This window comes from Macrosteles quadrilineatus, unplaced genomic scaffold, assembly GCF_028750875.1.
Source record: "Macrosteles quadrilineatus isolate MER2022 unplaced genomic scaffold, UCM_ALF_1.0 Scaffold_2__2_contigs__length_208266976, whole genome shotgun sequence".
NCBI lineage: Eukaryota > Metazoa > Arthropoda > Insecta > Hemiptera > Cicadellidae > Macrosteles > Macrosteles quadrilineatus.
Genome location: NW_026542595.1, coordinates 57,330,471 through 57,474,649, shown reverse-complemented (window position 1 = coordinate 57,474,649; position 144,179 = coordinate 57,330,471). Strand labels below are relative to the sequence as shown.

Sequence of the window (144,179 nt, the reverse complement as noted above, 5' to 3'; positions counted from 1 at the left end):
TACAGATTTACTATTTACAGAATTACTATTTACAGGCCTATCACCTCCAATAACATGTGTGACGTTGTTTATCTTAATTTTATTTACGAGTGATGTTATCATGTAGGATAGCTTTTTCTTTCCACGATGATTCAGATGCAACCCATGATTGGTAAAATGAAACCTTTCCAGTTCGTCAAGATCAATAACTTTTACGCAAGGAGTTCTTACCGTAATTTCTTTGATATAGTTATTGATCATGGTTATATGATCATGGGCTGAGTCCTTTGGATTTAGATCATAGCGGTGAGGAATAGTAGTGACTATTATTGTTTTACTGTTGTCTCCAGCAATCAAGTTTTCCAGATACTTTTCTAAGTTTTCATAGATATTATTGGTTGTCTTTTTAATTATGTCATTTGAGCCCGATATTAAAAGCAGCATCTTGCTTTTAATTCTACTTCTCATTGCCTCATTATACACTTTTTCGGTAGTTGCCCCGGGCATCACTTGGCCACTAACTTTTATTTTATTTTTACTGCAGAAATTTATTATTTCAGGAAGCTGTCTTCCGTGACTATCTGCATATAATTCTATTTCCATTTTAGTACTATTTTCCCTGTCATGGATCCATTTAGGCACAGCAGATCTTCTTTTATCTTTTGCTTTACTTTGTACTGGGCTTGTGAAGTTGTTAGATCTACCGGTATCTTCTAAGTATTCTGCCCCATGATTATGATGTAGTACATCATAGCGGTTGTTTGTTTGTATTGTAGTGGTGTTCAGGTTAAGGTTAGTTTTTGGATGCGGCTTTGCTTTTGACACTTTTTTAGGTTGTTCCCATTTTTGGCTATTATTATTGTTTCTGATTAAAAATCCTTTTTCTTTAGTTTTAGGGTCCGTAGATGTTGTGGATTGGATGTCTGTGACTTGAGGTGTAGGCTCTGTTAAGCAGGTCTGAGGCATGCACTGCTCAAAGAACAATTTTTTTACATCAGGTGCTTCAATGAACAAGTGTTGACTGTTGTACATTAGGTAGGCAAGGGTGGCTCGTTTGGAGATTACTTGAGTCCTGTTTATTTTTAGTTCATGAAACTGTTGGAGAGCTAGATCAATATTGTTATTTAGGATTCCCTTCACTATGTGGTCAACAAACAGAAGCAGATATACACCACAGTCCACCATATTGTCCTGCTGTGGACAGTTGACAATATGAAAATTTGCATTTTCGGGACTATCTGTAATGACTCTACTGACTTTCAGGAAAATTTCTTTAGCAGATTCCAAGTTGTATTGTTTTGAAGAATCCAAGTAGTAAAAAGTGTTTCTTGATTTTTGATACAATAATAAGCTCCAATGTGTGCCACCCACTGCACAAACAGCTTTTGCATCGTTTACTGGTATTAATATAAATGATTTTTCTTGTAGTTTTAGAGGTGTTATTAAATAATCTGTATCATCTAGGCACTTGATTGCTTGGCTTACAACAGGGTTTATAAAATAGATGTTTTCATTGTTTACTATTTTATCATTCAGCATTTCAAGATAAATTCTAATCATATCATCATTTAACCATTCGTTGTTAAGCAAAGACATACAATGACCGGTGTTTACATCAGTTTGAATTTCCTTTGCAATTTTGGAGTTCTTCTCAATGTCGTTTAGTTTATTTACAACAAATGAATCTTTATGCGTTGGAGTACTATTACTAGATGCTATGTGGTTGTCCAAATCAACAATGGGCTGTGTACTAAGGGGAGTTCCAGCGTTCAGTTCTATTGAAAAATCATTTTGCAAGTCAGATATGATTTCTACACTATTTAAACTATTTAAGCTGTATGAGTCGTCAGAAGTACAAACACTGACACTATCTGTACAAGTAGAAATATCAACAGACTTTATATCACCAGGAGGCTCCAACAGAAAATTTTGATTTGTTTTCTTAACAGAAAAATTGAAATCTTCAATTTTGTACACAAGTTTTTTCTCATCAATGTATTTAGCTAGTTCTTTTTTAGAACGAAATAACTTGCCCGACGGTGAGGTTATATATACATCAATTTTTCCTTTATGAATCCCTTTCTTTCTAACTATTTCCTCTCTTTTCCACCCTTTGGGAATCATACATTTTTCATCCTTGCTATCCATATCAAAAAGTGTAAAACATAAACACAAAATAAAATCAAAACTACTTTTGATTGCAGTTTATATTTCCAGTAAAATAATTATATTAATTTACAGTTAAAATATTAAATTGCTTTCCTTAAATAATGTATGTAATATCTTAAACAACAATAGTTCTCTATTCTGTAATGAGAAGTGATAAAATATTTGAATATTGTGGCAATAGCTCTATTAGTAGGTCAGTTGAAGGGTCAGTTCTCCGAGTAAACAAAGCAGCTGATAAGGAGTCTGTCGATTCTGCTGAAGCAGGTTTCAAACTCCAACAGGTTATCCTTAGGTTACAGGTTTACTTGTGGTTCTTGAGTTCCGTAGTTGGTATCTCTTGTATAATTTAAATTACAAATTAAAATTTTCCTTGTGTTAAAAGAAAAAATATTATTTTATTTTGCTAAGAAATTAAGTTCAAAATGCTTTTTACCTTTATTAATAATTTATGAATAAGACTTTATACTTTTCCTGCCAGCTTGCTCCAGTCAGTGTAACAATGTGTTTTGGCCTGCTGTAGAAAGTGGAAAACTATTTTTCAAATATTCTTGTAACTTGTGTTTTTCTTTACGGAATTTATCACTCATAAATGTTTATATATGGTTAAATTTAAGGTATGTAGCACTTTAAACACTATTCAATACTTAGAATATATTAAAAAAACCTCTTAAATGCACTGGTTACTTTAGACCTGTTCACATATTAAAAATAATTAAGCTCCACCGGTTGTGAGATTTATAGGACCACCGGTTGTGAGATTTATAGCTCCACCGGTTGTGAGATTTACAGCTCCACCGGTTGTGAGATTTTCAGCTCCACCGATTGTGTGATTTATAGGTCCAACGGTTGTGAGATTTATAGGTCCACCGGTTGTGAGGATTATAGCTCCACCAGTTGTGAGATTTACAGCTCCACCAGTTGTGAGATTTATAGGTCTACCGGTTGTAAGATTTATAGCTCCACTGGTTGTGAGAGTTATAGCTGCACTGGTTATAGCTCCACTGGTTGTGAGATTTATACTCCACCGGTTGTGAGATTTATAGCTGCACCGGTTGTGAGATTTATGGCTCCACCAGTTGTGAGATTTATAGCTCCACTGGTTGTGAGAGTTATAGCTGCACTGGTTATAAGATTTATAGCTCCACCGGTTGTGAGATTTATAGCTCCACTGGTTGTGAGATTTATAGGTCCACTGGTTGTGAGATTTATAGCTGCACTGGTTATAAGATTTATAGCTCCACTGGTTGTGAGATATAGCTGCACTGGTTATAAGATTTATAGCTCCACCGGTTGTGAGATTTATAGCTCCACTGGTTGTGAAATTTATAGCTCCACTGGTTGTGAGTTTTAGCTCCACCGGTTGTGAGATTTATAGCTGCACCGGTTGTGAGGTTTATAGCTCCACTGGCTGTAATAATTATAGCTCCACTGGTTGTGAGATTTATAGCTGCACCGGTTGTGAGATTTATAGCTCCACCGGTTGTGAAATTTATAGCTCCACTGGTTGTGAGATTTATAGCTCCACCGGTTGTGAGATTTATAGGTCCACCGATTGTGAAATTTATAGCTCCACTGGTTGTGAGATTTATAGGTCGACCGGTTGTGAGACTTATAGCTCCTCTGGTTTTGAGATTTATAGCTCCTCTGGTTGTGAGATTTATAGCTCCACCGGTTGTGAAATTTATAGCTGCACTGGTTGTGAGGTTTATAGCTCCACCGGTTGTGTGATCTATAGCTTCACTGGTTGTGAGATTTATAGCTCCACTGGTTGTGAGAGTTATAGCTCCACTGGTTGTGAGATTTATGGCTCCACCGGTTGTGAGATTTAAAGCTCCACTGGTTGTGATATTTATAGCTCCACTGGTTGTGAGATTTATAGCTCCACTGGTTATGAAATTTATAGCTCTACTGGTTGTGAGATTTATAGCTCCACTGGTTGTGAAATTTATAGCTCCACTGGTTGTGAGATTTATAGCTCCACTGGTTTGAGATTTATAGGTCCACCGGTTGTGAAATTTATAGCTCCACTGGTTGTGAGAGTTATGGGTCCACCGGTTGTGAGATTTATAGCTCATCTGGTTGTGAGATTTATAGCTGCACTGGTTGTGAGATTTATAGGTCAACCGGTTATGAGATTTATAGCTCCACTGGTTGTGAGAGTTATAGCTTCACCGGGTATGTGAATTATATATCATCAAGAGACCAAATGCAAAGAAGCATAATCAAAGGAGTATAGGTAAACTATAAAGATCCCCAATTAGCTTCTTAGCTTCTCATTCATGATAATTTTTCCCCAGGAGAAAGTTGATGATAATTTGTAAACCACTGTTGAGTGGCTTCGCTGCTGAGACCGGCTTTTCATTTAAAGATGATTTTTCTTCGTCCTGGTTAATTTTGGTCAGAACAGTCCTTGAAAGCTGACATGTTACCAGAAGAAAGTGGAATATTCCATTTATGGAAGCAGAGGATTTTATCTGTTAATTTCAAATTGCCATTCAAAGTTCAAGTATAATATTATCTAAAATAATAGTGGTTGAATTAGGAAATTACACATAATAAGTCATGTATATGTGGTGTAAGTTGACTGATACAATGATTACCTTAGCATTTTGAAAACTCTGAATTTTTCCTTTTGGCTAACTGAAGCCATGCAACATCAATAATAATCTTACCTGCACGAGGCTTAAAAAAGACAAAAGTCCTTTCTATGATACATAATCAAATATTTGAACATGCATGTACCAGTAATTGTATCATGTACCAACATCTTTTTGATGTGTTTAAAACGTGCCGATATGTCATTTAATAGCTTGTGGTTAAATGTTATTTTCAAAACGCTAATCACTGTGTTGAATAAAGGAGGAATAAACACTGTGTGTAATGTTTATATTTTTATTAAAAATTCTTCCTTAAAGAGTAGTTTTTAAGTAGCTTAAAAACACACTTATAATACAGATAAAATCACAAATCTCAAACTTTAAAAACACACATTATCGATAAAACTATTTTGGTTTACAAAACAACTTTACGTAACTCGACGGTCAACAAGACTCATATAAAGCAAACAATGCTACTGAAAGAACAAAAATTTGTTATTGTCACAGCCTTTGTAATAAAAATAGTTTTAAATATGTTAGTGGTTTTGAAAAAAATGCTAAAATCACAAGAGATATTTAGTGAAATCTTTTCCAGGATTATTTAATAAGAATAATATGTAAAAAGGGAACTTGCTATGCACCCTTGGAATACTTAATGCTAAAGTAAGTTGTTTAAATAGTGTAGTAAATAATAAATATTTTAAGTTATATTTTTATTCTCACAGTCCAAAATTAGTACTGTATATACATGACTGTCTCATGTCACAAGTCATGCATAAAATTAAAACACTTAAATAATTCACTAGACAAAATCTTGTTATGTATGAAAATGAGTACCTCAATTAAATTTTAAAAACCTCAATTTCAATTATGTCAAAATTTGTAGTTAAACGTACCTTAAGTTTAATTGTTTATGTCATACTTTGTCAGGCCACTAATGTAAGGCCTCTGTCAAATTTCAAGTAGTACAATGATTTAAACACTAGACAGCCATTTCCATTTCAATTTTCGGGTGTGGGTTGTAGTTGTCTAGCAGAAAGTCTTGGTAAGTGAACTCCTCAATGTTGTTGACCTTTTGTCGGATGGTCAGTGAGGGGAAGGGGCGAGGGGTACGAGTCAGCTGTACACGTAGTGCATTTTGGTGGTTTAAGTAGACGTGGCTGTCTCCCAGCGTGTGCACAAACTCTCCTGGCTGTCAACAAAACATCAAACTAGATTAAATAGTGTGAACTGTTTTACTTTACTAGTGCAAGCCAAATGCAAAGTGGCGTAAAAAGGTTTAGGTGACAAAAATTGAACATCAATAATAGCTATTTACCTTACAAGTGTAGTAAGAGCGTTTTTACATCACGCAGGTGAATGTTGTGCAACGAGCGGAAGCGAGTTGCATAATTTACCTAAGTGATGTAAACACGCTCTTGCGTAACGTGTAACGTACAAGATTTTACCTGACCCGACAATATACATGAGGTTACGAACAATATTTTTCATTATACATTTCACACATCTTCTAACATTAACGTTTATATACAAACAAAAGCTAGGTTAGGAAAATTCTTCAAAACATAACAATAAAATTCAAGCGCACAGCTGATTTCTAGCGTTGAACGTCGTTGGCTCCATAGAGGTAAAATTTTTAAGTTAAGCACTCAATGTTATTTAAATGGGTTTCATTACATCACCGAGTGAGTTTTGATCAACTTTACATCACTCGAGAAGTAATGAAGTTGTATACATCACGCTTGGGATAGGGATGTTTAACATGGCGGGTTAGGTAAAACAATTTTTTACTACTTTAGAACACCTCAAAATAAATTCAAGCATTACCTGAGTTGGTCTGTGAGGCTCAAGTTATTGAAAGAAAAAATACTACAAATTTTCTTGGATTGAAGGTTGATGAAACCCTGAGTTGGGATCAACACATACAACGAGTTCTTTCCAAAATTAATCTAGGGACACATGCTCTTTCAAAAATGTGAGGCTGTTGTGATACTGACACTTTAAGGGTAATTTACTTTTCACTCATCCATTCACACATATCATTCAGTATATGCATGCATCTATGGTTCTGCAAACAAAACTTCTTTATATATGATTTTAAAAAGCAAAAAAAAATCTATCAGGAAGATTTTGAATTTGAAAAAAGATGAATCTGTTAAAGTACACTTCAAAGGCCTAAACATTTTAATAGTTTATAGGCAGTTTATTTTTTATTCAATCATCTACGTAAAACCTAATCCTCAAAAAGTTACTTTAAACAATCAAACACACTCTTACAATACAAGAAGTGGGAATTAAATCCAGACTGATCGGCATCAGTAAAAAAAATAAAAAACAACCTATAATGGATTAAAATTTTGAAATACGTACCAAGTAATATTAAAAATAACAACAATTTGAATTCCTTTAAACATAAATTAAAAAGTTTCTTGATTGAAAGGGCTATTTACACCCATGAAGATTTTTATAAAGGTGCTTCTAACAACGTTAATTTAGTTAATTTAATTTAGTCTATTTAGTGCAGATATGCTTAAAACCAACCATTGTCTGTTTAACTTAAGTTTTGTTCGGTATTTCGAGATTGTTATTATTAATTTTGTTTGATTATATTTTTAAGTTTATATTACAAATATTTTAAGTGTAATATATTTTGTCACTATTTAATGTACCATTCAAAGACACCAAAAACCTAAACCCTCCTTGGCCTTGGTGGGTATTTTTGTTGTTTGTGTGGTTCATGTACAGATGATGAATAAAGATGTTTTGATTTTATTTCATTGATTGACTCTGTGGCCAACATTCACAATATAAGTAAACAAACAAATTTGTCACTCAAAATCAAAAGGTATCTAAAAACAGATGATCAGATCCTAGTTAAAGTTTGCCCTTTTAAAAGGGCAAAGGTATTTTGAGCACATACCTTGAGCCCAGTGACATGTGCTATCATGTAGGTAAGAAGGGCGTAGCTGGCGATGTTGAAAGGTACACCAAGCCCCATATCCGCCGACCGCTGATACAGCTGACAGCTCAGTTCCCCATTGGCTACGTAGAACTGAGCCAGACAGTGGCAAGGAGGTAGCGCCATCTTGGGCAGATCTAACGGATTCCATGCACACATTATTATCCGCCGATCATCTGGGTTGTTTTTCAACGTCTCAATCACATTCTTCAGTTGGTCAACTCCTTGGCCTGTGTAGTCTGAGAACATATCCTTGTACTCAGCTCCGAAGTGTCGCCACTGGAACCCATACACCGGACCTAGGTCTCCTGCAATCATACAAATAATTTGCACAACCCTGGTCACAGCCACTCTAATAAGAAAATTTACAGGTAATTTAGTAGTTTATAAAAAGACAATGGGAATAAAATAAAGACTATAATATTCAAAATACAAAGTAAATACGTACGACGATTGCACGGAGCGAGCTAAGAAAACCAAGGTGTCAACTCTAATCATCAACTCATAATATCTTACCTTCTACTCGATCTGTCAAACCAATGGAATCCAAGTATTCTCGAGTGCTATTGGGGTCCCAAATCTTAACTTGTTTCTCCGACAGTTCCTTGGCATTTGTCGATCCCCTGATGAACCACAGCAGTTCCTCCACCACTCCTCTCCAAAACACCCGTTTGGTGGTCAGCAAAGGGAACACTCCTGAAAACCAAAAACATAAGTTAATTTAGATGTTAGTTGAAGAAGGCAAGAGCATCAAAGGTCCTTTGAAGTTCATTTTTGGTGATGGTGAGTGTTATTTAAAGAATGATTGCAAATATTTTCAATCACGATTAGTAAAAAGTTTTCACATTTCGGGATCTGGAATCTGATCTTGCCCTCAGGTAAGAATGTGAATATATAAAACATTAACTACAACCACCTGAACAAAGATTAGTTCACAAAACCGGTTAAAGCCGGAAATTTACAAAAGAAAAATCATACTTAGAGAACTTTAATAGTAGTAAACATGAAACAAAAAATCTTGACAGAAAGCATTAATTAATTTACAATACAAATGGAGAGTAGTAGCTCACAAAAGAGGCTTGATTTGAAACCACACAGAGAGAGTAATAAAGTAGGCCTATATTTCAGTAAAATGTTAATAGCTATAAAATAAATAAATTTGCCAAGTCTGATCAAAATCTATATCTATAAAAGAGGAACTATCCAATAACACTTTGATATGCTAAATTATATGTTTTTAAGCTCTACAAAATAGTTTATGGAAATAAATTGCAAAATTTTACGATTTTAGGGTTTAAAAATAGGAAAACCCCATTTTTTTCTCAAAAAACCCCGCTCCCATAGTCCGATTAACCCGTTATCCCGTTAACAGACACATATAATAAATATGGTAGGCTACAATGGTAAGACCTACCGTAATAACTTATTCCCAATATGGGAAATTCGCTAAAACAAGTGAAATACTTAAAACTAATAAATTTCATTCCATAAGATAAATCTGATAAGTACAACTTTCCGTCTCACCTGAGCTCCGAACTCATAAAGAGTGCCCACTCGAGTGCGGTCACAGTTTTTGACAAACTATAATCCAAGAAAAGTCAGATGATATGTCCAACTCACCGTCTCGTAGGTTGTATCTCATCTGGGCACCAAACACAGAGAGAGTGCCCACTCCAGTGCGGTCACACTTCTTGACACCACGGTCCAAGATAAGTCTGATATGATCCAGGTACTGGTCCTCATCATGTTTTGTGATCTCTCCTCCATTCATGTCCTTCATTTTGAGTCACTGCTTGAGAAAAATGAGAAAGTCTTTAATGAAATATAACTAGTATTGGTAAGTTGGCTTTTGATTAATGGTTTTTGTTATGTGGGCTATACAAATACTATAGTTCGGCCGCTTAGAAAACGACCTGCGCGCTAATGCTAAACCAATGCTGGAGGAGGTCGTTTTCTAAGCGGCCGACCTATAGATAATTCCTCAAAATAGTTTTGTTTAAAAGAACCAAGGAGAGAGTCTCGTCTAGTACATCTATATTATATTAATTACGTAAGGCGATTCTTTGTGTCAAAATTGTGGGCGACAGGGATGTTGTAGGACGACGGGAGAGGGCTCAAATTAAAGATCTCTATCTCGTGACGACAAGAAAAATAGTGAAATTCCCAAAATTTTTGCTAAAATTTAGATTAAACGTAAAATGTTCTCCATAAGAATAGCATTAGAAGCCATACACAGAAACCACCCGCGCCCCTGGGCATATGCCCAGTCTGCCCGTTTATAAAATCGGGGATAACTGCTAGTACACTATATTCACATATACTTTTTAACAGAGCCAATCTGAAAACACAACCTACTATAAACTATAGTATATCTTAAGTCACATAAATATTGAAAACTAAAAGAGAAAATAATATAGTCTTAACACTCTGTGAACGGCTGGTTCAACAAATAAGTTTATTAAAATTAATAATCGGCTACAGCTAGTCCATGTAGGTGGGATATTTATTGCATCCAAAAGTCAATGCTACAACACAAAACATGAGATCTTATACAGTAAAATATTTCTTTTTTTAATTTATCACTCATTTGCTCCTCTGGGGTTTTAACTAGAGATCCTGGTTTGTCAACATCATAGTGAATAAACCAATCTAAATTTACAAGAATTTGAATTGCTTATCTTTCATTAATCAAAACTAACTATATGGAGAAAAAAAACATGAACTGATTATTAAGTCTTGCATAAATCTTGTGAGCAAAAATGAATACATTACAATTTACAATATGATAAACTTAACAACTAACCTTCCTAGAACATTGTCAAGTACCATAAGTTTGAATAAGTTTGAAAGCTTTTGGCAATGTGTATGTTATGAATTTAAAAGTGATACTACAATATTAATAAGATTTGAACAAAGATAACACGTAACTTATTCATGTTAACCAACACAAGCATTGTCTAGTTCATGACAACAACATAATAACGTTACTGGATTATAAATCAAAACTATATAAAAATATGGGATAGAATAGGTACAATTTTTATCTCATCGATAATTATTTGGTGCTAGTTAATAATATAACAATCACTAGTAAATGAGAGATTACAAAACGACTAACATTTCAAATTTAATTACCATTTTCTCCTCACACAGAAGTGTTGATAATTGATTGTTAAAGATTAGTAATTTAAGAATGTCATGAGTTATTTATAAATTTAATACTGCAATAAGTTTCTTTATTTTATTTATAATAATTAGTGGCCAAATTGTATTTGAAGAATTTCAAATAAAAAGAAATATTTAAAAATGGAACGCTACAATTTTTTACAGAAACATAACAGCTTTTAGTGCCACCAAAAGTATTTTTATTTACTGGTAGGCCCTACTGTATCGATTAATAGGCTAAATTTGGAATTGTGATAAGTTATACATATCAGCTCATTCTTTGTGTAAGCCAAAACGTTATTTCACTGTTTTACATGCAACACATGACATTTTATACCAACCAATACGTAGTATAAATTATGTAATTAATTAACCTAAGAACTGTTGAGAAAAATCATGGTATCCTAAAGTATGAGGCAAAGATGAAAGAATATGAGGCTTAAGTTACACAGCAATTGTTACAAACTTTAATAGGCTACCTAGGCTATAGGCCTCGCCACCTTAACTTGAGGCAGCCCAAACTGACCTGCAGGGACATAACCAGCAGGTCCCGCACAACCCTTTGCAATCCTAATAGCTTCAATGAACGCCCTAGTTCAATATTAACAATAATAAAATTATAATCTGATATATTAAATTACTCGTAAACATTAATAACATCGACTTAAACAACATTACTATTTCTATCCAAACACAATTGCTGGAAAACACTAAGGGATGATGTCGATTCCGACCCGTGGGGCCTGGGTTACAAACTAGTAACCCAAAAACTCACCACTCGCTCTCCACCTTCCGTCATGGAGGGGGCCGCTATGGAGAGGGTCATCAAATCCCTTTTTCCGGAACATATTCTGCGCCCACTGCGTGAGTTTGAGATGATGGACGATGTCCCACTCTTCACTCATGAGGAGCTGGAGACTGCCGTTTTATCCCTAAAAAACAACAAGGCTCCTGGACCTGATGGGGTACCTGGCGAGGCTCTTAAGAAGGTTTTTTCAATCAATCCCCTGATTCTTCTGAGCATGTACAACACCTCCTGGCAGAGGGGGTATTTCCGTTGTGCTGGAAAAAAGCTAGGCTCGTGCTCGTAGGGAAGGGGAAAGGAGACCCAGAATTGCCGTCCTCTTACAGACCCCTTTGCATGTTGGATACGGCTGGGAAAGTCCTAGAGAAGTTGATCCGTTCCCGACTGATTTCAGCCGTGGTTGCAGCGGGGGACCTGAGCCCTCGCCAATACAGCTTCAGGAAGGGGCGATCAACGGTTGACGCTATTGAGGAGGTGAAGCAAGCCGTGATGAGAGCTGAGGATTTTAATCACTACTCTCGTAGGGTTGTGCTGCTCGTTACACTCGATGTGCGAAACGCATTTAATTCTGCAAAATGGTGCGATATGCTGGACGCTCTGGAGAACAACTTCCACGTCCCGGCATACCTCATGCGCATTATAGAGGATTACCTCCGGTTCCGCCTCCTCATGTATGATACTACAGAAGGCCCGCGGACGATGAGTGTCACTTCTGGTGCTGCCCAAGGTTCCATACTCGGCCCGGACCTCTGGAACGTTGCCTACGACAGCCTCCTTAGGTCTGAAATGCCTGAAGAAACCGTTTTAGTTGGGTACGCAGATGACATTGCAGCTTTAATAGCTGCTCGTAGTGTTGAGCTGGCCCAGCTAAAATTAAACCGAGTCATGCGAACTATAAACGCATGGATGGCAGATCACGGTCTCTCACTCGCGCTGAACAAAACCGAGATCGTGATTCTGACAAAAAAACGGATTGACACCATTGTGCCGTTGAGGGTGGGGGACGTCGAAGTCCAGTCCGTTCGTGCCGCCAAGTATCTTGGTGTCATGGTGGACTCTAAGCTTAGCTGGCGGGACCAGATATTCCGAACGGCGGACAAGGCCGCTAAGGTGATCTCTTCTCTTAGCCGGTTAATGGCCAATGTCGGAGGTCCTCGTTCCAGTCGCAGAAGGCTGTTGATGTCTACAGTTCAGTCTGTGCTCCTGTATGGTGCGGAGGTGTGGGCAGACGCGCTCAATAAGGAGGTGTATAGGATGCGGCTTGCCAGAGTGCAGCGTCAGGCAGCACTCAGGGTAGCATCCACCTACCGAACAGTGTCTGAACCTGCCATCTTGTTGGTTGCTGGAGCAATCCCCGTCAAACTTTTGGCGGCGGAGAGGAAAGCGATTTTGATTTATCAGCGGCGTGGAGAGGACCACGCAAAAATGGAGGAGCGCAACCGCACCTACCAGCTCTGGCAGGAGAGCTGGGAACAGGAGTCGCGGGGACGCTGGACCAGGAGACTGATTCAGCAAGTCCAACCATGGGTTGACCGACGGTATGGTGAGGTGGACTATTACCTGACCCAGTTTCTGACAGGTCACGGGTTTTTTCGGTCGTACCTGTTCAGGATGGGCAAAGCCGTGTCACCCGATTGCATCTACTGCCCAGGCACTCCCGACGACGCGGAGCACACCTTCTTCCGCTGCCAGCGTTGGGAAGGTTCCCGCCTGGAGGCTGAACAACATGTAGGGCAGTTGTTGGTGGACACGGTCATTCCGATGATGACGGAGGGTGAGGACAATTGGACCTGTATGTCACATTTCGTCCAGGATATTCTCCGCACAAAGAAGCTAGAGCTTGACCGAGATGCAGTCTAGGTCATAAAGATATTGAATGCCAGAAACGGCGCGAGCCCTGAGGGCTTAGGTCACACGTTGACCTGACCTGAAGTAATGTGACAAACAATCCCAGGTCTGTGTCCAACAGAGTAGAGGGGGTTTTTTAGTGAGTAGTCTGCGATAGATTCAGGAGTCTCACACTACAGGCTGGCTACCTGTGTGCGTAAAAGCATTTTTACCTCCTCTCCCTTAAAAAAAAAAAAAAAAAAAACTATTTCTATCCCATCAAAAACGGACAATTTTTACGGTTTGTAGGCTATTAACACAATACCAATTAGTGTAGATTTAAAAACCCAATGTTTTTATAAAATTTGGTACAGGGTGATCCACAAAGAGGTTTATACGTTTGATTTTATATTACTTGCCCATTTATGCACCGTCAATTTTGGACTTAACATAGGCTAATTTATAAAGCAAGTTTTGAAAATATTCTGGGAAAATGGCAGCTCCCTAAACCTTGTAGAAAAAAATAGTGGCATAACTAATTGTAAAATTATACTTTGAGTGATTGTCCAGGCGCTGGCACAGTTACCCGTTATGAAAGGTCCATCAAGAAACCGAGGCGGTACTGAGCTTCATAAAGATGTGGACATCTTGAGGCGGGATGTTAAAGTCTGTTCTTTTTGTCTTATGATTTATTTGTGTTTGAATATGTTTAATTGTCAGATGATTTTTGTAAACATTGGTCTGGTTTTGAAATAGAGTTTGTTGAACAGAGATATGTGATTTCTATTCCTGAATTAGAAATAAACCAGTGTTTATGTATTTCCTGGGTACACTTCCATATCTGTTCGCACAAACAACCGATTCAAAATATCGATCGATATATCGTTTGGTTAGTTAGGTAAGGTTAACCTAACCTAACTAACCAAACGATATATCGAACTAAACAATTGAATAGTCAATATTACTCATTCGGTTGTTTGTGCAAACAGATATGGAAGTGTACCCTATTTCCTTTATGACTCCTTTAAAAATGCCACAGGCTAGGACAGTAAAAAATCTCTTAAAAGGTTTAACTTATGGTGACTTTACCAGAAAATGCCTCTAAGCTACCTAAGGCCTCCAGCAAAGAGAACAATCAGAATGCATTGTAGTGGAACCAAAATAATAATTTTATGCACTGAGCTTATAAATTAGTTCAGTACCATAAACTAAGTTAATTTTAAGGTTGGACTTCTTAACCCAGTGTAAGCCTAAGTAAATGTAGGCCTAATGGCCAACTATGTGATTTTTAATAACATCAATTTTCTAATGATGCAGTAGGTCCCCACACATAGGCTAATTTTAATAAAAGTGAAATATTTTACAACAAAATTGTAACCTTACAGTATTCAGTATAACCTTACTAACAAAATAAGTTATCTTAATATTCCTTTGTAATGTTTTCACAGGTTAAGATCTTCTAGACACATAAACGCAGGTATTCCCTGTCTCTTTATAGCAACAAAATAAAAACCTAAGTAACTAAAATGTCTAATAGAAATACCTGTTGAATCTGAAACTGAAAGGAGAAGCTAAGGCTAAGTAAGTAACAAGTAAAATGTGAGTGTATCAGTCCGAGACGTCAGGTCATGTCTGATCTGTGTATTTACAGTATTTGTTTTTGTTTTAAGAGTAGCAGTAGACTTGACATTGACGAAGTTCCGCCGTCCCGCCTTTTTCAATCCAACTATTCTTTCGATCCAAGAAAAAAGTTGACGGAAAGAAGTGTAGTAAAGTTTGAAAAAAGGGTACTTTCCTGTAAAAAATCATCGATAATAATGAATGTTCCCTTTAACAGGAAAGTACCGAAAAGAGTTAAGATCAAGATTACTAGAGCCATAGATTAAAGTATAGACATTGAGCACGGGCTAAGGAGGCCGTGCTTTGAGTCGGGCAGTCCGCAGGTACTCATCCTGTTCAAAAATCTGAAATGGATTAATATGTTCATAATGGTTTGTATGGAGCTGCTGAGAATAGTTTGAAGGTTTTTCCAGATTTAAAACAAAGAAAGGTCTGAATTATAAGCATAGGTTGGTATGTGTATCAAATCAAAGACATTATATTTACTACTGTAATAGAATAGAATGCCGCAAATTTGAACTTACACAGACAGCCAGTCAAAAATGGCAGCCGTCAAAGATTTCTTTCTACATGTGATATGCTTACATTTAAAATTTTCTTCTGACTCCTAGCAAGCCCTAAGAGATAAATGGTTCATAACCATGGGTGAGACGTCCCCCGGGGGTACTGTATTACTGAATAATGTGTTAAAATGAGTTTAATGCCTAATAACTTTGTTCCAAGTTTTTAGCTCTATCTTGATTATTTTTTAAAATACTGAACTGTCCCGGGACTTTTTCCCACCCAGCATAAGGGGGACGAGGTAAGGTCAAGACATTTTTATTCATCGGGTGCAATATTATTCCTTCTTGGTCGCTAAGGGGCGCAAGCGTAATGTACAAAATTCATTATTTGGATGAAACTTGAGTCGTCTCGTTTTCCTCAGAGTGAGTAAAAATAATATTTTGTTCATGTTATTTCTATTTTAATAGTATAAATGTTTATATTTTATTCTGGACAACCTGGCCTGTATTGACAAAAAGAGGATATCATATCCTGGATATCAATTATCTATCTGGGATTTGAAAAAGTAACAGGCGCTAAAATCGCAGAATATAAAATTATTTGATTTTTTTATAAAAAGTACTTGAAATTCTTATTTGATTAAGCATGTTTTATTTTATTGGAGGGAACACGCCTTAGGCAAACCTGAGAACTGTATGAGTGACAGTATGATTTTTGTGTATTATAGTACAGTATTCGTATTCACAAGCAGAAAAAATCATCTATGTTTAACCATTGACTATATAGTCAATGGTTTACCTGTCATTCAGACTTGCAGTATTGTAAAATTTAAAATATGGTCAGAAATGAAATGAAAATGGTTTATTTTATACAGGCAAAGTTATGGCCACAAGTCCCTCTCATACACTTAACCTAATGGATACAAATCTCATATATACTGTACATATCCTACAAAATTATTTACAACATTAAATGTAAAAAAACAATAAATTTGTAAAAAAAGAATATTTAACATATTTTTTACTTTACAAAGTAGTGGAAACACACAAAGTGCAAAGTGGGTCTTTGTAATAAACCAATGGAATGAAATTATATATTAAAAATACAGTAGCATAATAAGAGTGGCAAAAATACTTATACATTTAATTTTTATATGTTAGTTATGCCAATAAATGTCATGATCATAAATTTCTAAAAAAAATAATTGTAGATTAGTAATATAACATGATTTAAATGAACTTGATATCATAAAAATATGCCGTATTTATCTTAGAGATCTTCAAAGGTCTTCTAGATTTGATATCGGTCTATATAGTAAGGCAAAATTTTCCCATCCCTGGTGGGGATCGAACCCACGACCTTTGGATTAGAAGTCCAACGCGCTATCCTCTGCGCCACAGGGACTTGTTTGATGGAGGGAATTGGCGCCTGTCACTACCGCGTAAGAGTCAAAATAGCTACTAAATAGTTTTTAATCAATTGTCAATTATTATTACAATGGTGGTTGACGTTTGTCTTCTTAAATATTTGTATTTGAATATTTACTAAATTATCATACTTTTTAATGTTTACAGTAAAAAATAACATTTTTTATTGTTTTAAAACACTCCCGACCGCATAACTTGTTATTCAGGATTCGTTTTGCCAACAGTGTCATTTGGAGGCTTCTGATTGACTATAATGAAGGGTTACTAATTGAAAAATTAGTTTTGTTCATAAAATAAAATTAAATGCCTCAAATTCAATTTTATAATTTTTTATTATGAAATTAAACCAAACCAACCAAACGTGCTGATAATGAAAATATCCAATGGAGGTTTATTAATCGAAAAAATAGTCCTGTTCATAAAATAAAATTATAAATGGCTCAAATTCAATTTTATAATTTTTTAATTATAAAATTAAACCGTCATAACCTAACAAAACTTGCTGATAGTGGAAAAATCCAAGACAAAAACATAATACCACGAGTGAGATTCGAACCCGGCTCTTTCAGTTTATTAGCCCGGCACTCTTAGAGGCCGGCATTCAAGGCTACTATACAGATAATAGCCTCTGTATAGTAGCTGTTGAGGAGAGTTATTGTATATATTTCTGATTTTGTGCTTCATTACGTTATATTATTAGCTAATTATTATAAATGCTATATTTCATATGTAGTTTTAACTTAGAGTTGTGAAGTAGCAAACATGCATTCTCTTAGGGCAATTGTCGGCTTTTAGCGCCGGCAACAGAGTCATAAACCATCGTCCTTCTGCGAAAGGACGGGCCCTTCCTCACCACTTTTAGAAAGTTGTAACCCCAATCGAGGGTGAGGAAGGTGTCTTATTCAGTCAGTGTCTCGACTAGCATCACATTGTCAAGTTCGTTTCGTAGTTTTCGTATAGGACGTGTGAGGCAGATCCCTCCACGTATTTCATAGTCTTAGTTCGCATTCAATAGTTCATTCGCATTATAGCATTTTAGTTAATTATTTATACAGTCCACTTAATATTCATTTCACATCAATAAATTCGATAGTTCGATTCAAGTGTTCTTTATTATTTCCATAACATTGGCGTACCATCACGCGCCGCAACAGTAGCCTTGGATGGCACTGAACCGTATCATTGCGGTAAAGGTGTTCCCTCAGCCAATCAGAAGCCTCCAAATAACACTGTTGGCAAAACTAATCATGGAATAAAAATTCAGCCTCCCCGACCCTAACAGACTAGATTGCAGTTTACTTACACTGAATATGTGTGTGTGACGTGTATGCTCATTTTTCTGCTTTTCAACTTGACCAATTTGATGCATATGTTGCCAATCTTACTAATATTATAAATGTGAAAGTTTGTTTGTTTGTGTGTTTGAAGTTCAATCACGCATAAACCACTGGACGGATTGGGCTGAAATTTGGCATGATGATAGCTTACAATCCCGATTAACATATTGGCATATTCTTATCTCAAAAATCCTTTCGGGCTCCGCCCCAGTGGCTCTGTAATTCCCCATGTTAACCTTATGAGCATTCATACTGTATTTAAAGGGAATTAAAGAATTTAGTCAGCTGTTTCAACTAAAAAAGTTGGTTCTATGATATGGAAAAGCATTAAAAAGTTATAAGCTTTACCAACAGGGTGCAGCACTATATTTTTTTTGCATTTATGAATACAGCTAAGTTAAAATAAGCAGCAACAAAAAACTGTAATTCGCAATGAGAACTGTCAAAGTAGGATTGTTTACAGTTATGTTTATCATTTCATGAATAATTTCTAATATTTTGCGAATTGTTGATAATTTATTTTTCTTTATTGTTTAGGTGAAGTGGCAGAACATTATGGCTATGGTAGATCTTTAATACTAAAGTATACCGTAAATTTAAAAAAGCAAATTTTATCAAACTGTGTCCTCCCTTATTAAAAACGCAAAGCTTGAGTATAACTGCAATAAGCATTTTATACTTATATTCCAACACCGTACGAAGGACGGGTACCCTGCTAGTACCACATGAAGCAAAGAAAATTATTATGCAGTACCACCTTAGACACATTATAATATTAACTAACACGCGTCCCGTAAACTAAAATAGGCATCTTTTATTTTCACCAATGACAATTTGTTGACCAATTATTTACCTCAGGTTGAATTTCACAAGAATTAAGCTATTACCTCAAAACTATTGCTCATGGTAGGCCTAAGACCTAGACTTTACCCGGGACCGATTTATTACTTTCTCCTTTCTTTTTCTTTTTCCCGATTTATTACCATAGTATATGGAGAAAGTATTGTTTTCGTCAAAATTTTCGAGTTTGAGTTTTGAGTGGATATATTCATTTTGGGTCCCCCTGGACCCAATAAAGTGGTTTTCGAAGTGATGTCTGTGTGTGTCTGGATGTGTACAGAGCTAGAGACTACACCTGTGGTCCGATTTCGATTAAATTTGGTGGGACCGATTTATTACTTTCTCCTTTCTTTTTCTTTTTCCCGATTTATTACCATAGTATATGGAGAAAGTATTGTTTTCGTCAAAATTTTCGAGTTTGAGTTTTGAGTGGATATATTCATTTTGGGCCCCCCTGGACCCAAAAAAGTGGTTTTCGAAGTGATGTCTGTGTGTGTCTGGATGTGTACAGAGCTAGAGACTACACCTGTGGTCCGATTTCGATTAAATTTGGTATGTGGGTTCTAATCCATTGTATCTCCAGGCGTGTTTTCATTTTTTTTGAAATTTTGATTTTTCATGGGGATTTTCCCATAAAAACCCATAAAACCCGGAAAAATAGGATTTTCTCAAAATAGCCCGAACAATTTTGATAAAAATTTAGTATGTTGTAGCCCTTTAAATTCTGAATAAAATGGTTTAAATCCCATTTCTTCTGTAAAAATTACGGTTCAAAAGTTATGGTCAAATATGTTATTTTCCCATAAAAACCCCATAAAATAAAAAAAATAGGATTTTAGAAAAAAATCCTGTTTTGATTTAACATAGTAGATTATGGTCGTTACAATTTTGATAGTTTTTTTTTATTTTTTAGAAATTTGTATTTTTTATGGGGATTTTCCCATAAAACCCCCAAAAAATAACTGAAAAATTGGATTTTCCCAAAAATAGGCCGAACAATTTGATAAAAATTTTGTATGTTATAGTCCTTTAAATTCTGAACAAAATTGTACAAATCCCATTTCCGTATATTTACTCTCACCGCTTACATATAATAAAGGTTGTTGAAAAACTTATGGGAAAAAGTATGTGTCAGAATTCTGATACCGTTTATTACTTTTTGTTGTCCCCAGAGGCAAAATACTATCCATTAAAATTAATTTAATTATATAAATATATATATATGTATTACATATATTTATATATTAATTATATACATATATATGTATATATATAAAATAGGCTATAGTGTGTGTGTCCATTAGCATGATAACTCGAGCAGAAATCGGCCAATTCTTATAAAATTTGGTACAAATGTATAACGGAGTTTGTTTTATCTATTTAACTTAAACCTGCGTTTATTCGAACGAGTTCGCGAAACATCATGATCGGAACGGGAACGGGTTTTGGCACGGCCGCCTTTATAACTCCAGGCCGCGGCCTTCGAAGTGGCAACGTCGCAAGTGGTGTTGTAACAGCTGTTTTGTTTGGAAGCAGCTAATGGTATCTGTGTATTTACGAAAGCTTGGTTACAGTACTATGACAATGACTCCGCTTAATTATTTTTTTTATATATTGTTTCGGTTTTCAATTCTGTATGGTGAGTTTCAGGTCACATTATGTATGTATTTCCTTTCTATTATATGATGTTGAAGGAATTGTTTTATTAATAAATAATCTTGATGTATATTTTATAATCATAGTATTGTTATTACAACATAGTTTTTATTTTTATCATTAGCAAATATAACGCAATCCATCAGACTAGTTCGGTCAAAGATGAAGAATTCAAGTATACAAGTAAGTAAGTAATGTTCTAGAAATTGACGTTTTCCAATGACTTGTGTATTGTAAGTTCCAATGGAAATACATTGATCTTATGTCTTATGTTTTATTTTCAATATTTTAATAAATTCATGTTCATAAATTTAAATTTAAATCAATAAAGTACGAATTAATGAGCTGATGTCACCTGTCTGCCATGTTATCTTATGGGACGTCTGTAACTAAACAACACCACTTGTGACGTTGCCAATAATTCTACCAGGCCACGGCCTGTATTTAAAGGTGGCCGTGGTTTTTTGTTGGAGGGGGGGGTGGTTAAAATAAATAGGGGTTTCTTATTTTTGACCCTTAAAACAAGAATATCCCAATTTATCTTCAAACCATTTTGTGTAGAGCTTAAAAAAAACCAAATAATTATACGATCTTGGAGTGTTTGTACAGTTTATTGATAACGAAGAAAATTAAAAAACATTTTTTATAATTCCTATGTTATTCTTAAGGAGAATAAACTGTTGCAGTTTATATTTTGTTGTAGGATATATTTTGATCAAACTTGGCAAATTAATTTACAAGCGTTGAGTATTAATTCTTTAAACGACAGTTACTTAAACTGTTTGTTAGGTGCTGGTCTCATTCAATGTATAGACAAACCAACAAGAATTACGAACAATAGCCAAACTTGCATTGATCACATTTTCATACGTTACAACGACATGAAAAATGTACAATCAGCAACATTACACACACACGTTACAGACCATTTCAGCACAGGCATGACTATTACTTTTCCAACCAATACACCGTCAGTTACTTTGGATACTTCTACACGCATTATCGATCATACACTACTGTCCTGTAATCTTGCGCAAATAGACTGGAGCAACTTTTTTATCGATCTTGACATTAACTCTTGTGCATCTCGTTTTTTACAAATCATGGATGAAACCATAGATAGTTCTAAAAAATCTGTTAAGAAATCATCGAGGTTCAAAAAATTAAAGCCATGGATCACAAATGATTTGATTAAACTAATTAGGGAAAGAGATAAAACTAGTAAGAAAATTAAAAAACAGCCGTTTAATGCTACTTTAAATAAAGAATATCGTGATTTAAGACATCAAATTTCCAGTGGTATTAAAAGTTCTAAGCGAGTATACTACAGGTCAAAATTAAACCAATATCAAAACAACCCCAAACGCTTTTGGATGGTTGTGAACGAGCTGGCGGGGCGATCAAATAAAAAAGACCCCTTCTCAGTCCAGAAATATCTTCCAAACGTATCCAACATCACTCCTGATGTAAGAAAGATTGTAGCTGATGATTTTAACACGTTTTTCGCTTCTGTTGGATATAACCTTGCCAGTTCAATTAATAGCAGCGGTCCGCCGATCATCAACGACGCAGATTACAGGCAGGACACTGTGTTTACACTCCAGACAGTGACTGAACTCGACGTTATCAGACATGTCTACTCGTTACGTGGTGGGTCTGCCCCCGGTTTTGATGGTGTCTCGGCTGATGTTCTTAAAGAAAATGTAAATTCACTCTCTAAACCATTATTGCATATCATAAACTTAAGTTTGGCTAGTGGAATATTTCCGGACAAGTTTAAATTGGCAAAAGTTTTTCCTTTATACAAATCAAACTCCCACAAAGACAAAAATAATTTCAGACCAATATCTTTATTGAGTGCATTCTCTAAGGTGCTTGAAAAAATAGTTAAGGAACAAATGGTGGATTACTTGAACCAGAATCAGATCCTAGCAGACTGTCAATATGGGTTCAGAAAAGATAAAAATGTTACAGATGTTCTTTTTCATATCAACAAAGAAATTTTTAGTGCTCTATCCGAAAATTTGCGCTCAGTATTAATTTTTTTAGATCTCAAAAAAGCTTTTGATAGTGTAGACAGAAAGCATCTAATTTCAAAATTATCTGCTATAGGTGTAAGAGGGAACGCTCTCTCATGGTTCGAAAGCTACCTCAGAGATAGGCGACAATTCGTATACATAGATGGAGTCAATAGCAATGAGGTGCCTGTTGACTATGGGGTGATTCAGGGGAGTACCCTTGGGCCTATTTTATTCCTAATATATATAAATAATATTTCTAAATTACCAATTTTCGGAAAAATGTTTCTTTTTGCAGATGACACATTGATTTATGTTAAGGATAAGACATGGGAAGGTGTGAAGAGTAAAGCTCAATCAGATCTCAAATTAGTAAAAAAATGGCTCGACCAAAATGTACTATCTCTTAATGTTTCCAAAACAAAATTCATGCCTATTTCTCTCGCGTCAACAGCTGACTATAACCTAACCAATTTGATCTTGCACAGTTGTCTCAACCAATTCAATAACAGTTGTTCGTGCGATACCTTAGAGAGAGTTAACTCATATAAATATTTAGGAATAATTTTTGACTCACATATGAAATGGATAGAGCATATTAATTTCTTGCAAAATAAAACTAGAAAACTTATATTTGCATTTAGACAGTTAAGTGATGTTCTCAGTTTTAAAGAAATTAAATCAACATATTTTGCATATGTACAGTCGGTTTTGTCTTATGGAATATTAGCTTGGGGAGGGGCGTACAGTTCACATCTCACAGGTCTGATTCTGGTTCAAAAGTCTATCCTAAAAGCTGGTTTCAAAAAGTGTAAAAGATACCCCTCAGATTTACTATTTCATGAAACTGGAATATTCCCCATTGCAAAATTGTTTATCAAAGATCTTCTAATTTTTATATTTAAAAACTTCAATTCAATTTTTACCTCCATAACCCACACACATAATACAAGATATGCAAATAGAATTGGAATTTCTACTATTCAGCAGCACAAATCCTTTTCAAAAACAAATTGTTTCTACATAGCACATATTTTGTTCCGGAATTATTCCACTATGTATAAAGCAACTCAGTTATTTCATTCTCCTACATTAGGTGTATTCAAAAATCGAGTTAATAGATGGTTATTTTATATCAGCGATGAAGAGGCCGAGGCTCTTATCACTACTGATAACAGGCGACCTGCAACTGTCTGACAGCACTAAACGGACCCCCTCTGCAAACTCTTGCAACCAACAAAATTCTTTTCCGTTTTATTTATTGGCTTCCCCTTTAAACAATTCTGTTATTAAAAATTTTAATTAATATTTACTCCAATTTTTTATATAATCTACTTATTTTTATTTTTACAGGTTCCCATAGCACTTAGTACATTTTTATTTAAACTTTTTTCTTCAATTGCAAATTAGCTCAAAAAATACATATATAATTTTTAGCAACTCGAGTCTACGCACAGACCACTGAGGTCTATGTAGACTCATTTCCATTATATATTAAATTAGTTATTATTCAAGCCGGAGCAAACACTCAACTAGTATTTAAGTTTTTACTTTTATAACTTATAAATTAATTTTACTAGAATTAATTTACGTTAACAATTACTGTATAATGCTTCAGGGCTATATATATTTTTATTTTATTTTATTGAAAAATTGTAAATTTGTATATATTGTGGAAATAAACTGATTTGATTTGATTTGATTTGATTTGAGCTATTAACATACCTAGGTAAAACATTTTTATCATGTGCCCTCCTAGTACCGGTAGCAGCAAACCTAAGTACTCGTTAAACTTAATGTTACTTAAATAAATGGAATCAATCTGTTTGAGGACAATGGACATTCTAATTTACGTAAAAATCCAAGCTTAGTCAGCTGGTTTGCTGCGGCGGGGGTATTTTATAATACTGTCTCAATTGCTGTTGGTTTACTATACTCTATGTGGATTGGTGGATTCGTCTTTAACAATACAATGTCAAAGGAGTTTGGGAATTCGGAGGTTTGTTTGTAAACAAATGGAATCATCATCAGCTACAAGACAAAATCGTTCAGTTCATGGGTTAGTTTAAGAATAACACAACATATTAAACAATTGAAATACTCATCATTCGTTAACATTTTCACAACATGAAATTTATTTCAAAATTTTGCCTATGTTGATTACATTATCATGAAAAAAGTGTGTAAGTGCAGTCTATCCATAATTGGTTTTGGATTAGGCCTAGTTTAAGAATAAGTTAAGCTTAGACACTCTAGACCTAGTCCTAGTCTTATTCAACTAATTCATTATCTAAATAATAAATATTATTATTTTTACTTTTGAAAAACTTTCAAGTTTTCAACAGATTCAAGCCACTAAACTTAACCTCACCAAAACTATTTAGAATTGTTCATATTCTATATGGATTGTAACAATCGACTGAAGTCAGATTTAGCTACCAAAGTTTTGCCCAAAAAATAACCAATTAAGTTTGGGAGTTTCATTTTTAAATTTAAAGTTCAATAGTATTTATAAGTACCCTACGATATAATATTTTTTTCAACATGTTTATAACAATGATAACGTAATTTAATTATCCTGAATAAATATTATCACCATTGAAAGTAACTTCACGACTCTTTACATATAAATGTTTGTCAATGTAATCTTAATTAACATAATTAACTTAAATACTAATCAAACCAAGGTCCAAACTGACAGAAAATAAACATAGCCTACTTAAAATGTTCAAAAGGAAGAGGAAGTACTTACTTATTGTTTATTTTGCATGCATGCTCAGTTGAAAGAATTTAAATGAGAGTTCCCATTTCATTGGGAAGTTAGCTTAAAAAGTTTAGCCTAATTTAAAATTGAGAAATATTTAAGGCAGGTAACTTAAACCTTACAGTACACTCCCTCTTATCCGAACACCTTTTTACCAGACGTCTGTTTAACCAGACTACAATCGGCAGAAATAACATAGCCTACCTTTAACTGGACAATTTTTATCAGCACATCGGTTTAACGGTACTAGGCTATATTAGCAGAAAGTGGGCAGTACATACTGAAATTTCTTTTCTCTAGGAAAACATTTGAGACCAGTGATCACGTTTTCTAACTTAAATACAGTAAAATTCTCTCCCAAATTTAAGTAAAATGTTTGAATTAGTTTTCGAGTGATTCCTGTGGCGTTTAAACATGTTGGCTATCGTACAGTACAGTGGTACTCTATATTGTGATTGTTGTTTGAACCAAACATTTAAGTATACATAGTAAGTTGTACTCTGTATTGTCCAGTATGCAGCTGTGTCCATTTGTTTTTTTGTAGGCCTAGTTACTTATAATGTGGTACTCCATGAATTGTATGGTTCCTTTTCCTTGTTCATTTGTTAAAGATTTAAAAGGTAGGTACAAAGCCTTGACATCTGGTGTTTTTTGTTTTTCAGTAGGCCTAATCATTCCTAAGTATCTAGATCTACTACTTTTATGCAATATCCTAATATTTTCATGTCTAGAGTCATCCCTAATTTAAGGACTTTTAAGTTAAGGGACGTCAGATAATCCAGAAAACCCATTATCCGAACCTTTTTGATCTCGTTCCCGAGGAGACTGGATAAGAGGAGTCTAAGTTACTGCAGGGTTAAAAAGAGAAGATTACTTTAGAATGTTAGTTTATGTGAGCAAAGCCAATCAGAAGAAGACTGCTTTAGTATCTGGTTATGTTTGATTGTAATAAAGTAGCCCCAGTGTTCGATATGTGGGGGAACACAGCGGAACGGAATTCCGGTACATCTCTTTCGTAGAGATAAAAAATAGGTACAAATCACATTAAATAGGTAACAGTTCTGGCACCTAATTTTTTACAAATCGAACAATGAGTTGCCCTAAGTAACCTAAGAAATTAATGCACAAGATCTTCCAAAAATATTAAAATTGCTTTACGGTACCATAATGACGATAGATCCCATCTTATTTTCAATGGGATAGGTATGGCTTGGATGACACCCCCTAAATTTCAAAGGATTGATAGCCTTACCTCATTTACCAACAGTCTCCTTTGACTTGCAACACTTACTGCAAATATGCTCACCATTATACAAGCTTCAATGCTGTTTACCTCGTCCGACAATCTCCCTGTTCATTTTAAAGTAATCTCAGCGTATCTGTAAAAAAAGGATATGATCAATCTTCTCATGACATTGTTTGTACAACAAGTGATGGGTGAGCCTATCAACGCTAGCCCTACTGGTGTAGAAGGAGACTTCACTTCATCTCTTGCATTGTTCTTACCTGGCTCTAATATAATTGAGCTGCACTTGTAATTGCATGGAATTTGAAAGGAAGACTGGAGAAGACCTATCAGCCACTGTGTAGCCTAACTAAGTCCACAATAAAGGGCAATACATTCTTCGTTCCCAGTTGTTGTAGTTGTTATTGTTTTTATTTGTAGTTGATTCAACTTTAAGGTCTCAATCAATCAAAAATGTTTATCTGTTTAGGAAACATGGAAAAAAATAAAATGTTGAGTCCAGGAGAAGGCGCTCTTTTAAATACACACTCTGAGCAAATTAAGGAAGAGTTTTACAAATGGTAAGTACAAAGTAGTGTCTAGATAACTCTTGAGCCTAACTCTGGTGCCTTTAGATAGTTTGGCCCACCTATCATATATATATTTTTGAACATCTATGATCATAACTAAACCTATTAATGCTACTTAAAAGAGTCAAATTAGGTATGATCTTGATATTGCTAGTAGCCTAATAAAATTTTATGAACAGTGTTTCCACAGTTTTATCTGGAAACCGGATTTTTAGATGGTGGGCGAGATTGAAACATGATGCCGTATAAAATGGAATTTTCGGTATGACACTGTCCTTTTTTACTGGTTTTCAAATAAAAACCAAACTTAACCCCAATTGATTTGACTATTTTAGCTAACATTATAGCAAGGTTAAACAATCAACAAAGGGTGTCGTTAAAGTATCAGACTTTTTTGTGTATATAGGTCCAAAGCTCGCAAGTATAAGTCGCCGCTTACTGGTATCATTGGTAAACAGAATGGCACCATTTTCAGCTCTGTAGCTATCTTTTTGGCTTTGGTTTGCTGTGTGATTGGATAACCTTTTACAGTAGATTATTGAAACTCTCGCTGCATACAATATATGATACGTGTTTTTTGGCCACATGAGACATAGAACTGATAGTAAAATGCATCGCCAGATGACTGAAGGTTATAGCCTTAATGCAATAAGTGAAGGTAGAGTGCAGAAATGGGCTAGATAGTGGAAAAATGGCCATTAAAACCTTTTTTGTGGCCTTCTGTGAGAAGTCTTGGTAACTGGGCCGTAAAATGAGTTTGGAAAACACATTTCCTTCTAAAATGACAACCTGTCTTAACAAGTTCTACAACTTTTAACTTTTGACTTGATTTTCAGGTTTGAAAATCGAGGTCTTTTGGCTGAATTAAGAGCGTACATGCGGCAACTGATGGTGAAAGCACTAGAAGAAAACAACAGCAATGGCAAAACAAAGTGGGCAAAGAAATCCTCTACTTCTCCAAAACTTCAAGCAATAAATTTGTTGGTCGTGGATTATTTGTTTCATGAGAATTACTTTTACACAGTGTCAGTGTTTGCATCAGAGGTAAGTTAATATAAATATTGTTGTACCAATAGTATTTTACATTTACTATATAGGTTCATTAGCACAAACTACATTATCCTAAACTTAGTTAGAGCCTAGGTACTTATAAACTGGTTTAGTTTTCTGTGGAGCTTTGTTCCAATTTAGTAATGGCACATCTTGTGTGTGAGAGATTTATTTTCATACCAAATCTCTACTGTTAATTGGTGTCAATCAGGTTGACAAGTTATAAAGAAAAAAAATATTGAAGCACACCCCATTTCTATGTTAAATCTGCGGGGTAGCCAGTTTTAAAATAAAAACTACCATAATTTAATTGAAACAATGACAAAGTGGGTGGATGTCAATTAATCATTTATGTTGAACTAGCTGAACCCGGCAGACGTTGTCTTGCCTTTGACTATTTATAATTTAAGTACCGTAACGTTTAATTGTCTTATTGTATATGAAGTGCTTATAACTACGGTAAATTAAAATACGTACGACAACTAATGAAACACATATAGTACAAAGGATAACCGATTCTTTATTATTGCTCTTATATTAATGCTAGTGGGTAGACAATATTTTTGGTCTTTCTATTCGGCTCAATCACGTCCTGGTTGAAGTTCGTTCGCTACGCTCACTCACCTTTAGGTTGGAGCTCGTTCGCTGCGCTCACTTGCCTTCAGGTTAGCTCGTTCGCTACGCTCACTTGCCTTCAGGTTAGCTCGTTCGCTACGCTCACTTGCCTTCAGGTTAGCTCGTTCGCTACGCTCACTTGCCTTCAGGTTAGCTCGTTCACTACGCTAACTCGCCTCCAGGTTGAAGTTCAATTCGCTATGCTCACTCACCTTTTGGTTGCAAATTAGCTGTTGTCATAAATGTAAAAGAAATAATAGTACTGCAACCTGTTGGTAATCCTTGTAACTTTAATGCTATTGAACATCATAGAACAGAACCAACTTGTTTAATTGAAACAGCTGTTAAGATTCATTAATTCCAGTTCTCATAAGGTTAACGTGGGAAACTCCAGAGCCACTGGGGCGGAGCCGATTGGACGGAACACGAAATTGATGGTGTATAAACCTATTCCATGAAATTCTACACGTACCGGTATGTACCAAGTTTCGTGGCAATCGGTTCAGCGGTGTCTGAGTTTATCACTGCCAAACGTATACATATATATACAAACATCCTCTTTTATACTTATAGATGAGTATTTTTGACCAAGCCAAAATAAAAGTACAATTAATTGTTATCTATATCATATTAGAAGTCAAACAAATGTCAACATATCTAAAACTAAAGGGGAAAATGGAATTTTAACACAAACACTCTAAGATTGTAAATAGGTTTATCAAACTATGTTCTGTTTGCATTTATAATTCGCTCCCGATGGTCCATAGTGGTGGGATATCTACTACGACTACAGAATCCTAAATTCATTGACCTTAGATACAAAAATTATTTTAACAGTTTATATAAAGTGATAATGTCCTCATGACTGTTTAGGCTCATATCTTGGACAGCCTGCCTCAGTACTCCAGGTATGTGACAGAGAGTGTGCAGCAACGCAAGTGGGACCCATCACTACTGCCTCGGTTCTCACGTCAGGAAACCGAGGACATTCTAGACACATTGCATCTACCCCCCTCCACCTCTCAGCTACGTCACACCGTAGACTGCTACCTGGGCAGTCAGGAGAGTCTGCTGGCTTGTATTGTGCGGACCATGGTCTCAGCCACGCCTCACAGGTTAGAAACAAAAACAATATCAATCAGTTGTTTCAGACACAATCTCAACATTTTCTTTTAGAGAGATATGATTCAAACCAATCTATATAACGATCTGTTATACTCAGATTTTGCTATTTATTTAAAAGTATTTTGTGTGAGATACTGCCGAAAGGTCCATAAAAATACCAACTAACTGACTTTGTTTCCTTTATTAACAATTGTACATTACTCTTTGTATTTTAGATATAGAAGTCAACAAGGACACAGGTTGAAAATTTTTTACCTCAGTTTTTTTCCCCTGTCTTGAAAATTGGAATAACTTTAGCAATTTATAAACTGTCAGGAAAAACTCTAGTTATTAAAGAGCAGTTAATAATGTGTACAATGTGTTTTAATATAGATTTTCTGACATGATTAACTAATTTTAGAGGAACCTCATCATGACTACAAGATAAAATTATTTTACTTTTTTAATTTCAATTTAAGTTACTGGACTGGGTTACCGTACCTGGTTAATTCCTGTAGCTGGGTGTGAATTTAATCCTCTTTTTTGTATCAATGTTTCAATGGCTCCAATAAAATTATTATTAATAAAAGTGTTTGAAATGATTAAGGGATCATTTTGTAATTAGTATTCCCCTTTTTCAGAACAGTGATTGAACTATTAGTCTTATTTGCATTTATTCCGGTTTCCTTATTTATTATTTCCCAAGTTTTCTTTGAAATATTGTCAGAGTTTTTAATTTTTTCATCATAAAAGCTTTTCTTCTGTCTTATTAACTTATTTTTATAATCTTCTTTCCTCTGCTTACAAATATATAGAAGCTCATTATAAACTGTACATCTGGCTTGTTTTTTCAATTCCGCTATTTCATTTTTTTCATGTATCAGATTTGAATCCATCCACTCATTTTTGTTGTTTAAAATTTTTTTACTCTCTTTTTAGGAAAAACTAAATTAAAATAATATTAAAATATGTTGTCAAACACTGTAAACTTATCTTGTACATCGACCATATACAAAGGTTTTCCTAATTGTTGCTGGTGTCGCAACTAGTTTAGACTTTCTACAAAGTCATCTTCAGGCGTCAAGGATATCAAAAGGGTTGTAACTTCATATGAAGTGACAACCTTTTCCACATTTGCTAGTGTCGCAACTAGTTTCGACTTTCTACAAAGTCATCCTCAGGCGTCAAGGATATGGAAAGGGTTGTCAAGTATCAGTAACAAAGCTACACACAGATCATCTCACAGCATTTTACACTCATACCTGTTTCGGTTAAAATACGCATTTAGGGGGCGTCCCCATCTCAACTAATTGTTAATGGCCTTGGAAGATAAAAATATCGTCTTTAGACAAAACAAGAGAAATTTAAATGACTGAATGAAGGGGTTGCTCAGGATTGAGAGTAAAGCCATTGACTGATAAAAATTGCAAACATCAAACTATTCGCCTACATGAGGATTTCTACTAGAAACACACGAATCTGTAAATGCTGTTTGAAGTGGTGGTGTGAGGCTGTAACACTGTGAGAAAAAAAAATGAAAATAAAAATGGAAAGTTGGAAAAAACTAAGAAATGTCAATCAATCATTTGAAAAGGCCTTAAAGTGTCATCTTGTATTATATATTTCAGTTACATTATTGCCCTTTTCTCATCACTTTTAAACAAATAGGCTATTTGTTAAACCAAAATGCTATCCAAACAACCTCACTCTCTTTATTACAATTATAAACAGTTGTTTAAAGAGAGAGAATTTCACATAACTTATTTTCTGTCGATAGCAGCCGTAGCTATCAAGAGGAGAGGATGGAGGAGATGGTAGAAGAGCGAGGTGTTATCAGCAGCCATCAGTTGTGGAGTGAGGAGATGCAGCAACTATTGCTAATGGCTGGAGTAAAGCTCTCTCACATCCATCGCATGCAACACAAGTGGGCTCAGTATGTATCAGTACCTGGGGACCGAGCCTTGCTCGGGGAAAATTATTAGTTTACTCTGAAAAGTATTGCAGATACATTAATCCACTCCCAATCTCCATACTGCTCACCTTCACTACTTACTTCACCACTCCCTACGTCGTGGACCTGTTTGCCCTCCTTCCCTATACCATTTTAGAATTGCAGATACATAAATGCCACAGACAGTTCCCACACTCTGCACTGCTAGCATTACTACATTTTAGGATTGTAGATACCTTAATCTAATCGTCATTAACAGTTTCAACACTCCGGGCTGCTTGCCTTTACTACTTCCTTCACCTCTTCCTACGTCGCAGACCTGTTTCTCTCCCTTCCAATGGCATTTTAGGATTGCAGATACCCTAATCTAATCGTCATTAACAGTTCCAACACTCCGGGCTGCTTGCCTTTACTACTTCCTTCACCTCTTCCTACGTCGCAGACCTGTTTCCCTCCATTCCCATAGCATTTTAGGATTGTAGATACCTTAATCTAATCGTCATAAACATTTCCCACACTCCGGACTGCTCACCTTTACTACTTCCTTCACCACTTCCTACGTCGCGGACCTGATTCCCTCCCTTCCCATAGCATTTTAAGATTGTAGATAACTTGATTTAATCGTTATTAACAGTTCCCACACTCCGGACTGCTCACCTTACTCCTTCCTTTACCTTACTACTTCCTTCACCACTTCCTACGTCGTGAACCTGTTTCCCTCCCTTCCCATAGCATTTAAGGATTGCAGATTCCTTAATCTAATCGTCATAAACAGTTTTCACACTCCAGACTGCTCGCCTTTACTACTTCCTTCACCACTTCCTACGTCGCGGACCTCTTTCCATCCCTTCCCATAGGATTTTAGGATTGCAGATTCCTTCATCTAATCGTCATAAACAGTTTCCACACTCCAGACTGCTCGCCTTTACTACTTCCTTCACCACTTCCTACGTCGCGGACCTGATTCCCTCCCTTCCCATAGACTACCCTAAATGTAGATAACTTGATCTAATCGTTATTAACAATTCCTACACTCCGGACTGCTCACCCTTACTACTTCCTTCACCACTCCCTATGTCGTAGACCTGTTTGCCCTCCTTCCTTATATTATTTTAGAATTGTAGATACATAAATGCCACAGACGGTTCCCACACTCTGCACTGCTAGCCTTACAACTTCCTTCCCCATTTCCTACGTCATGGACCTATTTTCCTCCCTTCCCATTACATTTTAGGATTGCAGATACCTTAATTTAATCGTCATAAACAGATCCCACACTCCAGACTGCTCGCCTTTACTACTTCCTTCACCACTTCCTATGTCGTGGACCTGTTTTTCTCCCTTTCCATAGCATTTAAGGATTACAGATACCGTAATCTAATCGTCATAAACAGATCCCACACTCCACACTGCTACCCTTGAATATAGAATCGTGTAATCTTCAGTATAATCTTTGCTCAATAGTAACAACTGATGTTTTTCCTTTTGTACTGTATTTTGTTTTGCTAGTATACTGTGGATAGGCAAATTACAAGTCTTTTGTTTACTTTTTCCTTGTTATTTAATTCAGCCAACATGGTTACCTAGCAACCCATAAGACTAATGTAAAAAAATGTGATTTTCAGTTTCATTTTTCTACGTAATTAGATTTTTGTTGGCAGTTCTAACTGCAGTAAACTCGTTTTTAGGCCAGAAATAAACTATATACAACATTTGAAGAAAATCGTCAGAGCCGTTTTCGAGATCTTGGTGCAAGCATACATACATACAAGCAAACTTTGCTCGTATTAGAGTATAGGATATCCATTGGGTCAGGGAGTGAAATTAAAAACCACCTGATAGCTTTATGTAACATGCTGGTCTTTTTCACTGTAGGCCTACTCTGATTATAATATTAAAGAATATTCTTTTAATCTTAATGTTAATAATGGTAAAGGAAAAACTATGATTTGCAGTAAAATATCCCCCATAACCTTTGTAAACTCATTTAACTTGACATTTTTTAACCATAGGGTTTGTGGGTTATTGTGTTTATAGACACATATAAATCTATAAAAGTGTTGGTCATCGGCCATTTTTGGCTTCTGAGAACCCTATATGAAAAAGTGCAGGTTTACCAGATCTGGGACTTAGCCATGCTACTCAAAAATAGCTAGCCTACTTTCAATAGGCTTAAAAATAAGCTAAAATAAGCCAACAAGTAACAAGCTGTATACTGTATAGAGTAATAAAGCTACTCTGTCCACTGAACTCTCTGGGGGTAACTAGACTTCAGGTTCAGGGAGCTAAATTAGGCCTGTGAGATAAGTTAAAAAAAAGTAATCTGTTTTTGTACTTATTTTAAATCATGAATAATTTTGTAGGAAAACATGGCCAGATGAGTAATAAGAAGTATTAAGAAGCAGGGTGACAGGGCCGGATTTCCCAATAGGCCCGGTAGGCCCGGGCCTATGGGCGCAAGCTCCCAGAGGGCGCACGGCCGAGAGGAAAAATATTTTTTAATATCTAAAAATAAAATAAATAGCCATAGCTTAACATATTTTGCCAGTTGAAAAAAAGAACTCTTGCCAATAAAGCATTATAATTAGATAACTGTTAAAAAATTTAAACTATTTTTCAACATTACGCATAAATTTTGTTACAACATTGGTAACGAACATTGGTTATACGGGAGTAGGCTGTAGGGATGTTGACGAGTGCCCGAGCGGTACGCATCGTATTGCCACTGTATAATAATCTTTGCACTGCCACTAAGCTTGCTCGGCGCTACTGATCGGAGTGATTAGGGGCGCATGCGTGTTAGACACCATTGCCGTTTACCACCCCCATCTCACAAAAAGAAAATTTATTAACTAATCTTTTGATCAGTTTACCTGCAGGGTCAAGTTAAAATATATAATACGTTTTGTTGGATATTAAAAATACGATAAGTTTATTTTTAAAATTCAATAACAAAAAAATATTTATCTGTGTTTGCAACAGGTTTTAGAAAAATTAAATCCCCTCTAAAGTATCATTAATGGGGTCATTTTCTCCTCAGCTCAGACCTGAGGATAATTATGGTCGGCGGGACGATTGCTTTGTTTTGCTTTGCAAATATAATCTGGATGCAGTACAGCCATAGATTAACCATAAACTCAAGTCAACTTTTTATCACATTGTTAATTCTAAATAGTTTTTCATGTCTAGTTCATATATGTTGGTGACACTGGAAGTTAGTTTTGACGAAATTTGTTTCCTATTATTTTAGGGATAGTTCTATGTTGTGTGTTTTAATTGTGTTGTAATATAACCAGGGGACAACCTATTGTTTATGATTAGATGGTTTTATTTGGACAAACTAGGTTTAAATAACTTGGAATTGTTTTCAGCTAATCCCTAAGGATGACAAATCTACTAAAGGAGTATGTTTAATCTATGGTATCACATATTCTTATGGAGTTGATGTTTTAGGGCCTGAAATCGGAATCAATGGATACCTATACTTTTTTGCAGGAATGCTCTGTGGGTTGGATTGTTTTGTTTCAGTCCCACAAGCGTGAGCATTTGCTAAAAGCATAAAATTGCCAAAAGTGTTAAAGACGGAATTTTGTTAAGGCTAACCAAGATAATTCAAAAAAAAAAAACTTGCAATGATAAAATTCTGACGAGGGGTGGTGTTCAAGCAATTAACATATGCCTTTAGGCATAATATAGTTTTAAATAAAGGTTTGTAGAAAAGAAACTGTGACCAGACTAGGGGGCGGAAAAATTATTTGGGCCTAGGGGCGACAAAATGCTAAATCCGGCCCTGCAGGGTGAGTAGGTTGGGGGAAGTTGACAACCAGCAAAAAATTCTGTTCTAAAAAAAAATACCCCCGCCGCAGCAAACTTGCAGACTAAGTGAATTTCCATTTGTCTGATTGGATTTACACTAAAATGTCTCCTTAAAAATATCACATTTATTCCCTATTTTAATAGCATTAGTTTAACGAGTACTTAGGTTTGCTGCAACCGGGAGGGTAAAAAGGTTTCTTTTTTGTAAAATGTTAATAGTTTAGTATTAAATGAATGCATTTTCCAAATTTGATCAAAATATGTTCATAAACAAGCAAACGGCAACAATTTATTTATTCTCCATAAGAATAACATGGGAATTTTAAATTTTCAGTTTTTTGGAATTTTCTCTTTAACCATTAGGCGCATAATAACGCTTCAATATACTAAATTATTTGTTTTTTAAGCTCTACAAAATGGTTAGGAAAAAAATTGCTAAATTTTAAGTTTTAGGATCAAAAATGGGAAAACCCCATTTCTACCCCATAAAACCCTGTTCCCATAGTCCGATCATGCTGGTTCGCGAACTCGTTCGAATAAAGGTGGGTTTACACGTTTGTACCAAATTTCATCAAAATCAGATGACTTTTGCTTGAGTTATCACGCTAACGGAAACATATATAAATATATATATATATATATATATATATATATATATATATGAATTTGAACGGATGTGTTTTTTGGTCTCGAGGGACCTCAAAACAAAAAAGTAAATCGGTCCCGGGTCCAGGTCTTACCATGAGTACTACAGTAATAGCTTATTCCCTATAGGGGAAATTCGCTAAAAATAGGTACCTACCTAAGAAAAGTTAGGCTTAGGATATTTCACATAATCTTTTTGGGACCCGTAATTTCTTATAGCTATTGGAAAAGTATGCTATTAGCTAAGTTGTCATACAACACAGTCTTCACAAAACATTCAAAATTCTAATTTTGTTTGTAAAAATCACAAACTTACTTGTAGTATTTGAGTTTGGTAAATTTTAGACTTGAGATTCAGTTTCAACACGTGACCAATAAACAAGTCTTAAAATTGATTATTTTACCTTGCTCAGGATAATAGAAAAAGAAAAGCAGCTAGTAAAGAAAAAAGCAGAGGAAGATTTTGCTGCAAGAGAAGCAGAATGGCAGCATGCACTAGAGGAGCGGCTGGAAGAGGAAAGGATAGATCTGCAAGAGAGGCAGAGTAGAGTTGAGGTAGAATATCACCAATAGAATAGATTGCACATAAAAGATTATGGTTTTGTTCATTGTGTGGCTTTATAAATTAGCACTCAATAGTTATTTCTTATTTGTATAACTAGTGGGCAAAGTGGCACTGTGCAGCAAAAGCAATTTGCACTCGTGTTACACATTATAGTACAGGCGCTAGGTGCAGTGTGTATGCATGAAAAGAGTCAGAGATTATGACTTATGATGTTGGTAATGGGGGCTTAGGTGAGTGTAAAAACCCATGTCGTTGCCTCCAGGGGTGGTCGACAACTTAAGGGGGGGGGGGGGCGGCACAAAGTTGCGAAAAACGTTAAATTAGAAAACCACTTTTAACCCCCTTGTTATTGAACTAAGTAAAATATTCGTTTAAATTGACTTGATTTCGGCAATAGGAGGCTTGGTAAGTGTAAAAACCCATGTCGTCGCCTCCAGGGATGGTCGACAACTTTGGGGTGGGGGCGCAAAGTTACGAAAAATGTTCATCGGCAAACCGCTTTTAACTCCCTTTTTATTATATGTAAGTAAAAGATTCGTTTAAATTGACTTTTGATTTTTGTAATGGGGGCCTAGGTGAGTGTAAAACCCCATGTCGTCGCCTCCAGGGTTGGTCGACAACTTTGGGGTGGGGGCGCAAAGTTGCGAAAAACGTTAATCGGCAAACCACTTTTAACTCACTTGTTATTGAACGTAAGTAAAAGGTTCGTTTAAAATTACTTTTTATTTTGGTAATGGGGGCCTAGGTGAGTGTAAAAACCCATGTCGTCGCCTCCAGGGTTGGTCGACAACTTTGGGGTGGGGACGCAAAGTTCTTCTAATTTGTTGCCATATAGAGTAAAATAACTTCTTTAGACCATCAAAGCCTGTATTTAAATTATATTTTTTTAACATTATTACAAACAAAATTATCTCATAATTTATTTAAGACGAAAATGTAACAATAAACAATAAATGGTCACAAAATATAAATCTGAAATGTTGTACAAATATAAGCATTATTGGAGAGATGACAGTTTCTTCCATTTTATCCGTAATGTTCTAATCTGTACGTAAAGAAGCCCTCTATTACATAACATCAGTGTTAAGGGGTGTCACCGTTTATTTTGTAACTATTAGCCTCGGAGAGTTTTTGAAAGTGATTAACTTGAACTAAATTATCTGAAAACAATAAAAATAAACAACAAATTTCCATTGTTTTATTTTGTCCTGGTTTACAACCTATTCAGTGGTGGACTGAAGTTAAATTGTACGGAAATATTTTAGTGAAGATAGACTGAGTCTACCTTTACTGTAGACCATAATAAGTATTTTTATCATGATAGAAATAAAATGCTTAACCATCTCCTGGCCTTTCAACCAATACTATTTACAAACTTGTAACTCAGTGCGTTTTGATAACCTATCCAAGCAAAGAGATTTGATTAAAAAAACACCCTGGCTAATCAGCCATCACTAATCCACAAAAATGTCATCCAAGATTTTATGTTTAGTGGTGAACAATTGATTGATGGTTTGATAATGTTAGATGAATTGTGTGCTTTTTACTGAATCTAATCGTGTAACACAATGTCTCAGTTACGAGAGCAGAGCTTGGCAACACTGGCTGATCAACTGTCAACAGTCCACAAAGATGTCACATATCGGCTCTCTCAACTCCAGGTAATGAAGTCATTTTATTTTATTATTTTCATTTTTTCAATTAGTTTTTGTGTTTGTATTGCTTTTGGTTCCTTGGCTATCTGCAGTCGTCTCAGTCTGAACCTTCCTCGCTTGCTTCCTTGAGCAGTTATTTCAGTGACAAGTCAGGCAGTAGCACATTGCTGTTTTTTTTTAAACAGAATTTTAATTATGAAATGTATAATTAAATTTACAAGTTCAACAAGACCAATATATAATAATTTTATTTTATTTCCTAAAGAATTGTAATTGTTTCTCATCACAATAAATAGGGTCATAGGAAAGGAAAAAATATTTACTAAAATTGTGAACAAACATCTATTCACATGCGGCTTTTACAAATGTAGTTAGATCAAATTTTGTATATTTTCTTTTTTTTCACAAACTTTGCAATTGTGATGAAAAACAATCAACATCCTACATCACTAAAAAAGTTGTTAAGTTATTGTAAGATGTTAAGGTGTTCTGAGAGGCCACTGAAATAGCTGAGTAAAAAAGCATTTGGGTTTTGGACCAGGTAAAAAACAGCAGGTAGACAAAATTTGAAAATTCAAATTTAGTTTATACAAATTATAAAAGGGTTTGCAATGTTTGATATATCAACTCTATCCCTTTTGTTAAAGTAGAGACATCAAATAGGCTTTCTAAAACTAACTATTGTACTTAGCTATGTACAGGGTGACAATTAAGTCCTAGGATGACTTTATAACTTTAAAACAAAAAGATAATATCACAAACAAATTTGGAACACCATAACTGGTAATAGTAAGCTACTTTTTTGTGTACACGGTGATCAGATGTCAACTATAGGGGAAGGACATATATGTACATCAAACTAAAGGATTTGTTGAACTAAAAACAATGCTGCAAACTGGATCTCAAATGCACAACCGTATCAAATATGGCAGCTGTTCAAAGATTTCTTGAATATGCCATTTTGAATCTTAAAACTGATGCAATTTTTTACTCAGTTGTTCTCTTGAGCTCAAATTTGTGGCATTGTATTCTACTTATAAAGACCTTTAGTTTGATGTGTATATCAATATATGCTAAGGTTTATGATTTTCTTCCGTCTTCTAGTGAGGAGGTAGCATATAATAGTATAGCAAATGCAATTCATCTTTGAACAGCTGTCATTTTTGACTTGATTAACCATTTGAGGTCCGGTTTGCAGCTTTGCTTTTAGTTCAACAAGACCTTTAATTTGATTTGCATATCAACCTATGCTTACCTTTAAGATTTTCAACTTACTCCCTTTGGGCCGTCCATAGGTGACATCCAATCACCAATCATCACCTTAATTGTCACCCTGTATATTATGTAAGTTATTATATTCTCAAAGAAAAGCTAGTACAGGTAGCAGCCTCCCATCCCAAAACAAATTCAGTGATAATGATGATGTTTATCACGTTTATCATGATTTATTGAGAAACATGTTGAAAGGATTAAAATTATAGATAGATGTTTCCATGACAGACAATGGGCAGGACACAGCTGATGTTACACTGCACTGCGCCTGCAGCCTGTATGTTGGCATGGTAAACATTTCGTAGCGATCCACTGTAAACATCCAGCCTAGCCTATTTGAGGAAATGTGTTTTCTTAAACTTTACTTTACATAAATTTACATTGAAGCACATGCAATTTTTTATCTATAGTTACACACCAGAGGCCCCGAATGTATATTTCTCTACACACCAAGGCTATGAAACAACAGGTATTAATTAATAAGCTGGTCAGCACAGACTAGATGTCTAATAAGGTCCTTGACAGTTGCAGAACCAACAGTTGAATGAGAGGAGGCTCCAGCAAGAGCAAGAACAGCTACACTTGCAGCAAGAGACAAGAGAACAGGAGCTTGTAGTAGAAAACATTGACTGTGTTCCTCCCATGTATGTAATATACTAGTGGCTTTCCATAGCCACCCCAAGTTTCTAAGTAGATCATCAAATACTAGCACAGTACCAACACCTAAAACTAAAGCGGCCAACACACTGGGGCGCTTGTGCGCGCACATGTGACAAGCAAACAGCTCGAGTCGCATGTGCCCCGTCGTGTAGGTAAATGTGCCCATGCTAGTGATGCACATGCGAGGCGCCTAGTATCTGCCGCCGGACAAGCATCATTACAATTGCGCAAGTTTGTAACAATGCACGCCAGTCTGTGGGTAACCGAGGTACATGTTTGTGAAATAGCAGCAATATCGCAAATCGGGAACTACTAGGTCTGCGCCTGCGTGGCTCACAGTGGTTGTTCAACATTCACCGCCCCATGTGTTGTATTTTATTTGTCCTTGTTTGTTAGGTTATTGACTTCTTTGTTGTGCAGTTAAGATGTCCTTCAATGGCCAAAGAAAGTTTTGGTCTGGTTTAATCGAGCTTTATAGATCATAGACCTACGTATTTGGAGGATGTGAAAAGTGTACATTTTTTCAAGCAAATACTGTACACGTGAAAAGAAAGTATGGAGGTATTGATAACAAAATGCAAGGAAGTTTGTAATGTAGGCTAACCCAGTTTCAAAAACAGTTTTAATAAGTTACCTTATTGTTTTGTGTTGCCTTGAGTTCTTGATATTTTTGTTTCAAGATGCGCATTTCGCCACAGGTTGTGGCATTGTCAGAGGTCACTATTCTATGCTTACATCTTAATATATACAATGTTTATGTACACGAGAGTCACTGTACCGGTTGTCACATCGTGCTATTGTATTGAATTATATCTGACGTAATATTTGTTATGTACAATGAAGGGAAATACAATTTGTTTTATTATTTATTATTTCAGCGTGTATTGTGAATAGAAACATAACAAACATCCAGTATCATGAACTCTCCTCCATATACCAAGCCATTATGTAGAATAGTTTTGATAAATTGCATGTACTGTTTGGTAAATTTTGTTCACTTCATCGTGTTTTTTTACCGTCCCAAATACTGATAGTATAGTAATTAGGCCATAGTTGATTCTCAATACCAATACCATTATCCAAGGATCGGTGTTGTCAAGAATCGTAATAGATTTTGTAAATAAATTTTACTACTTAAATATCTTTAATAGTTATAATACTGTGATATAAAATAATTGTGATATTTTATCTGAAACAAAATTGCATTAAGGAAAACCCAATCTTGGTAATACGACATTGTTGGTAAACGCTGGTCCCTCTCCTATCAATGGACAACTGTACTTAAGTTTTCATTTGATGATATACTGTGATCCTGTTCTTTTGTTCTGTTACAGTCCAAGTGTTTCCAGATTTAGAGAGCAAGTTCCTGTTCAACCAAGTAGTAGAGTTGCTGAAGCTGAACGAAGCAGCCTCTCGATACCTTCTACCAAAGAAGCTATTGTTCAGGTATAAACTTTGCCAAGATCAGCAAACCTTGAGTGTTTCAGAAGCTAGTGGGTCTTAAGGCTCTAGAGCCACATTAGTGGCAATCGTGGGCCAAGAGATACCTGTAATGATATGGAGCATATTAGCTGTGGCCAGTCACCGCGATGGGGCGTGGGTGAGCCACTTGAGTCGTGCACCCTTCCTTCTTGTGGCAGTGACAGGCGACTCGACTGTGTCTGTGGTAGCGGACTATTGGTCGCTACAGCGCTTATTATACTGTGCCACTGTTGTCTGGCAATTTTGTTTATTTCATACTTAACTAAGCTATCAACATTTCAATAAAAAAACACACCTCAACCTTCCCTGTATCAGCAAACCATTGTACTCACTAAAATTAATGTTATTTAAATAGGAAATAAATCTGACAATTTTAAGGGAATATGCTGGTAGAAATCCAGTCAGGTAAATAGAAATTTGCTTAGTCTGCAGGTTTGCGGGTTTGTCAGGCGGGGTTTTTTTTTTAAGTTAACCCCTTGTGGTCGAATGCCGAGTATAGGTCGCCGGGCGCCATTTTCCGACTGCTCAAATGGCAACCTATACTCACAGAAAAATGAAAAAAAAGTTCAACCTCAAAGGGTTAAAAGAGGTTAAGTTTAAAATTGCTACATTACATAAGAATATTGTGTGCTGACTTTAACTACCAAAGTAGCCTGAATAAAAAATTAATTGGTTAAATTGGGGCGTTCTTAGTCCTAGTGGACGTAAGCCACAAATGGGCTTTTTGCACCCTCCACTTGATAAACCTGAATTGATTGATGGTTTGCTTGATCAGCCTATGAGCTCCTCTTGAGGAAGTTGTCTGCCCCTTGTCATTGTTTCAAGAACACTTTCCTTTACCTCATTCAGAGCTGTGCAGTCGTAGAGTAGATTATATACAGTATCCTTGGAAAGACTTAACCCTTCCCGGACGGGCGAAATCATGGCATAGGACGGGAAAAAATTAGAGGAAAAAATAAAAATAAATTTTTGATATTTGTGTTTTGTTATACAAGTATACATAAAAGAAACACAGTAGAACACATCATACTGTCAAAATAATTTTATCGTTTTTAACTATGCGGATATATCCTCGGATGAGTAGAAATACAGCGGATATATCCGCCACCCGTCTTTGAAGATATGACCATGACAACGTTAGGCAATAAATAAAGAACAATATGTAAACAATAAATAGAGAAAACGTAATGTTGAGCGCGAAACGTCGAGGGGGAGAGCGTAGGAGTGGTGGTAGGTGTGCGCGGGGGGGGGGGGGGGTGAGGCGCAGGAGAGGGGTTAGCGCGGTAGAGAGGGGGGAGAGCGCAGTCATGGAAAGAGCAGGATAGTGGCGCCTTGGTTCCGCGAAACATCTGGTTACTGCTCAAGCACCTGCCAGTCTGTCTGAAAAGAAGGCGGATATAACCGCTTCCCGTCCGGAGCATCAAAAACCATATGCGGATATATCCGTCACCCGTCCTTTGTCACCAAAGACTTATGCAGATATATCCGTCACTCGTCCGGGAAGGGTTAATAGAAATTCTACAGAAAGGATGTAATCTCATAAAATTTGAGGCTGATGTGACATTCGCCAACTTGTCAGCCACCTTGTTCCCTTCTATCCCCGAGTATCCAGGGACCAGACATAAGTGTCACCGTGTTGTACCTGCCAAGGGCAGACACTGTTAACTAAACTGTTCATTTACAGACAACAGAGGTAGAAGACATCAGAGTTTCTGCCTCCACACAAACGCTAATCAACGCTGTCACAATGTCTACCCAGACTGTGATTGAACCTGTTGTTGCATTCACCCAGACCATTGACACTGAGGACCATGAACTGCAGACCTCTTTTGACCAGCAAGACCCAGAGCTACTTGCGCAACTGGAGCAGGCAAGTACAAATGTCGCTATGAATACGATTTTTGATGGTAGCTTAAGAAACCTTTTTAGTGATCAAACCTTGCTCAGATGCAAGTGATGCTATAACTTCATGGAAGCTTCTGAAAACTACATTCTTATCTTTTATCATAATGAATTGCAGTTAAAGCTGTATTGGAAATATATATAGTTAGTTTAATAATGACATAGTTATAAAACTATTACTTTAGGTTTATAGATTTTTGTAACATTATCAAATTATGTTCTAGGCTAGAGGAAAAATCAGTGAACTTCAAGAGGAGAATGTTGAGTTGAGAGCCCATGTACTGCAACAACGTCACCGCATTGATGAGTTAACCAATAGAGCTGCAAACCTCTCTAGTCAGTTGGAGGAGTCTCAGATAGCAATGACAGTGTTGAGAGGGAGAGATAGTGCAGTTGTTACATCAGCTCTCTCAACCCCGACTCCTCCTCCTGTGATCATAGCCCCGACATTTGGTTACCGTACACCCCAAAGACAGGGAGGTGGAGAAGAATCTTTATTTGCCCCTAGACCTCAACAAGCTGCACCTAGAGTAGATGGTAGAAGAAGGCCTCTAAGATTTTCCTTCAGTCAGCAAGCTTCTCCAAACTCAGAAGAATCTAGTCCAACAGATGAAGTAATTCAGAATGCCAGAACAAGAATTGAGCAGCTGCAGCAAGAAAGTATTTTAATACGAAGAAATTTTCAGGATTTTCAAAATCGTTTACTAATTTCAGATTCTGTAATGTTTCCTCCATTACTTCCTTCAAGAACATCTGATTCAGTAATGAGGGTAAGAAGAAGTGAAATTAGACCTAACTTTTCTACAGATAGATCTCATCCCCACTTTTCACTTGGCAGTGTTCAAAGACAAGGGCAAAATCATCATCAATATAATGAAAACCAAGACTCTAGTAGTGAGATTTACGATACAGTGGGAGCTGAAAGCATTTCAAACTCAAGAAGATTATTCAATCAGAGGAACATCAGGCATTTTGAGAGATGGAAGCAATTCAAAAAGAAATTCCAAAAACGTGAAGGTTATAACAACTATAGTAAACGTAGCCAAAAGGCATTAAACAGTACTACATCTTCAGAGGACGATGATGTAGTAGGTGGACAAGGTTCCAGAAAGCAGGGTGGTAACCAGGATAAAAATGACATTGGTTCTATCAACGTCAACAGTAAAATCCAACAATCACATGATCACCATCCAAGGTTGGGCAAACAAAATATCTTTGATGATGGAACTGCCAAGAAGGAAAGTGCTTCTAGAGACAAAGAGGGCCCATCAAATCTAACGTCAAAAGTAAGAACTCATCTAGACATGGCAGCTGATAATGAAGTGTTAACAGTTTCATGTCCAAGTAAAGCAGATAATGGAATTGAGCTTGATCTTGAGCGTTCTGCAAAGCTCATTGAAAGTGTAAAGGTTCTTTTAGATGCTCAAAGTATCAAGGAATCTGTTGCCACTACAATGTCCAATGGAAGCTTAGCAGTAGAATCATTGCCTCGAGATTCCGTCAGTAACCCGCAGATTGACATTGGAAATATAGATGGTACCGTTTTAACAGCACAACATAGTGATTCTAAAAATAATGACAAACAGTTAATTATGTCTACGAACAAAAACAACACAACAGATAATATTGCAACTTCATTACCAACACAGACTTCTTCTAGTAAACAAGAAACACACACTGCTGTTTTTCAAGAAACTCAAGCAAATAAAAATCTACAAAAAATAGACATTATAAAGGATTTATCCCTGCATGATAACAAGCCTGAAAATGTTCTCTCCACTTTACCTGAATCAAATGCCGAAATTGAAGATGTATTGGCTTTAGACATTGGCATTTCTTCATCTGGTAAGTGCAAACGTTATTATGGTATTTTAGCGAATTTCACATATAGGGAATAAGCTATTACCGTAGTACTCATGGTAAGACCTGGACCCGGGACCGATTTTTTTTTTTTCGTTTTGAGGTCCCTAGAGGCCAAAAACACCATCCGTTCAAATTCATATATATATATATATATATTTATATATATACATATATTTATCTATACTTATAAAAGGCAAAGCCCTCACTGACACACTCACTCACTCACTCATCACTAATTCTCCCACTTCCCATTTACCTAGGAGGCTGAAATTTGGCACACCGATTCTTTAGGTATTAAATAGGAAAACTAAGTTGTTTTTATTCTGATCGGACCCTCGGGCTCCACCCCAGTGGCTCTGGAGTTTCCCATGTTAACCTTATGAGAAATGGAATTAATGAATCTTAACAGCTGTTTCAATTAAACAAGTTGGTTCTGTTCTATGATGTCCAATAGCATTAAAGTTACTGTACAAGGATTACCAACAGGGTGCAGCACTATTATTTCTTTTACATTTATGACAACAGCTAATTTGCAACCAAAAGGTGAGTGAGCGTAGCGAACGAACTTCAACCTGGAGGCGAGTTAGCGTAGCGAACGAGCTAACCCGAAGGCAAGTGAGCGCAGCGAACTAGCTCCAATCTAAAGGTGAGTGAGCGTAGCGAACGAACTTCAACCAGGACGTAATTGAGCCATGCGAACGAGCTCATCTTGAAAATTAAGAAGTTAAACGGGGCAAAGCCCGCGGGTACAGCTAGTATATATATATATGTGTGTCCGTTAGCGCGATAACTCGAGCAAAAGTTATCCGATTTTGATGAAATTTGGTACAAACGTGTAAACCTACGTTTATTCAAACGAGTTCGCGAACCATTATGATCGGACCATGGGAACGGGGGTTTATGGGGGCTTTTATGGGGTAAAAATGGGTTTTTCCCATTTTTGACCCAAAAAACATAAAATTTTGCAATTTCTTTCGAAACTATTTTGTAGAGCTTAAAAAAACAAATAATTTAGTATATTGAAGCGTTATAATGCGCCTAATGGTTACGGAGAAAATTCCAAAAAATTGTAAATTTAAAATTCCCATGTTATTCTTCTGGAGAATAAGTAAACTGTTGTAGTTTGCTTGTTTATAAACATATTTTGCCCAAATTTGGAAAATGTTTTTATTTTTTACTAACTATTAACATTTTACATAATAAACACTTTTACCCTCCCTGTTGCAGCAAACCTAAGTATGTTTTAAACTGATTCTATTTAAATAGGGAATAAATGTGATATTGTTAAGGAGACATTTTAGTGTAAATCCATTCAGGGAAATGGAAATTCGCTTAGTCTGAGGTTTGCTGCGGCGGGGGTATTATTTATTATCAAGCCGCATTTATTTTCATCAAATCAGTGATTCTTCATCAGGGCTGTCTTTGGAATCCTTGTCTATTGATAATCGCTTGTATACGCCAAGTTTAAATTACGATTTCCCCGAAGATATATTAATTTTGTTTTTGCACCCAAATTCACTATCAAAATTTTCTTGAATTAGAGATTGTTATTTTTAACTTCTTCCTGTTTGTTAACTTGTATTTATTGTTGCTATTTATTGTTATTTGTTTTTATTGTTCAATTATTGTTGTCAAATGTTATTGCTTGTTACTGTTCTGAATTGTTTTACATTTTGCACCTGTTATTTTTCATTAAATTGTATTATAATCTAAATCTTCTTATGTATTGGCGTCAGCCGTTAGTCAATAAATAAATAAATAAATTTGCAGAAGGAAACTCCAGCTGCACCAAAGTTACTATATTTTGGCAAAACTTTTGCTTGTATAACTGGTACAAATTCGAAAGTAATCAAAATGCTCCCGCCGCAGCAAACCTGCAGACTAAGCGAATTCCATTTGCCTGAGCAATAACCATTAAAAACACTTTGCTTTTTTTTTTTTGTTATTTAAGCTTTTTAAAATGGTATAATGATACTTTTGGAGAATTTCATTGTTTTGAGGGTCAAAAATGAGAAAACCCAATTTGTATCCCATTAAACCACCCATGGTCAGATCATGCTGGTTTGCAAATTCATTCAAGTTTATCCCGTCCTACATCTTCAAGCCAAATGTCATCAAAATCGGTCAAAAATTATTTAAGTTATTGCGTTTACAGCCGTATATATATACAGGATGTCCCACGAGAGGTGTCTCAAATTGATAACGGAAAAACGGCTTAACCTACAAGGATGAAATAAAATTATTTTCCACTAAATCGACCCCAAGGAATAACGTAAAAATTAAAATATTTTAAACTTTTTTACGATACATTTTTGAATTTTCAAATGTAAACATATGTTGTGTTATACAGCATCTTGAATGTATTTAATAGAAAAACATTTTGGCTAAAACAGAAATTTATTATCTTTTTTCCGTTTCAAAATGGCGGCAGTTTTTTTATCTATATTTTTTTAATACTCTGTGTTTCCTATACCAATGCACTTAGCCCTTCTCCGGTTGAATTTTCTTACTTGTAATGAAATTAGCTTTACTCTGATATCCTAGAAGAAAGAGGTTTTATGAAAAGAGAAAAATTCAAAAAAAAATTTTTGAATTTGCAAATGTCTATTGTTCAAAATTGTCAAATAGAAACATATGTCAAAAGGCACATCATTTTATAGGTTTTTTAATTCTGAACAACTTTGTAATTTACACTTAGAGGCTAAGTGCATTGGTATAGGAAACACTGAGTATTAAAAAGTATTGGTTTTTTCAAAAAAAAAACTGCCGCCATTTTGAAGCGAAAAAAGATAATTAATTTCTGTTTTCGCCTAAATGTTTTTCTATTGAATACCTTTAAAATGATGTTTAACATAATATATGTTTACGTTTGAAAATTCCAAGATTTAGACTAGTGACCCTCAGTTTTTGGCACACCCTGTATCGGGAAAACGTTAAAATATTTAACAATGGTACTTTGTTCCTTGGGGTCGATTTAGTGTAGAACATTTTTTTCATAAAAATAAAACAATTAGGTTACCAAGAATAACAAGTTTATGGAGATTAATGCCAGAAGAATATTTGTCCTTGACCTATTACAATTTTGAAATATAGGATAACCTTACCTTAGGCTAGGCGCGCACATGAGCGATTATTTTGAGGCGACTATTTCATCGGCCCATCTGTGCATCATGTATTTGAATGGAAGCGCGCACACAGGCGATCGAGAATTGCGCCGATTTTAAAATCTGGGTTTTGCCACAGATTTGTAGGCGAGGCGATGTAACATACAGATTGTTATCAGTCCGCGCACATGGTCGACTAAAAAATCGGCCAGTCGCTTGTTTTTCTCCACAGGAGTCAGTGAACTTCAGTGTGAGTTGTGCTGTTATCTTTGCTAAAAAAAGGTTACAGCTGTTATAATATAAGCTGAAACTTTCAACAGACATTCTCTAGTAATTAAAGAGTGTCATCACGCAAAGTGTATAGTTTATAAAACTGTCGATTTAAACGTCTCTGACTTACTACCGGATGAACCTAATATTTAAGTTGTCTTCTTTTTTTCTTTGATCTAATTAGAAGAGCACAAACACAGGTTAATTCAACAAAGTCCATTTTAGTATAGCTTAAACGCACTCAAAAAAAATCCATTTCTCGACTAAAAAATCGTCACGTGTGCGCCTGGACATAAATCAAGGGCGATTTATTTTTGGCCGTTTGTTTTTATCGGCCAATAAAAAAGTTGACCGTGTGCGCCAGGCCTTAGTTGTCTGCAGTAGTCTGCTGTGCAGGCCAGTGGTGGCAATAAGAGCCCGTGCCCCCACCCTCCCCGCAAGTTTGTTTGCCGGGCCGCCCTCTCCCAATAATCTTCAAAAACATTATCATCTGTTGCACAATCGCGGGCCCATGTCCCGGTAAAATTTCCCGAAAAATCCCGGTCAAGACTCACAGGTCCTCCTAGCTCGCAAGCCCCCGGGCCCGCTATTGCCGCCACTGGCGCAGGCTGCAATTATGTGTTACATTACAGTATTGTTTTTAGACTTCCAGCAATCAAAAAGCGAGTCTAGAAGTTTCAATTGCAGCTTTTAAAATGAAATATTATGACAAAGTACAGCACAACGACTTGTCATCTGTGACGACTGGACAGACGTTAAGGAGACGAGCACGTCTCTGTTAGAAAGTGTGTGATCAGCACTTGTGTATCAACATAAGACAAAAACTTCCTTACTTTCTGAATAGCCGTCATATTTGCATTCAGTGTTGATGTAGCACTGCTGTTGTTACAGACTTAGGGGATGTGGAGAGTGTAGAGAGAGCAACAACTTCCCTGACATCAGGTAGTGACATTCTGAGAGAGCTGAACCCATCCAAGACAGACTCTAGCAGCAGTGTCATATCTGCAGGCTTTGGAGAAGATAGTAAACACTCATCTGATTTTTGGGAGTAATCAGTAATCATTATGTACAGTGTATAAATGTGTAAAATATAAATTTCATTAAATGTATTCATAGAAAAATCTTTGTTGCACATGCCCATTTGAATACTATTTTTTTGTACTTATAAACTCCAAACAAAACTGAAAGTTTTGATATGAGAAGGTATAAATTGTGCCCCTCTGTGGGTCAAGTTTAAAGATGTGGTACTTCAGTATTAAACGGAGGCCACATTTCGTCAGCGCGCTGCGGCGGTTATGTTAGGTTGGGTTATCATAATAGAAAGTATCGTTCGATTCATAACGAAGCGAGGAAAGTCCTACACACATAATATTTACGATAACCCAACCTAACATAACCGCCGCAGCGCGCTGACAAAATGTGGCCTCCGTTTAATACTGAAGTACCAAAGATGTTCTAGACACCAGAGTGGTATTTTAATATAGACTTCATTAGTATAATTAGAAATCCTAACAAGTGACTGCAAGGGTTCAAACTCTCCTGTGGAACCAGGAGAAATCAGAAATTCTGTATTGTCCTTGAGCAAAACAATCTTGCAATAGACATGGTCACGTAGAGAAAAGCATGTAAACCTCTTTTTGTGGTGAGGAAGGCATGGTGTTAAAGAACTAGGGTATGATAGGGTATAAAAGACGGATAAGGTATCCCACTTGTGAATATAGGTTTCTTATACCACAGAGTGAATTTAGTCTTATGGTAGTTAAAAGCTAGAGAAAATTTTATTGTATGATGAGAATGTGCTTTTAATCAACTTGTATTAAATTAGATCTAGGGACCCACCTTTAAGGTGCCAGACCCCATTTTAATGCATTTTCTGATTTTTAAAATTAAAAATATTCTCTATGAATAGTTATTGTCTGGTATAACTTCCAGAGAATAACCAATCTACAGTATAACCAATCTACTGAAATTGGCTTGGTGAAGTAAATTTATTTACACAAATATGTCAGGCTCAAGGATAAACTAAACAAGGTTTGTTTGACAATATCCAATTAGGATAAAAGATAAAGAGTTCAGGACTTTAATAACTAAAAAAACGGCTAATCTATGAAAAATGTCAAGAATACGTTTTTTAGCATTTTTAATTCCCTATCAAACAATACCAAGATCAAAGAGATTGGACAGAAAAATAACTGAAATATAACGTTTTTTGTGTAAAAATAAGGCAAAGTTAGTCGGGGGAACCCTAAATTTTGCCTTATTTTTACACAAAAAACTTTATATTTCAGTAATTTTTTGTCCGATCTTTTTGATCTTGGTATCGTTTGATAGGGAATTGAAAATGCAAAAAAAGTATTCTTGACTTTTTTTCATAGAATTAGCCGTTTTTGAGTTATTTAAGTTAGAAAAATTCAATTGGCCGCCATTTTGAAATTTACAATTGGAACAACTTTATTATTTTTTATATTATAGGTCTTGTGTATGATAACCTGGTTACCGAATTTCATAATTATCAAATGAAAAACTTAACAGATAAAAAATATTTTTGAATAAAAAACAAAATGGCGGATAACTGGGTAAATATGCATTTTCGGACATACCTTCGCAAACACTTTTTTCTTACTTTTCGTATGAGGATTCATTTCCCAAAGTCCTGAAACGTTTTTTATGGACATCCTATACATTTCATATTAAATCTTACCTACTTTTTGGAAATAAATATTGTTATTTATTTTTTCTGAATTGACTCATCAGCTGACTTTGAATTTTAAAGTTGAGTTAAAAAATTTGAAAAAATATTATTTTTAAAAAAGTTATAGGACTATATTGTATATAATTTGTTTCAGCAAAAAGCAGAGTGTACTGTATTATGATTAACCTTCCCTAAATTTTTGACCTATTTATTTATAGTTTGTACACAAAATTGGCATACTATATATATATACATATATTTCTCATGGGCCATAAAAATAACCATAAATGATATTTAAATTTCATTAAAAGAACTATTTTCTACTTTTAAAAAATAAGTGTTGTTTTAGTATATTCTCCATTAAAATTTTAAGTTTTATTTTTATTTTATAAAATGTAAATGACTCTTCAGCTGACCTTGAACTTTAAAGTCAGCAGACAAAGAAAACAAGAATTCAACTACGCTAACCCTACAAAAAATACTAAATTTTCTGACGGATGGCATTTCACAAAAGACCACGATCGGCCATAAAATGACCGATTGGCAGTTCTAGGTTTTTAAGGTAGAATCACCACAGAAACATTTCAAGGGAAGAGAGGATCAATTTTTAATCAATCACTTGGTTATTATGTAACAAAATAACAAACTTCTTGATAGAATCATTACCAAAACTTCTTTGTAGAGGCGAGGTAGAATCATACATCTGTTTAGTGTTTCAATTGATCAACTTTATTCTAGATAATTGTCAACACTACTCGTCGTCAGCTAAATAAAATCCTAAGAAAAATTACAATCATCATTATGCAACATATTGTTATTTTCTTTGTTTTTTAAAAAAATATTACATCGCTAATATTTACAATAAACTGAAAGTGAAGACAAACATACATAGTGTGATACAAGCTGGCCATTGGGGCCGACCCAAGCTGATCTATCACAGAGCTCCATTCTAGCAGGACATTCTATGACAGCTCTGAACATCATCACACCATTACAAACAAATAGATTTGATAATGAAAGTTCATCAAGAGATTAAATTACTTCTATAATAAATTATTATATGGCTATTTGCGGGAAGATTTCCTATTTAAGCCTGGAGAGGATAAAGTCTTGGAATAGCCCCGGGTGGGAAACCCGCAGAAACATCACTATCACATTACGAGGCCTGAAAAACTATCAAAACTTTTTCTCTTACACCATTGAGCCTTAGATGATACAAATTATTGATTGTCTCGAATTCAAAAAAACAATTTTTAGTAATCAAATGAATATACTGTATTTTTTAACTATTTAATATTAGTATTAGTTATTAATTAATATATAGGCCTACATTTCTATTTAGAATTAGCAACAACTATGGAGATCATTGTGTGACTGGTATATTAATTAGTGCTCGGGACTTCTGTTTTGGAGACCAAGGCTTTTATCATTGTAACAATCCCATGATCTGGTTAATCATAGCCTAAGCTGTAGATTTATTCACTTAATTAGAAGCAAACAATATATAGGACTGTCTCCCACTCGAGGAAAGCTACCAGAGAACTTCCTTCACTTAACACTATGAGGTGGTGAGGTAGTGACGATCATTAGCTTGGTAAAACATTTGATCTTAAATAGCTCAGTAACATTTGAAACCATACTAGGCCTGCTAGAATGGAACACATCTATTTAAGAAAGAATACAAAATTTACAATAAGTTTTTAAGGACAAATTTACATCTCATATATCCATTAATATTTTAACAATAATAAATCTGGTTGAAATCAGCCGCAACAAGAACGAATCATGCAGACAGACAAACATGGCGACTGGGAACATACTCTGGACTGTAATACACTCCGCGGACAGATAAAATAAACAGACACTTCAAACTTTACAAATAATAAATACTGCAACTACTCAAAATGTAAAACAATGGTTTTAAATCAGTGTCAATAAATTTATGTTTGTGAATCTTCCTATTTTTTATGTGCAACTGTGTTACGTCAGGGAGTAACTGAAGTTTTATTGATAACCTATATACTTGCAGTAGCAGATATTGCAAAAAAAAAAACTCATTAAATTAGATCAAGTACTTTTTTATTAAATAATTATTGTACTTGTAAAACATATATTTAACAATACACTTTTATTTGTAGGGCTTAAAAGCCATGTTTGAAGAACTGTAAGGAATAAACATAAATTAATACCTCTGATGTGCCTGTTTATAGTACACTGCCTGCCCTGAATTTTCCACTCATAAAGCATGATAGTTATTGTTATCTCAAAACAAGACATCACAAACTGTACACAGTGATTATTGAAAATATACTTACTGTAGGCAATAAATTGTAACAATAAGAAATAATATTTACATAATGTATATGGATTTGTGTTGATATTAAACACAAATATATTTCTACTCTAGTTTCAACAGCTTGGTGCTTTGCAATAATACTGCTATCAGAAACCCATAAGATAATTTATAGATAACACAGGGAAATGTGACACAGCCTGGTACAAATTAGTTAAGTTGCACAGCTTGTTCTAAAACACATAAAATTGGTTTACTAAGAAGAAAGTAACTGTCTGATATAAAACTATATTTATTATTTCAAACAACATAACAAAATAAAAAGTCTTTGAAATTCAATAAAACTAAAAACAGATCTCTGCTAATACAAACATAATAAAGAGTATCTTTTCCAAAATGAAATAAAGTAACCTAAATTTCTATAAGAAATTAAAAGTAAATCTATTAAATAAAACAAAACTGATTAAAGCAAATTTATTATTAGCAAAAATAGTTACATACCACGTCAGGATAAGATTACAGTACTATTTTTTAACTGAAGCCAACTGATACTAGAAAAGACCTGGTATGGATCATAAACATAAACAAATGACGTTTTTGGCCCGAAAGTAAACAAAACCATATGTTAATTAATTTTATTAGTATAGGGGTTTTGTTTACTTTCGGGCCAAAATGTCATTTGTTTTATGTTTATGATCCATACCGGTACTTTTCTAGTATTCATGCTGAAGCCTGTTTTAATAGATACATTCAAGAGAATACAATATGATGAAAGTTTTCACATACATTAATTTAGTATAGTAATCAAAATAAGTTTTCAGTTCTTAAAAAAAAAATACTGACACCGTACAAGTCATAGATTCAAATTTCTCCAACCAACATAGTGGTATTGCAAAAAACTGTTGAAACTAGAAGTCTATAAATTATGCCTTCTGGTGTTACTAAGGAAAATGTCAAACAAATCCTATTCAGGCCCAATATTATATACAAACGGCTTATAACAATCATAATATACTCCCATACATGAAGATACGGAGTCCCGAACACTAAACAAAGACACTATATATATTACACAAGTGACATGGACGCAACCGCAATCGCACTAGAGTCTGATCGTCACAACCTACAACCCGTCACTCTCGGCAGAAAGTCTTCGAGGCAAGAATAAAAAATTCATGGGGAAAGACATTGAATCACATATACATTTGATGCACCCTCCTAGTGTTGCCTCGAGGTAGAAGTAACTTGTCTGCAGATTACAAGATGACACAGGAAGTGGAGCAGCAACTGCTTCCCCCTCCCTTGCTCTTCTGCCGTTGGTCTACAACAAACATGTTCTTACATGAAATCATTGTTACCACACTTGATATTGCACACAGACAATTTTAGATAAGTACAATATTAGCATTCAATGCAGGAGGGGTTTCCGTACGTCGAACCCAAGTGAGCTAATGGTGTACAGTACAGCAACGCAATGTATTTCAATTTATTTACTACTATTTAGGCTAGTTCCCGCTTTAATGCGAGGATTACTCTTGTCACAGTAGCTGAAAGCAATATGAAGGATAATCGATACTATCACCAAGTATGAGTTGTGTTCTTTGATTACGTTCCTGTGGGATGCAGGTCAGGTCAACCCCAACTGAAATCAGTTGACAGAATGTGTGTGCAGAAAGATGTTTGGAGATAGAAAATGTGCACAATTAATTGTTATCAGGAGTTTGCAGAAGGCCGTACACATTGGCACAAAACGTCCCGGAAAGAGTGTTCTATCAGTTCCCATCGAGACAGTAATTAAAGTTAAAGTTGAGGAAACTTTGCTTGCTAATTAGCGTGTTTAAGACTACCAGGGTTTACCGTGATTCTTGTTTATAGTGTGTTCTAAATATGAGTTCAGCAATCTATCATTGTCACACCACAATCCGCACTCAAAATTCCTTTAATTTGGTCACTTTCTAAAACCTGACTCAGAATTTGTGCAAAACATTGTAAACATTGAGCTTATATGACTTATATGACCACCTCTAAACTCCTTCTTCCAAAACACTTTACTTCATTCAGATCAGTAAACTTGTGATGGACTTCAATAATGGTGTATGCCTTCATACTCTGATTCATAGTTACAGCCCACTCTTGGTAATTCAAACACTCAATAAATTGAAACTTTTGATAATTCAAAATAAAAGATCAGTCCGTAGAGAATCTCTCAACATTTCAAATATTTACCATGTATTTTGATACAGTCGGCATTTCAAAGTCCAAATAAAAGGCAGGCCAATTTGGAACACACAGTAATTTGAAGTTTCGTCGGCAAAACACTCTATAATTCGAAGTCAAATATCAAGCAGTAATTCAAATTTTCGTCAGCAAAACATTCTATAGCTCAAAGTCAGGGCTCCCTTCATGTTATAGCAGAAAACTATACATTCTGTTCCACAGTAGTTTTGGACGTTTTGATATTTAGTTAGAGCAGTAGGTAGCTATTTTCTGGTTGACAGTGTTTGCCGTCAAGCACAATTTTGAGGTTAGGTTCCTTTCACAATGCTTACAGTACATTCATTATCGTTATTCTATTGCATGTCATTAGATCAAAGCCTAAACCAATAGCCCGTCGGAAAACAAATTATACCAGATTGAAGTATAACACTGGAACAATAAGCGGCAACCGAAACAACATCTCACGGCAGTGGCTAACCTCGCATTGGAACAATAGTTTGTAAACGGTGCTTTGACGAGTGAGTATACTCGTCGCACGTTGGGGGTAGTGAGATTAATCGTCATGCACAGTTAACATGTTTTAAACTTAGTTTTGTAATTCGCTAAGTTCTGTTTGTTGAAGCCTTATGTTGTGTCGAACCGTAGCCGAAGCTAAATTATTTGTTGTTTTATCATTGAACCTAATCATATATACAAACCCCTTTTGATTGCGGGAAAAAAGAAGTGCAAAGTAGAGTGGGAGAGTCAAGTCAGAAGTTGTACAGTAGAACTCTCTGTAATTCACTGGTTTATTTTTCCCCGATAAATCAAACTCTCGATAATTCAAAACTCTTGATAATTCAAATTGATTTGCTTAGCCCACCAATTTAGAATAATAGTAGATATTTTCCTTCCCATCGCTTTCAGACTATGATTATTCATTAAGACAAGAATGATCATCTTGAAGAGGACTGGCTGGCTAGAATGGTAGCTATTGACTGGAAGAATATGGCGTTGGTCTTGGATTCAAACAAGCTTGATGGCTGCAATGAGCTCAATAGAGGCCTTAATTTAAAAACAACACTAGTAATTAAACACTATCATGATTCAGCATTTCATTATTTTAGTGCTTACAATGAATAATCCCTGTTTCAGCTCTCCCATTCAACAAATTTTTACGATTGAGGTGCCATTTTAAAGCTTATTATCTCGCGGTGTGACGAATAGTAACCGAAAAGGTAATTTCCTGTAGGGCTTCACCCATGGGCGTTTTATTTATTTCGCTTTCTAAGAATTTGTTATCGTGACCAACTTTCTTTACAACGGTTTAAATGTGAACTATAATTTAACAGCTGATCCTTCAAAACAACAAAAGTAGAGACAAAACAGTTTCTGAAAATGGATTTTAAATAAGCTACGGTTTTTTATAATTATAACCTGATTGAGGTAGGTAAATAACTTGTTACAGTTTGGATAACTTTTCACCTAATACTGTAATTGTCATAAACAAACATAATCTTTGAAAACTAAAGGGTATTAAATTATACGTTTTGCTTTGGATATGAGTTTTGAACCCTTTTAAAAGGTGCAATTTGTGCATGGGTCTCATCCTAACTATTTACAACAATGTAGGCTGAAGTCTCTCACGGGTATTATTACTATGTGGTCTTTTCTGAGATAAAATTATGGCTATTGCAGTATTGGACACAAAGCTCTAACCGACTCACTCTCAGTCTCAACACTACAACACACTTTGAACTAAAATCAGCACTGTACATTATTCATTACATGTGTTACTATTCTCTTTTTTTCCTTGTGGTGTGCCGGTGTTCACTATTCCTGCCTGGAACATTTAACTTTTGCAAGCCCAGTCAAGCTTTACTGTGACTTTATATTAAAAATATTTCATGGAAAAAAGTATTTGTGTATACAATATACACCAAAGAAAAAATTATTTAACTTCACATCTAATGGCTATGTTGTTAAAATTAGATATTTTTATCAATAACAATCAGGCCAATCTTATAAACTATTTTGTAACTTTATAAATCTACATTTTATTTTAATACGGTGCATCATTTGTACATAACAATTAAAATCCTAAGTGAAATCTACGTTTTGACCCAGCTAAGGATTTGTGAAGACCATCTTGCAATACTTTGCGAAAGAATCCAAAACATGGAAAAGCCAATATGAAGAAAGGCTTTGGCTAAGGAGAAGGGCATTGCCATCTGCAATCTTGTTTTACAGACAATTTCAACTTTATAGTTGTGGGGTGATTTTCTTGTAGCCGTCTTTTTAGGAGACTGAGTTTAAGTTTTTTTTTACATCTTAATCCAATTAAAAATAGAAAATAACAGAAATATGTAATAAAGTTAAGAAAAAAGATACTTGGTTTCAGGAACAGAACATGTGCACCACATCTTTAGTTTTATGTTGATGTTTCATACACATTAATTTTTAATTTGAGAACTTGAGCCAATGATATTAAAAGCCAAAGTGAATTGTTATCCATAACACAATTCATCTTTGCACTTTTATAGAGAATAGAAAGTTCCCCTAAGCCATTGACACAAAATCATTTGTTTTATTAATTGGCACTCAAAACACAAGAACACAGGGTAAAATGGTCTTGGCTGGTGAAGTTTTGAAGTAACAAACAAGAAGATGGTAGCCAACTTTCTAAGAGAGTTTAGTTTCGTTCTTACTGCCATAAAAAGTTTCAAAACTGTACACTCACTCTTTGTTTATTCATTTTCAGATACTCTGCCTCCCATCATTTTGTAAAAGTGTCGGGGAAATTTTAACATAATCAATACAGTAGAACCTTGATAACAAGACTTTCATGGGGATTATTAAATAATATTTGAAATCAAGGTTGACTTGTTATCTAAGTTTGCAATAATAACATGTGATTAGGGGTAAAGTAAATTCAAGCAAATTTGAAAATGACACAATATTATAAATTGTGAATTGTTATTGAGGTTCCACTGAACTAATTTTAATAATTAGACTCTAAATTAAAATTTACTTTGATAGATGCTAATAGTTATGATGTTATTGAAAATGTGCTGTCAATATACAATATATCTGAAATTTAGTATGTGGGTTACATACAAATCTTTCATAGAAAAAAATACCAAACCTTGAAATTTGTTTTACAAAAATTGATTTGGACTGTAAGATTGTTTATTGAAATAATTTGTTTAATGATAGTAAAAGCTAATACAATTTTAAAAAAGTAATATTTATTAAGGGGATTGGCCCGATAGAGCATCTATATACTTTATACAATAAGGCACACCTCTGTTTCATACCTTTTTTACCTGTCCTACTTAAGCGATATTCAGGATCAAGGTGTCATTGTTAATGTTACGATTTAGCAGAGTAACAAATTAAAACTATCAAGGTAATTTACTTAAGGGCTTCCACCCCTAGCGTTTGAGGTTTTTTTTTAATTTTGCTTCCAAAGACTCAGTGATTCTGACTAACTTTCTTTATAACTGTTTAGATATGAACTTGTGAGCAGCTGATCTTTCAGTTGAATGTTTAACCACAGTCAGATTGTAAACAGGAGACAAAGGAGTTGAAAATGGATTTTAAATAGGCTGCTTTTAAATAACTGTAAGCTGATTGACGTAGTTATATTACTCGTTATCATATAGATCTACAATCTACGTCTTATTTAAATAATAATTTTCTTACACATAATATTTGAAAAGTAAAAAGGATGTTGCATTGTTCAGTTTGCCTCGGACACAAGTTTTAAACTCTGTTAAAGTGTGCTATTCGCGCATGGGTTCCCTTGTAGCACTTAGGCTATTTAACTATTCTATCAGCCTAATTTTTAAGTTGTCAAAACACGTCAGGCTTATTGCACTGGAACAACATGAACTGTGACACGAGCACAAGCTTAGAGATTTGATAAAGGTTACTCCCTGTTCATTCTTAGAAAGCGACTTAAACTTTCTAGAGAGCATAACAGTTATTTGCTCAAATTTCCTTGCTTGGACTGATCTCAGGCTTTTATCACTATGCCACTTGCTATAATGGCCATTAGTCCCTATTTCAATTTTTTTTTTATCATCAGGATATTTCTAACAGCAAAATACTAACCAGCCAAATCATGGTGTTCTTTCTTTCCTGTTTCGTTAATAGACCAACATTGTGTGAATCTTCTAAAAATGTAATGAGCACATACAGAACTTTTTGAAAGTGGAACTATGGCATACTATGTTGTATATGGTACTGAATGGGTTGATACCTCAGAATACTTGTCTTGTAAGCAATAGCTAATGTCTGAGTTTGGAAAAATATAAAGCGTTATAGAAGAAATTTTGACTGAACATTGCCAACGTAGACTTAGTACATGCGATTAGCCGTTTTGTCTTTAAAATGCAGTATGTTGTTATGTATGTTTTACCATTGACAATGGGTAGAACGTTCTATTTATCAGCATATTAAAGTTTTGGTTTAGTTGAATTGAGTCACCAGAAGATTGTACTAAAATTACTGATTTTAATGGAAAACATTAAAATTTTAACTAATGCAAACTCAAAGGATAACTTATTGTAACTACAGAATGTTTTATGTCACATTAATCATATCAGTAAAACAAAAAAGCAAGGGAGAAAATAACATTTTTAAACTGCTGCTAACTCTGTGAATGGCTTATTCAACCATATTCTGTTAAAATAAAACAATGGCTACAGCTGGTCCATTTATCATGTGTTAGACAATGTAAATCATCACCAACAATGAATTTCAAACAATTAATTGGTTCTTATGGGTTGGAAGTCTACTTCAGAATCTAAAAGTTAATGGTCATACACCTTCTTCAACTAACTGGGATCTTCAACTCATACCCCAATACCCAAAACCGCAATAACTTGAATCAATAATTGGTCAATTATTCGTATATTTATAATTTTACATGATGAATTATCGGAATGTTTTCTGTTCAGTGTTTGGGAACCCACATAGAGATGCCGTCCCAGGTCTCACCTTGAGAGTTAGGTTCGGGTAGATTTTCACGTGGCACTAAGTGCATGACAGTGGTGCGGCCGAAGGGCAGTCCTAGCGCGCCCAGCGTCACGTTGCTGTGCAGGAACCGGCCTTGGTAGATCAGTCGCAGGATCTCTGCCTTCTCCACTGCCTCCTCCGCCCAGTCTGCAACGACATTGGTCAAACATTAAAAGATATCTCGCAACGTCATTTCAGGAAAATGTTGGTATTCCAATTTCAAAAATTAGAAGACTACAGGGTTTTAACTACATAGGTTGTCATTATAAATTTACACTAGATTTATAGATTTACACATTAAAAATATATTTTTTTTTTTTTAACAACATGGGTTGATAACATTGTTTTGTTATTGTTCATTATCATTCAATGATATTTTTCTAAAGGATGAATTTAAATTGGTTTGTGATTCATTAAAAAAAAAACTAGAGGTGGGCCGATACCGATATTCGATACCAAAATACTCTCGATACCAGCGGTATCGAGGTATCGTCGATACTCGATACTTGCCTGTTTTGGGTTCGATACCGATACTGACACTGAACGGTACGAATCGGTGCGGATTAAGTCAGTTCAGAGTGGGTAAATTGCCGTTATGAATCCTAGCTGTTTGCCTACTTAGTAAAGACTACCTTATTGGCTAGTTTTCAACTCCAGGGATGATATTTGGTTTGTTTGATCACCACTGCGAGCGCTAGTGGCCTTGGCATTTTAATAGACACGATCTCATTGGCTCATACCTACTGCCCTGCGACGACGATCAACCAATCAAGTGCTATGTTTTAGCGACATTGAAACTTGGGTTGTTGTTGAATGCCGCACCGAGTACTAGTGTCTTTACTAACTTATTAGAACCTTTCTCATTGGCTGGTTTTGGATCGGTGGACGACGATAAACCAATCACGGTTAGCGTTTTAGAGACGCAGTAGTCCTCTTATATGCACGCTCGCGGTGTTGCAGTTACATTGTATGTCGTATGGTCCATCCGTATGTCGTATGGTCCATCCGTATGTTGAACTGTTGAGGTTATGTTATTGTTATTTCACATTGGTTCTAATTGAATTTCTTTTGATTTTAGTTAATGAATGATTTTATGATTTTTATTTAAAATGAGTAAGCGTCAAAGTGATGTGTGGGTCTTTTTGAATATAATTAGTGAAAGTAGTGATGCGGCAAAATGTAAACTGTGCAAAAAGATAGCCTAAGTCTTGTACGACTTCTAACCTCAATAAACATCTGAAACTCCACCATCAACGTGAATTTTCCCAGAGGAAATTGAACAAATCAACAGTTGGGGAAGAATATAGGCCTAGGCCAAGATGAAAGTGTAGACGATCCCATTGTTGTTACAAATCCAAATCCAAACTTAAATGAGTTTAGCCCACTCTCTGTTAACATAACACACTAATATGGATACAAAAATGTGTATTCACATTTAAATAAACAATATAATTATATAAACAAAGATATTCTGCTTATTTATCGTTGACAATAAATGTGTTCATATTAAAATTAATGTTTTATTCGATTCCAGCTGTTATTTTGATAGGTATCGGAAGTATTGGTATCGACAGGTATTGAGAGTACTTTGGTGGTATCGGTATTGGTAATCGGTATAGACAATTTTTGGTATCGGCCCATCTCCAAAAAAAACTTTTATCTGAGCTCATTTTAGCTCTTTATCCCCACTGCACAAAGTAAATGAATTTGCATTGAAATGGTGGGAATGCTCAGACACTTAAGATGGTAGTACTGGTCCCACCAACTACGATGATAAAAGTGATCTCATAACTTTTTATTGCTTTGTTTTAACCATAACAAAGCTACTTAATACAATTCTCAATTTTTGTTTTTTTTTATCTTAAATTTTCATACATTATAAAATTATGTAGGCAGTGAACTTCTAAGGTGAATTATGTGGACACAACAATATCCTAGGAATCGATGACACAAAAGTTCTGTACTGAACCTGAAAATATGACAGACTAAGCAATTTATATTTGAACTAGCAGAGTATCCGTCCTTCGTACGGGGTTGGCGTGTAAGTATAAAATGCTTATTGCAGTTTTATACTCGTGTTTTGCGTTTGCAATAGAAAAGGAAAAAAGTAAATTTCTCACAGCTTTTTCTTGCTGCTTGATTCAAATTAGCTGTTGTCATAAATGGAAAAAGAATTAATAGTGCTGCACCCTGATGGTAAGCCTTAACCTTTTAATGCTATTGAATATCACAGAACCAACTTGTGTAGTTGAAACAGCTGGTGAAATTCTTTAATTCCTTTTAAATATGAGTACTCATAAGGTTAACATGGGAACTCTAGAGCCAATGGGGTGGAGCCCGAAAGCGCTTGAGATAAGAAACATCTACATGTTAATCGGGAATGTGAGCTATCGTCATACAGTAGACTCCCTCTAGTTCGGCCACCTCGGGACCGGACCACTGGCCGAACTACAAAACGGCCGGACTAACCGGATGTAGTGCATTTTACATCATCAAAATACAAATCATAGTATTGCGCAATCGTGATATGTTAAGTCAATAACCTTGGTTCAGTAATAAAAACTGTAACGTTAAAATCACGCTTACTCAAGCAAAACAAAAATTACACAACACTGAACGTACAACAATAAATCACGTAAAGAACAGAAAAAAATGGTTACTAATCACCCAATCACAAACTGTTTTTGAGATAGCAAACAAGTGCACAGCAGACATCAGTTGTGTAAAGAACAGATGATTGTCAGTGCAAGCGGATAGCTTGACCTTGAAGCTAACGATGACCATTTCTTTGTTTTGCTTTAATTTATTTTTGTCAAATAAACTGTGGTGTTTCAAAAATAATAATGGGAGAACCTACCGCATAAAAAAATGGTCCGAAATATTTAATTATACACTGCATTTCAACTTATTAGACCGAAGAGAAACTATTTATAAAATGTTCTCGGTATTTTTGAGGTTATGTAACATAGTTTTACATAGGTAATATGCAACAATTCACCCATAGAAGCACCCGTCAACTAAACTGACATGAATTGTTTACTTCTCTGGCTGGAAACTAAACATTCAAGTTAAATCCTGTCGAAGGCAATTCCCCCGTGACGATGTGACTTGTCCCCCTGAGACCAGGCCGGACCATCCGGCGGCCGATCCAACCGAAGCCGAACTAGAGGGAGTCTACTGTACCAAATTTCAAACCAATCCGCCCAGTAGTTAATGCGTGATTGAACTTCAAACAAACAGACAAACTTTCACATTAATAATATTAGTATGAAGTATGATGATTGGATTTTCAATATTGGATTTTTGGAATAGTTTCCTATTTAAATAACAATATGTTTGATAAGTACTTAGGTTTGAAGGCACATGGAAGGTAAATAAGTTTGTCTTTATTGAATTGTTGATATCTTAGTGTGTAATAATTACAGTGTACATTTGTCAAATTTGATCATAATATGAGTGATAAAAAAAATGCTTGCATAGTCTAAGCAAGCAAACTACCACAGTTGACTTATTCTCCATATAAATAACATAAGAATTTTAAATTTACTGTTTTTTGGGATGTACTCTGTAATCATTAAGCGTACAACAACGCTTTAATATTCAAAATTATTTGTTTGCTCTACTACAGAAAGGTTTATGGAGAATTTGGAATTTGTTTTAAGGGTAAAACACGGAAACCCCTATTTTTATACCATAAAACCTGATTCCCATAGTCTGATCGTGCAATTTCACAAACTCAATTGAATAAACGTTGGTTTAGACTTTTATACCAAAATTCCATCAAAATTGGATGATCACGAGTTTCATGATAATGAACACACATATACTGTATTAATACAAATTAGAACTAATTGTGTTTTTGGCCTCTGGAGACATCAAACTGAAAAAGTAAATTGGTCTCAGGGATAGGTCGTACCGAGGGGGTAGTCAGTACTTTATTCCCTATATGGTCAATAACTGAAAATTTCAATAGGGTTAACACATTAAAATTTAAGAAAGTGTGTTTTTGAAACACTAGCCTTGTAAAGAGAGTTTGAAATAGAATAAAGGATTATAATAAATTAAAAATTGGTCTATTCTGATAAAAAAATTGTTGATATGTTATAAATAACATTCAACTGGATCTAAGATGAATATCCGCTAGCAAGTGTGTTTTACCTTCAGGCCAGTTGTCAAAGACATGTTGTGCTATGTCCCCGGCTGAGTCGCTGGGGCTGAACAGGTACTCCTTAGTCTTTCCACTCACTAGGATCAGTCTCAGGTTGATCTGTAAACATAAAACCACAGTCATAAACACAAATAGTACATCTATATATATTACAACTGTTGACTACTGTAATAGTAGGGGTAGTTCCATGAGTTGATACTTATGATGCCACTGTCGCGGCTAGAACAATGATTCAGAGAGGGGGTGGAAAAATAGGCGGTTTGGCAGTGAATATAATGTGAAATGAAGGAATTCAAGGGAAATAAATGTTATGGTGATTGAGGGAAGGAGACTGTGAGGTGGACAGATGGTGGAGAAAGAGAACTGTAGGGAGGAGATGTGAGTCAACACTCAAAGCCAGAAATACTCTGAACATAACTCATAAGTATGTAGTCTTCATCACTTTGTCCAAGAATCAACCAAATAAGAGGGTATTTTTTATGAGAATCCCTTTAACACTTTTTTTACTTTGTCTACCATACTTGACAAGTGATCCACTATTGTCTCATACGCTACTGCAGCATTAGCTCCAATTAGGTCTTATTAAGTTAAGGGAATGGGGAACTATTCAGAAAATAGGACCGAAAGAAGATTAAAGCGCAATACAGTATTAAAGTTTAAGAAATAGAAGTACCGTACTACTCTTCACCGTACCTCGTCACCCACTATTTTACGATTATTACTGTAATTATAAAATACCATTTAACTATGACTGTATTGTTGGAATTGAGCTAATAACAACGAGAACAGTTCTATCACCAGTTCCGATCCACTTTTAATTACTGGAGTGCAGTGCAGTGCATGGCCCAGGCCAATCACAAAACCAATAACAAATGCTCACATTCAGATTTTCATATCATTAATTTGCTAATGCACTGCTTTCAGGTTTGTTTTTACATTTCCAAATTTACCAAATGTATGTTTCTTGTTGATGCTTACATGGGCAAATAGCTAATAAATCGTTATGATTTTAACATGCTATAAAAGTATTATAGAGACATTTTTATTGATTTTAGCTGACAGCAATAATTGGCTCATTATTTTTTACCTTATAACAAAGCATTGGAAACTTTAATATAAAAAAATATTCTAAAGGGTAACTATTAAATTAAATTTCAGTGACCTTAGGGGTGGGAGACAATGTTAAAACGCACAACCTTCGCTACACATAGGACAATACTTTTCATTGACTTGAAAATGAGTTGGTCATGGATCATAGATATTTTGTGTTATTTGAACTGGTTGCGCGCTTCGAAAAAAAGGTACCCTCTCACTGATTCTGCATTATGAATTTAATCATTGCTGGCAGCAAGGGGAAGAACAAGGCTACTGATTAATTTAGTACCGTGTGATTTTGTTACATTGTCTCAACAAGTTTGATGGGAACGGACGTTTTAAACTCCAAAACTACATCCTAAAACCCCTGATTACTCCCCGGCAACCCCTAACTAAAAGTAACTAACTCATATTTGTTAATTTGGCTACTTAATGATTTAATTTCCTTATATAGTAGACTCCCTCTTATCCGGACACCTTTAACCAAACATCGGTTTAACCGGAATACACTCGACGGAAATGACATCTCTTTAACCGGACAATTTTTATCAGCACTTCGGTTTAACCGGACTAGATCAGCAGGAAGTGGGCGGTACTGAAACAACCATTCTCGTGGGAAAGATTTGAGACCAGTGATCACGTGTCTAAATACAATGCTCTCCTAAATTTAAGTCAAATACGCATTTAAACAATCAGTTTTTACAAGTTTTTGGGGACGTCGGTTTAACCGGATATACCATTATCCGGCCTGGCCTCGGTCCCGAGGAGACTTATTGAAGATACTTATTGAGACCCAATGATGTACCTACTTAATTTTAAGATGTCCTAAAGGCTGGCCGACAAACGCTGCAGTGGGAGTGGATGAGAGTATGTTAACGTTTTTGTCATATTAATTTCTGCAACGTTTGACGACTGACATTGGTTGTAACCAGAGGAGGGGGGATTTTGGAAGTACTTTTTGCTTGCATGCTGGGTATATCTATATGGAAAACGGTGACACGCACGGCGCATTCGAAAAAAATTACAAAGTTAATACTGCACTACTTATATTAATTGTTATTTTTTATTAGCCTATTCACTGTCAGAAACAGAAAAAAACTAGACATGAAAATTGCAATAGATTTTACTCTTGGTGCTACTTCTAATTGACATTTTACAATCTGATTCCCTAAGACATTTCAACTTAAGGCCACAGAAGTGCCTCATTTTTTGTGGATGTATGAAGTAGTAATAACATTTTTATTTTGTTGAGAAGCTGTTGAAAGAGTTACAGCTTACATTTCTAGAAAAGTTAAATTTGAGTACATCGATCACCGCCTTCTTCAACATAATTTCTTGGTTCAGTTTTACACTCACCTTTTCTTGGTTATTGTTGAGGTTGGTGACAAAAGGGGCTGCTTTAAGTAAACCAAAAGAGCAGCGACGCAAGAACCATTGTGATGCGAACATTGCCACAAACACTTCCTACTTCAGTTCACACTTTGTAATCACTCAGTCCTGATTATTACCAATGTTACTAACAAGAAATCCCTTCCTTCTTCAATCTATTATTTTAGTTTTTGTATAAATAACAATTTTACTTAACAAACAAGAGAGCCTAAAACTGTTCCGGATCAAAACTATATCTAAATTATGTATTTTGAGACAATTAAGAAAATAAGATGGGATTAACAATGAATTAATTAATTAAGGAGTAAAATAAGAAATTTCTCATCGGAAACCCAACATTTTAGAAGATGTATGGATGAGAAATGCCTATAAAAACTAAAACATCTACCGAATACAATACTGTATTATCACCTTCTTTTAAACCTAAGTCATGACTCTTTAACGATACGCCGAAATAAAAAAATTACATATTTATAGGGAAGAAATTAGGTTAATTAGTTGGTGAGAAGTAACAAAAATTTAACCCTTAAGAAGACCCACAAATGATTTTTTTAACTTGACTTTATCAATTTTCAATTATTGTTTACTTCATTGTAGTATGAATAGCCTCCGGATAACGAAAAAAAAACCTAAAATGTTTAAATCAGATCAAAACTAGTTGTGAATACAACAATTGGATTGCCTGAATCAGGTATCTAAACCATTATTATTAATCAGTGTTTAGCCTAACAACAGATCTTACTAACCAATAAAAATATGTTGCAATGATTTAAGCAAGAAGAATTTCAGATTTTAATTCTCTTTGAAAATTGATTATCATTTTATAAGATTTAATTGAAAGTAATAACTAAAATAGAATAATTTGAATTTGAATCTAAATTTGTTCACCACAATCACAAAGTACAATATTCTCAAAGTATAATATTGTAACAAAACGATAGCAAGGAAGTGAGTACACTGTGAAGTAATGATTGGAGGTTGCCATTGTGAGGTTGATATGGCAAGACTAAGACAACATGGTGCAGTAATTGAAAGTGAGATTGGATGAGTCACTACAGAATAGCAGCAGCAGCAGCACTGCAAGCCTACATTGCATATACATCTTACATAGAGGAGCAGACAGTTTGGTGAAATGTAACTATGTATATTTGTATATAGTTTATATATTTGAAATATTTGAACTAACCCTTAAAACCCATGTCAAGGTAAAAATGCCACATCATATAAAAAACGTCCAATTATGTTGTTTACAAAGATGTCAGGAATAATTGAGCCCTTTCTCAAACATTATTCATAGAAACTTGTTTAACACAGAATATACAAAGGATATGGTAATTAAGAATATTTAAGCATAAAGTCTTCTATATATTTTTTAAAAGGGATAGCGGAATTTCGCTCCCTTGGAATCTAACCCCCCTCCCAAACCGGACACAGACGGGTCTCACAGATGGACTAGAAGACCTAGATTTTGCCGATGACCTGTGCATTATGGCTTATAGAAGTAAAGATTTGGAAGATAAACTTAAAAACCTTGGTGGTAAAGGTTAGTTTAAAAATTAACCTAGGAATAACGAAAAAATTAGAATAAACAAAAGAGATAACCAGCATCTTTACTTAAATGGCATGGTCATTAAAAGAGTAGAAGATTTAGTCTATCTTAGAAGCATAATTGAAATATGAAGCTTCCAAGATGGACAAAATCTTCCATTGAGAGTTCAGTGGGTGAGCTTTTGTTGTGGCCATATGTCCCCAGCGGGATTAAAAGAAATAAGACACTTCGGACACACATCACACTCAAGCAGTCTCTAATGTGACTATAGTTTTGTTATATAGCTGCTGTAGTTGTAGCCAGAGTGACTTTGTGATGATGATGACAATGGAGGTAGAGGTGGGATTCTGGCTCAGGACCAAGGTTGTAGTCTCACTTCTCACTTCCGACAGACATCACACTCAAGCAGTCTCTAATGTGACTATAGTTTTGTTATATAGCTGCTGTAGTTGTAGCCAGAGTGACTTTGTGATGATGATGACAATGGAGGTAGAGGTGGGATTCTGGCTCAGAACCAAGGTTGTAGTCTCACTTCTCACTTCCGACACACATCACACTCAAGCAGTCTCTAATGTGACTATAGTTTTGTTATATAGCTGCTGTAGTTGTAGCCAGAGTGACTTTGTGATGATGATGACAATGGAGGTAGAGGTGGGATTCTGGCTCAGGACCAAGGTTGTAGTCTCACTTCTCACTTCCGACACACATCACACTCAAGCAGTCTCTAATGTGACTATAGTTTTGTTATATAGCTGCTGTAGTTGTAGCCAGAGTGACTTTGTGATGATGATGACAATGGAGGTAGAGGTGGGATTCTGGCTCAGAACCAAGGTTGTAGTCTCACTTCTCACTTCCGACACACATCACACTCAAGCAGTCTCTAATGTGACTATAGTTTTGTTATATAGCTGCTGTAGTTGTAGCCAGAGTGACTTTGCGATGATGATGACAATGGAGGTAGAGGTGGGATTCTGGCTCAGAACCAAGGTTGTAGTCTCACTTCTCACTTCCGACACACATCACACTCAAGCAGTCTCTAATGTGACTATAGTTTTGTTATATAGCTGCTGTAGTTGTAGCCAGAGTGACTTTGTGATGATGATGACAATGGAGGTAGAGGTGGGATTCTGGCTCAGGACCAAGGTTGTAGTCTCACTTCTCACTTCCGACAGACATCACACTCAAGCAGTCTCTAATGTGACTATAGTTTTGTTATATAGCTGCTGTAGTTGTAGCCAGAGTGACTTTGTGATGATGATGACAATGGAGGTAGAGGTGGGATTCTGGCTCAGGACCAAGGTTGTAGTCTCACTTCTCACTTCCGACACACATCACACTCAAGCAGTCTCTAATGTGACTATAGTTTTGTTATATAGCTGCTGTAGTTGTAGCCAGAGTGACTTTGTGATGATGATGACAATGGAGGTAGAGGTGGGATTCTGGCTCAGAACCAAGGTTGTAGTCTCACTTCTCACTTCCGACACACATCACACTCAAGCAGTCTCTAATGTGACTATAGTTTTGTTATATAGCTGCTGTAGTTGTAGCCAGAGTGACTTTGTGATGATGATGACAATGGAGGTAGAGGTGGGATTCTGGCTCAGGACCAAGGTTGTAGTCTCACTTCTCACTTCCGACACACATCACACTCAAGCAGTCTCTAATGTGACTATAGTTTTGTTATATAGCTGCTGTAGTTGTAGCCAGAGTGACTTTGTGATGATGATGACAATGGAGGTAGAGGTGGGATTCTGGCTCAGGACCAAGGTTGTAGTCTCACTTCTCACTTCCGACACACATCACACTCAAACAGTCTCTAATGTGACTATAGTTTTGTTATATAGCTGCTGTAGTTGTAGCCAGAGTGACTTTGTGATGATGATGACAATGGAGGTAGAGGTGGGATTCTGGCTCAGGACCAAGGTTGTAGTCTCACTTCTCACTTCCGACAGACATCACACTCAAGCAGTCTCTAATGTGACTATAGTTTTGTTATATAGCTGCTGTAGTTGTAGCCAGAGTGACTTTGTGATGATGATGACAATGGAGGTAGAGGTGGGATTCTGGCTCAGGACCAAGGTTGTAGTCTCACTTCTCACTTCCGACAGACATCACACTCACACAGTCTCTACTGTCTATCTATACCTAGTGATGACAGCATGGACTGCAGTGACCTTCATATGGTTGTACAATTGTACATAAATATATTTTAGACACTTCCACCTCCATTTTTGGTACAAATGTAAAAAAAAGATTGTAAATATTGAAAAAAAACTCTATAAAGGCTAATGAATATGTTAGCCTACAGAGGGAGACAAGCATCAACTTAAGTTGTAACATTATTTTAACTTGTGAATTATTATAAAAAAAATAAAAAATAAAAAAAAATAAAACATAAACTAAACTGTTATTAAATATTGAATTGGTGAGTATTGAAAAACTACAAAATTATGTTAAAAAAGAAAATGGGTTGTAAACTAAGTTAAAACATTTTCCCAGACAAGATTTAAACAAAATAAATTCCTAATTTTAAGAGAAGACATTTTTACATATTACATCTACCTATTCTAATATACTGTAATTTTGGTATAAATTATGGGTTGTAAAACAAGTTACAGTATATATTATTTACTAGCAAGGCACTTTTACGAGCTAGAGCTATATGCTTTTGGATGTTTTTCTCAAGGATTGATATTCTTTGAAACAATATCTATAATATTAAAAAATATTAAGTTTGCTTTTTGAGTCGGCTTGTCTCTTCTACCGAAACCGATTTTCATTATTTTGGCCTTAAATTAAAAAAGGTGTGTAGATTTGACATCAAGCATCACCATTCATTTACCTGCTGTATTACTTGACCTAAAAAAATCAATTTGATTTTTTAAAATTTTTTATAATAAAAAAAGATGTATTAAACCAGTTCTAACATTATCCTGTATGTTTTGGTCCAAGAACAAGAACCTTAAGTGAAGTACCAGCTCTCATTTTAGCTATTGATTATTAAGATCGAACGTACGCTGCTGAATCACGAATCAACAATAACCATAATTATGACTTATCTGCATGGTGAATGGTAACTCCATTTTTATTTTAGTTATGTCTTGGTCTTAAAATAGGTACCGGTAATACTAGAAAGAAAGGCTTTCATTTGAGATATTGATAGTTTGAATCAGTTAAGTTCAAGATACTGTATTACTCATTCAAAACAAATTTGTTATCACCCTAAATGTGATTATTAAGCCGGGTTTTACTGAACTAGCCCATTTTTGTTTGAATTTTTTTTATGTTAATGTGCCTGTGAGTAAAATTTAAAACCATTTTGATCTTTTAAGTCTGATTTTAGTTTTTAATTATGTACGAGTATGTCAAATGTATGACAACCAACTATACACCTATGTTAAATGTTGTAACATTCGACAAACCCACCTAGATGTAAATTATTTTAGTACCTATTTTATAATTCCCACGATAGATAAAGATAATATTATGACTTTATCATACTGTTATTTAATTTCAAAAAGACTACTACTAGTTAGGGTAACATAATGATTGCCAACATAATGATTACTAAACATAATAATTTAGCATAAATTATACACACAAGTTATTCAAGTATTTAATTTTAAGCCACCAATTCCTATGCCTATCTAATTTGCCACAAGTTTTACAAAGAGAATGTTAATACAGTATGATCATCAGTTATTTATGACCTTGAATCTCATTACTCTGGAATTGAGCTTTGAAATAAATGCAAATCAGGGCAGGAACTGGTGTTAATTAGGTCACCCTCTCAACACATAAACATCAGTGACTGCATTGCCCTCTCTCGTGCCAACACTGAACCGCCAGCACTGTGCTTTGCTAACTCATATAATCAAGCCCTGCCATGTCATTTGATATCATGACTGAAGCGTTTCATTTTGGAAATAGGTAAGATATGATTTCCAATCAGGACGGACTTAAAATATACCTCCTATGAACTGTTTCAATACCAAAATTGATTATAAACAATATTTGTAAAGTTAAGCAGCCACATTATTATTGCCATCAAATATCTCTCCCTTTCTGTTTACAAAGGACAATGTGCTACACAGTGTTTATAATACAGCCGCCGCCTTCTACCTCGTTTACATTATAACACAAAACAATAAGTAGTACAGTTTTTTTTTAATTTTTCAAAGTATACTATTTAAAAAACAATTTTATAAAATAAAAAAAACTATGTAGGCACATAAAAATTACATAACATTGACTTTGAATTTCTCCAATTATTTTGGATTGAAACTAACAAATAATGAAATCAGTTTCCACATTATAACATCCAAAAATTCACCTAACTAAAACCACAGAAAACATACTAGTAAAACTACTAAAACGAAAAATTTATCATTTAACCATCATTTTTGGAAACTACAAGTTAAGCCCTCTACCTTTAAATAGCTTTCATTACAAATGCGTTTATTTAACAAGCATAGTAAAAAATTTATTTATTGTATTTAAATCAAACCCAAATTAATACCACCTATAATAATTTCCAAAAAACACAAATTTTAAAGGTTTTGCATTTAAATGACTAACTAAAGCCTAAAGATAATAAAAAACAATACTTTATAGCCACTATATAACCAGAACTAGTATGGGAAATCACATTACACCGAACACTTGGTAAGCCGATATAACCACACGCACAGTTACCACAATCAGACTGAGCTGAGACTGAGGGACGAGGGCACGACCAAGACCAAGGTGGACGACGACGAGACGGAGGAAGTGGAGTCTCAAGGTATGGATCGGAACTCTACCGGCAATTGATTAGCATTGCTGAAATACGACCTTGCAGCTCCAGCGACGTGCCAACACCCGACGCCGCCAACACTAGATCAATTATCAATACCGTAGTTGTAGTTAATACTGTACGAGGGAATGTCTCACAAAGGACATTTCACATCGTACATTGTAACAAATCTTTATGATGAACAACTACGCGTAACGAACGCAAAAACTAAGTCGGGCGGCGTATGGACCTGACTGTCTTGACATGACAGGACAGGAAGATTATCTGTCAGTATTTGCGGCACGTAGCGTGATTACTTCAGATTGATATCGGATTGAAAACATGAGAGTTAACACCTGAGAGTGTATAGGGCCACCGCAACACCGCAACACTACAACAGCACTAGAGCACTACAGTATCGAGCGGGTCCGGGACTTGTGCCTTATCACACCGTCAATGTCACCGTTATCTCTGTACTAGTGGTCTGCAGTTATTACACGAATGACGACACTAAACTTTGCGTGCTCTGCTAGATAAACCATGTTTACCAAGTTGTTTCCCTGCCGTTAGGGATCGATATAACACGTTCTGCTATTTAACTAGCTTATCTGTGTGCACAAAGAGCTTAGAAAATCCGACTGGTACCAATGACGCAGCTATTATTTACTGTAATAATCATAACAACCAAAACGCTCCCGTATATATGATCGAATCTCCAATGCAAAACAAGTTTATAAAGTGTGGGACATTTTGAATTAAATTTAAATGACTAGGACCAATTTATTTGCCTGGATCATCAGCAAGTTTAGAGAACGAAAGGAACATGGGTCCAGAAGTAATATTCGAAACAAATTAGTCAAGAATCTAACTAACGTGATTTATTGAGCGATATCCGTATTGCTAAATCGACAAAATATTAATCAAATCAGTGCACAGTAGCATACTAAGGCGCATGGTACAACAATGATAAATAAGGGTGTTTAAAATCCATAAACATTATAGCATCTCAACTGAATTACGCGGACACGTAAACAACGAATTATAGTACTGTAATAATAGTGGATAATAGTGCAATGTAAAGTGTGTTCTAAATAGAAGCGACATTTAGCTCGACAGAAGGGTTGACGAGACTACACGTGGCAGTGACTGCAGGGTGTGACCTACTCTGCTCACTCTGCTACTCTACTGAGGCCAATCGATAACACGCACAGCACGCCTACGTCACCACTGTACTGTGCGAATTACGACCACGGTCCACCTTCACATCCTGGAAATGTGTTTACACATTACTTCAGGCTAGTAGTAAAGGGTTGCGGCATTATCACATGGATAAAGTCCATTGTAGTTGGCGCGATTTCGGGCTCCGAAGCCACGAGCTCTTCTACTAAGAGCTGGTCTAGTGGTAAGCTCCCAGTAACACGACAATGGAAATTGTTTTTACAAGATAATGTTGAAACTTAATTTCCTTCCCTTGATTATTAAAACCAATTTTACTGTACACTTTAATGTACAGAACCAGACATCCATCAGGTTAATTATACTACCAGACCCAGCGGCGCGTCACCGTAGTCTACATTACACTGTACACCATTTCCACAATGACGTAGGTGTCTAGTGGTAGTATGTAGTGTAAAGGACCAGACATCCATCATGGTAATTATACTACCAGTCCCAGCGGCGCGTCACTGTAGTCTACATTACACTGTACACCATTTCCAAACTGACGTAGGTGTCTAGTGGTAGTATGTAGTGTAAAGGACCAGACATCCATCATGGTAATTATACTACCAGTCCCAGCGGCGCGTCACCGTAGTCTACATTACACTGTACACCATTTCCACAATGACGTAGGTGTCTAGTGGTAGTATGTAGTGTAAAGGACCAGACATCCATCATGGTAATTATACTACCAGACCCAGCGGCGCGTCACCGTAGTCTACATTACACTGTACACCATTTCCACAATGACGTAGGTGTCTAATGGCAGTATGTAGTGTAAAGGACCAGACATCCATCATGGTAATTATACTACCAGACCCAGCGGCGCGTCACTGTAGTCTACATTACACTGTACACCATTTCCAAACTGACGTAGGTGTCTAGTGGTAGTATGTAGTGTAAAGGACCAGACATCCATCATGGTAATTATACTACCAGTCCCAGCGGCGCGTCACCGTAGTCTACATTACACTGTACACCATTTCCACAATGACGTAGGTGTCTAGTGGTAGTATGTAGTGTAAAGGACCAGACATCCATCATGGTAATTATACTACCAGACCCAGCGGCGCGTCACTGTAGTCTACATTACACTGTACACCATTTCCACAATGACGTAGGTGTCTAGTGGTAGTATGTAGTGTAAAGGGCCAGACATCCATCATGGTAATTATACTACCAGACCCAGCGGCGCGTCACTGTAGTCTACATTACACTGTACACCATTTCCACAATGACGTAGGTGTCTAGTGGTAGTATGTAGTGTAAAGGGCCAGACATCCATCATGGTAATTACACTACCAGTCCCAGCGGCGCGTCACCGTAGTCTACATTACACTGTACACCATTTCCACAATGACGTAGGTGTCTAGTGGTAGTATGTAGTGTAAAGGGCCAGACATCCATCATGGTATTTATACTACCAGACCCAGCGGCGCGTCACTGTAGTCTACATTACACTGTACACCATTTCCACAATGACGTAGGTGTCTATTGGTAGTATATAGTGTAAAGGGCCAGACATCCATCATGGTAATTATAATACCAGCCCCAGCGGCGCGTCACTGTAGTCTACATTACACTGTACACCATTTCCACACTGGCGTAGGTGTCTAATGGCAGTATGTAGTGTAAAGGGCCAGACATCCATCATGGTAATTATAATACCAGTCCCAGCGGCGCGTCACTGTAGTATACATTACACTGTACACCATTTCCTCACTGACGTAGGTGTCTAGTGGTAGTGTGTGGTGTAAAGGACCAGACATCCATAATGTCAATTACACTACCAGTCCCAGCGGCGCGTCACTGTAGTTTACATTACACTGTACACCATTTCCACACTGACGTAGGTGTCTAGTGGTAGTATGTAGTGTAAAGGGTCAGATATCCATCTTGGTAATTACACTACCAGTCCCAGCGGCGCGTCACTGTAGTCTACATTATACTGTACACCATTTCCAAACTGGCGTAGGTGTCTAATGGTAGTATGTAGTGTAAAGGACCAGACATCCATCATGATAATTACACTACCAGTCCCAGCGGCGCGTCACCGTAGTCTACATTACACTGTACACCATTTCCACAATGACGTAGGTGTCTAGTGGTAGTATGTAGTGTAAAGGGCCAGACATCCATCATGGTAATTATACTACCAGACCCAGCGGCGCGTCACTGTAGTCTACATTACACTGTACACCATTTCCACAATGACGTAGGTGTCTAGTGGTAGTATGTAGTGTAAAGGGCCAGTCATCCATCATGGTAATTATAATACCAGCCCCAGCGGCGCGTCACTGTAGTCTACATTACACTGTACACCATTTCCACACTGGCGTAGGTGTCTAATGGCAGTATGTAGTGTAAAGGGCCAGACATCCATCATGGTAATTATAATACCAGCCCCAGCGGCGCGTCACTGTAGTTTACATTACATTGTACACCATTTCCACACTGACGTGTCTAGTGGTAGTATGTAGTGTAAAGGGTCAGATATCCATCTTGGTAATTACACTACCAGTCCCAGCGGCGCGTCACTGTAGTCTACATTACACTGTACACCATTTCCACACTGGCGTAGGTGTCTAATGGCAGTATGTAGTGTAAAGGGCCAGACATCCATCATGGTAATTATAATACCAGTCCCAGCGGCGCGTCACTGTAGTATACATTACACTGTACACCATTTCCACACTGACGTAGGTGTCTAGTGGTAGTGTGTGGTGTAAAGGACCAGACATCCATAATGTCAATTACACTACCAGTCCCAGCGGCGCGTCACTGTAGTTTACATTACACTGTACACCATTTCCACACTGACGTAGGTGTCTAGTGGTAGTATGTAGTGTAAAGGGTCAGATATCCATCTTGGTAATTACACTACCAGTCCCAGCGGCGCGTCACTGTAGTCTACATTATACTGTACACCATTTCCAAACTGGCGTAGGTGTCTAATGGCAGTATGTAGTGTAAAGGCCAGACATCCATCATTGTAATTATAATACCAGTCCCAGCTGCGCGTCACTATAGTTTACATTACACTGTACACCATTTCCACACTGACGTGTCTAGTGATAGTATGTAGTGTAAAGGACCAGACACCCATCATGTTAATTACACTACCAGTCCCAGCGGCGCGTCACTGTAGTCTACATTATACTGTACACAATTTCCACACTGACGTAGGTGTCTAGTGGTAGTATGTAGTTTAAAGGGCCAGACACCCATCATGGTAATTACACTACCAGTCCCAGCGGCGCGTCACTGTAGTCTACATTATACTGTACACCATTTCCACACTGACGTAAGTGTCTAGTGGTAGTATGTAGTGTAAAGGACCAGACATCCATCATGTTAATTACACTACCAGTCCCAGCGGCGCGTCACTGTAGTCTACATTATACTGTACACAATTTCCACAATGACGTAGGTGTCTAGTGGTAGTGTGTAGTTTAAAGGGCCAGACACCCATCATGGTAATTACCCTACCAGTCCCAGCGGCGCGTCACTGTAGTCTACATTACACTGTACACCATTTCCACACTGACGTAGGTGTCTAGTGGTAGTATGTAGTGTAAAGGACCAGACATCCATCATGATAATTACACTACCAGTCCCAGCGGCGCGTCACTGTAGTCTACATTACACTGTACACCATTTCCACACTGGCGTAGGTGTCTAATGGCAGTATGTAGTGTAAAGGGCCAGACATCCATCATGGTAATTATAATACCAGTCCCAGCGGCGCGTCACTGTAGTTAACATTACACTGTACACCATTTCCACACTGACGTAGGTGTCTAGTGGTAGTATGTAGTGTAAAGGGTCAGATATCCATCTTGGTAATTACACTACCAGTCCCAGCGGCACGTCACTGTAGTCTACATTACACTGTACACCATTTCCACACTGGCGTAGGTGTCTAGTGGTAGTATGTAGTTTAAAGGGCCAGACATCCATCATGGTAATTATAATACCAGTCCCAGCGGCGCGTCACTGTAGTTTACATTACACTGTACACCATTTCCACACTGACGTGTCTAGTGGTAGTATGTAGTGTAAAGGACCAGACACCCATCATGTTAATTACACTACCAGTCCCAGCGGCACGTCACTGTAGTCTACATTACACTGTACACCACCTCCTACACATTCAATACATAGAATATAGTGCATACGATGGCTCGTGTACTAATTGGTACATACTTCACTTCCAAACATCTATTTCGCAGGATAAGGGATACGATTCAACCTACATATAAATACATGAGGAAGAAAGCATACAACGTGTATTGTCAAAACTGACTCGTTTTTATTATAACACATTAAATAACCAATAATTTAAATTCAACGACTCATTTAGGATTATCCCTCATTTGGTGTTCTAAAAGCAGTTATTTTATTGGCATTTCAGTGTTTTCAGCTTAAGTTGCAAGTAATCCATAGCTACATAAACATCAGAAAGTTTAATGACTGACGAAAGTCATTCCGTAAATAACTTAGAGACCTTGATAAACAAGTCAAGAGGATCAGATTAAAACAGTCTAGAATCCCTACCGAGGCCACAAACAGTATTTCACGGTTATTCGCTATCAATTGGCCGAGGGCGGCGGTAACTGTGTGGAATGTGAGAAGGTGGCTGACCGGTTATATTATACAGTACAGTATTGCGGCGACGACCTCTGTCTAGTGTCTGCCACGTGCAATAAATAAGCTGTGTTGAAACTATCAATCTGCAGATACCTTAAAAAATAATTGAAGGTAGCAAATGAAGAAACTATTTTGACACTTTTGGAACTAATGTCGGTTCAAAATAATCAAATGATTACCATGGCAATGTTTACCCATGATGAGATGGTTAAATCCGAAATCTTTTGATTATACAGCCGGATTTTAATGGTGGTTCTTATTACCAGTAGTTTTTGGTTTCTGAGCAAAGTTACGAACAGTATGCTTTTAGTTCAATCACCAGACAATGATAAACACATTACTGATTTAATGTTACAAAATACTTGTCGATCTAATATACCAATTTTCATTGAGCTGATTGTATACGATTTTTGTTTGTGACTATGAGCCTGGCGGTGTGGGTGTTAGGGTATTGACGCCAGCTCTCAGCAGTAGAAACGGCGTTACTGCATACGTCAGCGGTCAATTACGGATCACACCTTGAACCATTGCATTACTATTTCTACTACAGTAGTAGCTAGGTTCTTGGGCAAATGTTTATTTATAATCTAATGTAGTTTACTCTTGCTCAATTTAATGTATTGAATTTTCGAGTTTTTTTTATTAGTACCTAATTAGGTCTTATTATCTGCAATGGTCTATACCCTAATGTTAAACTAAGAACAATATCTAAAATAAAAATAAACAATATTCAAACAATACTCCTTTACAAAATCAACGCATTCCACAATACTTCCGGTGACCGATAAAGAAATACAAATATTGATTGTTAACTACTGTCATTGACTTTATATCTACACTGTGTAGATATAATAAAGTCAATGCTACTGTGATTGAATCATGCTGAGGAGTAGTTTTGTACCTTATGACAACGCTAACTGTTTCACCGTCTCCAGACATATGAAATGTGTGTGCTACAATATAAGGCTATTTTACCCCAAGTTACAAAGGTAAATACAGCATATCGCAATATTTCTACAATACGAAGTGAAACATTGGATTTTAATTTGGTATATTACACCAGAATGGAGAACATTTGACAAAGCTATTGTCATCAGAGTGTAACTTGACTCATGGTGGAAGGTGGAAGGGGGAGAGGAATGCCCATATCTTAGCCATTAATCTCTGTATATAGGTCAGTCTGAGTCTGTTTTTGCTAATGTCTCCCAAAGTATGAAACACTGTCGCCGACCGCTGGCTTCCCTTTACTGATAATGCTTTTTAGAAGTACAAGTACAAAAAATAACACTTGGGTTACTGACCAAACAAGCGTACATGATTTCCTTTCACCAGGAACGTTACGGTAATAACTCATTATGTTTAGAGACTTCCCTACAATGATACAACGAAGATTTGTTAGTACATTAAAAAAAAATAGTACATGATTGTACAGATAATTCAAAATAATACGTCTTTAAACCGGTTTTTGAGAAATGTTGTCAGCGCTACGACTTTTTAAGTGTGATACATAGCAAATAGAAGCAGAAACAGCTAAACTTCCACAAACTTTTGAAATGTATTTAAATTTTGCATATAAATTTATTTCAATACAGTAATCAAACGTGTAATACATGGTTCATCGCTGACCTCAATTTTGTTGGAAACTATTATATATTGAGACCAATTATTTCGAAAGGTTTGAAAACTAGTTTATATGGATGAAGTCATTCAATACAACGGCAACTGAAAATGACGCCGCTGGTTGTGAAACATGTGCATTGCTGAGCTTTATTTGAATTTGAACGGGAAAGGACGACAAAATACATGATATGTTATTTTACTCGCAATTTTTTTTCATACAGAACTAGCTGTACCCGTGTTTTTCAACGGGGAGAGGACTCGAAAGAGAAAGATTTTATTATAGTAAAAATATAAAATGTATAATAATTGTAATTGCATTTTTTAACTTTGCCAACATATACAAATTTGACATTTAATTAGTAACGAAATAAAAAAAAAATAGTTACATATACTCTAAATGGATAAAATATTACTCAATGGGGCTAATAAAATCGTTCATAGTATTTGGCATTTGAGAGTAAATCACATTGCTAGTTGAATGTAAACCAACAGCTGTGTTACTGAAGCTCTAGAAATCATGTTTTGTTTTTCAGAAAATTTATTTGTTAACAAACTTACTCCCCACAAGGTTAGAACTTTAGAACGCCGTAAAATGGAAACCTGTGGTATTTTCAATACTGTAATTTCACACAAACATCCCCAGACACATATAGAGCAACTCCCTAAAACGTTCCATGACGATCAAATAGCCAGTTTGGTAACGCACAAACGACAAACATTCGACACACATTGGACTTTTAAAATGAGTAAGGAAAAGGTATAAGGTTTTACTAACTAATGGTTCTAAGGTTACCATGGGTGCAGCAGTGCATATTGAGAGTGTGCGAGTAGTATGGTACAATGCAGTCAGCACTGAGTCTTCGTTGATTTCCACACAAGGTTCTTTGACACTTCTGAGTAAACACCGCATTATAGACGCGGAAAGTCTCCAATGTTTATCTAATTACACTTGGTTTTGGTTGTTTACGCAAAAATAAGGAGTTACCGAACAATAAGTGTTGGAAAATTGGCGTTTTAGTGTGCAAAAACTTTACTGCATATTATGTATCTTTTGTAAAATACTTTAAATGCTCGAATCTTAATGCAATATGCATCTACGTTTACACGGACATAACTGTCACTGCCCTAATTATGATTTAATTTTTATCTCAGCATACTGTTCACAGCCATTGTGGGATGATAGAGATGCATATAATCTCTTTGACTATGATCTGGTTAGCGGTAATGCCAATTAATTTTAGATAAGCTATAACACGGGTTTAGTTAAGTACTTCCAATTAGTGTTTAAGACACCATAACCAACAATTAACCAATTGAGACATATCACGTGGCGTAAGGAGGATTATGGGCTGGGTGGTTTCATAGAATCAAACCGTCGACTTTTAACCATCCTTTTGACCATGGTTAATTAAAATACTGACGACATAGTATATACAGAGGAAGATAAGCATAGGATTGTATTTCTACTTAATTTTATAACGTTTCAGATCCATAATATAATTTTTATGAAAAATTACCTTTTCTAGAATCGAACCTTCGGATTAGACGAGATCTTCAACCACTCTTCATCTATATTTTGTTTGAAAGAAATTTATATTTTGAGACAAAAAGAAAGATCCTCAAAAAATTAATTTATTTTAAAAACTAGAGATGATCTCAAATCTTTGTATATAACGAAACGAAGTTGACAATGTGCAGTGCTAGTTATATGGGTGCTGGTTCAATGATCTAGAACCGCGACGCGTCATGCGATACAGCAATGTAATCCAAGTTGTGAGAACTGCATTTGGTTTATCGTGTTAACTAAGTAGTGTAAAACTACAGTGCTTAGCGATGTAGTTTCACAACATAACACCATTGCTAGCTATAGCAATGGTGGCCACTTGAGCAGTAAACCAAAACAAACCAATGATAATACTGACAGATCCTCGTTCGGTTGTACAGTGGTAATCCTGGGTCCTGGGGTTGAAGGGAGTAGACAATACAATGCATTGCCTCACGCGTCGCGACATAACCTTGCAGCAATGTGGGTTTCGAGCTCAGTGAAAGCCTCGTTTTCCCGGCCGACACTACTGTTGGTTCCTCGTTCAGTTGGTCCAAACTACAGTTTACTGCTAGTTAATACTGTTCTATGAATAGTACATCATAATGTAGGGGGTGTCGTCAAACTTCCATAAAACAACAAAACCACTGAGGTACATGAAAATAGCAAATAACCTTTGTCTGATTGTAAAATATGAAACTGCCCGATAGCGAAGGACACCAAAGCATTATGTAGGTGTAGCAGAAGCTGTATGTTAGAGACACTGTGTAGGCTAAGTGTAAGCCAAATGACATCCATACCACTTACAGTGAAAAAGTATGTGTATCTACGAATTCATTTCTATCTCACAAGTTGAAATTCCACAAAACCTCTATCTGCGGAAACAAGTGTCTATAACACATTTTTACCGCGTTGGTTGCTTATAAATTATAAATTAAAGAACAAGTACCGGTACCTAAATAGATATCAAGTATATTGAATGAAATAAAATTAAGGTGACTTTTTATTTATAGGGAAGAAAAAGTGGGGTGAAATTTAAAATTTAACTTACGATATTTGTCGAACTCGCATAACATTTACCTGAAACAAGACAAAACATTATTAGATTCCTGATTAAACAATGGTATTGCTGTAGGAACATAGAAAAACAACTTTTATTGAATGATATAAAACGTATTAAATTATATTCCACTAGTTGAGACAGTACTGAAGAGGTTTGTCAACAGAGAAAGTAGTGCAAAACTAGGCCAGTGGATGGTGGACCTGGAGACATTAACTGTTACCATAAAGAATCTCTTCCAAACATAATGTCTACCAACAAAGGGCGGCACATTGCTGTAATGTAATGAGAGCATAATTTGCATACTGATTAATTGGAGGCCTCTTACATTGAATTAGGACAAGTTAAATCTCAAAATCATTTATATAATGGAAGTTTTAACCTAACACCATTTGTAAACTAAGTTTATAAAAAACATCCCTTGTCCTGTACGTACATATGTTACTCAAATTTGTGTTTTATATTATTAAAATGCAGATTTATTAGTAAACAGACTAAAAGAGGTTATGCAAATTATTAAGTTTTTGAAATCTGTTTCACAAATTAGTCCGTTTCATAACAATTAAAATCAAATTAAGAAAAAGGTACGTGTATTGCTAAAATTGGAGTAATATTATAATTCCAAATATGACAAACGATTCATCAAAAGAGAAAAAAGACGACAAGGCAGAACAAACCCATACGTTTACACCCCGAAGTCACGAAGAACTACTAAGAAAATTTTCAAGAAACTCAATTCAGAGGGAGGACGTAAAAAACCTAAAACGTGAAAATGAAGCTTTGAAACGAGAACTGAACAAGACAACAAAAACCCTTGATAGGTTACTAAAGAGGACTAAATCTTTGGAAAAAGATAAACATAATATTGAAAATAAAGAATATTCCTTGAGCAGTTTGCCCAAGTGGAAACACGGCGAATTTGAATCAGAAATTTACGTAAACAACAAGGAAGATTACGTCAGGTCGTGTGAAGTCCTGGATCATCACTTCAATGAAGTCATTCGTAGATACCAAGATATTCTTTCCGAGAAGGATCGTCTGATAAGAGAATTAACAAGTAAATCTCGGGGAATTTCGATTGAAGCTCCTAAAAGCACGAAGCGACTGGGTACATCCGACTGTAAAGATGAAACAGACTTCCATGATCGTGATGATGGCAGTGATAACTCTGCGGACGACTGTGACTGCAACTGCGCTGTTATCGCTAAAAGTCTGATACCACGAGGAGAAGACTTGCACGAACACTTCAGCGAAGTCATCCGGAGACATAAGAATAAAATAGCGGAGAAGGATGAACAGATTCGGGAATTGCGAGAAGCTTTGGAAATGTGTGTCAACCAAACACCAAGCAAACAAAAGGAACAGTCCAAGGTCCAAGTGAGGCATCACGAGTACACCGACAGTGGCCAATCACAAACGCTCAGTGCCACGTCTTCAGCGGATAACGATAAAGACCTCAAGGTGGAATCTGCTGACACCTTCGTGGCCAAGGAAATATGTGTCGACCAAACAACAAGCAAAGAAAGGGAACCCACCGAAGTCCAAGTGAGGTTTTACGAGAACAGCGACAGTGAACAATCACAAACAACGCTCAGTGCCGCGTCTTCAGCGGATGACGATGAAGAGCTCCCAGTGGAATCTGCTGACACCTTCGTGGCCAAGGAAATATGTGTCGACCAAACACCAAGCAAACAAAAGGAACCCTCCGAAGCCCAAGAGAGGCACCAAGAGTACAGCGACAGTGACCAATCACAACCGCTCAGTACCGCGTCTTCCGCGGATGACGATAAAGACCTCCCGGTGAAATCTGCTGACACCTTCGTCGCCATTGACAAGTGTCAGAGACTGGAGTCCATAGCGAACCTTGAGAGACTTAGACAACAGATCATGCAGAGGTTAGAGTTAGAAGAGAAACTTGACAAACTTTACTGGCAGACGGAGTTGACCAGATACCAGAAACTACGCACAGACGGAGGCGACAGTTCTGATCCCGATTGTTGCCTAAACAGAGATTTTAAAATTCTTGAAAGAACCCGATTGGAACTGCTAAGTGGATTAAACAAATTAAAGGATTCAACAAAAAGTGAGCCAACGATGTATGTAAAACCACATATACTGCTAGAAAATGACAGCAACACGTGAAAACAGCGAATTAAACCTTGAGACAAACGGAACCACCGGTTTTTTATGTACAATTTATTACATTCAATATTCTTGTGACACAGCGACCCATAAGGTGTTTAGTTCTGGACAAATATTTATATTGCAAAGCGAAAATTCAAGGAAAAGTTGTATAAATTTATATTGAGAATGCAATGTAATTATACACTGAATGAAAAACTCAGTCGTAAGTAATTTATTATGATGATGATAACTTACTGTTTTAAAATATAAAATCATTGTTTTCACGTTTAGAAAACATAGCCTAATTAAAAAAAGATATTCATAGACAAAAGGATGAAACATGTTGTTTCAATTGACACAAAAACAGTTTTGTATTTAACGAAAATTGGCCTATTTCTAGCCTTCAAAAATAGGACAGTAGGCCTTCTCCTACCATATTTTATTAACAAGACTTAGGCTAGTGGATTTATAAATGCAAAATTAGTTGATTTTAGTTTGTGTACCAGTAAAATCGCCATCTTGTTTATTTTAAAAAACTACATACTAATATGTTACCACTTCTTAATTAGCCCTTAAAGAAATGCCTGTTTGCATTTAATTTCCTTGTCGAATATGAATACTGAAACACTTCACCTTTACAAAACATAAAAAAATAAGTATAAAAAATTACAATTTATTGATGCACTGGATTAAGGAAAGGGATACGATTGGGAGGGCGCACATGAAAAGAGCCCAAAAACTCAGGCAGACGCTTGAAAAGCGCCCGGGCCTCCAAGGTCCCCTCCCAGGACGGTGCGAAAAGAGCCCGGGCTCTTCCTTGAACTTTCACAACGAGTCTTCAAAGGAGAAAGAACCAATAACACAGTTGAAATAGCCTACATGAATTTATTTACAATATTAAAAGATACAATGTTAAAAGATACATTATTAAAATATAGATTATTAAATGATATTTACATTACTAAAAGATATAGTCTGTTTACCTAACCTAACCTAAACTAACCTAACCTAACCTAACTTAACCTAACCTAACCTAACCCAACCAAACACAACACAATTGCAGAACTCGAGTCAGCGTCCTCCTCCTCAGGTACCTGTGGAGACCCAGGCTCTTTCCATGCTTAAGATTAGTAAACCTTTTTGGGGGATTAAAATTTCGGGCTCTTTTCATGTGCTCCGGGTTGGGGCTTGCAGTTTATACGATAGCTGCCCTTTACTGAAAAAAATGTAAACCCTAAATGTTACATAGCCTAAATTAATTATGGATCCGTGATCTAATAAACACCTATTTTATTTAGTGGCAAAACATATCCTAAGTAAGGAATTTTCGTTATCCATATCTAAAATGAGAAAATAATTAATATTTCAACAAGCTCCAATAGCAGAAATGTATTCCAAATAGGCAAAATCCACGGCGACTACACGCACAAGCTGATTGTTCCTGACACTCTGTGAATGTCACAGAGACAATCATAAATCATGAGCCAATTTACGTTATCAGTCTATTACTGTAAGTGACTCGTTAGAATTATCTGTCAAGACTTCAGTTGAACAATTCCACTTAAAATATTTGAAAGAAACCAAATTCACAAGTGCTGTACAGTATATTTGTTAAGTGTTACTAATTCAGATCGAATTAAACCGATAGCCTACTTAAAAGTCCGAGCATGGCACTAATAAAAATTCAGGGTGATTCTTTGAGCACTCTTCCTTTATTTTACGAAAAAACCGGCATTTATCATTTCAGTAATGCAGAACTGAGCATCTAACACATGTTCTTCAATCACAGTTCAATCAAATCACACATGTTCTTCTGATCCAGCCATCAGATGGATAGTTCCTCAGCTTCATGAAGTTGAAATAAAAGAACTCACATAATTACACATGTATGTTAATAATATATACGACATGATTTGAAAGCCTTGAAATAAAAGAACTCACATAATTAGGCCTACACATGTATGTTAATAATATATACGACATGATTTGAAAGCCTTGAAATAAAAGAACTGACATAATTACACATGCATGTTAATAATATATACGACATGATTTGAAAGCCTATTTTCTCAGTGATGAAAAAGTGATAAAGTTTTCGTCCAAATCCATAGCTAATACATTTTATCTACGAAATGCCATTATCTAAATTATTAGACCTACTGTATTCACGAGATGGGGTTTTGAAGTGGGTATCAAATTTCAGCTTTATACTCCGTATTGCCGGAACATTTTTGACCTCAGTGGAGGGTTGGAGTGGAGTCGCCACTCGGGATTCGTCCTAACTAAACAATCCACCATCTCACACAACCCGACCTCGCCACCAACCCCTCATCTGCCAGCAACGTGCTACTAAAGCTCGCCCTTACAAAACAATATGATGAAAATATATATTTTAAATCGATTACACGTGTAATCCTAATAACAACAAAACTTCACTGCAAATTTAAGCCGGCATATATACGTTTACAAACAATTACCATCCGACCACTTGGATTAGTGCGGAAAATAAGTGACCCTACGAGGTCGTTCAATTGGCACGTTATTATATGTCAGAAATATACATCAAAATATATATCTAAACATACAATATCTATTTTCTTCATTTATGTACACTTTGACGTAATGCAGCTGTTACGTCACACATCTCAGGCGTAGGTCTTGCAAGGTAGGCTATCGTACAAATAATTCAACTTTTTGTGTATACCAATTATATTTTTCTATTGATAACATACGAATTATTTTTTTAAACATCAACACTTTATCAAATTAAGAGTGTATAGTTTTATGAGTTAAATTTATACGTTAGCAACCAGTAGACCAGCAAAAAGTATAGGTACAGTATTTGTCAAAACATATTTATAGTACACTCCACGTACAGTATTGGTAATTTGATACATTTTCGTCCTAATTGACTGTATTCAACAAAGCTAACCCCTTTAGGAAAGCAATCAATTAATTACAATCTACTTATTAGTGGTTCAAAAATTTACAAATAAAGTTATCCTTTGAAATCAAGAACTTAAAAATAAAGCAGTAATCCAGAAAAGTTATTTTAAGTTTAGAGGTCGGGTCATATTCCGATAACATTATGTGGTTTCGGCTGATGTATTCGAGGAATAAATTAAAATGCAAACATAACCACAGAACAACGTGGGGGTGTGTGACTAAATGAAATCGAGACATATTCAAAAAATATTAAAGAAAACTATAATTATTGATGATCGGTTATTATTCATGGGACTATTTCATTTTTGTTCCACCAGCATCTAACACTTTTATATGGGATAAATATGAACTTCACTAAGATTCTTGTAATTATATGCACAATTCATTTTTACTTTTTTTCAAGCATATGAATTACTATTATAATAACAACATTGTTCTTAGTTTATGCACTTTGGAAGCGTACTCACCTAGAACAGTTGATAATCACAGACAAAATCTTCGTATGGTAATTTAAAGATAAAGGCAGCAGTAATTAACTCAATTAAAATACAATGTATTTTTAAAAAAAATTTGTTTGTTAGTTGTGTCGCTTATCTACACGTAGAAACAGTTTAGCTGTGGCTCAATGAAATGACCGAACAAAGAAACTGACAAACTCTAAGCTGAAATCCATTGTGCAGCTCAAGTGTGCAATTTACGATGAGATAGCAAAAAGACTTAAGCCGGAGAAACACTCAGTTGTGGGGTAGAAGATAAATTAGAAGGGGAGACCAGCTTATCGACTGTGTGGGGGAGTGTTTCTTATCAGGCCAAGACCTGGACTGTGCGATGATACTCGACTGACATGCAACTCGTACAGAGCAAAACCACAGTACCACAGTAGCAAAGTTATGTGTCACGAGCAAAATAAAAGAAACACCTTCAATTGCATCATCTCAGTATCGTCTTTTATCGCCAGCACATATTGAATTGTAAGTTGGTAAACAAAATTGATATTTTTTTGGTAACTGACAAATCCAACTTAACACTACAATCACCAAGTCAAAGCACCAAAGACAATACCAAACAAAAACAAAACAAAGCCATTACTGTATTATTACGCTGTGTACACCAAACATTAGCAGGTACTGTACTCAATATCTTTTTTACAACAATAGTAGGTGTAGGTACTAAAAGGTTCTATACATTTATCTGGTATTAGTTAATTATTTTAACCAGTCTAAACGTTACAAATCGTCATAACCATTCTGTGCCAATTAATATTCTACCCTTGAAACATGCAAAAACAAAATCCCAACTACATTAAATTTTAAACTCCATATAGTCAAAATATATCACTGAACTTAGAATATATAGATCAATAGCAGGGAATTTAAGAAGCTCGAACGGAGAATTTACTGGCAATATATCGAACTATTTACTCTGTTCAATGTTAGGAGAAACTTTTAGCGAATTTCCCTATAGGGAAGTAGCTATTACCGTAGGTCTCATGGTAAGACTTAGGCCCGGGACCGATTTACTTTTTCATTTTGATGTCCCCAGAGGCCAAAAACACCACTCGTTCAAATTTTTATATATGTATATATATATATGTATATGTATATATATATATATATATATATATGTGTGTGTGTGTGTGTCCGTGAACACGATAACTTGAGTAATTTTTATCCGATTTTGATGAAATTTGGTTTGAAGGTGTAAGGCGGGATAAACTTGAATGAGTTCGCGATCCAGCATGATCGGACCATGGGAACAGGGTTTTATGGAGTAAAAATTGGGTTTTCTCACTTTTGACCCTCAAAACACAAAATTTCCCAATTTTTCTCTAAACCTTCTTAAAGAGCTTAAAAAAACAAACAATTCAGTATATCAAAGTGTTTTTGTACGGTTATTGGCTACGGAGAAAACTAAAAAAATGGTAAATTTTAAATTCCCATGTTATTTTTATGGAGAATATTGTAAATGTTGTAGTTTGCTTGTTTATGGATATCTTTTGATCAAACTTGGCAAATATATTCATTTAATACTAAGCAATAATTATTTTACTTGAAACGCACACTTTATTAGTTTCCTTGTAGCAGCAAACCTAGGTACTCGTTAAACCTAATGTTATTTAAATAGATCAATTGAAAATCAATTCAGCCAAATGGAAATTCGCTTAGGCGTCAGGTTTGCTGCGGCGGGGGTATTTATTGTTAGATTATATATAAACTGCTCAATTAGTCTGTCGATGTCTCGAATGTTGGGTTTTTTATACTGGACAATGCAATTCACCCCGTGAAGGTGTAGTTAAATAGTTATTTACTAATTTCAAGTCAGGCTGTAGTGAATGGAGTCCACCCTGGTTATTTAATATTTCGAAATAACCCTAAATATAATGGTCTCTGTAGCCACGCTGTGACTTTAAACAACAAACAAAAACTTTTAATTTTATACAAGTCCGAGTAAATATTAAACGATATTTTCGAAGCCAAAGTCCCACAAACAGTAGAAACAGAAATAGTTCATTATGATAAACAAAATTGCTTCCATTGATAGTGAGTTATCTGCGTGTGAGTCACTGCGATGACATTAGTATTGCTTTTGGTTCACGATCAATGGAAACATTCCGTTTGGCTACAACAACATCATACTGTACAATTTATTCTGTATTGTCTGTAACCATTGCCATTAATGTGTTACTTCATTAATGGACACGAATATTTTCTATTATAAAATGAGATGCCAATCCGTATTTTGTAAAAAAATACTGGACAAAATCAGCTGTAGTTTTACACAATGATAATCTACGCACAATGATTATCTTGTACCCAGGTCCATACCCGTTCCTATTGTTCTGAGATGGGGGCTTTGGAATGCTAATAATAGTGATTAGTCTCCATGGCGACAAAAAAGGAACAGCAATATTATTTTTTCGTTTTCAATAGATGTAGTTTTATAGTTGGAAATAACAAGAAACAAATACGTAGTTACAATAAAAAATACTGGATAAAATCAGCTGTAGTTTAATGATAATCTACGTACCCAGGTCCATACCCGTTCCAATATCAATCAAAAGTTCCTATGTTTCTGAGATGGGGGCTTTGGAATGCTAATTATAGTGATTAGTCACCACTCCATGGCGACAAAAAAGGAACAACAATATTATTTTTTTCGTTTTTAATAGATGTAGTTTTATAGTTGGAAATAACAAGAAACAAATACGTAGTTACAATAAAGCGCTCTCTACATCGACCGGGGTAACACGTACCTTGAAATTGTGAATAGCTGATCCATAGCCTGAGGATGATTATATCTGTAAGAGAGGGGAAGCAAGATGCAACGTATGGTACTTATGGATTGTTCTTGTAGGTACAGAGATTCCATAGAAAACCTGAGGTCGTACTCATCGCACTGTCCAACACCGCACAGCTGCGTTTGCGAAACTCCCTTCCCAAGTAGGTGTCGGGTTCCTTAACGCTCTTCCTGAGAGACTAAAAAGCCTGGAGAGTTCTCATTTGTTCAAAACAAGACTGAAGAGAGAGTTGACGAATCTTGTGTTCTACGGGGTGGATGAGTTCACTAAATACCGTTGGAGTTGAATTGATTACAAAATTCTCTTCCCCAGGGGTTTAGTTAGATTTTAGTCAATGTTTATTAAAATAATTACTGTTATTTCTTTTAATAGGAGTTTATTTATTGTTATTAATTAATAGTTTATTCATTTACTGTTTTTACAAAGTATATATATACAGATTTTATAAATAAACACCTACCCAATATCCGACCTTAGTTTACACAGCTACATGTTATATTTTATCTTATTTGTTGCATTTTTTGTATTGACTGACGTTTGCTATACAATGTACAATTGTCAAAAAGCAATAAAGAGATTACTCAAATACGTCGCGTATTCAAATACGTTTTCTCAGATGGTGTTATTGAATATCGAAACTATTACAATGCTATCATCAATGGTAATACTATTATATGTCTGATACTATGTTAATTACCCATTGCAAAGGATGTGTACATTTACTAGTTACATAAACTAACCCTGGGACTAAAACATACAATAGATGGATAACGTCGTCCCGCAGTTGACAACAGACGAGTATATCAATTTCCAAGTTGAGTTCAGACATGTCATCAATGATTACTTACTACTGTAGTTAGACAGCATCTGTCCACGGTTACTATCCAATTGAAGGTGTAATTACAGATATTGGCGTAGGTGTAGGACACCCTGTCTATTATGTCACCAGGGAGTGACTACTATTTAACAAACAATATAGGGACGTTAATGGGCGTATTTTAACCTAAAAGGAATTAAAGAAATGACAATTTATCAAATCATTATTCGCCAAACACGCCGGATCTCCATGGTATGAGTGCATACACGCAAATAAGCAACTCAACACAAAAACTCAAATAGATGGAGCAATGTTTACTCAAACTAATGCTATGCTGTCCACGTGGCAAGACCAATCTATACTGTATATTACTTATTTTCCTATTGCAATTTTATTATATTGAAGGTTTTATTGTTTAAAATATTGTTTTGTTGTACCTAACTGTGTTTGGTCGTAACGAAGTACAGATTATTTCAATTTAACGAAGAATATAACAATCAATATATGATTTTCTTCGATTTGTAAACATGGATGGTTTGTAAAATTCTTAAGCAATGTATATTTACTGTACATTTATTCTGAGTAAGTTCTGGATAAAGGTAAAACGTTGACTACTTCATAACCAAAGAAAACTGGAACATATTTTTCCTTTCCAAAAATTGTATGTTATTTCAACCGCATGTTTGTCCGTCAAAAACAACACAAAAATGTGTGTTAAAATTGTATGTATGTGGAAAACAAAATTAACATTTGCGCCGTCGAATAAAAGTAGTAAATCACTTCAATTTCAAAACTACATAAACTATAAACATGAGCAGCGGGTATATCAACAGTCAGCAGACACTGTGCTGATGCTGATGTTATTTCACAGTACAGTGTGTTAAAGTATTCCAGCGATGGCAGAGGTGCAGAGGTGGTGGCGGCGCCGCAGTTTAGCCCTCATTACCCCCAGAATGTCGTGGCTGGCATTCTTGGCGCCCCGACAATTAATTGGGGACGATATTGGGATTGTGGAGAAAAACTCAGCTTCCATCGCCACCGCAGCGCGACGCTTACGTTAACGTGCTCAACGCTATGGGTTTAAACAGGGATAAATATCATGCTTTTACTTTGTTAGTTGTATTGAATATAGAATAACGACTAGTTTTTAATTGAATTGAAATTGCTGCAACACTTTTCATCAAGAGAAACTAAGTTGTTAAGCAAACCTCCCAATAAGAAGTAACAAAACAGTAGCGCATTAATCATACTTCCTTGTACATTTATAATCCCTATGGATCAACTGCGGAGACAACTTTAAGACATTTTTGTCCGGTACATTTAGAAGATATTTATTTAGGTGGGGGTAGGGGGGTTTAATCAACTTTAAAAGTGGTGACGTAACTACACACGAGACACACATTATAAGGGGAGCTTGGACAATAGGACGACAGACCTTGCGGTATGCAAGTTGAATGGCCGTACAGTGCCTGTTATCCTTGACTTTAAATAGTACAAGTAGACTTAAGGTTTTATTTTTATGATAGGTGGTTATGGATATAGTGCCATAGGACAAGCAATACTTTTTAATAAATAGCTTTATTTGATTCAAATTTGTGAAATTTGTTAAATCAACAATCAAACGGTGAATAATATAATGACCTCTTACAAACTAGACCAGAACCAAGGTCAAATTTTGCTTATACCATAGTCTCCATGGCGAAATCTGGTAGTCGGTCTAAAGTATTCTTCTGTATATTGTCGCTCATTCTTGGCGTGATTCTTATTCAAGCAACCGAAAAACGTAGTTTGATCTATTCTAGACCACATAGCTAAACGTAACGGGAAACTAGTTATTTTCTATCCAACCCAAGGGTTCTCTCTCAAATATGGCGAGTTGCTACAAAAGATGTCATTGCATCAGCAATACCCTAAGGATGTATTGTAAACCTTTACTGGATACTCAAATATGATGGAAACGTGAATAACTGTAACCGCTGACGCCATTATTGCTGTTGAAAACCTTTTGTGATGAGAGTTTAAGCTGTTATTTATCTTTACTGTGTACTGAAGAGGGCCCAGAATGAATCTCAACACAAGACCTATCTCCGTGACTGACATATTATATTTAAGTCATGCGAAGCAGGACACGTTTATTAGTAAGCACCAAGTAGGCGATGACGTAATAGTTGACAGCCCCTGCCAGACCAGGTGACGCTGCGGAGGTGGCGGGTGTTCTGTAGTCTACACAATGTGAGGCGGTATCAAGAGAGGCTGCTGTTTAGAGCTCTCTGATACCTCTCCAGTCTCCACACACTAGGAGTGTGTGGTGAGGGGGGAGGGGGGCTCAAAGCAAGTACCACCTTTGTGTTGTTACTATCACCTTTCTCTCTCACTCCCTCCCCAACCTTAATCTGACACCATTGCATAATTAATAAGCGTTCTATCACCCGACTGTATTTAAGGTCCGGCGTCAAGCATAAGTTTATAGTTTTCTTACGATCAAGGTTTTGCACAGCTTTTTAAAGCTAAATTTGATATTTCCAACTAAAAATATATTAAGTAGTGTATTGGAAAATCAAAGTCGAACTATACATAAAACAAACATTCCTCAAAGAATCAAAAAGCAACATCTACAGTACACGTAGTCCCATGTAGGAAACCAATCACGAATGTTAATTTGGCCTGCTGTCCCATACAAGTCAAAAGCTAAGTTTTCCAAAATAATTCATTATTTGATGATAGTTAGCCTTCTTCAGGCTTACGTGAGTTTCAAGTTGGGCGAGGTCAACCAAACACAGATCCACGTCAGACTAGTTACCGGTGTAGACCGTCGCATGTTTCAGCAATATGTTAGGTTTAAGTTTCCATCCCACACATAAAGTTAAATGCTCATAGCATAACACAAACTGATGCCATTGCAGTGGTAATGGAATGAAGCCAAGACTGTTGACGTGGCCTGGGGCCAGTAGAATCGCACGTAAAGACGACAATTTATATCAAGATTCCGAAATGTGATAAGAGGATTCAAATTACAACTCTTCAGTTACAAATTTACGACGAAATTGTATCCTGTGTCTCTCAGATGACAAGATTTGAACGTAGCTGACACCTACGCCGCGCCGCTGAGACATGGGTACCAAACATAAGGTTGTAACTATATGTGAGCCCATCTCCTGATTACTGTGTACTTAATATAATTATATACGTTAATATATACATACGTTAATATATATATATATATATATATATATATATATATATATATAACTTATATATATAATCAGACATTTATTATAACTTTTTCATTAAACATAGCAAAACGTGCACGACATTTCACTGTGGTTGATAGTGGGCCGAAATATATTACCATATGTATACTATTTATACAGTATTCTAAATTAGAATAAAAAAGTGTTTAGACAGAAATGTTGTTTTTATGGGAGACTTTTATTTATACTGCAATAACAAAACTATAAAATAACAGGAGTTTAACTATAGTACCAGTCAAAAAATAATCAATTGTGATATCGTAATTTTAGTTCGTTACCTAATTTAATGTTTAAAATCCATTTGTGGCTGCAGAATAAAAAATGAGCGTGCGAATAATTTTACAAATGTAATTCTATGGTGTTTAACAGTCTTATAGAATATCAAAGATATGGCTCGGACTGCGAGAACCAGAGTGTTTTGTAATTTAATCGTAAACCCTCTCCGGCGGAAGTACATACAAACAAAAGCACGGGCCAAGTTCCGGGACATAACAGCCACTCATTATAGCAGAGAGGCACATTTGGAATGACACTGATGATCCTTACTGTATGTTGTAAGGATTATGAATAAGGTATTATGTTTCAAGGTTTAGAAATTCAAAAAATATGTCAACTATTATATTTATAGGCGGATGGATTTGTAACACGTTATGCTAACACATAATGTTAGCGAGTTGTAATGTAAATGTATACAACACATTAGGCTAATGAACAAACCCTAGAAATGCTTGTGTATTGATAAATCTTGAACATCTATCCAGGCCATTTACAACTGTCCGGGCATTTCGCATCACGATACACCATAGAGTTCAGTGCTGTAGATATTCGGTGTTTGAATAAGTAAAACCTCCATATCAAAGAAAGTAACTTTGACGTGTCCTGGCCTTGGTGTTGACGATCAACACGACCTCTGATCCCTCATCTGTCTGTTTCTCCCGCCACTTTCTCCCGCGGCCCAGGGAAAGCGTCACCTCGGTTTCTCTCCTCGTCCAATTCATGATTTCACTCTTGGCTCGTCGACGTTTTGTCTCTAGCAATTACGCTTTTCCGGTCACCTAAAATTGAATAACCGGATTGTCACCACTTTCCATACAAGTATTTCTTCCAGGTGGTAACTAGTTAGGCGTGAGCAAATATTTTAGCTTCCCAGATTTAAAGGAGTACGCTTGACAAGTTAACTTAAACTGTGTTGTATGGACAGTGTTTGTTTTTTTTGGATTCATCTATCGAAATTGTTTAATCGACTAATTGAATTTTTATTCGACCTTTTGCTTAAGTGATTGTCAAATTAAGTTTAAACAGCTAATGAAAACATGACCATCGGCAATTGATTTAACTGAAAATCATTGCAAAGGAAGTCTCGTACGTCATTCAATGTCTATGGAAAGTTTGCTATTTAAAAATCTACAACTAATTTGATATACTAAATTTATGTTTCTTTTTAGCGAATTTCCCTATTGGGAAGTTTTATGGGGTGGGGGGGGGGGAATTGGGCTTTCTTATTTATCATCATAGAAAAAATATTTCTCAATTTCTCTTTAGATATTTTTAATGAGCTTAAAAAAGCAAATAATTTAGTATATCAGAGTGTTTTTTTACGGTTATTGGTAAAAGAGGAAATTAAAAAATTGTAAATTTAAAATTACCATATTATTCTTATGGAGAATATTATTAAATGTTTTAGTTTGCTTGTTTATGGGTATATTTTGATCAAACTTTATTTATTTTATACTAAGCTATTAATATCTTACTAAAAACCCCACTTTATTAGTTTCCTTGTAGCAGCAAACCTAGGTACTCGTTAAACCTAATGTTATTTAAATAGATTTAATTGAAAATAAATTCAGTCAAATGGAAATTAGCTTAGTCAGCAGGTTTGCTGCGGCGGGGGTATTATAGAAAAGGTGTAGTATACTTAGATGTGGTATCATTTTGAAATTATGTAAAGATTTGCAATGGATAGTCATCAACCACACCACCCTCCCAATATACGTGTAGAATCTTAGGTAAAATCGTAGAGACTTGTAGTAGGTCTACTCTAAAATCTATGGTAAGATTTTATAGAAAGAATGAAAATACTACAATTTGAAGCGAAATTAGCAATTTATTATTATATAAATTATTATTATGTATATTTATTATTATTTTATTATTAATAATGTTACTTTCTTACAATTAATAATATATTATTACGTATTGATAGTGTTTAATGAAACTTGAATGAAACTTGACAAATGACACGTCGATATTATAATATGACAGTTAGGTTAGGTTAGGTTAGGTTTGTGCTGTATGTCGTGAACTGGTATTTGTTTTAACCCAACGAAGTCCATTGGACTAAAGACTCAAAACTGGCCCGCCTGATGATGGTACAACGTCGCGCCGAAACCATCGATGTATAATGCCGAAACCTAGGTCGCAACAGCCGACTTATTTGAACTGGTGACTGAAGGTATTTAAAACCATTATATTAGTTACTATAACCAGTTCAGGGGCAATCCCACATCTTATTATGTCGAAATTAGTTGAATAGTGTATACAGCGAGCACAGAATATAAATATATAATTATATAATAATATATAATAAATATATATATATAAATATATTTCTATTCTGTGCTCTCTGAGTGTATACAATTACAACCTCAGCCACTAGCAGATGATTGTTGTTGAAGCATCAGCAGTGTCTGCGGCTGAGGCAGTAATGAGGCTGAGGGTAATGTACCGTGTTGTGATCTGATTTCCCACAGTGCACTGCAACTGCCATCAGCCGTCCATATCATACCAGAACCAGACTACAACAGTTCCCTACGCCGATGTACGCACGTTTCCTCCTGATATTTCATTTGAAGGAATTGAAGATTTGAAAGAAATTTTATATTAATTATTATATGTTTTCATGCCTTGGGGAAATTATGTTCCCTTATATTTCACCTGCCCCACTCTTTAGAAATTCATAGAATTAGCTGAGTGGATTAACTATGGATTGACAATGCATAAGACATTACCTTAATAATACAGTAAATATGGCTTGGCTTCACCGTTTACTTGGGTCTCCTGAAGGGTTGTGTTCAAATGCAGTGTGAATTTTAAAACTGGTCCATGTTGTAAGGTAGAGAATGAGTTAGAAGTCCTTCTAATAAAATACACAGTATGATTATAGACTTAAAACAAAACTAATTAGGGTAGTCCGTAATAATAGGAAACTGTGCGTGTCAACTGTCAATAAATCATTTTCACTGTTAGCAATTATTACCTATTTTTATATTTTCTTTTATTAAATGAAAATCAATGACCCAGTGGTGTGTGATATTGTTACTTTTACCCAAGCTGGGCCTATTTAAACCACTAAAGAGAGTCGTGACGAAGCCGAGGAGTGTGAGATGAATGGCTGTACCGAAACTGCCACGACGTTTTATGATCATAATCCATACCGAAACTGCCAAGTCAATTAGTGAGGATTATAAGGGTGTTTTTGAGAATGCTAGAAACACTGAAACTGCCACGGCGGATTCCTCAGGTAGGGGAGGCTGGTTTGGCAACGTGCAGGGAGAAACGGGAATGAGAATATCCCTCACTCATCACAGTGAAAATTTTGAAACACAACACTTTACTTTGCTCATAATTTAATGCTTTTCATGTCGCTACTTAAAAGAGGCCATACTGACATTGTACTTATTTAAATCAAGTATCAATAGAAAAAGTCATTAAACCACCGATGAAGTCAGAAATAATTGAATAATATGTTCTAAAGGATTAAGATTGCAATGGAATGTAAAATATTTCTTACTAAATGTATTATATGAATGCTCTTAACCCGTTATGGTGAATTACTGGCGTTAAATAACTCGATTAACACATATTTTATCATTAGATTTGAAGTTTTAAGTTTATAAATATACCAAGGTGTAGGTAGGCATCGTCAAAATTGCACAAGAAGAAACATAATCTAATGCAAATAATAGCACAACAGGATACGTGTCCTGAAGTATAAATAAAACACAATTGTTGGCGAATTTATTGATTTCATCCTATACTATTTATATTTTGCAAAAAAAACACTTTTTAACCTCGCCGTAGCAGTAAACCCTAGGTATTTGTTAAATCAAATGTTATTTAAATGGGGAATACAAGTATATGTCTTGTTTATGGACAATTTTAGTAAGAATCCAATCAAACAAATTGAAATTCACTTAGTGTGCAGGTTTGCTGCGGGCTGCGGTGGAGTAATGTATTTAGAAATGAGCCGGGAATAGCATGAAAACATGCTTTTCAGCAATGAGTTGGAAATACTGCGCGCACTGCGTTCCAATTGTCTTAGGAATTGGCGTCAAAGTATGAGATCCTTTGTGATGACTAGAATACACAGAATTTAGTTCGAGTCTGGCCAGATTTTGTTTAGTACGAAATACAAATAAAATACAAGACTAGGCCAAGAAATATACAGATACAATTATACTTGTATACATAAGACGAATAATGTGCAGGTTTACATTAATAATACCAGATAAAAACTTCATAATTGATAAGTATACATTTTTAACACGTTTGATAAAAAATAAATCTTAATTAGCCTAGGCTACTTGTAGTGATAATTCAGGGTCACCTAATTCTGCCAACCTAGAAACCGGGAATAGCCATCGATCTCTATTATTATTACAAGAGCACATGAATTTTAACTATCAGGAAAAAGTCCATGAGTTGTAATTGAATTTAGTAAGAAACCGGGAAATAAAAATGGTCAATATTTGCCGTAAAATCCACCCGAAAACACAGAGCTTACACGTTTTGCGTAATCGAAAAACGCCATTGCGAGGAGCTACTGTAGAAATTATCACGGATATTGCCGAAATATCGATAAATCATCACTCACTTAGCCGCAAGTGCAAGATTATCATTAATTTTTTCGTCAATCGCGAAAAATAGTTACATGTGTTAAAATAATCGCTGGAGATTAATACGAATGTTGCCGCAATTGTGAAATCATCACCGGTCATCATCATTGCGGTCGTAGTTTACCATCACAGTTATCTGCGTTTTATCGCGAGAAATTATCACGGATTTTGCCACGATCGTAGCATACGATCACGGATGTTCGTTAAAGTTTCTTACGACGATTCTCCATTTTTAGGCGTTTCCGTGATCGCAAGTAATAATCTCGGTCGTTTCTATGATCACAGAAACTTGTCACGGATGTTACGCCTGGTGGGAAATCATCACGAATTTGCTTCCCATTTTCTCATGTTTAATTAGAATGAAATGAGACTCGATGTATGTTTTTGAATATATTTATTTAGTAATATACCTCAATTATAAATTTTGTTTATTCACATATACAGGGCTGGGCAAAAGTATGGACATCACCAGTTAACTTTTTAATGGGTTACGCCAAGAAAACAAAATTTTGTACACGTCTCTATGGCACGCAAGTGAACTTTTTGTTGTATTCAAATTTTGTTCTTAAACCCAAAATGGGTTATTTTGGTGACCCCATCGAGTGACACCTCATAATAATAGGCCATTAGACGAAGAAATATATATCGAAGAAAAAATATATCGACAAAAGCTAGAGGTCTCTATCTAAACTCAACCCACTACAGTGACTGAAGAATTGTTGCCATTTATATTTTTCACCCTGAGAGACCCCAAGTAAAAATATACATCAAAATCCCTTGTTGACAATTTTATGAGTTGCAGCATGATAAAAACTGTACCTTTTTATATACGCGTTAAAATCGTTTCAGTTACCGTTACTCGTTGTTATATTTAATCTGTGAAGCATTTTGCTTGATATCCTCACAGATTTTTTCTCTAGCAAAACCACTTACTAACACCACACTTTGTATAACAAACGGTAGCCGTCTACTAACAACGCCGCACCCCTTTTCTTCGTTTCAAATATCTTATCCTCCATCGAAAGACTATCAACTAAGTATAACTAACACGCCAACACCCTTACTACTAACTCTCTGAAGGATGGCACACAACTGTTGAGAAATACCGAACTTGAAAAATATTACATGAGTCAAGCTAATAGGAGGGCATTCCACTGAGATTCCGCGTGACCACCCCTCTGCAGGGCATGGAGGTTGGTACAGTATTTGTAGTTCTGCAACCTAGCGTCTTGGGCGAATAAAACTATTTTTGAATATTACAGTTTTACAGTATTATATTAGTATTTGATCAACTCTAGTGTAATTAAAAGCGTCGAACAGATCATATAAAATGCAGTGTTATTTAAGTGGTAAATGAACATAAAACTTGTTTCTTAGTGGTAAATAATTATTCATTAAAGTAAATATATTCTCAAGAAGAGACGGAATAAATACTTATAAAGGAAATACTCTAACAGTCGCAACACTAAAAACTTAAATTAACATAAAAATAACTCATAAAATATAAATACGAAAGGGCAAATCAATCACTTATTTTTCCAATCAACGTATTATTGTGAAAGAAATTAAAAGGTTAAGACAGAAATGGGAATTTTAAGTCTCCCGTTTCTCCCTGTCTATCTGAGGAATCCGCCGTGGCAGTTTCAGTGTTTCTAGCCCTCTCAAAAACACCCTTATAATCCTCACTAATTACCGTGGCAGTTTCAGTATGGAGCATGATCGTAAAACGTCGTGGCAGTTTCGATGTCCCCAGATGAATCTCAGCAAACATTGTCAACGGCGTGGAACTGAACTGGGTCACGTAAAGGAGCGTCTCACTGCAACAACTGTTTAGATTTTCAGTATTGTTTCAACAATAACCAGGATGCTATACATTTATCCAGCTTCACATGTGCAAATCATATATATTGCAATCGCGAATAAACGTCTTGGCAACACTTTGCTGCAAATGTAATTAGCAATACATCCTCAAATCTGTCTTTAAGTGTAATGAAGGTATAAAACGAGTTTTTATCGAAAAATTACAGTGGATGCCAGGGAGGGAATGGCGCTAATGTCAGACGCGAGGAAGGTGGGAGGAGAATGTCACTAGTTATTGGAAATGTGAGATTGCCAACTGTCGCTCTCCCCTCCCCATCAAACTACTGTACTTGCTATACTGGTATCGTTGTTGATCAAATAGGGTTTCTTCAACAATACCATGACATTTTTATCCCATACCCTACAGAAAATCTTCCGTCTTAAAGGGACGAACTAGAAATTTCATAAAATCCCTCAAGATACACTATATACTAAACACACCCCCCCCCCCACCTAATCGTAAACTATGAATCAAAACACAAGTGTACGTTTACGTAAAAATTTCCTTAGTTTAATTTTACGTTGAAAGATCTGATAGATATTACCTAGCAGTTTTAGGTGTGGATTAAATTAGTGAGCATGTAAACCTAATTTTAAAGTTGTTGCCAGTTTTCGATTTAAAATTAACGAGCCACTGACAGGGAGCACTCATAAAGCTTGCTGTCTATTTTTTCAAACCGGCATGAAAACTTATTTTTAAGTATATATTCTTTTTTGTAAACTGTAGTATCTTTTATGACAAGCCAACTGTCCCTGTAACAAAAATGTTATGCAGAAAAGAGCATTTATACAGGAGACCAATCTGTGAGTAGCTCATTTAACTACAGTACTTCTTTTTAAGAAAAGATTGACAACCAGTCCACATAGATGGGACGTTTACTTCAGTATCCAAAGTAATGATATGACGTCACTCATCAAATCTCGCCTAGTCTCCGTTTGTCAGACAACCCCCTGTAGCTGCAACAATTCACAACAATGACCAACTCCAGTTCGATGACCAATCTACCCGACCCCCGCTGCAATAACAGCGGACCAGGACCGTTGCAATGGGTTGTGAAATACGACGGTAAAACAGCTATTTACTGAGCTCCGTACTCCGTAGTGGACCGTTACCGGTCATAACTAGCAGAACCGTTCTGCTGTTCCGCTGTCGATCATTCAGTCCACGCACATACTGCAGTAGGGTAGAACAGTTCTAGACTACAATACTGTGGTGAAATCACTAATGAGACAATTGATGGTAATTTATTGCGGGTAGTTCATTAGGTCAAAATCTCAGCTTTAACAGACAACCAGTACCAGTAGGAAAAACAAACAATATCGATGTTGAATTATGTCAAGCCTTTAGTTGGATCAAAAAGTAAAATCATTACGACATACGTACTATATAATACATAGTAGTACAAGCATTTGATCTTACAAATCTTTGTACGATAAGAAAAATCAAAGAGCATATAACCACAGACTATAAATAAAACAACATAGGTCACTGTTGCACTCGGTCAGAAAATCTAATTTAGGACCAATAGTATAGTCATAGTCGATTGTATGTTCAAACGCTTAGACTGAAATTTGCTTCGCTGTACTTAGAATAGGCCTTGGATATACAAAATCAGTACTGTTGACTTCGTGCAACAACAACAACAATGGTAGACCTGTAAAAACTCAGCAGTTCCGCTATGTCCAAACTTTTACTATGTCAGCAATTATAGACACTATGTTTTAGCACTGACATTACTTTTTTAATATTACTTTTTACCTACTAATGCTGAAAATTAAGAGTTTTTGGCTAAGATATACTCTTATTAAATATATTGATATAATGTCATTCTTGATCCTTGTATAACAGATCGGATTTCATTAGAGATTTACATTTACGAAAGTATTATTAATTTCATTAATTTAATAATACGTTTTATGTATTAATTACATTTAATTTCAATATAATTACGTAATTTAATTTCATTTACGAAGTATTACAGTTTCACTGGTACCATTGAATTAGGATTCGGCCAGGAGACATCTCATTTACGTGAACCAAATGTACCATTGACTTTGGATACACCTAGTGTTATGAAGGACAGTATTTCATAAATATACGTATAAAGAACTGGCAGTGCAATGAAATGATCCGCTTGCATACTGTATACTGTAGAGATAAATTCCGAGTATAAACTGCTCCTACTGTATACTGTACTACAGTGCCGCTGCTGTCCACTGCATGTGTCACAAGGATTATATCCTGAGCTCGGGACAGGGTTAAGCCCGCGTTTGAAAAACACGGATTTGTCCTCACTATTCCTTTAAAAGGTGAAATACGATTACTAACAAATATTCTACCTTTCGAGATTTATTTGTAAAAAATCTTTGTATTTTTTATCACACGAGTTTTGTTTTTAATTCTTACACATATATTTGCTGAAGAAAAGTTATAGAAAGTTCATAGAAGGTAAAGTAAAATAACTATGAATAACATATTTACAAAATTATCAATGTTGAATGTATAATGAATAATATTTTATGGTTAACTAATAACAGTAAGAAAGTCTTGCTTAAATAATCTAAAATAGTTTACTGTAGGTATTGAAATAATAAGAACTCTCAAGAATAGAGAGTAACTTTAAGGGTAGGACGTATATGGTGTTAAATATTAGTAGGTACTGAACACCTTTGAGAAAGAATATGCCAAGAGAACCCTACAATGTAATATCACGTGTCGAGGACCATCAACTCGGGGAAAAACATTCTCATATTACGTACATTAGATTGACATTTTGATGATATACCTGTTTTATAGCTGAAGCAAAAATAAAGCGATGCAGGGAATCGTTTGGAAAATACTAAAAGCCAATCAACACATTATTACGCTTGTACCACGACATTTCCCACCACACATGTCCAGGTGTACGGTTGTGTATTGAGTGCGAGAAGAGCAGAGAACCCCTACTTGCCGACATCCCCCAGTGCTCAGCAGTCAGCATCCCGGGGAGTAGTGCGAGTTACTTGTGCTGGAGAACCTTCACAAATACCCAACCCTGGAGACGCAGCCAGTTGGGTGGCGGCTTGGAGAATAAAGATGCACTTTTTAAGTGTTTAAACTTATGTAATGTGAACAAGCATTTGAGAACTTTTTGCATACGAGAAAATCGCCATCAAACGATTTTGAATCCGTCTAGCAATTGCACTTGACTTGGAAAAAAAACACAGTCATGTGGTGAGATAAAATATCTGATAGCCCCGATTCTGAGTAAATAACAGAACAGAACTTAACGCTTTGTTTTGGCCTAGTGCTCCTAACATTTCCAACAGAATAAAGGGGTCAACTAAAAAACGATTTGATTTAGACGATTTAGTTCTGTTATGAGGTAAAACCCCCATTACCAACAAAACAAGCGTAACGACGTTTACGTAATTTACGACATATTAGCGCAGTGATGACGATCTAATAGGTCTACAGCTACAGACAATCGAACGGAGGGGAAAGGTGATGAAGTTGATGAGAATTAGGTTGGGAAACAGGAGAAACAACGGGGAATCCAATTATGCTGAAGCGGAGCGTGACGTAACTCGGCCAAAGGAAGCTTTCCCCCGTGACGTCACAGGAAGTGTCACGCACCTTCACACGCGCTGTGGACCCTGTCACCCTTAGCGTTGGGTTTGTGCTGAACTGTATTAGATTGTACTGTAAATGGGCACGCATTTGTATCGGCAAATTAAATTGTACTGTAAGTTTGTATATGTACTTTGTTTTCGGTTCCAGAAAGGGTTTTGGCGATGTCCATACAAAAGACAACAGCTTTCCACGACTAGTGTTGTAAGTAGTGTATCATGGAGGCTAGCAGGATAATATTACGTTGTTCCTTCTCCACGAGGAAACACATGTAATTAATTAACAACAACAAATTACTGTAATTTGTTGTGTGTAAAACAAAAGGATTTATTGTTCTGTCATGTAATTCAAGTAAATATCCGCAAATAAATATGCATTGTTCCCTGACTTGCTACAATGAATATTCAGTGTTTGACTAGCAACGCTACTTTACGTTATTATTTCACATAACAATGTGGTAGATGAAACTTAGCATGGACTCGTCTGACCGATACCGAACTGAAGCACAAGGTCCGACCACACTGTAATGTTTAACGATCACAAAGGCTACATTTGTAATTTCAAACCAAGCAACCTCGCCACAAACAGTTTGAACATGCCAAATGCACTCTCTGTTTAGTCTTTCTTTACTTTCAACCTATCCACCATAGCAATGAGTTTTGTCCATAAATTAGCACAACTACACGAGCGTGTTGCCTAATTGAACCTATTGTTTGGTTTTAGTTTTCCTCCTGAAGACATTACCCTCTACCCGATACCCCGCTCACCGCTACGCTACGGACGTACTGGACTACGGACTACGGCGCGGCGCGGCCTAGATGGACAGCGGTTGCGGGTTGCGACAGAACCGGTTTCTGCCTCTGCCTCTTTGTCCGCGACTCCGCTCTCCGCTGGCCGCTCTTCTCCATCTCCATCTCCACATCACAACCGCATCTCCATGACTCAGCAGACACAGACGAGTTAAGTAACCGGAGGAGATTGCGTGGCCACACCTCCCGATACCAAAATCTCATCAACAAGCGAGGAGTTTCTCAAGCTTCGAGTGTGAGAATTATATGTTTTATTCACCGGACCATACTTTTGTACAGTTCTATGAATTCTATTACCTATGTATACGGACATCGTTGCTTTAGAATGGAATCGAATTATGAATGAACAGAACATCGATCTCGGCTGTTTCCCCATGTAAAACGTAGTGCACGCATATTGCATACTGACTGCCATATCTGCGTTACGTGTCCACGTCTCGTTAGTTGTCCAACGTTAGTCAGCGTCCGGCGTGACTCACTCACTACTCAGACGCAACTGACTGATGCAAGGACGCGGTGTTTCGTGTGGAAATGCGAAATATTTATCAACTTGTTACTCACGCCAAGCCAGTGCGAATCCAGCTAGAGGTCTTCAAACATCGAACAACTAAAACTAGGACACCTTATAACAAGTTTTGTAAACACTAGGATAATACAGGGTGACACAAAGGAACCGGACGTTTTTTAAATAAGTAGTACACAGTAGTTAAAAGGAATAAACTGGTTTTAATACTGTACATAGTGAGGTAAACATTTGCAATTTGTTACAAAACCGTCATTTTTTGAAAATGACGTCATGCATACGGCGGCCATGTACTTATCTACAAAAGTGTATTCTGGTCTGAAAATCCTCTGAAACTCGGGCCAGGAGGTTGAATGCCATTGATATCTTCTGTGATTGCAAACTTCAAATCCTCTAGAGTGCGTGGTTTGGGAGCATGAACACGCTCCTTAAGAAACCCCCAAAGGATATAATCACTAGTGGACAAGCCAGATGATCTTGGCGGCCACGGCATGTCACCAAATCGAGAAATCACCTTGTTAAGAAACATTCATTCAAAACTGCTCTCTCTCTGGCGATGTTTTCGGGTGTTCTCGAAGCTCTAACAAGGCCTGGTGGTTGCTTTCTTGTTATATTCCCAGTTGTTCGGAACCCTGAAACCCATCTTAAAGGTGTATTTCGGCTTGGAACCGTTCCATGGCGTTCAATATTAAAATGTCGACTGAATTCCCGCTGGATTTGACGACGGATTCACCATTTCGGATTAGAGTATTGTATGCGAAAACGCGATGGTCTAGGTTCCACTGAGCCATTTCAACAAAAATGGCAAGCCTCACTGATATGAAGGTAATGACATAACTTCAATCTTACTACCACGTGCAACAACAATGGAACAGCTGTTTAAAAAACGTCCGGTTCCTTTGTGTCACCCTGTATTAACTCTAAGAAATGGATTTAGGAATTCTTTTGCGAAATTGTAGAATAAACTGGAGGTTTTGTGTTTTCTCACCACCAAGAATGAATGAGTAGTTTTTGTACCATACAGTTTTACAGTTGATACAGTAATGCGTCGTCAGTGAGCCTAGGGAGGGGTTCTGATGGTGGGACTATACCACACACCACTGTGGGGCGTGTGCGAGGGTGTGAGAGTGAGTGGGAAGTGCAGTGACAGTATACACGTGGCTGAACGACCTTGACCCCGCCCTGTAATGACACTAGTCTAGCAGTGTCACACACTACACACTGCACTACCACAGCTGCGTTAAACACACGCAGTTATATCACGTGTAATCACATTCTAGCTATATGATGGGGCTGACGACCCTCCGAGACAAAACTAGGGTTCAGTCGAGGTACCCAGTCTGTGTCAATGGTCTATGGGTCTATACTGCTTATAGCAATGCATGGTACGTCAAGCATCACCACGTAGTCCTGTCCAGAGAGCACAGAATAGAAAATTCTGTGAAAATTGTATTTCTATTCTGTGCTCTCTGGTCCTGTCTCAGGCTAGCTAGAACACTCTCTGTACTGGTTCCGCCAAAGATATTAAAATGTATAGGCTACATGTGTACTTAAATTGCAAAATATTTCATTAATAATAATTTTCTTTAAAACCCCTTTCCAGCAGTGGTACTGCCTACTCAAGGCTGTCAATGAGAATTTGAGACATTCCGGAGTTTCAATGCCACCCTTTCAACAAAATTAAAATATAAATAATTTCGTTTATGAGCATTAATTAACTTAGGTCTTCCTTTAACTTCTCAATCATCAGCCGTTTTCGCGATTAGTATAGCAATCAACTGTTAATTATTCACATAGTTTTAATAGTCAATCGTATTCCCGGTGTTGGTATTGAAATATCGTAACCGTTTACTGATTTTTAATTTACGGCTGTGGCTCTCAAAATCAGACGAACTCCCGTCGATGGGACAACGCGTGTGTGCGGTAATTACAAACGACATAACTTCCAAAGGTCGTGTGGTCTAATAGTCATTATAGATCAATTACTAACGAATAACATAAAACAAATGCTGCAGGTCATGCATTGGGTACAATTTATTTTACAGCTAATTTGACAGTTAATTAATAGTGGTGTTTAACAGACAGATTGTATAAATCAGAATATACGGCCATACGACTAACTAGCTATTATACCGGTTGCCTTAGCGAGCAGAAACAGCAGGGTAAAGTAGTTGGTGATTGTTTAGTTAGGCTTAACACTTCCTGTGTTTGTCTCTAACACTAATGTAATGCTGTTAAATAAACAAAGTATCGATTTAAACAACGTAAATGACTTAATGTGGAAAACCACTTAGACTGTTGACATTTAAGTGTACCTGTATAATTCATTATTAAATAGGTATTTAAGGAAAACTACGCAAACACGCCAAACAAAACCTTTACATTTAAGTAAATCGCAAGACCACAAAATATGATACCCAGCTACACATTTTGAACAAACAAAGAGTTTTAACAATGCACTTGTAAAGTTGGTCTGTATATAATAACACGCAACAAAATATATGTCACATATAGGCCTACACAATACACATGTATTTACCGTTTCTAAACGGACTTAATTTGTATCCGTTGCATTAAGGAATAAACCCGTGTGAAATACTTCTGTACAGAGAGTTAAATATTAAATAATTATAGTTAACAATTCGTATGACGTAAAATTACCACGGGAGGTGGCCCAAGTTACCTATGGACGATATCAAAAAAGCAAACATAAAGATGAACAAAAAATTATGTAAATTTCGAAAGGAATCAGAACTTACGGGATTACAATAACATTGGGGGCCGCTTGTGGTGAGAATTGGGCTTAGCAATGTCAGATAACACCTATTGCAACTGTATATTACCGTGGCGCGCACAAAACCTTTATATCAACATCAATATCGATGTCTTTAAACTATCACATCTTGTTTATAGACAAGGAGATTGTACAATATACATCATGACTATTACAATAAGGTTTTAAATATTATGTATGGAAAGCATAAGGCCCCGGCCACACGAGGCGGTTTAACCGCGCGAAGTTAAGCCGCGCGAAGTTAAGGGCTTCGACAACACATTGAATCAAATGAGAGTGGCCACACGAGGCGAAGTTTAGCCGCATGTGCGGTTGAGCCGCAACATGTCGTCCCCCGACCGCGCGAAGTTAAGCCGCGTTGGAGGGGATGACACACGTAGTCTTATGAGAGTGGCCACACGATACGGTTCGACCGCGCGGCAGCCGCGCTTATTGGAGATATTCCTCGGACATTTCCAGTGGTTTTTGAGTTTGTTTTGTATATTTTTTACCGGTTGTGTGGTGTTCAAACAATGTTTGATACATATGAACTCCGAACTATGGTTTCGCATGTGCTCGTAAAAGGTTTTTGGAACACAAAAAAATTGTTTTTCCGTTATGAAGGGATGGACCCAATGATTTATGTTAACGTTCCAGATCGCCACACGCTTTTAATGCACAAACTAACATAAGTGTTTCGCCCATGACTAAAAAGAGTGAACTGAACTATGTTTTAATAGAGTATTTCCCAGTATCAGTACTCTATTAAAACATAGTTCAGTTCAATCTTTTTAGTCATGTACGAAACACTTATGTTAGTTTATGCATTAGAAGCGTAAAGAAGAAATAATTAGATTAATTCTTTCATAACGGAAAAACCATATGTGTTCTAAACCTTTTACGAGCACATGCGAAACCATATTTCGGAGTTTTTTTGTTATTATCGTATGTCTGTACCACCGTTTGACGAGTTACTTGAATTGCTCCGACCACATACAACTAAGGAAGATACACTAATGAGAAGTTCAATTAGTTCTTAGGAACGTCTGACAACAACATTAAACATTGTTTGGACACCACAAAACCGATAACAAACACACAAAACAAACTAAAAAAAACACTGGAAATGTCCGGAGAATATCTCCAATAAGCGCGGCTGCCGCGCGGTCGAACCGTATCGTGTGGCCACTCTCATAAGACTACGTGTGTCATCCCCTCCAACGCGGCATAACTTCGCGCGGTCGAGGGACGACATGTCGCGGCTCAACCGCACATGCGGCTAAACTTCGCCTCGTGTGGCCACTCTCATTTGATTCAATGTGTTGTCGAACCCCTTAACTTCGCGCGGCTTAACTTCGCGCGGTTAAACCGCCTCGTGTGGCCGGGGCCTAAGTGAAACGGGTCTGCAAAATATTGGCGTTGGATTTTTTACATTTTCACATTTTGTTTTTGATAATTAAGATTTTAGTATCACCAAATATAATATACTTAATGTTGATGACTTACGTCTACGACCTGGTTAATCCATCAGCAATCATACCTAGAAAATAGAAATCAAATTAATACTAGGTAAAAAGTATGTTTTATACAAGAATCACTATTTTATAATTTAAAGTAACAAATAAGTAATAGAACGAGAAAAACTTAAAATACAAAAGCCACGAAAGTATATTGATACAAAGTAATTTTATATATTAAAATAGACTAACACTCGTTTTATATTACGATTCATCAATTACAATAATACTGTACAGGAGTGTTACAGAACCATCTGTGTTGTTAACACCAATATTATAGCAATACTAGGGGAAACCCGTCGAAATCGACGGTTACTTTCAAGGCTTACGTTAATTCATCTAACTGCGATGAATTGGGTGAAATATACATATTTTAAACATTTAACATTGTTCAAAGAGTAATAAGTGTAAAAAAATAACAATATTGCGTTAGTTGCCAAATTTGGTTGTTCATTCAATGATTAAAATATTTCCTATCCTGTACGTCATCGGAGTTATTATTAGTATGTTATATGGTATCTCTTCCTTTGGTAGAACCTTTTAATAGTATTTAAATCGTATTGGTGGATCTTATAGTTAAACACTTCGGCGACTTCATCAGTGTTTGAGAAAAAATATATGTTTGTTGAGAAGACACGTTCTAACTTCAAAGGGAGTTATATCCGTTACAGTGTAAGTTTGATTTTCCTTCATCACGTCGCGTCAGCTCATATCGTACTTCTGTGCCAATGAATGAACCCTCTAGCATAGTTTTGAGAAATTGACTATGGGGTTACTGATAAAGCTGGAATTCCTTGACATGGGGGATGTCAGTTAGTTGTCTCGGCCTTATCAATAACATAAAGTTGTCAATATAATCTCTCTACGGAATGTTAGGTGTAGTGGAATACATGAAGTAAAGTTGGCTTTTATTCTTGAACTGTTAGGGACCTCCTAGTTCATATTATGATCTTGGCGGCTTCATTGGCAATAAATAATGCAAATGACATAGCAGCAATGGAACATTTCCAAAAAGCAAAAATACTGTAAAATGGCTGTTACGTATATATTGAAGTTTACATATTGTTAATCAACGTATATGAAAAATACTTTAATCCTTTAATACGTTTTTTTATGGCGACCATTCATAGTAGGTAAGCCAAGTGAATGGAAGAATGTATGAAGAAAGTAGAATGGAGATGAGTGTAGGATGAGTGGCACGATCTTGAAGTCTTGTTAGTGACTAAGGCCGACATTCCTTGGATACAGCTGTTAATTAATAGCCCATACAGCGAATGGCAACCAAGGGACCTACAGTTTATAGTTGAATTGGAACCAATTTTTTTTGCATTGGTATTTATGAATATTGGTATAATTATCAGGATAGCACTGCGGGTAGTCGTAGTACTCACTCGTGCGGACGTTAATCCACACCAGGGAGTATCGCATCCACAGTGCATTCCTATAAATATCCACAATTCGTGACCTCCTAGTAGTTGGATTACAGGACGACGCCACCCGTCCCAGTCAAAGGATTATGTGATCTAGTTTAAAAGGAATATGACATTTCTGTCATGACAGTAGCTGCTTAAATTGTATTTTCTCTTTGTACCATATTTTACAGCCAAAATGTTGTGTTATTTTCAATAATGTTACAAATTCAGTGCGCCAAAGTCCGTAATATAGGCAGGTGCAAATAATTTGTCAAGATAGGTACCATTTTAGGCAACGTTTCTAAGTTTGGATTCTATTAGACACAATTTTTTTTTTTTTTTTTTGTCCTAGGACGCTAGGCGCGAGCCTGGGATTGTTTTTCACATTACTTCAGGCTAGACCTATGGGTTGCGGCATTATCACTTAGATAAATCCATTGGTGACTTGGCGGGGATCGAACCCGGGACCTCAGGGACTGAAGTCCCGCGCTCTAACCACTACGCCAGCTCGCTCCCTCTATTAGACACAATAAGAGCAGACATTTCTACATAAATATTTGATATTTTGTAGAATAATATGATAAAATGTAGGCAAAAGTGGCGAAAAATGCACACACCAACCCGTACAATAGATATAAGATAGTTCAATAAGAAATAATTTAAGAATTACTGTGATAAAAGGATTTTCCACTGATTTCGTAATGGAACGTTATATTGCAAAACATGGCATGATAGAGAAGAAAATCAATTTTAAAATCAGAAAATAACATTGCAAATACTTATTTGGTAGAATTCAACTCCCAATAAATATGTGTTGTTTGAAATACAATTTAAAAATGAACAGCTGTTTCATTAAAAAGTATTATTCTCATGGCCAAAATGTAAACAACTCTGTGGAGGGATCTTTTAAAAGGCTTCTGGGACAGAGTCCTAAGGGATTTTGCTTAGTTTTTCTTTTGATAACTCATCTACAAACCAAGACCTTTCTTTGGACACCTCTACCAAGTTTCTACGCCCAACCGTTCTCTCAAATTAGTGGGGACAAAGTTTTCAATCAAATATTTAGATTCCCCCATGTTAATCTTATGGGAGAAACTCCAACTTTGATGGCCTGTGGCGCAAAGCCCGAGGATTTTTACTACATGAATTGGTGAAAGGGGGCGTCTACACAAATAATACTTTATTTTGACACGTCGTTTGTAAAAATCCGTCCATTATTAACGGAGGAGTAGTGTTTTCTAAAAATCGCCTTCACGTATTATATATAAGGATTGTAGTTGTTGTTATACCTTGCACATACTGTGCCTTGTGTTTAGCGTACAATCATAGTACAGTATCAACACAACTGGCAACTACAACTACACACACACACCTACCATTACAATGCATAACGACTCGCATAAGAATCAAGAACCGTTGTATTGTCAACTGACTCAGCAGTGATAACCTAGAATGTACGACGACGACATTACAGAATCAGACACTTACTACCACGGTGAGTCTCCGGAACCGAGTGCTAATTAATCTACGGTACTAACGTCTGAGGGGAATTTTATAGTCTGGTGGTAATTATAGGATTGCGTCGTCTGTCCTGTACCTCTCCTACATATCATTACCTCAAGTGATTTATATTAGAAAGGATAGAAAGGAAGGCAAGTTATAAATACAATAGGCCTATCAAGTTGTATTGATATAATGATTTTGTAGTCATTGAACTTGTTATTAAATACATTTCAGGTGTTGATACATCTTCTGTATAAGTGGCTCATGTGTGTATGGTAATCGTTATCAACATTATAGTTATGCTTCTAGTAATATTTAAGTATACAATAAAAGAAGTGATCTCAAGTGACCAAACCTAATAAGGACAATTCGGTACGGTATCTTAAGAAGGAATATACTGTATATCTTATTCACTGGAAATCTTTTTCAAATTAAGGTAGGCTATTGTTCTAGAGAAAGTGACTTTTCGATGACCTCCAGAGATGCATATCACTGGGAGATACGGATTCACCCAAGGTTGTATGTTCAAACCTTACATCCGGTAGACTATTGACTAGCAGTGAAGCCAGCCAAGTATCAGCAACAATATACACAATACACGAGTAGGATCTACATAATAGGAATACTTGTAAAGTACTGTATTACAGCTACAGGATCAGCACGACCACCACTGTTGGCTAACCCTACCTTTCGTCACACCCTGTGACATCACTGCTACGAACATTGCACAAGCATCTCCCTAGTCCCTGTACAGTGTTGCAAATTATAAAAGGATTACAGTAATTGTTCAATTACTTCCATGGTTCATTTAGGTATATCTATTGTTGTAACCACGTTACGAAGTGACAATTATTGCGAACACGGTCTATCGTGAAGCAGTATCCGGTTGGATTTATTAAGAGAACTCAAATTAAATCAATAATTTTTTTAAGGTGCAAGTTAGTACGACGGTGGTTTGGTAGACTACTTCAAAGTATTCGATATCGAAAGATTTCAAATGCCATTATTTTTCTTGTTAATTAATTGTTCTTAGACGAAGTTAGCCGTTGTTTGGGATATTGACTGGACAAATAATTACTCAGTTGTGAAGGACCAAAAAAGATGTTGATTATTTTTATCAGTTGCACAGATATGCGGATAGCTTGAGGAATAAATTGAGTAAAATGTTGATAGCACGATTTAAAACAATTAAGACCATATCAAATTAGTCACAATCATGAGCGGAAGTGGTTTTGACGAGTGATGTGATGGCGACTTCCGGACACTTGTCTGATAGTCACTTATCACTTTACATCAGCGTAAATGATATGGATAAGTGACGATCGGTGACGATGACGACGGCCAACACCCTCAATGCGCAGTCCCTACTGTACATAATTCCACATATTAAAAGAAGTAGACAGAAAAGAAGTGTCTACTTCTTCTAATCTATGATAATAATATGAGCAAGATCTTGTAGTGCATCTACGCCCAATACATGAGCGATGATTACACCACTTTACATCAGCGTAAATGATGTAAGGATAAGTGACGATGACGACGGCCAACACCCTCAATTCGCAGTCTCTACCTAGGAGGATTAAACATTATTTCTCTACCGTACATATTATGAGCAAGATCTTGTAGTCTATCTACGCTACAATACAAGATCATTTGGCACTTAAAACGGGGATTAGATTCCATTTAACTTTATTTGGCAGTTATTTTAGGATGTTTGAAACTAAGAATACGTGGTTACAACAAACTCGAAATATCTTCAGATCGGAATTCCGGTCCATTCGGACCCGCAACAGATCGTATTGTCTGTATCAAAAAGGCTACCAGAGGAAGGAATTGATGAATTTACCTTCATGTTCAAGCACCACCAGCAAACAGATTCTTTTGTTGAAGTAAACTAATTAGAGGAAGGTTGATTCTGGATGTAGTTTCCACTACTTATGTACAACAATCAACATGTTTTTTAACATTCAACAGGTCGACTTTAGGTAATAACATCATATTTGAAAAAGTCTTTATAACTAAAAATTAACTTTAAAAATTCGTTGATTTTAGTGTGTTGTTTGAGTTGTGGAGAAGTCAAACATAACATTCATTATACCAAATGATCGTATTATACGCCACCCATAGCGTGTTCTAAATTACACAGAGTTAAAGCAAGTATATTTATAGTCGGAAAGTGATCGTTGGGAGATTGTAGGGTGGGTATTCCACTTTTGTTTGCGAATACGTACTGCTAGGAATACAGTACTGTAATCCAGCAAGATGTATTAAATGTCTTGTTACGTGATTTGGTTTGCTAACAAGTTTTGTTTTAATTTATATCACATTCATAATGCGTGTAAAATAAATAGTTAAGTATGTAAGTGAATTGCTAAGCAAGTCCACAATCAAGTGCGATGTGATTGTAGTGCACTGAACTAATCATCGGAGTTTAGTTAAATTTAAATCTTTGGTTATCATACTATGAAAATACATACGGTCTAGTGGTCTATAACATATTGATTGATAACCAAAAGAACAGTTATTTACACGAGTTATTGTACTTCCGACAGCATCAGTGTGGTAATTATTAAATACCTCAAATTAAACAGTTATTAATAGGAGAGACAAATATTTAATGTAAACTGCAATTGATTGCTCTAGATACACAGAGCAAAGATCCCTTGGCGAAGCTTATCACAGCGGTTAGTAATGGTTTTACTTCAGATTAACTCTATATTCTCTCTCCAGTGTTTTCTGGATAAACTTTGTCTTGTTTGATCCATGGACTTGATGGCACAGTGTTGATATTAATAATATTCAACAGAGTTATAAACACTTCCCTCACCACGTCCCGTACTTTGACGTAACCTCTTGTATTGTTCTGACGAAAGGTATGTATAACCGTTGCAAAATACTATGCATATCAGTCTACGTTCGTTCTTAAATCGACAATCTAAATCAGCACAAGATAAGGTTCGCTACTTGGTCTGCTCGTAAATTACGGAATATGCTTTAAACAGTTAACATAATATGCATTTGTTTGTTGATGCGAGAAATCCGTTTTTTCTGATTTTCAAAAAATCATTGGTTGGAAGATGAATGTGGGCCTAATAAGAAGGAAATCAAATGAACAGTTCCACAACCGAATGATTTTGTCACCCTCTCAGTTCCATTTGCAGATAATTGATTGGGTTTGGTGCAGAGCCCTATGTCGTTGCGGCTGGCGAACCTCTATGACTGCATTCATTTAGTTAAAATTCCCTTTAAATTTGTCTCAGGTATATCTGCATATGTTTGATTGTTTAATTCTTTATTGAGCGAAGTCCTCTTGATGTATCAAGTTGACGATGATATCAAGTATTGATATACATACATGTTGATAAGTCTACGTTCGTTTCTACAGCGGATTCATATATTTTTAACAAATGAGAACATGTTGTTAGTTGTGTAAAATTTAAAAACGAATAAGCCTACACAAATAAAGCAAATATGCTACCAAAAGACGGGTGTCAAGCTAATATTTTACAACTATTGATATTTAAGTGAATTTTCATAGCACAACCCATACACGTGTCATCAAAAAATAACTGAAAGCCCAACAATAATGTTGTCAAAGACACTAACTGACAAAACAAATGGTAAAATATCTGACGTTATACTCCTGGAAGACAATCTAGCTTATAATTGCTTATTCAACAACATAATAAAAAAACATAAACACGCTGAATTGTCTATTAGTAGACGAATTCTTAAGAGATTTACAGCTATTACGGGAATTCCCGTTGTACTCTAGACTCTAGAGTGACACAGTAGGCCTACACAGTGTTTTACCCACCCCGTGATACGTGTGGGATTTCCCGGGTATTATACAAGCGTTCTGGGCCTTACTAAGCATGAAGAAAAGTCGTGTAGATGCAAGGGATGTATGCTATTTTTTAAATTCTATAAAACATTGAAAAATAAAATAAATATTATCTTCTGATTATGTCACCATTCTTAGTGAGGTGTGAAAAATCACCATGTGGCTAAGCCTTAAGAGTGGCTTACTGAAAAATTTGACGAAGCCACTTTAAGTAATCATTAAACTTTATTTAAAACTATATTATGTTTACTACATGAAAGTGTTATTTAGCTTTGATTTTAATCAAAAATATAAACTCCCCCATGACTAAACATAATAAGAGATTACGTAAATTATTTGAGAATGAGAAAATGTGACGTCCCCACCCTCAATTGATGATGATAATGGCAAATATTGATTTTCCTTTCACAAGCAACTGGCATCGCCATCGCCAAGAGAAATATTAAATACAAAGAAAATACATGTGATTGATGCTTTAGACTACATAGTTATTAAGCTTGCATACACCAAGTAAAGTAACCGGAGTTGACTCAGCAGATGTATGGCAAGACCATCTGTAGGACAAGGTTAAACTGTTTAGCTCATATTATGCAGCTAGAGGATTACACAAGCAATGAAGGGTTTCCCTTTACAAGACGCTATACCGTGGTGTGCAGACAGCGCCGCGGACTTGAGGCTAATGATGCAGAAGTGAACATGTAACAGGGATTTTGACTACGTGTAACAAGAAGAAAAATAGTTGACGCAAACATAGAAACTGTAAACGAAACAAACAATAGGGGCCTATTATTATTGATACCGACCTGAAGCTTGTTAGACTTCCCGAGGGTAAACACTCACAGGCAGCACTCGGCGATGTCTGCACTGGACCCTCATTACACTACTTTCCTTGCAAACATTGATAGGTATATAAATGCTACAAGCGGACCAAGGTCAAGGTACACAAGAGTATGTGTATGCACCTGCGGCCCCCGTGGTTGCTTTTTATTTTGTTATTCAAATGTAAAATGTTTTGTCAACAGAATATTGTTGTGTGTCCAAGCTCCTGTTAGTGTTACATCATTACTAGTTGATTTATAGTTTGGCAACAGAATGAATAGTGGAAGACTATTTATAACTAACGTATTAAATTTACAATTAACTTTAAGACGACAAGACTCAAAATTCGTAATGCTAAACTAAAACAAACTACAACGATGAATCTTGGCCGATACGCAGCGTAACCAACCACGGGGGGTAGATTTCCGGGGGTAAAATCCCGGTATCATGTTTACTGGGATTTTGATTAGGCTAAATACAACTGTCAAGTAAACCACGAAGTTGTTTTTTTTTATAAATTATAATTTATCCGTCCTAAAATTTTGCGGCCGGAAACCTACCCCCAGACCTGTGGACGTCAAAAATAACGTAGGCGTTTTTTTCATGGGGGCAAATTTCCGGGGGTAGAATTCCGGCGACCCGATATTACAGACTCAATGATGGTCTAGCCCCACACATCTAGTAGGCTACGGCCAGACGGCTAGACTGTTGTATTTGTTAACTATCGTATGCGGTATGCCGGGTAGTAATTACAATTTGGAGCAAAGAGTAAACTTAATTATCTGAAGTAACGTGAGCGAGTCTCGTACAGCTCTACACCACTACACAGAACAAACACTTCTTTGGAATCTAAATTGCTCTTTTATCCGCCACTTTGCATAATCTTTTCATGTACAAGTGTGTCTTTTGTCGATTTAATTTAATAAAATAGTGTGGAAAATGTTGCTAGCTATTGAATATTTTATAATTTGTTGAGTTTACATTACATGTCGACACCCACCTTACCCCTTATACCTTACTGATGCAAGTACAGGGAGGGATCGCTACAATGTAAGATAATTACTGTAGTAATTACCACAGATCCGTAACGTCAGTTTTTTTATATGTTCCATTTGATGTCAATATCCGAAGGTAGCACTCACAGCTACTTAAACAGTGGTGTTGATAGCATACAACCTTGCTAGAAACTACTGAAACTTGACACATATTTGTCGTCTTTTATAAGCTAGCAGATTTATACAAACATCATCCCTCACTGAGTTACACATATCCATGATATGCCTACATGATAGCCTACATTTGTTGAATTTTATTTATCCACGCAACTGCCAAGGTTTGCGTTATTTCGAAATGGAGCGGGTCTTAATTTTGGCCTTGTTACTATCTAACTTGGACCTTTTATTAGACATCACCATTAGTTGATAGAGCAACAGACAAAGTGGTATCTAAGAAAAGAATCCTGTAACGTATGGTCTGTATGATGAAACATGTCCTTTGACCTGACTCTCCGTAAACCTAGGGACTGGCCCGGGCCTTTAAACCATCGGCCAGCCAGGATAAAGGGTCAGGATACAAGTTCCATCATACAGACTTTATATGGTCTGAATGATGATGCTCCTCGATTCAGGCCATGACAGTTGGAGACCGGATCATTAGATTACATCGGTCACTCCAGGCTTTGGTGTGTGTGTGGGTGAATGAACGAGACGATAGTTTGACCTTCTGATTGGACGAGCACTACAATTACTCAGCACCGCAGCTACGTTATAGTGTCAGCTACGACAGGAATAACAACCAATGTTATAACATTTAGCCAAATCTCGTTTATACTGAATGAGTGGGTGAATTGACAATAATACAGAAGGTATAGTTTTAATGGTTTCGTACTTAAATATTGGTTTTCAAGGAGAGTACAAGATAAATTATTCTTTTCATGACTCTTGTGCGTGTATACGTTTATGGAAACTCTCCACAGCGTCTGTAGATGAGTGTAGGCAGCCTGGAGGATCATTAACGGTACGACTAGCGACTACGAGACACAATGTACAATAGAAGTGACGCAGGTGGGGCGGCTGCGGCTCGCGGCTGCCAGCTGAGCTTCACCATCTAGCTGCATCACACAACACTTGGCAACTGGTCAACTCTCAACACTGGGAACATCACTTTTCATTATAAACATAACTCGCACGCCACGATAACATTACGAACGCGACGACGTAGTGTAATACAAGCGCAGGAGATTTAAAAAGTCAAACTCGAATTTTAAATTTTAAATTATGCCCTACATAATAATTTTATTGTGAAATTATCAGGCATTCGGCCAGCATTTAACAACTTTTATACTAGTATATTGCACATCTGGTGTTTATTTTAGATTGTATCACATTTCCCTTAAAGGGAAGAAGCTATTATCGTAGTACTGTATATAACAATTTTAGTTACTGACTTCGCAATCTAAATTTGTTATTTCGTCGTTTCGGAGATTACTCCATCGTAGGGTGCTAGTCGTACACTAAACTCAATAGTTTTATTTTCATTTCTCACGATATTTCTTCATTTTTATTGCGTTAACCACTGATTAATAATAATGATCATTACAATCCAGACACGAAAACATTACAACACGCGCACGGCTTGAAAAACTGGTGACCGAGTCTACTGAAATGCCTATTTCAATCATTTTCAACAAACTATTAATGACACATACATATCATATAACTTACTGTATTTAAATCTTGAACACTGAATACAACCTCTTCCCTTTTTTAAACTGTGGTTATTAAAGAACCGTAATTAAAATAAAGTACATTTTAAAGAACTACTTTGGCCAGCAACTTGATGTTTTTACGCGAAAACGCAAACATAGCCTGCAATATCTACATAGTGCATGAATTTGCATTTTAAAGCAAACTTGTCTGTTCTATACAATTCATATAGTTTTTCTCCCAAAGACAAAGGTAGCTGTTGACATTCAGACGCAGAGACGGACAAACACTCGATGTATTGCATTAAAACCCAGCAAAACCAACAAAGAGAGACTTGTGAGAGGAATCTGAACGTCCTTGTAATGCCTTGTAGGGAATCGAGTTTGGCGTCACACATCTACAACTTACAACCCGGTGACAGAATAAACATATGCTCAAAATATACAAAACTCTATCGATATTAGATGACAGGTAAAACATCGTTGCACTACTGTTAATAAGTAACAGGTTGTTGTAGCTAATTAGCAAACAATTTTGGAGATTTTAGATTAATAGAAGTTTAAGGGTGTTTGGTTGTTGGGAGAACCACCTATGATTCTATTGCACAAAGCCAGACGATATCATACGACGAAACACATTTACGTCAATTGCAGCATTAGTTGGGTTAAAAACTGTTAAGTTGGCACAGATATTGTCGATGGTTACAGGTTATAATAATTAAATATTAAAAATTAATTACTATACCTACAACATAAAAATAGTAACATCTGCCTATCTAACGATGGGGTGTACGATTGAACGACAACTAGGTCCCAGGGCTATATTCTAAAACAAATTTAACCACAAGCTAAGTTGCTCGAAAATAATGGCAGCTGTCCTACTTAAAAAAATAAAACAATATTGTCAATATTACAAAGTAGTGTGCTGCCAAAGATGCGCAAATTAGGTGTGATCAGTGTTGTCAATATTTTATTTGCTTCTCCTTGACCCTTTTAAGAATTTTGACTAAATCTTTGTTTTGTTGCTATTACAATCGATTTACTGTGGAACTACCATTAAATAAAACTATGTACTTCAGCCTTAAACGTGATGTTTCAGTTGACGAAGATCGACATTATTTCACTTTAAACGTTCGTTTTTCTCATGATAGTTTGTGGACAAACAAGGCTGTAAAGAGTAGCGATTCGTTTGTGAATGGCAACCTGCTATGTTACATTATCTCACATAGGACATTTTTACTGAATTAAACACTCAGCAAAGTTCACAGAAGTCACTTAAACCGTATGTAAAGCAGTGTCATCAGATTTCAAATACTGCAACAAGTGACTCCGCTAAAACTAAATACAGGAAGACGGAATCCAAATCCCTACTGACGCAGAACACTATTTATTACTAAGGTAATTCTTAGAAACAGAAATACATTCTCTCACACGTATTCGATTAAACGTCGTGAAATGATCATTTAACACATCATGGAGCACAAGTGTCCCTATATAAAAGCTATAATCACCTCTCATATTGTCCTGTAAATCTGATGCAACATATTCTTTGTCATTCTAATTTATTTTGTTTTCACAAGTTTCAATTCTATATATTTTTACCGTGTCAATTTCTTGACGTGTAATATACTACATTAAATCTTTATATATGCTTAAAGGAATACACGTCCATTGTCTAAATTTTTTAATTTGGTCGTAAACCAAGACATAATAACAACTATTGTTTAGAATGGTGTTTATGTACACGGTTAGGTTTTCTCGGAACCTTATCATGGAAAAAAATATATGGCTAAATGCTTCTTTAATTGTCAAACGAAACGTATGGACATACAAATCATAGCATCTGGCCTAAACGTAATGTAGTGAAAGTGACCAACGTCATATCGAATCGTGCCGCAAACAAAACGAAGTTCGCTTGCTGCATAAACCGACTGACATGGTTGCATAACATAGTAAAACAGGGCAGTACCTAACTGATAAAGAATAACCGTATTAACTGTCTCAAATATTAATATAAGGAAAATGGGGGATTTCTATGAGATGAGAAACCTTGCTAGGAAAAAAGTAACGGCATTAAACAAATGCATAACCATAACTACACAACACTTGTCTTAAAAGCTCCTTGAATGATTGAACATCTCGTAGAGTTGGACGACTTATATCCACTCTAAAAATCCGTCACGAATGGCGATACTACGTTTAAAAAAATCATCTTAAATCTGCACCTAGGACGTGACGTATCACAATTTAATTCGTCCTATGTTTTACAATAGGCCTATATTCGAAAGAAAATGAAAGGGCCTAGAATTGCTTTAGTCTCTTGAATGGCACATTGTGAGGCCTTAAATAGCCCTTCCTACAAAAAGCCAATGGTGTCTTGAAAGGACGTGAACTGGTTTCAGAGGGGAGCCCGAGGAGCCATTAGGTTTCAGGTATTTGTGGTCCAATGGCGGCCTCACATAAATTCTCAGTCCGACCCGCCCCGTCGCGACGCCTACGACCCGAGTGGGTAAAAAATAATAGAGACTACCTGCTCTACTCTCCCTCAAGGCATTCCAGCTGGTCGCTACTCGCTAACACAACAGCTACGGTACCTCTACTAACTAGAGAAATAGTAGAATTGTACCTACTTACATATAATTCAGTTTTTAAAATCATTGTGCAACTAAATCTCGAGTTCTACTGGACCGATTTTATTAAATAATGGGTCGTTAAAAAGCTTAATTCATGTAGATTTGCAAATAATTATGAAAGTGTGTTTTTGTTATGATTTAGCCTATGGTGAAAAGTAAATAAAAAAAAGGTTTTCTATTGTGGAACATAATTTTGAAAAAAAATATGCTGACAAAATTCTTCATCACAATCAGACATGCTCAACACAATTAAATTCAACTATCAACACTATGGCTGTAAGTTCTTTAGCAGCTTATAGACGGGGACAGTAGAGACGGCAAGTAGCTGGCTGCAAGTACTTGCCATTTGCACTTTTCCTTGTCACTTGTCGATAGTACTTACCCAGTATAGGAAAACATACGGTAAGTGACGTGCACTTGCAGCCAGCAACTTGCCGTATCTACTGTCTCCGTCTATACGCTGCATTTGAGTTTTCTTGCCGCTGGAAAGGAGAGTACCCCTATATACACAAGCACAGAAAACGTACTATGGTAAGTATGCAGTAAGTGCAACTGGCAAGTACTTGCAGCCAGCAACTTGCTGTCTCCACTGTACCCGTCTATACGCTGCTTTAGAACAGTTTTATTTTGATATATATATATTTTTTATTGTTTATTAATCAGAGTTGTCAAGTGATATGTTTCAATTCGTTAATATCCTTCACTGAATTTTCTGTTTCTTGCAATGATGTTGAAAAGGTTCTTTCCTCCTTGGATGGCCATAAGGGAGTTGGTCAAGACGATGTTCCACCCTCAATATTATCCTCACTTAATAGTATACATCAACTGGTTTTTGCAATTGGCTATCATTCCCCACTGCCTGAAGACAAGCTTTGTCCTAACCTATTTTCAAGAACGGTAATTCTTCAGACATAAAACACTACTGACCAATAATTTTAATACAACCATTGCTCGCCAAAGTTTTTGAATCTCTGGTCCTCACTAGATTAGGCTACATTTTTCCATTAAGAACCACCAATCAATTGCTTAGCATGGTTTTTGTAACAGTAGATAAGGTAACCTGGTTATTTATCAAGATGATATAATTTCAGCCCTCAACAGAAGTTGTAAAGTAGACAGTATTTATCTGGATATGTAAAAGGCTTTTCACAGATTGAGTCATGAACATCTACTGGCTAAGCTCAGCCTTTTGGGTTTACTGGACCCATACAATAGATACATCCACCGCCTTTCCTGTAGTGTTCTTTCTGGAGCCTGGAGCCCCCCCCCCCCCCCCCCCCCGGCACCTTATTGGGCCTTGTGCTTTTTTCAATATTTTTGAATGACCTGGTCTCAGCAGTCATAGATTGTAAAATATTACTATTCACAGATGACGCTAAAATATGCAAAGAAATTTATTTGGAGCATGATTGAGATGCTTCAAGCCGACCATGACCAAGTATTTTTGTGGTGCTTCAGGAATTAAATGGAGCTTCAAACATCTCAAAATGCTCAGTACACTCCTTCTCTCGACGAGCAAACATGATGCATTATACTATTGGAGGGTAATCACTTACCAGATCATTTGTGGTTAAAAAGACCTTGGTGTGACTTAAACAATCGTGACTAAGTCCCGATGCTCACCTGGATGCCATTACTGCAGAAGAAGAACAAACTCTGTTCTTGGTTTTATTATCAGAGTGTCTAAGGACGGTTTCTCACCAGAAGCACTAAGGACTCATTACATCCAACTTATCCGCCCTATCCTTGAGTACTGTTCTCCAGTGTGGTCACCGTATCAGCTAGGATGCATTGATTTTCTTGAGGTGATACAAAGATGATTTCTTCAAATTGTTGGACTGCAGCTTGACTTTTGCTGCGAAGATGTACCCTTGGACAGCCTAAGCCACCTCTTTGGTCTTCAACCCTTGACGGTCAGGCATAAATTCTCTGACCTAATGTTTCTGAAGATCATCTCGGCTACAGTGGACTCACCTGAATTGTTGGGAAGAATTGAACTTCAAGCGTTGAAATCAACAAGAACTAAACAACTGTTTGAGAGGAGATATTGTTCAACACAATAAGTGTATCACAGCACTATACCACGCCTCCATTGCCTTGGAACCTGTCTTCCAGACCACCTGGACTTTTTCTCCACGTCTGAAGAGGCTTTTAGAAATGGGCTGAAGAAATTCTTTGCTAAGCAGTCATCAGTATTAACTTACTTTACAATTTGTTATGTTTCTTTGTTTGTTAATATCTTTGTATTTTTGCACAATTATAGCATAGCCTACTTGTTACAAAGCCTTGCACAAGTTTTCTTGTTTTGTACTAGGCCAAAATTGATTTAGGTTTGTTGGGTCTGCTTGTTATTGTTATTGTCAATCATTAAAAGAATTGTTCTATGTACTGTTAATTGTTTTAAATACTTTATTATTGTTAGCTAATTACAAAACTTGTTGTTTCCCTTGTTGATTGTTACCTATACTGTTATTGTTTGTAGTATGGGGGGTATATTGTTTTATAGGGCCTAATTTTTGTCTGTTTTCATCTTCATGTATGTATTGAGTCTAAAATGTACCGTAACATTTGCCATCTTCTTACACTCATGTAAAATGGAGTTTTCCGTCAATAAATAATATCAATACTGTACATCGGATTAAAAAATAAGATATCGATGTACCCTATTGAAGAAAATTACTAACTTCACCTAGGCCTTATTGAATGTTCACTTTAACAGGGAAAGTAGGCTAGACCTACTAATTTATCAGCGCCGTGGGGAGGACCAGGCACGAACAGAGGAACGCACCCGCACCTACCAGCTGTGGCAGGAGAGCTGGGAACAGGAGACTCGGGGACGCTGGACCAAGCAACTGATACAGCAAGTTCAACCTTGGGTTAATCGGCGGTGCGGAGAGGTGGACTTCTAACTCACCCAATTTCTGATGGGTCACGGCTTTTTCTGGTCGTACCTGTTCAAGATGGGCAAAGCCATGTCACCCGATTGCATATGCTGCCCAGGCATACCCGATGACGTGGAACATACCTTTTTCCACTGCCAGTGTTGGGAAAGGCCCCGCCTGGAGGCTCAACAGTTAGTAGGACTGCTGTCAGTGGACACGGTCATACCGATGATGACGGAGGGTGAGGACAATTGGACCTGTGTGTCACATTACATCCAGGGTATTCTTTGCGCCAAGAAGCTCGACCTTGACCGGGATACGGTGTAGGTCATAAAGTATCTAAATGCCAAAAACGGTGAGAGCCCTGAGGGCTTAGGTCACATGTTGGCCTGACTTGAAGAAATGTGACAAAAAATTCCAGGTCTGTGTCCAAAAGAGTAGAGGGGGTTTTTTAGTGAGTAGTCTGTGATTGATTCAGGAGTCTCACACTACAGGCTGACTACCTGTGTGCGTAAAAGCATTTTCCCTGCTCTCCCTTAAAAAAAAACCTAATATTTACATTCAGCTTAAATTCTGCACAATTTAAATAAGTTAAGCCTACCTTAAATTTGTTTTTAATAAGCTATGAAACATATTTTTGGCCTATTTTGCGATTTCCGGAGAAAACGACGGTCAATTTTGAATTCAGGACATTATTTACCATCATAACAACTTGACGTATGTGATCAATATAATTTCCCTATTTTTGTATTAGATAAGATAAAATAAGATTTAAGTATGTAGGCTAAGGCTAGCCTATAAACAACTTTGTTTGTTTGATATTTCAACACCCAGAAAACAACTCTGTGTGTCAACGATTTTTTTTCAATATGCTTCATTATCCATTTCACTCATCTTCTAACAGTAACGTTCATTTACAAACAAAAGCTAGGTTAGGAAAATTCTTCAAAGCATAACAATAAAATTCAAGCACACAGCTGATTTCTAGTGTTGAACGTCGTTGGCTCCATAGAGGTATATTTTTTAAGTTATCTACTCAATGTTATTTAAATGGGTTTCATTACCCCACCGAGTGAGGTTTTTTAAACTTTACATCACTCGAGAAGTAACGAAGTTGTATAGGCTACTTACTTCGGATAGCTGTACCGCTACTTACTTAGGACGGAGCTGTAGGTTGTACAGGCGCTTGGGATAGGGAAGTTTAACATGGCGGCTTAGGTAAAAGTATAAACCTACTTACTTTCAAACCCCTACTTTTAGGGGCGGTTTGGGAGCTCGGTATTAGCGCTAGTCTGCGACTAAATCCGGATATTTCCGGTATTTTAGGCTGCCGCCTCGAAAACGGGTTTGTGAGCTCGGGATCAGTAAGGCGCGCGCCTAACTTGTACAGGGATAATCTCGCGCCTAAATATTGTTGGTTTGGGAGTCAAGTAGACTTAGGCGCCAGCCTAAGAGATAGTCTCGGTGGGTTTGGGAGACCAATTTCGGGACTAAGAGATATGTTTTCGTCATAAAAATCAGTGAGTTTAGTCCCCAACTTTAGTCCTGCCAGGGGGCAGGTCTAAGTCGACATCATTCCGGTATTAGCTCATTAGCAAGTTAATTGTTTACATATTAAGTAAAAGAATGTTATATTGGAATTTGTTATTAAATACCGAACAATTTCATTACCCTCAAAGTATATTTGATAAAAGTTTTTTTTTAGGTTTCTGTTGTTCAAAATATAAAAAAAATCTCGCGGGAAGTAATTTAACGAAATAATATTTTGTTTTAGTTTTTATTGTTAACTTCAATAAAAATATGGAGCCTGAATAGAATTTATTTCAACTGAGAGTTTGGTTATAAGCACCCGTACCTTTATTATAAATATTTTATTAGCTAGGAAAAAATTAGCAACCGCATACATCCCCCCCCCCCACTCACCCCCTACGAAAGAGTGAAGAGATAATAAACAAAACATAAAAAACTGCAAATAGCTCACAGTCATAATCGTTTTCTTTTTATTCCGTTGTGATTGAGATCAGTTCAGTGTCATTGACTAGTGCTAGTTATATCAAAATGTAGTACCTAGATTATTTGGAGTATAAGAAAATGTATATACAGTATATCAATAATCCCGCCACAGAAAACCTACAGACTAAGCGAATATCCTATAACCTAATAGGACTTTCATACGTCTAGGTATGCTACTACAGGGAGGGCAATAAAGTGTGTTTTTTTACCAAAATATTAAGAGCTTTATTTAAAATAAATAAATTTGCCAAGTTTCATCAAAATATATCCATAAACTACAAAACTACAACAGTTAACTTATTCTCCATGAGAATCACATGGGAGTTTTAAATTTACGATTTTTTGAATAGTCTCTGTAGCCAATAACCGTACAAAACATTTTAAGATACTAATTTGTTTTTTATACTCTTTAAAATATTTTAAAGATAAAGATTTATGCTTTAGGGATTAAAATTTAGAAAAAAACTATTTTTATCCCATAAAACCCCGGGTTCCCATGGTCTGATCATGCTGGTTCGCGAACTCATTAAGGTTTATCGCGCCTTACACTTTCATGCCAAATTTTATCAAAATCAGACAAACATTACTCAAGTTGTCAGTCACGTTCATGGACGTGTATATAATGTATGGGCTTTTATACAGGGTGACAAAAAAGTCTGGAAACGGCTTAATATCTTTTTAACTAAATCCGTTAGAAAATTCAAACCTTTAACATCAACTTACATGTATGAAAGCTACTTTTTCCAAGCATTATCATTTTTTTACCTCTACCAGGGGACGACCCATGAGGAGTAGGTACATAATCTTTAACGTAAGCATAGGTTGATATGCACATAATTTTAAAGGTCTGGTCAAGTGGAGTTCATTGCCGGAAACCTCGTCTCAAAAGGTTTATCCGTTCCAAAATGGCGGTTGTCCAAAGTTCTTGTGGAATATACCTGCACAGGCCTTAGTTTTTGGTAAATACTCGTATTAAACATTAGCTTGAGAGCTGAAATTGTATTTTAAAGTCAACTAGCTTATGAGACTAATATTATTCAATCTTCAAAACAAATGTTACCGGGTTTCAGATTTCCCGGCTAATGTTGACTATGAGTATTTACCAATACTAAGGCCTCGTACTTCTGTGCCAATGAATGAACCCTCTAGCATAGTTCTGAGAAATTGATTGTGGGGTTACTGTTAAAGCTGGAATTCCTTGACATGGGGGATGCGAGTTAGTTGTCTCAGCCTTATCAATAAAATAAAGTTGTCTATATAATCTCTCTACGGAATGTTAGGTGTAGGCCTATGCCTAGTGGAATACTTGAAGTGAAGTTGGCTTTTATTCTTGAACTGTTAGGGGCCTCCATGTTCATGGTCTTGGCAGCTTCATTGGCAACAAATAATGTAAATGATATAGCAATGGGACATTTCCAAAAAGCAAAAATGCTGTAAATTGGCTGTTACATAGCCTATATACCTATTGGTGTTTATATATTGTTAATCAACTTATCTTATAAAGGATTATATGTGATCTAGTTTAAAAGGAATATGACCTTTTTGACATGACAGTAGCTGCTTAAATAGTATTTTCTCTTTGTACCATACTTTACAGCAAAAATGTTGTGTTATTTTCAATAATGTTACCAACCCAGTGCGCCTAAGTCCGTAATATAGGCAGGTGCAAATATGTTGTCAAGATGGGTACCATTTTAGGCAAGGTTTCTGTTTGGATTTTATTAGACACGATAAGAGCAGATATTTCTACATAAATATTTGATATGTGCAGAATAATTTGATAAAATGTAGGCAAAAGTGGTGAAAAAGGCAGACACCAACCCGTACAATACATATAAGATAGTTCAATAAGAAATAATTTAAGAATTGCTTTGATAAAAGGAATTTCCACTGATTTTGTAATGGAACGTTATATTGCAAAACATGACTTGATTTTTAAAGAGGAAAATCAATTTTAAAATCAGAAAATAACATTGCAAATACTTATTTGGTAGAATTCAGTAACTCCCAATAAATGTGTGTTTTTTGAAATACTATTTAAAAATGAACAGCTGTTTCATTAAAAAGTATTACCCACATGACCAAAATGTAAACAAATCTGTTGAGGGATCTTTAAAGGCTTCTGGGGCAGAGTCCTAAGGGATTTTGCTTCGTTTATCTTTTGATAACTCATCTACAGACCAAGACCTTTCTTTGGACACCTCTACCAAGTTTCTACGCCCAGCCGTTCCCTCAAATTAGTGGGGACAAAGTTTTCAATTAAATATTTTGATTCCCCCATGCTAATCTTATGGGAGAAACTCCAACTTTGATGGCCTGTGGGGCAAATCCCTAGGATTTGAATTATAGGAATTGTTGAAAGGGGGTGTTTATTTTTACACGTCGTTTGTAAAAATCTGTCCATTATTAACGGAGGAGTAGTGTTTCGTAGAAATCGCCTTCACGTATTATATAAGGATATGAATTTGAACGGATGGTGTTTTTGGCCTCAAGAGACCTCAGAACAAAAAAGTAAATCGGTCCTGGGTCCAGGTCTTTCCATAAGTATTACGGTAATAGCTTATTCCCTACCTATATGGGAAATTTGCTAATATAAATCTTTCATGATAAAACTGAATTTCTTTCACTTAGGCTAAGCCTCATTTACACGGGGCGAGTTACAAGCAACTCGCCAGCGTGTGAGAAGCGGGCAAGTGCGCTGGTATTTGTTCACACGGAGTTTGTCCACTCGCCAACGTGTAGAAAGACACTGCCGGCGAGCGCACTTGTAGTCGTTCACACGATGCTTTTTCCACTCGCTTAGTGGCTTGAACAAAATCCTCTGACATCTTTTAATAACATGCGCACAAGTCCAAGCAACTGTGTTCACAGTGGGCTACCTACTGTACACGCCTACTCGCTCAAAAGCTGGCGAGTCGGCGTGGAAAGGAGCGGCAGCGTCAACTCTTTCCGGAGCTTTTTTTGCAAGCAGCTATTGAGCGAGTACGTCGTTCACATTGAGCCATTTTACTAGCTGCGTGTAGCTTGCAAACTCGCCCCGTGTGAACTTTAGGGCTTTAGTTCCTTTTGTCGTATTTTGACACAATCCTTACCTATGAATTAAATATAGGCTACATATTTTTATGCCAAACACCACTTAAGGCTAAATTTCACTTTCAGGCTAAACTACGGAAAGTTTAAGCTTAAAAAGTTACTTTGTAACCTACTCAATCTATATGAGTGGATAGCTAACCTAAGCCTAGTAGTACCTTGATCTGGAAAAATTATCGTCCAGTACTGACAACTGGATTGTCTTGAAACAGTCATAAAATGCAATATTCATATACATTTCTTTAGACTAATACCGTATCTAAAGAATAATATCTGAGAAGAGAAGCATAGATAATTCAGGCTAAAACGGCTTAGTCTATGGATAGAAGTTTACATTACCAGAAGCCTACGTTACCGTACTACTTATTTCTAAAATGAACTGAATCAAATAATTACCGGTACTAGTCATTTTATGTAGGAAATAGGGGAGAGTGGGGCACATTTGAACACTTTTAAAACTTTATTTTTTAATACCTAGGTGAATTTATGTGTTTTTAATAAAAACATTATTACATTTAGTCGTAACATAACATTAGCTCTAAATATTGTTATTTTTTAAACCCTCCTTAAGTTAACATGTTAATGTGCAATATCTGTTTTCACAAAGGTACCGGTACCTATGCAAATCGTTCAAAAGTACCCTACTGGTGGGGTACTTTTGAACAAGAAGTGGGGTACAATTGAACACACTAGCCTAATTAAGTAAAATGAAAATCTTTATTTTACAGAAATTATAATGCATGTGAGTTGATAAAAACAGTTCTTATTTGTATTGGAACTAATTTTTCATTTAATGTTTTAGATTCACGTTATTTATAGCTAAATGTTTCAAAGTTAATAGCAAAATTAGCCTATTCGTTGGCTGCACGTTCAGTTCTCACACTCATTTTTGATTGAGGAAGCTCATAGGCTTTTAAATTATTATTATTCATTACTGTCTTGTATCGGAAACAAATATAATCAGTTGGGGTACATTTGAACAACATGCCTACCAGAGGAAAACATGGTGTTCAAATGTACCCTTTAGACTCTGTTCAAATCTCACTAGGCACCATTTTGCAAAAAGTTAGGCTAATTATGTTTTCTTGGATTGTTATTTATCAATGTGATTGTGCATAATTGTATCTAAATATGTATATGCCATTTAAGGTATATGGATCAAACTTATCTGTATAATGTTGTTTTTAACCATGAAAAATTTACAAATCCCTGCTGCTAAAAAAAATTTTCTTGTGGCGCTCTTAAACTTCTTTTCCCAACAAAAAACTAAGAACTGATCAGAAATGGAGGGAGATGAATGCAATGGAACCTGTTGCCCTATTGGAGGGCTACATTTTACATACTTACTTACTTGAATACTTGAATCCTGCATCTTTGACAGATCTAGTCTGATAGATTGCGTCATAATTTATAATATAATCAATAAAATAAAACTATATACAATATTTACAAAACCATAAAAATGGTTAGGCCTACCATAAAAAAACTTGGCCGTCTATTGGATGGCAAGGCGGACATACGCTATTTTACAAGGGGCTTGTCCTCAAGTTCTTTAGGGGAGTAGAGCGGTCTATTAGCAAGTATCCCTTTTAGTTCCCTCTTGAAGGATGGCACATCCATCTCCCGCATCTGGGTAGGCAGAGTATTAAATATTCTGATCGCTGAACGGGGATAGCAACTCCAGGTACGACTGAGACGGCAGCGGGGAACGTCGATGTTATGGGCCTTCCTAGTATGGTAATCATGCACCTCCTCTCTCTTACTGTAATTACTCAAGTTGTTCTTTAGTAGGATCAGAATATCCATAACATACTGACTATATACTGTGAGCACCCCTAGTTCCTTGAAGATTGGCCGGCAATGGTCCAAATACCCAGCAGATGTGACAATCCTCAAGGCCATTTTTTGTAAGAGAAGTATATCCTCATCTGCTGAGGAGTGCCCCCACAGTACAAGTCCATAAGTCACATGACTGTGAAACAAGGCATAGTACACGGATAGGAGAGATGATCTAGGAATTTCTGGCGTAAGTTTTCTGGTCCAATGGCCTGCGAGTATAAAAATGACGGCAAATTTAAACCGTTAAAATGTGCCCCATGTTCAAATGTGCTCCACTCTTCCCTAAATATAAGTAAGTAAAGGCCTTGGTTATTAATATTAATTAATCCATTAAAAATTAGGCAAACATTTGGCTGCACTTTAGTTTCTGTCCTTCATTTACTCACATAGGTAGGCCTACCTACTGCATGTTTAGTCAAGAATTACCTAATAGGTTTAGTTTAGAACAGTTTCATCAGCTGGTAGTTAATGTATAGGCCTACACAGAGGATACGCGTCCGGTAACGCGACGTGGATTAGGCGTCTGGCAGACTGTCATTTAACCTAACCTAACCAACCAAACTTTTGATAGGCCTAATGCAAAAAAACATGTGAAGGTTAAATTCTGTTCATAAAATAGAATTATAAATGCCAAAAATTCTAACAAAAGATGTAGGCTAAGTTAAATTAAGAAGAAATGTCATTCAAAACACAATCTTTGACAAAAAGTTTAAGATACCAATGGGATTCGAACCAGGGTCCTCTTACTTATCAGCAGAGCACTCTATCCACTACACCACGAACACCGATGGCTGTACATTGTATCGTTGTGGTAATGGCATTCCGGGCCCCCACGACCCGGATACGTCACTGCCCGACGCCTAATCCACGCCTGGTCACCGGACGTATATCCTCTGTGTAATGTATAATAAGTAGGACAGAAACTAAAATACAACCAAACATTTTCAGGATGAATTCAATTTAGGCCTACGAAATTCCGTTTCAGTAGTAGGTACCTACCTATCTTTAGTGCGAGCTCCATTACAAACACAAAACTTAAGTTAAGTTAAGCCCTACAGGCAACGAAGACAGACAAAGTCTGAAAGTCTGAAAGTCTGAAGTTATTGTCACAATGACTGGGATTCGGGATTCATTAAGTCATGCAGGAAACAGTCATTCTAGGCTACTCTCGCAGAAAACAAACTAGCCTATCCTATATGTTTAAGGTAGACTACGTTCAACACCAAACACGTGGCCTGCTTGGAATAAGTCAATAAGTCTTAGTGACTTTAAGTTTTTAAGTTATATGAGTCTTACTGGAAATGGTTAGGCCTACCTACCACTTAAATTAATTGGCAGTCCCCAATGATAAATCTTAATTTTTACAGCTAGGGCATGGCCTATGATAAGTCGGTATATTTCAAAAGTGATGAATTTATTTTTACAAAATTTTGCCCGAGCGAAGGACAGGCTTAACAGCTCCAAAAAAGGGTGTTTGAATGATGATCTAGGCCTACCAGTATGCTATGTCTAAGATTGGGTTTAAAAATTTAAGTCATTTGTCAAAGATGGTAGACAAGGCCTTACTTACAGTTTCATAACTGGGCTATGCTAATATCGATTGAAACTATCGAATTGAAAATATTGATTATAAATAGGTAATCAATATTTTAAAATATAACTATTATAAAATTAAACTATCATAACCTAGGCTAACCCAACCAACCAAACTTGCTGATGATGAAAAAATCGCATGAAGGTTTACCTACTAATCGAATCGATAGTTTCAATCGATATTATTTAGCATAGCCCAGTTAAGAAACTGTACCCGTCAAAGATTTTACTAAAAGAATTTTAAGTTAAGATGAGTAAAACAAAAATCAGAATAGGTAGGCCTACCGTAGTGAAATCATTCATCGATTTCCCACTCTGACCTGATTAGCCTATATTCGTAAAAATTGTAAAAACGCCTATCTCAATTGAGTTAAAAGTTTAAAAAGAAGAGCTTGAAATAATCTTACCTTATCACTAGGAATGCTCCTACAAGCCATAGCAGAATGTTATAAGAGCAGAAAATCCAAAATAAGGTAATCCTTTAGCACTGGACAGCTGGTGGCAGAAGGAAATGAAATTGCCTATAAACAACACTTTCGGAAACACAATTCACTAAACGTGCTTTTACGCCATGTAGACGTAAAGCTTCCGCCAACATCACACTTTGACATTTGCAGCAATATTAAACATAATCAAATACTCGAAATCAACGAACTCATTGTGAAAGCTGGGCTCTAACACTTAACAATTGCACACTTTACAAAATAACACCAACACAACTAGCAAAATGGCGAAGAACACTGGGCTGTGGAGTGTGGAGATACTGAAACCTCGAAACCTGTAATCCGTATTCGCTTCGCCGTATTGTCAGATGATCACGATAAACAATGGGCATGCGTCGAGTAGAGATGGCAGCACTCATCAACTTACTGGTGCAGACCAACAAATTGAGTATTTGGAAAATTTTAAAAGCCAGGAAAATTCTCATCCAAAAGAATTACGTATGAGAAGGTTTTGCCAAAGATTAAACATTCTCAAACACAGGCAAGGTCCCATCCAAGGATATTCCATACAAGCGAGCAGCACACCGAAACTCAAATAATCATCTAGTTGATAAAGAAAGTGCAAAAGAGACAGTTAGTCGGGTTTGGCCATGTAAATCGTATGGAGGAAGGCTGACTCCCACGACGAGTTTTCGAATGGGTTCCACCATGGAAGAGAAAGAGAGGACGGGACGACCCAGACGCAGTTGGCATATGGGAATACAGGAGGCCATGCTGACGAAGGAACTTCAAGTCGGCGACTGCGCTGACCAGAAAATTGTGGAAGCAGGGGGTGGATAGACGGCGCGAGCTGTAGAAATCCGCAAAAAGTAAACTAAATTAAGTAAAAAAATTGTACTCTCCTCATCTCAGCAGCTTGAAATGTCTTGTCATGTCTCTGTTAACTAAGTACAAAAATAGTAATTTGCTCTGTGATAAAGAACTTTACCTAAATGCCAAGATAGAATACAAATAACATGCCTTACAACTAGCCAAAAGAAATTCATATAAAAATAAAATATACACTGCCCAGAACAAAGCGAAAGCAAGCTGCTTGGCAGATAATAAAATATACCCCCGCCGCAGCAAACCTGACGCCTAAGCGAATTTCCATTTGGCTGAATTGATTTTCAATTGATCTATTTAAATAACATTAGGTTTAACGAGTACCTAGGTTTGCTGCTACAAGGAAACTAATAAAGTGTGTGTTATTTTAAGTAAAATAATTATTGCTTAGTATAAAATGAATATATTTGCCAAGTTTGATCAAAAGATATCCATAAACAAGCAAACAACAACATTTTACAATATTCTCCATAAGAATAACATGGGAATTTTAAATTTACCATTTTTTTAGTTTTCTCCGTAACCAATAACCGTACAAAAACACTTTGATATACTGAATTGTTTGTTTTTTTAAGCTCTTTAAGAAGGTTTAGAGAAAAGTTGGGAAATTTTGTGTTTTGAGGGTCAAAAGTGAGAAAAACCAATTTTTACCCCATAAAACCCCCCATAAAACCCTGTTCCCATGGTCCGATCATGCTGGATCGCGAACTCATTCAAGTTTATCCCGCCTTACACCTTCAAACCAAATTTCATCAAAATCGGATAAAAATTACTCAAGTTATCGTGTTCACGGACATATATATATATATATATATATATATATATAAATTTGAACGAGTGGTGTTTTTGGCCTCTGGGGACATCAAAATGAAAAAGTAAATCGGTCCCGGGCCTAAGTCTTACCATGAGACCTACGGTAATAGCTACTTCCCTATAGGGAAATTCGCTAAAAAGAGTCCGGTCTCAGCTCATCTGACTTCAGCAGCTACCTGAACACTATTTGTTGAAGCAGATGTCCACAACAGCATCCCTGCTAGCGCCTCTGCTACGCAAGCCCTCGGAACCCAACATAGAGCACCCCCCATAAAACCTCAAATGGAAGCTTGTGAATCCGGGTAATATGTGCAAAATCGTATCCAAGTTTAAGTGCTCAAAAGGTGTCAATATTTATGACATTTCAAATTATTTATTGAAGCAGGTCATCAGTGTGATATCTATTCCTTTAAGCATGTGCATTAATGTATTTTTATCTGAAGGTTTTTTCCCTTAAAGCTCAAAGTATCAAAGGTTATACCTGTTTAAAAAAGAGGTTGTCGTGATTCTGTCAGTTGTTATAGGCCCATTATCTTTCTGGTCCCGACTTTCGGCAAGGTTTATGAATCGATTATTAAAACTCAGGTCAGTAACTTTTTTAAAGTTGTTTGGCTTTTTCTAAGAATCAGTTTGGCTTTAGATCAGGAATGTCCATGATTGATGCAGCCAGAGAGCTAATCACATCTATATTAACAAACTTTGAACTTGACCAGCCTACAGGCGCAATTCTTTGCGACTTAACTAAAGCCTTTGACTGTGTGGATCATGGCATTCTTTTGAAAAAATTGAATTTTACGGAATAATTGGCATTCAATTTTGTCTTTTTAGATCATACCTCAGTAATCGGCAGCAAAAAGATTTTTCCAAACGAGTATTCTAGGAACAAACTTGGGTAAAATATGGAGTACCGCAGGGGTCGATATTAGGCCCTTCCCTTTTTCTAGTCTTATAATAAATTACCTAGATCTTGAATGTTCATGCTAATTCTATCGTTTTTGCAGATGACGTAACCTTTTTTCTAAACAAGTCCCTCTGCTGCCACAATTAGGGATGAATTCTGTAGCATCATAAGTGAAGCCAATGAGTGGTAAGTCAAATCTGTTGTTTTTTTTTCGATCTGAGCAAAGCCTTTGATATGGTGGATCACGCATTGCTTCTTGATAAGCTTTCTTGTCTTGGAGTGCGAGGGCTGGCACTGCAATGGTTTAAGTCATTCATTACAGGACGGAAACAGTTTGTGATGATTCAGGCGGTGGATGACTTAGGATATCTGAATACCTACCGCTCACCCCATTGCTAGTCTGCTCGTGGCGTGCCTCAGGGGTCAGTCCTCGGTCCGGTGTTGTTCCTTGTCTTTGTGAATGATCTTCCATCAATTGTAAATTCTGGAAACATTTGTCTGTTTGCATGATGCAGTGGTTCGAGGACAACTCATTGAGTCTAAATGCCAGAAAAACTGAATTTGTAAATTTTTCTATAAGTTCAGCTGGGAAAAACAAAAACAATTTCCTTTTGAATGATGTTGAGCTCGAGGCAACTGATCAGGTTAAGTTCTTGGGATTGGTGCTCGATAGAAACCTGCGCTTTCATTCCCATATTGACACTGTGTGTAGACGGATTTCTTCGGGAATCTTTCTTCTCCGCCAACTTTCTAAGTTTGCAAAATGTGATGTTCTAATTACAGCATATTATGGAGTGATTTTCCCGCACCTGATATACGCAGTGCCGGTGTGGGGGTGTGAGTGTGGGAAAACGTATTTCCTTTTCCGACTCCAGAAGAGGGCAGTTAGGGCAGTCTTTGGTTTGAAAAGAAGAACATCTTGCAGGCAATACTTTATTTCATCACAAATTTTAACATTTCCCTCAATATACATTTTGGAAACTTTGATTCTCATAAAAAAAAACTTACACCAATACCAATCTTCACTTACACATTCCTATTCACTACGTAACAATTCTCATCTTAAATTACCATCTCATTCAACTACATTTTTCAAGAGACACTTTCATTACAATGGCATTAAACTTTTTAATCTCCTCCCTCCCTCCCTTCAGCTGGAGTCGGACTTGAACAGCTTTAAAAAGCAAATCAAAAAAATACTCTTGGCCAAGGGTTACTACAGTGTTCGAGATTGTGTCGCTGATGGGTTTAGTTAGTTAGTTTTTTTTTGTTGTAAGAAGTAATTGATATTGTTTTATTGAAGCAACATTGTCTATTGTTTATTTTAATTTTAGTTCTATTATTTGACATGACCAATGCAAATTTTGTATCTGTTATTTTGGTTCAATAAATGAGTTATGAGTTATGAGTTAGAGAAAACTCAAAGCAAGATCTCCTCCTTGAACCCTGGCTTAGTAGATTCTAGTCATAGTGTTAAGTTGCTTGGTATTCACTTAGACCCTAAATTATCCTGGAACGTGAATGTAGAGTGTGTACGTAAAAAAATAAGTAGAATTAATTATTTATTAAAACACTTGATGAAATATGTAGGTATCCTCTGACTATGTTAAATCTGTCTACTTATTTAGTCTATTTCAAAAGTGCCTTTTCCTATGGTCTCTTGCTCTGGGGAAATATCCCTTTTGTGATCGATGTACTTCTCGCCCAAAATAAATGTATTAGAATAATGACTGATTCAGATTATAAAGATCAATGCAGACCTCTTTTTATAGAAGAAAAGAGTTTAACTGTTGTAAAGCCTCTACATCCTTCACAACTGCATGCTTCACACAAAGAAAAATCTTAACAGTTAATAGAAACGTACTATGACGTACCGGTAGCTATAAAACAAGAAATTGTAATAAAATTTCAATAGCTAGACCACGCTAGACCCTATTCCAAGCTGAGAGAGGTGCTCAACTCTTTTGAACACGTTATGGTGAACATTGTTGAACAGGCTGCCTTTTGAATTTTTGATACAAGACTGGGACGGGTGGCGTCGTCCTGCAATCCAGTTACTAGGAGGTCATACGAATTGTGGATATTTATAGGCATGCACTGTGGATGCGATACTCCCTGGTGTGGATTAAACTTCGCACGAGTGAGTACTACACGACTACCCGCAGTGCTATCTTGATAATTAGACTAATTCGTATACACCAAGGCAAAAAAATGTGGTTCGGATTCCTCTATAAACTGTAGGTCCCTTAGTTGCCATTAGCTGTATGGGCTATTAATTAACAGCTGTGTCTAAGGAATGTCGGCCTAAGGAATTTCGGTCTTAGTCACTAACAAAGACTACAAGATCGCGTCACTCATATCCTACACTCATCTCCATTCATACTTGGCTTAAAATACCCTACTATGTATGGTCGCCATTTCATAAAAAAGTATTTAAAGTATATTTGATCGCATATTTCTGATTCGAATTTTAGGCATTTATAATTTTACTAGCTGTACCCGCGGGCTTTGCCCCGTTTAACTTCACAAGTAAGCTCGTTCGCATGGCTCAATCACGTCCTGGTTGAAGTTCGTTCGCATCACTCACCTTTAGGTTGGAGCTCGTTCGCTCCACTCACTTGCCTTCCGGTTAGCTCGTTCGCTACGCTAACTCGCTTCCAGGTTGAAGTTCGTTCGTTACGCTTACCTTTTGGTATCAAATTGGCTGTAGTCATAAATTTAAAAAAATAATAGTGCTGCACCCTGTTGGTAATCCTTGTAACTTTAATGCTATTGAACATAATAGAACAGAACCAACTTGTTTAATTGAAACAGCTGTTAAGAAATTCCTTTTAAATATGAAAAATCATAAGGTTAACATGGGAAACTCCAGAGCCACTTGGGCGGAGCCCGAAAGCCCGATCAGAATAAAAACTACTTACTTTTCCTATTTAATGCCCAAAGAATCGGTGTACCGAATTTCAGCCTCCTGGGTAAATGGGAAGTGGGAGAATTACTGATGAGTGAGTGAGTGAGCCAGTCAGTCAGTCAGTGAGGGCTTTGGCTTTTATAAGTATAGATTTTATGAACAAAAATATTTTTTCTATTAGTAAACCTTCATTCGATGTTTTCATTATCAGCAAGTTTGGTTTGATTGGTTATTTTATGACAGTTTAATTTAATAATTGAAAAATTATAAGATTACTTTTATAATTTTTCTTAATTTTATTAAGAAAACTTTGTTCTAGAAAAAGGAAAAAAATTTTAACTTTTTTTGTTAGCCTTATGCATCAATTGGACCTCACCGATAAGTTTTTTTAAACTTGGTGAGGCCAAGCTGTTGTAATTTCCATAATAAACATATTTGAATTTGAATTGGAAATTAGGGTAAAAATGGGATAAGAATCAATTTTTACCTGATAAATCCCCTCCCCCTAAAGCCCCATTCCCATAGTATGACCATGCTAGTTCCCAAACTCGTTCGAATAAATGTAGGTTTACACGTTTGTTTATACCAAATTTCATCAAAATCGGATCTTTTTTGCTCGAGTTATAGTGCTAATAGACACACACACACACACACACACACACACACACACACACACACACACATCTTTTATATATATAAAAGGCAAAGCCCTCACTGACTGACTGACTCACTCACTCATCACTAATTCTCCCACTTCCCACTTACCTAG

General features: G+C 36.3%; 3 protein-coding genes and 1 non-coding gene across 12 annotated transcripts; 1 reads left to right on the top strand and 3 right to left on the bottom strand.

Moving 5' to 3' along the window:
- Positions 1 to 5,042: 5,042 nt before the first annotated feature.
- LOC128987460 (thymidylate synthase-like) lies at positions 5,043 to 15,207 on the bottom strand. 4 transcript variants are annotated; one of them, XM_054408310.1, is made up of 5 exons: positions 15,045 to 15,207; positions 9,325 to 9,496; positions 8,221 to 8,400; positions 7,666 to 8,012; positions 5,043 to 5,937 (listed from the first exon to the last, which is right to left on the bottom strand). In XM_054408310.1, exons 2-5 carry the CDS (start codon positions 9,482 to 9,484, stop codon positions 5,728 to 5,730), a joined length of 897 nt encoding a protein of 298 aa, XP_054264285.1. In that variant the 5' UTR covers positions 9,485 to 9,496; positions 15,045 to 15,207; the 3' UTR covers positions 5,043 to 5,727. The 4 variants fall into 4 exon arrangements, with proteins under 4 accessions (XP_054264285.1, XP_054264286.1, XP_054264287.1 ...); XM_054408311.1 differs by having other exon boundaries at positions 9,325 to 9,493; positions 15,045 to 15,206; XM_054408312.1 differs by lacking the exon at positions 15,045 to 15,207 and adding an exon at positions 14,905 to 14,925.
- Positions 15,208 to 16,956: 1,749 nt separating this feature from the next.
- Positions 16,957 to 17,029, bottom strand: Trnar-ucu (transfer RNA arginine (anticodon UCU)). The gene has a single exon. It is a non-coding gene; the product is annotated as a tRNA-Arg (tRNA).
- A 7,869-nt stretch (positions 17,030 to 24,898) lies between these two features.
- LOC128987583 (uncharacterized) lies at positions 24,899 to 50,559 on the top strand. 5 transcript variants are annotated; one of them, XM_054408511.1, is made up of 12 exons: positions 24,899 to 24,962; positions 27,383 to 27,473; positions 28,319 to 28,526; positions 30,021 to 30,262; positions 32,032 to 32,184; positions 37,077 to 37,218; positions 38,806 to 38,889; positions 40,681 to 40,799; positions 42,150 to 42,261; positions 43,982 to 44,167; positions 44,424 to 46,044; positions 50,328 to 50,559. In XM_054408511.1, exons 1-12 carry the CDS (start codon positions 24,959 to 24,961, stop codon positions 50,486 to 50,488), a joined length of 3,123 nt encoding a protein of 1,040 aa, XP_054264486.1. In that variant the 5' UTR covers positions 24,899 to 24,958; the 3' UTR covers positions 50,489 to 50,559. The 5 variants fall into 5 exon arrangements, with proteins under 5 accessions (XP_054264486.1, XP_054264487.1, XP_054264485.1 ...); XM_054408512.1 differs by having other exon boundaries at positions 32,029 to 32,184; positions 40,687 to 40,799; XM_054408510.1 differs by having other exon boundaries at positions 32,029 to 32,184.
- A 4,165-nt stretch (positions 50,560 to 54,724) lies between these two features.
- On the bottom strand, positions 54,725 to 138,243 carry LOC128986103 (ubiquitin-like protein 3). 2 transcript variants are annotated; one of them, XM_054406237.1, is made up of 4 exons: positions 137,868 to 138,243; positions 65,798 to 65,906; positions 61,622 to 61,786; positions 54,725 to 55,742 (listed from the first exon to the last, which is right to left on the bottom strand). In XM_054406237.1, exons 1-4 carry the CDS (start codon positions 137,895 to 137,897, stop codon positions 55,678 to 55,680), a joined length of 369 nt encoding a protein of 122 aa, XP_054262212.1. In that variant the 5' UTR covers positions 137,898 to 138,243; the 3' UTR covers positions 54,725 to 55,677. The 2 variants fall into 2 exon arrangements, with proteins under 2 accessions (XP_054262212.1, XP_054262211.1); XM_054406236.1 differs by lacking the exon at positions 137,868 to 138,243 and adding an exon at positions 68,259 to 68,388.
- Positions 138,244 to 144,179: the final 5,936 nt, after the last annotated feature.

Coding starts and splice junctions, on each gene's coding strand:
- LOC128987460 (XM_054408310.1), bottom strand. CDS start 9,484: ATGAAGGACATGAATGGAGGAGAGATCACAAAACATGATGAGGACCAG. Junction 8,401..9,324: donor GAGATACAACCTACGAGACG/GTGAGTTGGACA, acceptor TTTGGTTTTCAG/GAGTGTTCCCTTTGCTGACC. Junction 8,013..8,220: donor TTTGACAGATCGAGTAGAAG/GTAAGATATTAT, acceptor GTATGATTGCAG/GAGACCTAGGTCCGGTGTAT.
- LOC128987583 (XM_054408510.1), top strand. Junction 30,263..32,028: donor GTCTCAGCCACGCCTCACAG/GTTAGAAACAAA, acceptor TTCTGTCGATAG/CAGCCGTAGCTATCAAGAGG. Junction 38,890..40,680: donor ATCGGCTCTCTCAACTCCAG/GTAATGAAGTCA, acceptor GGTCCTTGACAG/TTGCAGAACCAACAGTTGAA.
- LOC128986103 (XM_054406236.1), bottom strand. CDS start 68,351: ATGTTCGCATCACAATGGTTCTTGCGTCGCTGCTCTTTTGGTTTACTT. Junction 65,907..68,258: donor TCAACAATAACCAAGAAAAG/GTGAGTGTAAAA, acceptor TTATGTTTACAG/ATCAACCTGAGACTGATCCT. Junction 55,743..61,621: donor ACCCGAACCTAACTCTCAAG/GTGAGACCTGGG, acceptor TGTTTGTTGTAG/ACCAACGGCAGAAGAGCAAG.